We start from the raw sequence: 144,179 nt of genomic DNA on the forward strand, positions 1-144,179 counted from the left end.
TTTTCTTGGTAATACCTGGGATTTACGTCCTCTCCTACATCTACCCACGCAAAAGTAAGTGTCCCTGTGAATAGCTGATGGATTTTTCCATTAATTTTCTTTCTTAGAAATCTAGGACCTAAGACTCCTCAGACTGTGGGTTGCCTTCCCGGTGAATTCTTTGAGATCTCAAAGTTACTCTAAGCACAGTCTTCGGGTTCCATATTATTCCCACACCATCCTTAAAAGGAAGCAAAAACCATCGTCCTGATAATATTCACATCCAATTCCTGTGTCTCACTTTCTCTCCAAAGTTATAATTTCATACCAGAGTAGCTTATTTTTCCTTTCTCTTATTTCTGCTCTTTTCTCTTTGCATGGAGATAAATTCATATCAAGCCTTTTGCTTTTCTCACTCTTTGAGACCTTTCTCTATCTCTCTTAGGACAGCAATTTCCAATGATTTCTCTTTGTATTCATACAGGCAGTGTTATATTTCCCCCTGTTTCCTATCATTTAAAAATATGTCCCAAATGTTGCCAGTCGTTTCTTTGGAGAAATTGCCACTGCTGAGAACAGTGACAGTGAGATGCAGTAAGTGATCTCTGTGTACTAGGTGAACTTTTAAAAATGATGTAATAAATAGCTTGAGAATGCTTAGTGTAGAAAAACCCACTAATGAGGAAGCTCATTTTTATTTAAATTTCTTGTTAAAATATAGGGTTTTTTGTTTTTCCTCTGGACTTTCTCCTTTGCCCTGGTGACCTCATCACCAGTCACATGTCACCAAACTGGAGAAATTAAATGTGTACCTTGGTGGCAATACTACTCTCTACACATTGACAGACAGCTCCTTTGTCCTTCGGCTGTCCTCTGGCTGTGCCATGGTCCTATTAAGCCATCAAAGCCCACAACTAGCACATGGGCAGGTCCAAGGGGAAGGAACAAAACAGAGCTTTTTGAGGGGACGAGATTTCCTTTCCTTGTTACTTTATTTTTTTTCATTCATAGGAAATGGGATGCCTCATTAAAGAGAACCCTCTAAATATAAGAGAAGAAAGTTGAATTAAATGAGCCACTGGGAGATCAGGGCTCTTTATTTGGGGATGTTTATCTCTTGAAAGCTCTTACCGTGTGTGTTTCTTTATTTGGGGATGTTTATCTCTTGAAAGCTCTTACCGTGTGTTAGAACCATGATCATTGACAATATGGCTTCTATTTTATTTGTATTTGGCTGTACTATTCTGGAGGATAGATTGGCTTCCAGTAATTGCTTAAGGTCATGTGGAAACTAAACCAAGCAGAGAAGAGAGAGACTGTGTGGGGGAGCAGAGGGCTGGAGCACAGCAGCCCTGCTGTGACCCGAGTCAGTGGGAGCCCACTGGCTCTTCTCTCGTTCTGTGGTCCCAGACCTCTGTTTCCCCTTCTGGAGAATGGGGCTGGTGTTAAAGCTTACATCACTGACTGGTTACCAGGATTCAATGAGTAATACATGAACGGTAGCTGCTGCTTTGTCAGTGCTACAGTGTTTTGTTGAATAATAATGGGTTCTGTCTGTCACTAAGAATGTTCTAATAGCTGATGGTTTATCAGCACATTTCTTTGGGCCAGGCACTCGGTTTTATTTGCTTTAAATTTTTTTCATTTGATCTTTACAGCAATTCATAAGAAAGGTACTGTAATATGGTATCCTCATGGCATGAATGAGAAAATCAAGGTTTAGAGAGAGTAATGCTAGGTTACTAGGTCAACACAGCTAGCAAGTGGCAGAACCCCTGAACCCCGTGCTCCTTACTGCACCCACCACACCACACGACCCCCTCCAGGAGCCTCACAGGGACACTTCCTGCCCATCTGCAGTGCGTTTTTACTCCCAAAAACCTCAAGCACAAAGATGAACACTCAAACCAGAGAACACAGCTTTGTGGGTCCTACTTCTCAGCCCAGGGGACTGATTCTAAGTGATAAACCTTATCTGATAAAAGAGCAGAGACTTGAATTTGAGGCCTGGTTCCACTGTCCACTAACTCTGTGACCATGGGAAGCTTACTGATCACTGAAACTCAGTTTCTCACATTGCAATGATGAACCGAGATTCTGCTCCCCAGGGTGGCCCTGAGGATTAGCTGAGAAGCATATTGATAATGTCTCACAGAGAATGTGTCTCATTCTGTTCAGTGAAAATTGGGTGGGGTTAAGGTGAGGGTTACTGGAATGGAGCATCTCCTTAGGGATGGTTTTGCTTTGTGTTATATGAACTCTGTCACTCTCCTAGGAGAACCAACTACTCTAATCTGTCCTGTTCCTTCAGCATCCTACAAGTTCAGGCCTAGAGCCTGAATAGGAAACCACTTAGTGTTTTCAAGTAACCGGCCACAACTAGCAAGAGGGTTTATTGTAAACGCCAATAGTGATAGACTGAATTTCGGGGAAAAAAAAAAAAAAAAGGAGGGGGGATTTATTGACCAGAGAAAAAACAAGCCAAAGCCTTGGCTAATTTGTGTAATCAGCTTTATCAATTTGCATAAATTGTGCATCAGGCTATATTCCTCTTGGGCATAATAAGCCCAAATTTAGTTTTTCTAATTTTAAAGTCATCAGTGGCTTTTTTTTGCTTCTTCTGTTCCTTTCTGGGACTCGTGTGGGTCACACCTCCATGCATCTGTCAGGTGGTCTATGTGTCCCTCATTCTCAGGGACCCTGTCAGTGCCTGGCTGTAGCATCCAATACTTATTTTCCAAAATTGGTCCAGCCTCGACCCTCCACCCTCCCCACCAATTCATGTCTTTTTGTCTAGATTTCATATGCCCCTTTTTTGTTAGATCCTCATTCAGATCAAAATCTTTGAAATATTTTTAAATGAACCCCTTCCATTTGCGGTGCCCTCCTACCCCATCCTTTCAAATGACTGCCAAATTCTAGATTGTTCCCTAGCAGGCTCTCTGCCCCAGATTCCACCCATGGCTTCCTCTTCTGACTTCTTTCTCAACACTCATTATTTCTGTTAAGTGTCTCTAAATAGTTCTAAAGGGTCTCAGAAGGCTTTGACTCTACTTTAAGTTTAGAAGATGAATTGCGATGATTTTAGGGCTGTGACATAGCTTGCATCCAACCCTCCTTCTCCTGACCTTGTGCTCCTCCCCTTAGTTTCACCTCCCCCCACCCCCATACCTTCCTAGACCGTTTCTGGGCTATTCTCACTGGATTGCTGCTTTCAGTCCGGACGTGTGTCATTGCATCTTCCACATCGCCACCAGAGTCTGAGACTGGGTGTGATTAAAATCTATCTCATCAAAAGAGGTGATCATAGAACTCGTTCACCAACTTTAGTAATCAGAGAACTAATGAACCTCCTTGAAACTAGCAAGCGTTCAAGAATACCCATGAGAAAATACGATTTTATATAGCATGCAGATAGCATATGGAATGTTATACAAGTTGAGAACATGAGCAACTTTGAGAAGGGTTTAAATTTACGGATGATACTGCAGACACACATCCATCCCCTAACCTTTGGAGGGTGAGGTCACACAGGGCCTGAGCCACCAACTGTTATCAAAGACCAAACACTGGATTCAGGGACAACTGGGATAACCCAGATGACATTTCTTATAATTTTTTGCTGTCCAGAGGGCTGAACTGCTGACATAAAATCTTGATCTCAAAGATGCAAATGTAAACCTAATGTCCTTTTTAAAACAGTAGCTAGTTATGGCACTAGAGATGTTTAAGCCGGAGGCTTTACAAACACTAATATCATTAGGTTGAAGAGTGCCCCTGCCTCGATTTCATAACACCAACGTTTACAAATCTGGGCGTTTGTAATTCTTTCTATTTCTTTCAGTGTCACTGGAACTTGAGCATCTGCTTTCAAAGAATAAACTTTGCTTTCTGCCCTGGAACCCATGGAGGATGACAGAGGAGAGGAATGCTGAACTTCTGGTATGCCCTTGGCCTCAGTCACGGCCATCCTGCTCAGGTTTCCTTTGGGCTCTGGCTCTGCTCGCCAGTCGTTTTCACAGCTGGTTTAAAGAGAATGTGCCTAATTTAGAGCTGCTGACACAGGCCAGGGAACAGGCCACCTGACAAATGCCTTGGGCTTTGACAGATTCCACTAACTTGAAGCCTAGGCCAAGTTCCCCTCAAGTTGTACTGAGGTTTGTAAACCTTTTGGCAATGCTGGGCTAGGACTGGACCAGGTAATCAGCGTTTCATGGTCCTCAGCTAGATGTGAAATTTTAATCAAAGGGATTTTATTTTTGCAGAAATATAACGCACCACCAGAAATGTCACATAGAATTAAACTTTGGATTCACTGAGTTTCAAGCTGAATCAGAGGGTTTCCTACACAATGGCAAACCCTGCCCTCTTTGGCGGGGTGAGGGTGTTGGGGTGTGTTAAAAAGAAATGGAATCAGGGTAGTTCTCATGCCCTTTGTCTTAAGGGGGAATATTACAATGATTTTTAGTCCATCCACACTTTGGAACTGGATAATTACTTTCCACTTTAACTACAAGATGGCACAGAAAATATATAAGCCTCAGCCCAAAAATACACTCTCTGTATCCGGTAGATATTGGAGGAGTGATTTGCTGTTCTATGCAATATGGTCTCCGACTCGCTCCAGGCTCCCAGCAGTTCATCTAGAATGGTTTCAACAATCCTTCTATCTGATAAGTAAACACTAGATACAGAAGACATTGGGACATCAGGCGAAAATGAGAGCGGGCTCTTTCCCAGGAAGATAAAGCCAGAGGAGCCGGATCCATAATAAAGGGAATTTAAGGCTTAGGCAAGAAGCAGGGCTGACGGCTAATGTGGAGAATAGATGAAAAAGATCTCTCTGTGACTTGGAACACCGAACTCAGCAGAGCTCAACCAGAGACATTCCGGAGATACAGAATCCTCTGAGTATTCTCTGCCAGACCTCTGCCCAAAACCCAGATCAACTCACCATATGTTGCCTGTTACAGAAGTGATTCACCTGAGCACCACAGAAACTGACTTCTTACCACCTCTCCTTGACCTGGAGCAGGTCACTAGGTCTCCGTGGGCTTTCTGGTGGCTTCTCCCTCTCTCTGGTTGGGGTGGGAGGTGGTGGGTTGTACCAGGCACAGAACAGAGTGTGGCTTCTAGGATCAGACTAGGTTCAGATCCTGTTCTGCACTTCCTGCCTGCAGGACATGGGGAAAGTTGCTTCTCCTTTGTGCGCCTCAGTTTTGTTGTCTATGAAATGGGGTGAATAGTAGAATCCACCTCAAATGTTGCTATGAAGATTAAATGAATTGTTGGCAAGGAAGCCTTTAACAGAGTAACCCTTCAATAAATATGACAAAGATGATGATGCCTCAGCAAAAGGGGCCATGCCATGTTCATGTATGTGTATACACAGAAAGAGGTGTCCATGTGTATGTGTATGCACATGCGTGTGTGTGTGTGTGAACAGAAAGAGGTATGTGACTAAGGCTTTAACAAAGGAGCCTAAGCGCTGGGTGGCAGGAAGCTGTGATAGAAAGATGTAACTCCATGGGACAGAGATTTTCCTCCTTCCTTGCACCTGGGGTAAGTGATGCTAGGCTGGTGATGGAAATGAAGATGCCAGGCCACTAAGTCCCTTTTCTTCTGTGGCTGTGGGTCTCCAGATGTCAGAGGTGGGGCTTTACTGAGTCAGACTGTCTACCTGGGGGGCAAGATAGGCACCGGGTGTGACACGGAGCAAGAGCTAAAGGGGATCGGACTCCTTGGGGGTGACTTTGGAAGGATTTTAGCTTCCTCTTCTAGGCAAAGATAGTGATCGGGACATAGACCACTGGGCTGTGTAAATATTCCTGGAGGGCTCAGAGAGATCTAGGGTGGAGTAGCCTGGCGTGGAAGAAATATTCTCATGATAGGCACTCTGAGACCCAGAAGCCTTGTAATGTGAATATTAAATAAGCATAACTTTAATGTTCCAAGCTGGCAAGGCTGGCTCTATTGTTCACATTTCTTCCTCCTTGAGCGGGGTCGGGGAGTGTGGGTGTCTGGCTGTGAGCACCTGCGTTCATCCATCTCCCTCTCAGCTGTGATAGGAATGCTGTTATACCTGAGTATTCAGGACCTACTCATCGGGGGGTTTTCCCTATTTGTTCTCTATCATTGACATGAATAGCTCTGGAAGGTTAAAAAGATACATATAAGAAAGAACATATTCACTATGTTGCTTGAAATGTGCTCTGAACCAATCTGCACAGGTAAGACAGAATTACTGACTATACTTAGGCTTGGAAATTTTAGTTGACTGCATTTCTTTATCTCTTTTGCCAGCACAAACAAATAACTTGAAGCCAATCATTATATTTTTAAATAATAAGAATGTTTAAAAATCTTTAATTCTTTTAAAACATCTCTAGATGAATCATATCGTATTTCTCTAGGAGCTAGAATGCAGTAGCAATGGACTCTTAGTATCTTTCCTGCACATATCAAGTGAAACATAATATTTTTTATGAGTTTTCTTGTTTAATGGCAATTATACCATAAGTTAAATTTGTAGAAAGGTGGGGAAGATTGGAATATACTAGTTGAAGGTGACGCTCTGCTTTGACGGGGGTTCAGGTAAGCCTTTTCCAGAGGGAAAAGGTTTGGTAGACCTTTGCACACGTGTTTGATTGGCCTGTGTTATTGAGGAATGTTTGAGTACCCTAAAGAAACACTTAGACAAGGCGGAGAGAGCTTTGGGTTAATTTTATATCTAAATTGGTAAGCAACAACAGGAAAAACTCTGTTAAGGAAAGAGAACACGATAGGGCCATGATTTTTTAAAAAATCAAATCATACAATAAAGCCTTTTGTATTGAGCATATGCAAGCCCAAACCAGGTATATATAGACTTCCTAATGTTAATTAATTTATGTGTGAATTGAGTCTCAAATATTAATTAATTTAGCAGTTCAACGAATATTTGAATTCATCTAACATGGATCTCTGCATTTCTGTGTCTTCTCCTGTGCTTACCCATACGAAATCTAGTTTCCTAAGCACCAGGAAGTAATTTTCTCACTGATTTTCTTGTTTGATGTCATTTATTTTTAATATTCTTGATTTGCCAATATCCTTAATACTCTTGAATTTTCAATTCATTCAATAAATATTTTTTCACCATTCATACAGAAAACTAGAACTGTCATGAGTTAAAGATACATACAGAAAATGCAGACTATGTTTGCCCCTGAACTTTGAGAACTTTATTGTCTTATTGAGAAAACAAAAATGCCTAAGTGATTAGAGCATGATGGTGTTGATGGTTGCATGATGGGATTTCCAGGAAAGCTTAGTTGAGGACGTCACAAAAGAGACTCTGGGGGAAAGTGGGGCCCTGCCTGGCACTTGAAAGATAATAGATAAACTGAGGGGAAGGAAAGAAAGATTCCAGGCAGGCAGGCTGCCATGAGCTGAGGTGTGTACCATTGCCAGTGGTTTGACTGAATTTCTCTGCCTTAGTGTGGTAGGCTGCTTATACGAATGCAGAGTCCAGAATGGACCATACTCCTTCCAACCTACCCAAGTTGAGACTTAACTCTGTGCTTTTAGACACCAACCAGGGATAGAATTATGAACCTCAGAGTTATTGAAGAGCTAAGACCATGCCTTTTTCATTTCTGTGACCCCAGTGCTGGGCATGTGGATATTTTCGTGAATATTGATGGAGTGAAGGGACCTTGCAGCATTTGGGATGTCCCCGTGCAGCTTGCCTGAGAAATGACCACTGATCCCTGCTTGGATGAGCCCAGTGATTTGAAGCTCTCTCCTCCCAGAATCCACTCTTGTTTTTTAGAAGGCCTTTCCAAATAGTGAATTGGAAATTACTTCCAGCAGCTTCTGCCCACTGGTCCTGGCTGTGCCTTCTTGAGCCAATTTGGCAGCCCTGCAGCTTGTTCAGGTGGCAAAGCATTTTTGACCGGGTCCATTTTGGCTTGTGTTGAATAGACACACCCATGCATTTGACTTCCTCTGGGGATGTTTTGTGAGATTATCCATCAGTATGGTTCAGCACCAGACAAACTAGCCCAAATGGCCTGCCCCTTTTGTTCCTTTGTGGTGGAAGATGAGAATTCACTGACCCTCCTAAAATCCCCAGAAAACCTGGCAAGTCACTGATTTGCTGTGAAAACACTGATGGGAGTGATTCTAAGGGTCAATACCTTTAAAGCCCAGCTGATTGCTGACTCAGGAAAGTAGCCTTCCCTTCTCCAAAGGACAAGAAAGCAGCCCCTTGAACATGATAATCTGTATTTTTCTTTTACATTTTTCAATGCAGATTTCAATCACCTTTGTCAGTGTCTTCCTCTTATTTGGCAGTTTATGACCTGAGATGCTCCCTGCCCCTTTGGCCAGAATATCCGTGCAGCAGGAGGCTCTAGCCAGTTAGGGAAGCTGGGGCAGCAGGAAGATTCTTCTCTTTCTTCTCCACTCCAACTATTTTTCCCTGGGCCTTTTTACCAGGAGCATGTCAACTGTAAAAATATAAATCTTTCCTCCCCTGCTTCCCACCTCCCAATATATATGCTATTTATCAAATCTAAGAATAAAAAGAATGCAATTTCAAGAAAGCTTCTAAAGATTTCGATTTCCTTAAAAAAAAGAAGAGAGAAGGGACATGTGCTCAGCTCAGGGTGTCATGCTGAGTATTTGCTGTTTGATACTTAGCTGTCGTTAACAGCTAAGCGTTATTCCTATTCTGTGGGTAGAAATAATCAGGGTCGCCACACATATCACGTGTTTAAATCAGTGAGAGTAAGAGTCTCCATTCAGGGAAATTTGCTGACGGCACTGAACTCAGTTTGTGAAGCAGTTTTGAGCTGGTTGCAGCGGAAGAGAGCTTTGGCCACGTCTGGGGGAAAGCAGGTCTTTTTTCTCACCATTCCCCATTGATCACGGGGTGTCTGCGGCAACGTAGTCCAATATGGCAGCCGCTAGCCACTTGTGGCTATTGAGCCCTTGAAATGTGGCCCATGTGTAATGTGTTCTAAGTGTCAACTACAAACCAGGTTTCAAAGACTTAGTAAAAAATATAAAACATCACATTAGTAGTGTTTTATATTGATTACATGTTGAAATAATATTTTGGATATGCTGGATGAAATAATATTATTTCAATTATTTTCACATATTTGTTTTGACTTTCATAAATGTGGCTCCTGGAAAACTTACAGTGATGTATATAGCTCACAGTATTTTTCTAGGGAACCATGCATGCTGATCTAGGAAGACAGGAAAGCTATTGCAAAACAGAAGTCCATGATAATCTACCGTCACAACATTAATTTCTTAAAACATTAAACTACATGTTTTTGCCCGATCTTTAAAATATCCTTTTCATATTTATCCAGAAATCTATGAACAACTGGCTCCCTGTTTTGCTACAGGGTGAAAGGAAGTGATCTTCATTAGCTGCTCTAGTCCTTGGAAATGCAGTGTTTTGCTACCTTCATAGATGCAGTGTTAATCAGCAGTGCCTTTGAAATTCTACAGACCCACCAAAGAGGCTCTTCACTCTCCCTCAGAGTCTCCCTTTCCTGGTTTGGCCTGGTTTGTTAAAATTCTAGGGATCCAGTATCCAACTTAAACTTCCAACCCCCTGGACTAGAGATGCAGCACGCAGATCTTGCGAAATCATTCAACGTGCAGCAGGACTCTCCATTCATCTGAAATGATAAGACCTCCCTTTATTGACCCTAAGACACTAGCGTCTGGGTGAACCATCCAAACTCCAATTTCTATCCGTAGATGGTAACTGAATTATAAACTATGTACCGTGATGTCTCTATAAATTATGGGCGTTTCTCCTAGAAATGGGTGAACATCAAGTTATTCTATTTGTTTGTTATTCTTGATGAATTGTGTTATTTGAATGACAATTGATTTACTACTCTATTCATCTTTTACTTGAAAATTATTAAAAGTGAGTCATGGCTGGGGGATGTTGCTACATTTAGATTTTTTAATTAACGCATGGTGCAGGTTTTCCTAGAATGGTCATAGACACTGACCTTGATATTACTCTGAATTATTCAAATTCCCTTCACATGGTTGTCCCACGAGGTCTTTTGTCCCCCTGGTCTCACCACTGCCTGTAACAGAGGCTTTTTTTGAATTCCTATCCTCATCCTCCTCCCAGACCTCCAGCACCTGGGAGCCTGTATTCTCCCTACACAACAACTGCCTTCTTAACTCATTCTAAAGTCTGTCCATGGAGGGCTGGTGGGGCTGGTCTGACTGCTCCAAAAAGGGGAGATCTCAGTGTCCAAATCTGTGTGGTCTGATATGGCATGAGGCTGTTGACATGCTGTAAGCACCAGATTTCAAAGAAAAAAAATATGCACCAGATTTCAAAGAAAAAAATCTCAAATTAACAAAGTAAAATTGCTCATTCCTGAAAACATAGGAGTAGGACACAAACCTAGCTTTAAAAAAAAAGTCAATTTCTTTTTTTAAAATTTTTTTTATTGAAGTATAGTTGAATTCCAGCATTTATTGTTTGTAGATTTTTTGTTGATGGCCATTTTGACTGGTGTGAGATACCTCATTGTAGTTTTTATTTGCATTTCTCTAATAATTAGTAATACTTTACACCAGAGCTGTTTTGGGGTTTTTTTTGGCTGCATTGCATGGCATGTGGGATCTTAGTTCCCTGACCAGGGATCGAACTCATGCCCCCTGCAATGGAAGTGCAGAGTCTTAACCACTGGACCACCAGGGACGTCCCCCCCAAAAAAGTCAATTTCTATTTGTGCCTCCATTCTGCAAGGGTAGGGAAACAATAAATTTGGGGTCAACCTCCCCTTCTCTCTTTTACTGAGGGTCGTAACTGTCCTGTGGGGTTACCTGGTCCTGCAACACTGTGAGGAAGAGGAACCTAGCATCCCTCCACCTTGGTAAGGTCCGGTAGGGGCCAGGGATCACCTTGGCCACTTCCGGCAGCATGCTGGATTTTGGAATCTCAGAGAAGTTGTCCGAGGTCCTTTCCATCTTCCACACTGCTCTCCAGCACATGGTGTAATTCTGGGTCTCCTGCAACACGCTGGGATATAAGGAGCCCTTGCAGGCTATCTGAAGCTCAGTCATCTTAGACCAGGGGTGGGCAGGCAAACGACAGCCCATAGGCCAGATTCAGCCTGCTGCCTGTTTATGTAAATAAAGTTTCATTGAAACATCCCACATTCATTCATTTACATGTTGTCTGGGGCTACTTTTGTGCTGATGGCAGAATCGAGTAGTTGTGACAGAGTCCATATGGCATGCAAAGGCTAAGATATTTACTATCTGAACCTTTAAGAAAAAATTGACCAACTCCTGGCTCAGATATACCATGGACCCATATCTTCTTGGTCTTCCCACTTTCCCAGGGCTCTTCTTGGGGAGGTTTTCACATCCCATCGACTGTCATTTTTTCCCCCATCTCCACCCCCAGACTCAGTAATGGAGGTGTCAGTATCCAGGCTCATGTCTCAGGGACCTCACCAATGTCTGAGCTCTAATCAGCTCCCACAGGGAAGGAAAACTTCGTTCCAGTTCTTCAGATATTTTTCCAAATCTTTGTCCATGCCAAGTGTACCTTTATTTCCCCCAAAGTTTAGGGTTTAAAATTCACATCTCAAAATTGTTCCTCAAATTTCCACGGCGCATCCCCTCCCTAAGGCAGTGAACGAAGAATGGCTTAGATCAGTGATTCTCAAAGTGTGGATCACAGGATGGCAGTGTTCCCTGGGGATGTGTTACAAATGCAGGTTCTCAGGCCTCATCCCACATCCACTGAATCAGAAGTCCTGGGGATGGGACCCAGCAACCTGTGTTCTGATAAGATCTTCCAGCAATTCTGATGCGGGCTAGAGTTTGGTAAGCCTTGGATGAGAATGAGTGGTGCTGGGAATGAAGATTGGAAGAAAGCGTCAGATCTGCAATGCAATCTGTTAATGTAATCTGTCAGTGTTTCACTCCCATCATTGCTGTGTTTATATCTACTCTTACAGTTCTTTTTTCTCGTGCACCGATTTGCTTTAACACGTCAGGGTCATGCCCACTGTGCCCCAGAACCTGTGGTGGACAAAATGTTCATAGAAGCCCAAGGCTCTTTGTTCCTTTAAGAAGTAGGTGCCTCTTTTATTCAGTCCTCTGAGTAGGTCAAGGCCATTACTAGTAGCTGAGAATTCATTTCCTCTGCCCTTATCACTGCCTTTCCAAACTGGACTACATTTGCTCAGGTTAGAGTGTGCACTTAGGGCTGTGCAAAGCTGTATCTTTAATGGGGGACATTGCCCTATCTAGAGTTGAGGGAAACCTATATGGGTAAGTATGGGTAAGACTGGGGTTGGAATAAAAAAATTTGCATTTACTTTAAAGATAGCACAACAAATTTCTAGAATTGCTTCAGGCTGTGCCACCAGAACCTCCAGGGAGGGTATCCACTCTCCTTTGCCAGTGGAAATGTTTGAGGGGTCCTAGTGTAAGCAACCCAAGGAGTGGGCAGAATATGACTTGAAGACTTAGTCTGGGCACTTAGCCTGTTCATAAATGAGGAACTGCTCCAGGTAGCCTCTTTATTCTGTTACTCAAATATTCACCTTTCATCCATATATTTTGTATTCTTAATTATGTATTATCTATATTGAATTTTTCTTCCTTCACATTCATTTGTTTCCCTCCCTGTTTCCCTAGCTTTCATCCTGTGTCTTCTAAACCCATAGGCCGTGTTTATAAGAAAGCCACTGATTAAGCCAATGTGTGGATCCATATCTGGGGGACCTCTTACAGACTCGTTTTTGCATTAGTGTTCTCATCAGCTAAGCAGTGGATCTGATTTATTTTAATATAAATGTACGTGTGGGTTCACCACTCACCGCTTGGCTGAAACCTCCGCCAAGCTGGGCAGATCTTGGGAACTGCTGCAAGCTTACACCCTCCACCCCCTCCCCTTTCATAACCTCTTACTCCCTGTTTGCGCAAAACTCTGTGTACTGAACGAGGAGCTGGCTGGTGAGGTGCATGCCTGTCTGTTTCTCTTACACGAGAATGATGGCGGATGTGGAGTCGCGTATTCACGCCCATTTGTATACTTGCTTTGGAGCCCTTTTGAAAATGTAACCCTGGAGGTAAATTCCCCACACATTTCTTTTAAGTTGGTCCTTTCTCCATGCCTTTTATTACAGACTTTCCATTTTCAAAAACTAATGAGACAGTAAGGAAATCTTAGTGCCAAATGTAAATGTGAATTTGAAAATGTCCCATTTTGGGTTTCCAACAATGCTTGATCATTTATGCTGTGAGAGCAGTCAGATTTATGAAAGGAAATGGACCTGTCTTTTTGCTTTGTTTTGTTAAATAATTCATAGCAAAAATCCATGATTTTTCGAAGATCTTTCTCTGTTTCAAAGAGCACTGAACTAAAGAATAACAAATAAGAAAACATTAGCAATTTGGCTCCTTTTTTTTTTTTAATTATCAGAAATATTCTTGACCAACCTTGTGTCTAAGTTCCCATTTACCAGCCCAAATAAATTGGTCACAGCCTGCTCCCCTGTTAGTTGCAGGCAGGGGAAAAAAAAAAGAAAGAAAGAAAGAAATATGAGGGTTTTGCATTAATTTTTTAATGCTGATTACATCTTTCCAAGGTTTCTTTTAGAGGAAATACACTATGTATTGTTGACATATGATTCCTTTCTGAAGATAATAAAGACAAAGGTATTCAACTAAGTTCTGAATTCCACCTTTCCCATTTCTTCAAAGATCTTATTTGTAAACAGCCCACCCAAATGACTAATTAAAGAAAAAGAAATCGTTCAGCACAGTGGAGTTTCCTGGCAGGGTTTTTGGAATCCAACCACTGGAGTGGATGCTGCACCAGTGAGAGCTCTGCCATCAGTTTTGATGACAAGAGTTTGGAGCAAAGTGTCAACCGGGCAGTATGACTATAAATGAAAGCATCCATTTTACTCTAAGGAAAAAATCAGCAATTTGGATTTGTCATAATGAGAACTATCACGAATTCCTGTGTTTTTCTGGATTAGAGGACTTGAAGAATAGTTATCCAAGGTAAGTGGAGGTGATGACAATCAAATATTCTCCATCAAAAAAAAAAAGTCTCCTTTTCCTGGGGAAATGACTGAAGTGGTGCCATGTTACATAGCCTATTGCCGTTATAATGTATTTTACAGACCAATGGAGGGGCTGCAGAATTTTTCACACTCAAAGCCATTTGTGTAGCTGGATTGGGTGCCCCTCCCCCACCCAAAGATTGCCAGATTTGCACTGAATATTGTCAGCCATATGTGTTCATATTGTCCATTATAACGTGATAGAATTCTGGCGGTGCTCCTGGGGAGAGAGCCCCATCACTAACGTGGCCACCTTGGTGGATAGGGTAGTGTCATTGTTGTTGGGCTGGGAGAAGGCAGAACCGTGGCTCTTGTGGAGCTGACTTGCATGGGTGTCCTTGCCTGGAAGCCCCCCTCCCCCCTCGCTTGCTATAAACATCATGAAACATAGTTTTCCCCATAGACCACAAGACAGTCTTATGTCCAATGTCACCAGACTCTGAGGGTCTGACCCAGATTTATAAAATCTCTTTATCAAAAGGACTGAAAATTTTCCCTCACTGACTATATTCGTTACACTGAGAAGGAGTGTGAGGCCTAAAGGGTTAACCTCAGTCCAAGATCTGACTCTGGTCAGGGGTGAAATTGAACTTATCTCCATCTTCTTACCTGCTGACTCAGAGGAAAAACCACCCCAGGGCAGACCTCACTGAGAACGAAAGAGAACAGGACAATGTGTGCCAGGTTCAGAGAAAGTAAAGAGGAGACTCCAAAGTTAAAATTCACAATCAAGGCATATATATGAGATGCAAGATCAGAAGAAAGGAAGTAAAGGGAGAAAGAAAGAATCCTAAACCCTGGTGCGTGTAACAAGCTCAGGGCAAAATTCCCTCTCCAATAGCACCAAGGAGTTCTCAACTGTGCATTCCAAACTCTCTCCAGGAGCAGCACTCCCACCCATGTCAGTGAGAGATCTGCACTCAAAAGCAGTGAAGCAATGGCAATAAAGATCCACAGTGTACAAAGAAAAAAAAAAAAATACCACCACCACCACCAACAGGATCACAGGGCAGGCCCCAAGGGAGCCCATCTACCCAGATCTTAGCTTGTGTCCTGAATCCCTAAAATTTAGAGCCTGAATCAATGGATGGAAAATCTGGTGGCACATTTGAGTCACCTGGGGAGTTTTAAAAACATAACAATACCCCAAACCCATCCCCAGAGATACTGGTTGAATTGATCTGAGGAGGAGCTTGGACATCAGTGTCTTTTAAAGCTTCCTTGGTGATTCTAAGGTGCAGCCAGGTTGAGAACTACTGCTCACATTATGAGGCTGCTCCAAAGATTTCATGTCTCTGCCACAGAGAGTAGAGTGGTCAGCAGACCTGACCCTTATCGTCTTGGGGGCTAAGGAATACAAGTTGAATTAAATCTTCATTTATGAAAACTGTTGAGAAGATAAAGTATTGATCTTACTTGAGAGACTTTTATGTTAGTAAGTTAAATGAGGACTGTACCTTTCTACTAGTAATATAAGAGTACCATTACTATATGGAAATATAATGTTCCATAATATTTTTATTGTGAGACAGGGGACGTGTCTTACTGCACTCAAATGTACAGTTTATACATGACTGTAAAGTTAGCTATAATCCATAAACAGGCAATATAGATCTTAGATATCTCTTTTAAGATCAGTTGGAAGGAAAATTCCTTATTCCTTAGCAACACCATAGGAAGCGGGATTGCCTCCAAGGGGAAAAAAAAAAAAAATCTTTATCTTTCCTAATTATTCCACATGAAAAGGCAATAGAACATTCCATTATTGTAATATTTGAAGGAGAATCAATGCTTTTGTGATAATTCTCATGTATATTATTCAAGTATTGCAATGGAAACCTGAAAAGGTATTTATTTTGCTTTCATTATATTTTTCAGTATGACTAACTGAATTACACTGAAACAAGAACTGAGAGATATATTTTCCCTGAATTTCGTATACTATAATAGAAAAAACACATGTAGGAAGGTTACGTGTTTCCTGGGTTGTTGGGGGGCTGATAGCTTCAAGCACAGTACAAATAGGCATATTACTTGAGCATTTTCACTTTAGGCTATTTGGAAATGTGTCATTTAAAATGTGGAATCCTGGCACAAGATTTTCACACTGAAATTTTTTCAGAACTATCTAAAATGTGTCTTATTTGTGAAAATGCATCTTATTAATCCATTGTGATATAAAATAACAGCTGCTAATATGATTTTAAAGTTTGTAATAAAGTGCATCAAAATGTCTATAGAACGGATCGTGACAGCACAGCCAACAAGCGATATTTCAAGGACTTTTAAGATGTGAGTAAAATGTCACCATGGCAGAACATGAAAACTCCCAAATGTATCTTTTCTGATTTTGACATTTATTCTTCTAATTTGGACCCCACACCCACTTGCCCCAGGAATTTCTATTATTTGAAAGAAAGAAGAAGGCAAATAGTCATTGGTGCTAAAGTAAGTGATACAACCCCTGGTGTCAGCCTGTATCAGTTAGCTATTGCTGTAATAATGCTGTGTAACAAACCACTCTAGCTCTGTTGCCTAGAATCATTTATTCCAGTGTCTGTGGGTCAGCTAGGATTTGGCTGATCTAGGCTGGGCTCAGTCATACTTGGGTCTGTAAGGGAAATATATTCTGCCTCTAATAGGAAGAATTGCATCAATAACAATAATGCAAACCACAAAATGACCCATAATATATTTCCCTCTGGAAAATGCCTGTGACTCTCTTTGGAGGAAAGCTGCCAGTGACAACTGCAGCTGTTTGTGGTGGTAAGGGGGAAGGAATCTTGCATGGATTAAATGTTAAGTTACTGATTTGATATCAACATAAACATATAATCCTGTTTGAGATGGTAGTGTAAGAGTGCAGTTTCTGGTGCTAGAATGCCAGGGTCAAAACCCCACCTCCAACAATTGCTGACTTTGTGACTTTGAGCAAGTTACTTAATTGCTTTGTTCTTTGTTCTCTTCATCTGTGAGAAAGAATAATCCCTAAATCATAGGGTTGTTTCAAGGACCAAAGAAGTTAGTGTTTGTAAGTATTAGCTTAAAAAATGAATTGTCATCTTCAGCCAGGGTAATATGTAACCACTCAAGTCTTCCATCTTTTATCCACCATATTGTTTCTGAAATATAAATTTCCAGGGGGCAGGAGCCATGCCTACTTTACATTCTGTGTGAATTTTCCAGTAAATCATTGTATTTGGTAAGTGGCCTAACATGATATAGTGACTAATACAAGTAAAGATTATTTACTTTCCACAGGTACTCTTTCTGTAAAATAGGTTTATTTAGGCTTAGGTTTAATAGGTTTATAGCCAACCCCATGCCTGTATTTACCTTTCCTTGGGAAACCATAGCAAATTGATTCCAACAAGGCAAAACAATAATACATTCAAAATATATTTTTAGGCACCTATTGTGGGTGAAGATCCTTGCTAGACAATGGGGAACAGAGTCTGGGGTATGGGAGTTACAAAGCTGCAAAAAGAATGTCCTGTTCTCTTAAATAGCTTCAAGTCTATCAGGAAAGATAAAACAAATGATCTGGGGAACAGTAGCCAAACAAAAAGGTGATGCTACTAGAAAGACAGAAGCAAAAACTTTGGACGAGTTGAACGAAGAGAGTCTTCATTGTTAGGTGAATTTACTCATCTGTAGAATGGAGATAAAAATAATACTTACCTCATACAGTTGATTTGAGGATTAATATGTAAAGTACTTATAACATTGTTAACCACTATTGTTAGTAGTAGCAGGATGTCTCATTCTCTCCTTCCAAAATATTGTTCTCTAATATTATCTTGTCCTCTAGTTTTTTAGTTCCACACTTAAACTATTATTATTGCTATTGCTATAATTATTTTCTACTTTATTTTTGTTCTTCTTACAACTAATGCTTACTTATATTTACCCACATTTAATGATTTAATTTATTTGCTCTCCATTACTCCTTGTATTCCACTGCTTCTTCTGAGTTCAGTTTATTTGCATGCTGAAGAGATACTTCAGTTGTGCTTATAGTGAGGGTCTGAGGTCTTTAGTCGGTATTTTTATGATATAAAATTTCTCATCATTTCTTGTCTAGAAATGTATTTATTTTGCTCTCAAGCTTTAACCATACTTTATATGGGTACAGAATTCTACATTGATGGTTATTTTCCCTCAGCACTTTGGAATTGCTATTTTATTATCTTTTACCTATATTATTGTAGACAAGAAATATGTGGTTTCTTCAGAAATATTAGTCTTTTCTCTCTGGTTGTTTTTATAGTTTACAGTCTCTACTGAGGTTCTCCACTTGTTTCCTCATTGTGTTTATATTTTCCTTTAAACCCTTGAACATATTTATACTAGCTATTTGAAAGTCCTCTGCTAATTTCATTATTTTTTTCATTTTAGTCCCTCTATTGGCCAATTTTTCTTCTTATGAGTCAAATGTTCTTGTTACTTCACATGGTTAGTGATTTTTGGTGGTATGCTAGACGTTGTCAGTCCAACATTCTTGAGTGTTGGATTTTGTCATCTTTCTTTAAAGAGTCTTGAGTTTTTTTCTGGAAGGCAGTTAATTTACTTGCAGATCACCTTGATCCATTCAAGGCTTGTTCTAAAATTTTGTGAGAGAGGAGTTAGAGTAGACTTTCCTCTAGAGTTAGACTAACTTTATTCCCAATGTGTGGTCTTTCTAGGATCCTTACTGAATTCCTACGGTGTTCATTTGAATCTCCCCACCCTCATTGGTTGAAATAAAAACAATTCCCAGCCCTGTGTGATCTCCAGAATCTTCTAGGGAATTGCTCTTGTCTCAACAGTTGTTCTTTGCCCAGTCTCTTGGAGTTTCACCCTATGTGTATGTACAACTTAGTATTTGACAGAAAGCTCAAGGGAACCTCTATGCAAATCCTAGAGCTACTTCTCTGTGTAATTATTCCTCTCTGGTACTTTGCCCTACATATTCCACTTGCCTCAGTAGCCGTAATTCTGATCTTTTTGGCTCAGTTAAATGAGACTTCAGTTCCTTGCCTGGATCTCTCCTGCCTGCACCACAGTTTGAAAAGTGCTTCCAGGGCTGGAAATGAGGTCAAGGTTACTACAGGGCGTATACTTTCAACTACTCTGATTGTTTCAGTCTGGATTCTTCCAAAAGCCAGCTCTGAGACAATGATTCAAGTGCAAGTAGTTTATTTGGAAGCTGATCACAGTAAACACCAGTAGGGCTGTACAAAAGTGAAACAGGGAAGAGAAGGAAGCCAGTAAGGATGGGTTATTAAGTAAGTTCACTACTGTTTACCAACTGGAACTCAGTCCTGCTGGGAAACCAAGGGAGATGGCACAGAACTTGCTGCAGAGTTATCTCAGCTGAGGGGTGAGGAAGCTGGAATATTTATCCTCTAAAACCTTATCTGTGATTGGTTGAAGGCTGTTTCGAAGGCTACTAACTCTCTGGCACTTCAGGTTTGACCTGAAAATGGGCTGACGTGGCTCCCTGACCTGAAAAGAGTTCCCGGTCGAGAGTCACAGGTGACTATTTGGGTGGTATTAAATCACATTTACCACAAATCCATAATTATAATGTTTCCACTTCGTATTAGGGTCAAAGGGAAAATGATGTGTATAAATATGTCAACCTTGATAAATATAGTTCTAGGTCCTAAAAATCAATAGGTAGCAAGCTTAATGAAAACAAAATCTCTGTTTTTCCGGTTTGCTTTCATTTAGCTATTCCCTGCACATCTATGTGAAAATGATACTCAGCCCGTTGATTGGAAATACTACATGTCTCATATTTTGCCTGTCTGGAATGCATCTTTATGTGCTCTTTTCCAAGAGGAAACTTTTTTTAATCATCTCAGCCTAGTGGGATGGAGAATAAAATTGAAGTAGCACAAGGAGTAGCATTGAAGTACACAGACTTCAAATTGTCTTAGTTCAGATAAAAGGAATTTTGAGGCTGAATGAATCTGGAAAGTTGAGAAGTTTCCTAGACAAGCTTTGGTTGACATGGAAGTAAATGGAAAAGCAAAGAAGAAATAGAACAGGAGTGAATCTTGGACATTTTTCAGAGACAAATATATAGACTTGGTTTTAATCCATAAGGTCAAATATTTCCTCTCCTCATGTTGGGCCATATCCTTAATCCACCAAGACAAAGACCAGAGCAACAAGGATTAACCTCAAGTTCAGGAGAATTTATTATTGATTTTGTCACAAAATAGCTGTGTCACCTTGAGCCAATTAGATCACTACTCTGGGCCTCACAAGAAAACAAAAACAAAAACATAAAGGCTATGTGAAGTCTTTCAAGTTCTTTCCAGCATTGTGGATCCATAAACTGCTACTTAACAGAGGCTTCGCCTGGAACAAAATTAAATCCAAAAGGAAAATAGCTTTCGTAATCATATCTGAACATTTAATTTGTCATTTGCTTTATGACATATGCATGAGGCTTATTGAAAATAACTTGACAAGGTTAATTACCAGTGCAGAATACAAAGATTGTGTCGGTAGCACAATATTTTGTTAGGCATGTGTGACAACATTGCAAAGTAGATCAGCTGCACGATTGTTTGTGATTTGGCGTCCCCTTAGTTTGAAATGGCCACAATCCTAAACATGTGTTTCCCCCATACCCCCACCTCTATGGACAAAGTGTGTGCTATAAAAAAATTAACTCAAAAAAAAAAAGCTTATCGACAATTTATTGCACTCTTTAGAAGGTGTGCAAAGGGTAGCACTACAGGGGGCAAAGTTTTCAGGTGGCTCTGATGCTACGTAAACAGAAGCTTGTAAGTGCTTTCTCAAGAGCCATGGTGTTATTCAATCACCGGCAAAAACGTTGTCCCAAACTAAGAGAGATGCTTGAATCGGTTAAGGGATCATGATAAGAAGTATCAATTCGTTGTTTCAATACTTATAATGATTCCTTACCTTGTAAGAAAATGAGTTTCTTAAAAATAACTCTGTCAACTCACTTTTTGAAAAACCCACAAATAGCACCTTAATATCGAAGAGGGATGATTTACAGTCACAGTTACCTGGGTTTTGTACACATAATGTCAATTTTCGCTTGCGGAAGGAAACATGTCACAGCATATCACTAGACTGAGAAAACAGAGGCACCTACCTGCAATAAACACACCATTTCCAGAGGAAGATTCCACCTCTCTCTCCTCTGGGGAGAGTAAAACCCTCTGTCAGTTGAAGGAGTATTGAACAAATGCTGTTAAAAGCGAATGCCAATTTTTCTGAGATTGTTAACAGTGGTGAATATCATGTTTATTTTTATTGAAATTATCTCTTCTCATTTATATGACCCAGAATAAAATATGCTAGTATAGAAGATGGGCATTTATGTCAGGCCAAACATACTAACTCATATATCAATATTTTGTCATAGGGCGATGTGGGTTATTTAATCCAGCAGAATATTTAGACTTTATCTTTTTGCAACATAAAATGACAACAATCGAAAAGTCTCATGATTTGGATAAGGAGTTTAATCTTTGTGGCCTTTCCAGAAAATGTTTCTAGTTGGAAAAGTAACATGACTGGTCGATTCAGGTTGGAAGCCATTTGGGCTTGGGGACTTATGAAGGTCATTGTGGCCTAGACCACAGGGAGATACTTTTTATTTTCCCTGAAAAGTGGTCTGGTTAAGTGGGGTCAAAATTATTCTCATTTGTGCAACTGCAGAGATATTGTTTTATATGTGCTGTGTACACTCTGCTATTGTATTAAGATTTGGCTGATAATTTGACACCTTATGTCAGCTGTTGACTACAAAGAAAACTTGATAAAATGCTATAAAGTAGGAGGAAGAAAATAACTAGGCAACAGCGTCAGTAAAGCAGGGCAAGTTGGGTTTTTATCTTTATTCTGTAATGGCTTCAGCCTTTGTCTGATATGTTTCTCATTCTTCTCTCATATCAAATTCGTATATTAACTGCCAGGAAGAAAAGAAGGAAATCAAAATGAAACCATAACTCTGAACCAAACTGCAGAGAATTTTCATTTTTTCAAAATAAGGGATAGAAAGGAAATGGCACAGCACTTAGAAAATTACCCACACTTGTTTGAATAAAATGCCACCTTAAGACCCATGGTTCAATTCCTTACAATCTAAATTCCTTCCAAATGTGGCTCTGCCAGCATACTCCAATGAAAAAGAAAATTGACATTGTTATTTGAATAATATATATTATTATTACCTGCATAGAACTGCATCCTTTGATGTACCAACATTTAACAATGCCCTATCGCTGGGTATTTTAGGCTATCTTCTACTCTCTGCTCACCCCCAATTTTTTGCTAGTATTAATATGATGTTTGAATATCTTTGTTGAGTTAAGTGAAGAATTAAATGAATGAATGAAAGATAGACAGGTTCTGCTACTCAGAATGTAGAGATGAGAGAAGTGACCCTTCATGGGCACTAGTGCTTGACAGAACCCCCTTTCCAGCCACAGAAAGCTGGCCTCTTTGGGCCACATCTAAAGGCTTCCTTGATAGCTGATTTCTGGGTGGGTTCAGCATGGGGAGGGGACACTGGCAGAATGTCAAACGAAGAGCAGTCTAGGGTTGGGGAATATCTCTTCCCATCTCCCTTCCATCAGGGTTATCTCAGGTCGGCTATCCCCCTGGACCAGACCACTGTTCCTGTCAAGGGGGCCACCTGTTCATGGCCCTCCTTCTATGTTCTGGTCACTGTTCCCTCTCCTCTGCTCCTCAGGTCTAGGGCTGGTGGTAGCACTGTTGTCACTGCCTCCTGGGTCCTGGCAGTTTCCCTACCCCCTTTACCAACCCCCCCTCAAACTCATCTGAACATGCAATCTATTTCCTGCTGGGACACTACCGTGATAACCCTGTCACGTTAGGGAGTGACACAAACCAAGGTTTTGCTCTTTCATATGTTTTGTGTATGATGTGGTGGTGGTGGTGACATTTTTACCTCCAAAAATACTATGTGCCTAGAAGTATTTCTCACAAATGGACAAAATGCAATTGAATGGAATGATACTTTGAAGTATTAAGTTAAAAAGTTATGAAACAGCACATATTATATTATATTACTGTAGTTATATTAATTATATTATATTGCATGCATTAGATTATATTAATTATATTGATTACATGACATTATATTAATTATATTATATTATACTGTACTATGCTACACTACTGTATACTACATTATATTATACCAATGCTTTGTTAAAACTACTGAACACATGTAAACATTTCTGAGAAGGTGGATTGTTGGAGAATTTAATTTTCTTCCTTGATTTTTTTCTGCATGTTTCAAACTTTCTACAATAAATATGTGCTGGTTTTGTCAAAAAATAAGTAAAAATTATTAACCAGTTGAGCAGAATCCCAAACATATATTAAGTCTTACGTGCCAGTTGTAAGGAATACAGAGCTGAATGAGCCTTGCCATTTGGGGTGCTGTTTATACATCTGTCAATGTGTTCATTTTCTCAGTAGAACTCTACAAAGAAATGTTTCTGGCTGGAAGGGTGTGCCAAGGCTACACGAGCCCCAGAGGGTTGCTGGCATTCTCAGATGAGACCTTGAACCATTTTGCGCCATTTTCCTCAGATCACACCCCTTCTAGTTCTTTTCCCCTTTTCTAGCCCTCTCTGCCTTTTTGGTTCCTCAGTAAGATCCTCACTCTGGCTTCTTCCTCTCCTGACCCTGCCTCCGCCATGCCTGTGCCCAATTGGATGCTTGGATTTGTCTCGTGGTCCTCCATCTTGGTTCTGCTTCCTGACTCCTGATCACGTGTGTCTCTTCTGCTCTGTGTTTCTGTGAGGTTCTTCATGGTCACTCCCCTGAGTTCAGGCCAGTCCCCATCCCCCCTCCTTCCATACTTCAACATCATGGGCCACCCTCCACCAAATCTGTATCATCCTCGTGGGGAGGGATTGGGTGGTCTGAGTCATACCATGTACCTTGGATGTTATACAAAGTCCTGACTTTCTCTTGAGTATGATCTATGACAGGTGGATTCTATGATAAATTTGCATGTGCGTGAGTGAAGCCATGTGGGGTTTTACTGTTTAATCATGTCATGTTTTAAGTACATGAAAACAACATATACACATAACTTAGATGAAAGATTCATGCCCTTCATGCTAATATGTCTCAGCAACCAGGGAGACCCACAATCGGAGTTTCATGGAGTTCTGTGCCTTTTGTATATGGGACACACCCATTTATGGATCCAAACCTGGGATCGTTGTTTAAAAATCAGATTATTCCATATGAAGAAAAATTTAAGCAAATGAGGAAAAATCCCATGGTTCAAACAATCGATGATACAGAGTAGCTTCTGAACAAAACAAGAAACTAGTCTTCCTTCATCTTAGAAATATGGGAAGGTCATTATTGAAGTTTATTTAATCTTGAACTAAAGTGGAAGAACTCACCAAATTCTAGACAACCACCTTTTGCAGCTAGTAAATGCAATATTTGGACAAACAAAAGGGAACTCTATAAAATTAACATTCTTTACCCTAAGAAGGATTCCATCACATGTAATATTTATGTAGCAGATTCTGTCAGTGTTCTGGCTATAAGCCTTCAGGACCTCTCACCCCACCTGTGGATGCCAGCCTGACTTCTAACAGTGCGTACCAGCACCTTTGTCAGTGGACTACCCTCGATGGAAATAACCCACTTTACCCTAGTGATGTGTCTGGTAATTAACTACCCTCTGAGGCATTACTTTACCAATGACTAACAGCTATGGGGGTACAAGTAACCTAATTCCCTGACCCTTAACTGATATTTTACACAGTATCCCACCTAATCCCTGGGATTAAGCTTCAGTCACTCACCATAGTAACTGGCTTAATAAAGCACTCCCGTTGGCTGTCTTTCCTTCCCTGTATCACCTGATTATTGGCACACCAGTGTACTGCACCCCTCAGATAAACCAAACCTTATTTCAGATCTGTTTCCCTGGGGAAGCAGAACATTACCAACAAGGGTACTGACTTTATGTCCCAAATTTGAAGGATCATGGTGAAACCTGCCATGCTTCCTTGTAGGTTGTTCCTTCATATGGATATCTGCCAGTGTAGACAGATTTCGATAGGAAAGGACTGCTGAAACAGCATGCTAGTTTTCATGTCTTTTTAAGAAAGAGTTTGTTGTAATGAAATTGTTCTTCTTGCTAGTGGGCCCATTTGAGAAACTATGGATACCAAATTTAGAAACCAAACCTTAACTTCTGATGGGAGGTTTGGGATCTGGTCAGATTCAGAATGGCATGTCCCCATCTTTATTTCTGCTATAGACAGTGGGCAGGACTGTTAAACAACAGGCTTTATTAGTTACACAGTCCAGCGTACCACTTAGGAATAAAAACAAGTAATTTATTAAACATTCCCTTGACCAACAATGGCTTAAGAGAAGAAAAACATCCCTTGAGGGAAAAAAAAAAAAAAGTTTCATGAAACTGCAAGGTTCTTAAAGGTCTAAACCTTTCAAAACTCTCCAATTCTGTTTTGCTTTTCCTCTCCTGGTTAATGGTAACACTTCATCACACGTTTCACGTTGTCATTGTGTAAATACTCTGTAATGAGCAGCAACTCATGGCCCTGTATAACCACATTGCACTGTATTTATAAACTTTCCCTTATATTTACATTTGGAAATGTTAGGTGATGAGCCATCACATATTTCCCCCCTCTTCTTTTCTCTCATATTGTTTTTCAGAAGCAATATACATGAGGATGACTGACACCTCTTTCTTCATGTTATCTAGTGTTCTGTTTGTGTGTGTGTGTGTGTGTGTGTGTGTGTGTGTGTAAGTGATTGGATATGACTGTGGGAAAAGGATAAGAGTTACAGAGGAAGCAAGGTGGAATAAACTTGAGAGAGTGAAAGAAAGAAAGAATGGTTATACTTAGGAAAACAATGTTTTGAGATGCAAACTTTAACATGAAAGGATTTTATCTTAAATAAATCGAGGATGAGGTAAAGTACAGAAAAACGTGAACTGGAATTCTAATGCTCATCAAGCCTTTAGAACTGCGCTGCCTCATAGGGCAACTACTATCCACAGATGGCTAAATTTAAGTTAGTTATAATGAATCAAAATTAAAAAATCAGTTAGTCATTAGACCAGCCACATCTGAAGCATTCAACAGATATGTGAAGTTAGTGGACAGACCTAGTGTGGATATAGAACATTTCCATCATTGCAGAAAGCTCGGTTGGATAGTCCTGGTCCAGAAAGTGTGAGCACTTCAGCATCGTATTCAACAGACGTAACTACGTGCTATCATCTGATGAAGCATATGGAAATTCTGCCGTCCTCCACCACCATTTCCTCTTTCTTCCAGGGACTTGAAATAGGAAGAAAAAAAACAACCCCACAGACCTACAAAAAAGAGAGAAAAGACAAAGAGGACTGTTGTAAAAATAAGAAGCTTTGAAGAATCGGAAGCAGATGTTATGCTGGGAGCTAGTACGTGCTATGGCACCACCTGCACCTGCTTAATTCCATCCAAAATCATTTCCTCCACAGTTACCATGAAGAAAGACAGAGATTCGAAGATTTAAGAATATTTGGTGGGGAATCAGGGAGGAAAAAAGCGAGAGTAAGGTGCAGATCAGAATACTGGTTCATTCCCAGTGGGCGTTCCTGGATCTGAAGTAAGGAATTTTCTCTGCCCAGAGCTTGACTGGTTGGCTGGACCACCCTGCAAAGCTATTCCATACGTCCACATTTTGCATATGAAGTTATATGTTAGCTACTGCTGATATATACATATATACACATATGCTTTGGTTAAGGATATGTTGTGCAAATGAAATTTGTGTGTGAAAATAGTCAAGGACCATTCTTTTATCTCTCAGACAATGTGTTTTGCTACCTATATTTCATAGTATTTCAATGAGTCTGAGCTCAGCTCAGATGACGTTGCCTTAATACTTTCCTTACAGTGGCTTGCTCATTTTCTGGCACAACTCTTTATTCCTGGTGAAGAAAGCTGCCAGTTATAACTCGTTGGTTCTGAGCACTAAAAGTATTCTATTGCTGAACCCATAGAGACAGAGTGACTCATCTGATGAGTAATATGAACTCTCTCTTCAGAAACAAATTGCCTGGAAAAGGATACATTCTTCAGAAGATGCCATCATTTTTCTTCTGGAAGAGTTACTGGTTCCCATTAATGGGTGTAAATCATAAAATCTAGCTGCACCGGAAGAGAGACCATTTTGGAGTTGATGTGGGTGACCCAGTATTTTACCAAGCTGGTGACAGTGGGATCTTTCTGGAAATTGAATAGGAAATATCAGCTGACTGAAAACACATCCCACATGAAAGCTCAAATAGAGAGTAAGTGCTGTCCCAGATCATGATTTGCTAGCATCTTTGATTGTTCTCTTGGCTTGGCATAATCCTTCTCTCTTTGCAGAAGAGGGCTTATTTTTCACTTTTTCTCAGCCAGTGTTTTCCCTTCTGACCCATAGAGAGAAACTCGAAATCATCGGCTGCATTTTCTACTTGATTCTCCACATTTGTGACTCCCATAGAGGGAAGACCAGCACTTCAAATGAAGCCTGCAAGTTGAACTTTTGGAGGTGAATCACAGATTTCTTAGTTCATTCATTTATTCATCTACTTATTCATTCAAAAATTTATGCTAGGCACAGTGTTATAAACTGGAGATACAAGGAAAATGATAGACAAAATCCCTCTCTCTCGAAGATTACATTCTAGTAAAAGATAATAACCTGGGATATTAGTTTCCTACTGCTGTTGTAACAAATCACCACAAATTTAATGGCTTAAAACTGTACAAGTTTATTATCTTAACAATTCTGCAGGGCAGAAGTTTGACATGGGTCTCACTGGATCAAAAGTTTCTTTCTTGAGGCTCCAGGGGAGAATTCATTTCCTTACCTTTTCCAATTTCTACAGGCCACCTATATTTCTTGACTTGTGGCCCCCTTTCTCTGTCATCAAAGCCAGCAATGTCACAGTAAGTCCTTCCCATGTCACATTGCTTTGACTCTTCTTTTGTCATCACAGACACATCTATATCTATATCTATATCTAGATATACACACACAATGTAATACTACTCAGCCCTAAAAAGAATGAAATAATGCCATTTGGAGCAACATGGATGGACCTGGAGATTATCATACTAAGTAAAGTAAGCCAGACAGAGAAAGACAAATATCATATAATATCACTTATATGTGGAATCTGAAAAAAAGATGCAAATGAACTTATTTACAAAACAGAAATAGACCCACAGACATAGAAAACAAACTTATGGTTACCAAAGGGGAAGTGGCGGGGGAAGAATAAATGAGGAGTTTGGGATTAACATATACACACTACTATATATAAAATAGATAACCAAAAAGGACCTACTGTATAGCACAGGAAACTATACTCAATATTTCATAATAACCTATAAGGGAAAAGAATCTGAAAAAGAATATATGTGTGTGTGTGTGTGTGTGTGTGTGTGTGTATAAGTGAATCTCTTTGCTCTATGCCTGAAACTAACACAACACACAACATTGTAAATCAATTATATTTCAAAAAAAAAAAACCCCACAAAAAGACTGTCTTTGATGTGAAGCAGTAAAAATTATTAATGTTATTTAAAAAGGAGTTGAATATTTTGGTGAGTGTTGCAAAAGAAACAGAGAGGGTAATGTGAGAGAGAATAAGAGTAGGGCACCCACTTCATTGTAGTTAGGAGAGGTGTTTCTGAGGTGATATTTAAGCTGAGGACTGAAGGGTGAGAAGGAACCTCCCCTCATTCAATCAATGGAGGTTGACTTGGTGTGAGCATCTGACAGATCCTAAGCCCCACCACCCAGCTATCAGTTGATTAATTCAGGGATGGGCATCTGACTTAGGCTTGGCCCATTGAGCCCTTCTCTGAGATTTTTAAGCTTAGTTGCCGGGGAAAGTGCTCCATTCCTCTCCGTGCTGAAGCTTGGAAATATGAACGCCTAGAGTAGCCATCCATGTTTCTTGCCCTGTATAGGGCATTGATATAAAAAAGGAAAGCTGGCACATATAGTTAAACAGAGACAAAAGACAGCAGAAGTCGTTTGTTTGAAGTAAAGTTACTGATTATATTATTTAGGATTCTTTTGGTTTTAAGTACTAGAAACCAAAAAACCTAACTATCTTAAGCAAAAAATGAAATATAACTCTTTTGTTCCCTGGTAGAAGCCTAATCTCTGAGGCTGGTTGGACCCCTACCCTTCTCAGGGTCTCATGATCCTCTCAATACATTTCACTCTTTTGCTTAAGATATGTAAGTTTCTATCTTTGACAACCAAAACAATCCTAAATAGTGCAATAATAATCTTACTTTGAGAAACCATAGCACACCCAGAGCTCTCCATGGGATCCGATAAGCATTTTTAAAATCCGTGTAAAATGTTACTACTGGTTTTTTTTTTTATTCCCAAACCACAAATATCTACTTCATATCACATTATAAGAGTTGGCTTTGCTCATTTGTCCAAGTAGAATGTATTTTGCGATCTCTTTTCTCTTTGCTTTTTAAAAATTTGTGAGATATAGCATACATATAACGTATACATGTAAAATATATAAGTACAATGTAAAGAAGAGTGATAGATAATAATAAAATGAGCCAATCTTGCACTGACCTAGCATTAAGAACTTGGACAATCCCTGTGCCTTTGACCCTCCTCTGGGCTCCTCTATGCATGCATCTCTCTTCCTCCCCTCCAAAAGTAACCACTATCCTGAGTTTTCTGTTAATCATGCTCCCATTTTTCTTTAAAATGTTACTCTGTGTACATGCATGCCTTCCTGAGTGATGTGGTTTTTAATTTGCCAACTTTAACATTTATATAAATAGACCCATGCAAAACTGATTCGTCTACTACTTGCTTTTGTTGTTCAACATTGAATTTTGAGACTCATTCACACTGATATGTATAGGTGAAGTTCATTCATCTCCACTACTATATACTAAACCATGCTATGAATATGCAACAATTTACTTATGCAATTCTAATGATGGACAGTTAGATGGTTGCTAATTGTTTGCTATTATAAACAAGTCACCTGGGGCACATGAGTAAGTTTCTCTGGTGTATACACCTAGAGGTACAATAACTGGGTCATAGAAAAAGAGTATCTTCAGCTTTAGAGGTAATTCCAAGTAGGTTTCTAAAGTAGCTGCATCATTTAATAATCCAACCAGTAGTGTACAAGATATAGCATTGTTTCATGTTGCAGCTCAAATCTGGTATTGTGAGACTACTATTATTACTAATCTGTTGGGTGTGAAATGGTATCTCACTGAGATTTTAAATTGGATTTTCCTGACTAATATTAAGGATATTGTTCAGTTTTTGCATATTTATGGGAAAGGATGGTTTTTCTTCTGTAAAAGCATGTTCATATGAAAACATTATATATTTTGGAATTGAATTCTTTATCAGCTTTTTTGTGTTGAAATATTTCATTGAGTTTGTGAGTTGCCTTTAAACATTTTATTTTTTTTAATAAAGAGAAATTCCTAATTTTAATATAGAAGGATTTATTGCCTGGGCTTTGTATTATTCTGTTCAATTCTCTGTCTATCCCTTCACCAACACTACCTGTCTTCATAGTAGTAATAGTAATAGTAATGAAGTAAAAATCTTGATATTTGGTAGGACTAGTTTCTTTAGTAGTGTTTTGATTATTCTTGGCCAGTTACCATTCTTTATAAACTTCAGAATTACAAGTTCCACAAAAATCCTCTTGGAATTCCAATTGGAACTCCACTTTATCTAGAGATTAACTTGGGGAGAATTGTCATTTTAAAAATATTGTCTCCTTATCTATGAATAAAACTGGTGTTTGCATTTATTTGATCTCCACTATGGCTGTCAAATTTAAAAATTATTTACATAAAGACCTTACATGTTGTGTTAGATCTTTCTAAATATCTCATATTTTCATTTATATTTTAAATTGTATCTCTCTTAAATTATATTTTCTGTTTGCTACTGGTATATAAACTGCAATTGGTTTTTGTTAATCTTATGTTTGACAACTTTGCTTAATATTCTTTTAAAATCTAATATATTATTTGAAGAAACCTTATTTTTTTTTGAATTTTTGAATACTTTATTTTTTATATATCAGGTTCTTATTAGTTATCTATTTTATACATATTAGTGTATATATGTCAATCCCAATCTCCCAGTTCATCCCACCACCATCACCTTGCCCCCCCCGCAAAACCTTACATTTTTTATATTTACATTTTTAGCATACAAACATAAGGACAAAATAGGCAAGGATTAGAGAGGAACACAATATTTTTCATTTTTCTCAAATGGCTGTTTGTCATATCACCTATGAAACAGATATTTTGTTTCTTGATTTGTAATCTTTATTCTTTTTATTTAAAAAATTTGTCTACACCTATCAAAAAATTCCAATAAATGGGTTTTTCCTGATATCAAAAGAAAATATTTTAATATTTCACTATTGAGTGGATGTTTGCTGTAGGTTCATCATAGATAACCATTATCAGATTAAGGATAGTCCTCTTTCCTGAGAGGTTTTTGAAAATTATTATTATAAATAAAGGTTGATTTTTATTAAATGCTTCCTTTTTTTTTTACATCTGTGGTGATTTATGATTTTTTTCCTGTATTCTTTTAATGTAATAAGTTATACTAACACATTTTCTATTGTTGCACCAACCTTGCATTCCTGGAATAAACCCAGTTAGTCATCAGGTGTTATCTCTTTATGCAATGCTAGACTCAGTTTGATAATATTTTATTTAGAATTTTTAATATATGTTTATGAGGGAGATGATCTATATATTTTCCTTTTTTAAAAATTCTTTCTTTCTTGGTTTTGTTAATAAGTTCATACTAGTCTCATAAATTGACGAATATTTTATTCAGCTATTACTATAATAATAACTCCACTCTCTCAATGGTTTGCAACATCACTTATTTTTTCTCATGTTACATGTTATATTGTAATTCTGGTTATCTTTGGTGGGCTAAGCTGGGCTCTGATTTATGTGCCTTTTCATTCTAGAACCCAGGCTAAAAAAGCAACTTGTATTTGGCACATGCTGTTTTCATGACTGAAGGTAGAAACATAAGAGGTGTGAGCCAAACCAAATGTGGCAAACATCACATTTTCTCATTATTCATTGGCAAGTCACATGGACAAGCTCAAAGTCAATGAGGTGAGACATTACACTCTGTCTCTTAGAGAAGCTTGACAATGACAAAATGGGAATGAGTAATTGTTAATAAATAAGAGCCTCCCATAGTCATCCCTCTTCATCATAAAAACTTTCTTTCTTCTACAAGTAAAATCACTCACCTGCTCACCAAGACATCCAAAAATCACATTTAATTATGGCATTAAGATCTAGGATCTTGACTGGATTCAATTTCTTTTACTTCTGGGACCTAAGTACAAAAAAGTAATCTTATGTGTAATCCGCCCTCCCCCACCCTACACCATCTCTAATAGTGGAGCAGAGTTAGTTGAACCTAAATAAGCACCCCCATTGGAAAGAGGAAGAATGGGAATTTCATCATTGTTACTAGTGTATAGCAATTCTGAAATTCCTCTGGGAAAGTGTGGTGAGGCCCCTTACTCTGAAGGTAGGAAGTATTCCTTTCTTTCTTTTTTTTTTTTTTGGCCAACCAGGGATTGAACATGAGCCCTGGCAGTGAAAGCTCCAAGTCCAACCCCTGGACAACCAGGGAGTTCCCAGGAAGTATTTCTTGATTAGACTCTGGCCATGGTGCCTGGGAGCAGCTCCCCATTCCTCCTTGGCTCTTAACTACTCTTTGGGTCATCATTCCTGTTTCATAATTTTCTTCAGTCACATCTATAGAGGACTTTCTCAATCTACTTCCTGCCAAATGAAATGTGTGCAGCCCAGCTGTATTGAAGAGTCAGTCTCTTTTAATCCAGGCTGTGGGCATTTTTGGAAACGAAATTCTCTCAAACACTTTTAAACATGATTCTTTTCCCTGTGCAAAATGATGGACACTATTTTCTTTGTGAGACCCCACTCTAAACATCATTATGGGTCCTTTGATCTTATCAGGATTCTTACCGTAGTCTTAGGCCCTGAACCATTCTGCCTAATTGAAGAGTGTTTACAGGGAGCCATCTTAATCCAATCAGAGGATTTAGCGAAGATATAACAGCCAAGATTTTTGATTTGGTCTTTACTCCTAGTCTATATTTTAATGGCCACAATCTTAGCCCTGTGACTGTGTGCAAATTTGAAAAAGATTTGCCACCGGGAGATGAGTAACAGCTGCAGCTTTCAACCCTTCAACTCCCGGAATTTCTGGATTCTCATTTTCCACCTTACCTCTGCAATAACTTGAAAAACAGAAAATAACCTAATAAACTTGTGACTTGGGCAGAAAAGTTCTGAGACAAAGCATGTCTCCAGAAAGAACATTTAGGTCAGTTATGATGTTTTGTGTGTGTGTGTGTGTGTATGTGTGTATATGCAATTTACTCAATTCATTTAAATTTTACATTTATTTTTATAAAATTTTCTTTATACTTTTTCATTAAAAATGTAATCTCCACAGTGGTTATAATCATTTTTTTCTGCTAATAATAATTATTTGTGCTTTCTCTTCCTTCTTCTTAATCAATCTTGCTAGAAGTCTTTCAATTTCATTCATCTTCCCAAAACACCAATTTTGTATGTGTTGTTTCTCTCTAGTACATCTCTACCTTCCATTTCATTAATTTTTCTGCTTATTGTTACATTTTCCTTCCTTTTACTTTCTTTAATTAATTCCGTTATTTTTTCTTACTTCTTAAGTTGGATGCCTTGTCCTTTCAGCCTTTCTTCTTTGCTAATACATACATTTAAGCCTATACCTTTTTCTCTAAGTGCCATTTTAGCTGAACCTCACATTAAAATATGCAGTTTTAAAATAAATTTAGATTTTTCTAATTGCCACTGTAGTTTCTCCTTTAATCCATAAATTATTTAGAAGTGCATTTAAATGTATAGACATATGTGCTTTGAAATTCTTTTTTATTGGTTTATATTTTGTGTTACCCAGAGAATATTGATTTATTGAATTTTGTTGAACCTTGATATGTAGCAAAGCACAGAATCATTTTTATTTTTTTTTTGCATACAAGGAATAAGGAGTAAGCATCCACAAAAAGACATGTGTAAGAATGTTTATATCAGTTTCCTCATGATACTCAAAATGGAAACAGCCCAGATATCCAGCAATAGGAAAATGGATAAAGAGTAGAATATTCATAGAATGGAATATTACTCAACAACACTCAACAATAAAAAGAGAATGAATAACATGAATGAATCTCAAAAAAATACATTGAAAGAAGCCTTACACAAGAGCACATAAAAAGTGAAAAGAGTAGGATTCCTTTTATATGAAATTCTAGAACTGGAAAAACTAGTCTACAGTGGAAACAAGCATAGAACATGGTTGTCTTGGAGTGGCACTGGGGGGAGTGAGGATTGACTGGGAAGTGATAGAATTTTCTAGGGGAGTGGTAATGTTCTATTTCTTGCTAAGGGTTTGAATTACAATTATAAAAATTCATTAAATTGTACACTTAAGATTTGTACTTTTTTAATGTCTGAAATATCTTTATTTTGCTATTGCTTTTGAAGGTCAATTTAACTAAGTATACAATTTTGAGTTAACAGTTGATTTACATCCAGTACTTTGAAGATATTTTCCTACTGTCTTTGGACTCCCATTGTTATTCTTGAGAAGTCATCTGTTATTCTAACTATGGTGCTTCTGTAGAATTTATTTGGCTGCTTTTATTATCTTCTCTTTATCATTAGTGCTTTGTACTTTCAAAGTAGATGGATCTAGATTTCTTTTTATTTATTCTTTTGAGGGTCTTTGGGCTTTCCAAATCTGATTCTGGGATCTCTCATCCATTCTAGAAAATGCTTAGCCGTTATTCCTTGGAAGAATGTCTCACCCTTTTTTCAATATTAACTCTAGTTAGGTATCATAATACTCTCTTACTGTATTCTCCACTTTGTCTCTGCAACATTCCAGACAATATCTTTTTAACTGCCATACAATTAATTAATTCTCTTCTCAGCTGTACCTAATCCACTGTTTAACTGTTTCCCTGAGTTTCTAATTTCAATTATGATGTTTTTAACTTCAAGAATTTTTTTTTAAAAATCTGCTTGATTCTTTTTTAGGAACTGTTATTATTTTATTATACTTTTATTACCTTTTAAATATTTCTTTAAACATATAAACTTATTTTATATTGTGTATATGATAACCCCAATATCTATGGTCTTTGGGTGTCTGATTATGCCATATTTTGTGTCTGCTTAATGTGTTTTTGCCTCCCCATATGTCAAGTAATTTTTGTATATCAATTCATGTTTCTTAGAACATGGGATTTTTTGGACGTCTAGGTGTTAAATATTTTTCATGGGGTATTTGTGTTTGCTTATGCTTGGAACCTATAGACATTACAAACTTATCAGGGACAAGTTTAAGATAAATTACCAGCTTGAAGTTTCTGGAATTGCCCTGAACATGCATAAGTATAGTATTGTAGTTGACAATTCTCAAGGTAAACATTTTTCTTTTTTGATTTAGCAAAAATCCAAAACTAAGACTGGTAATTATCCCCCTGCCTCCTATTATGGGATAGGTTTTTCCTAGTGCAACATTCAGGAGTCTGGACTATAAGAGGTGCTCTCTGATATAACCTCACAGACTTTGTCTTTTGCCTGTCATGTGTTTGGCCCCTTAAGTCCCAGGTGATGGACCATGAGAGATTGGCAGATATCTCCAAGGAAATTACTGCCCCTTACATTAATGCTTCTCTCTGAATTTACTTATTTTCTGGATGATGTCCTTTCACAAACTGCACTTTGTTGTTGAAAATATACTTATGATTGAACTTTCTGACATGAGAGACTTTGTTGTCATTTGAATATCAAGTGATTTTTGGTGTATGATACATACATCAAAATAACATATCCTCTTTATCCCTTTTAATGACTTTGCATTTCATTTAATATTAATATTGTCACATTGATTTTAAAAATAAATCCTTAGAGTTAAGCAGTATTTATATATTTTCCCTCACCTTATTTATTCCTATCTTTCTCTCCACACCTATTTTGGTCACTTTGTAGAGGTAGTATGAATCTCCCACCCAAAATTAGGTTTGAATGTCAAGGCTGATGGCACCACACACACATCAAGATGACATGAAAATGTTTAATACATAATAAGGCTTCTGGGGAGAGCAGGATAGACTCTCAACCTGGTCCAAACATGGCTTGAGAAAGCAGGGAGAGGAGACTGGTTCAGCTTTTATTTTGGTTAGGAGCTGGAGCTGGAGTGAGGGTTCTTACACATGGCAGGGGCTTGTATGGTTTGAATTCCTGCCAGTACCAAAGGAGGGGTAATCTGAGCTTTCTTATCAGCTTGTTCAGATGGGGCAGAGGGGAAAGTGGAAAGTGATGGGTTTGTCAGCAGCCAAATATCAGAAACAGAGTCAGATTCATTATCGTAATGCCTCCCATGCTGAGATCATTTTGGACTTTTGTTCCAGATTGTTAATAATTTTCTTTTCCATGTATATTAAAACAGCTTTTAATTTAAGTAGGACTGTGGTTGGTCTCTTTGCTCATTACCATTTCTTATGTCTGGCATCATATTCTTTTTTGGACTCATTTTTCATTTTGCTAGAATACATTTTTTCTGAGGTGGTCTGTAGATGATATAATTAATAAGTGCTAGTTTTTCTAGATATAGGACTTAAGCACAAAACAAACTGTCTCATAATTTTAATCATATATCCTCTTCTAACATCTGTTTTTGCCATTGAGAACTCAGACTCTAATCTGATTTTTGTTTTCATTTTTATCTTCCCATATCCCCTCTAGAAGCTTTACTCCTGTATTCTAAAGTTTTCCTCTCTGCTTTGAGGTATTTCTAAAAATTATTGTTATTTATCCTGCTTGGTATTTGGTGAGCTTTTTAAATCTGCAGTCTCAATTCTTTGTGTAGTTCTAATCTTACTGCTCACTCATTTGCCCTTTATCTGAATTGATTCTGCTATTCAGTTCATGTACTAAGCATATGATTTTTATATTAATGCTTTTGGCTTTTAGAGTTGTTTATTTTTCATGTTTGTGATATCTTTGGGAATCTCTGTAAGGATATTCAACATATTTATTTTAAGACTTTTAAAACTTTTTACTCCTTTTATTAGCTTTATTTCCTCAAGAGTTAGTTCTTCCATTCATTCATTTCTTCTATGATGTTGGATTTCCCTAAATGTTTGTGAATTTTTTATTGCCTGCTCATGTTCATGTTTGAAAATACATCTTTGCTTCTGGGAAGATTCTGGCTTTGACAGAGACACATTTTCTATGGTCTTTGGGTATGGGTTGGATGTACTTCCAGATAGGTTACAACTATAACTTGTGTTTCATGTGTGGATGCTTCCCCACTTTTCCTGATTCTTCAGCTGTTTGAAGCATTGTCCTGTCTCTTTGGCCCAAACACCCATACCATCTGCTTTAGTCTGGAGGTAAACATGAAACACACTGCTTAGCTCAAGTGACGGTCAGAGAGAGAAGCCAAAATGCCATGTTGCCCCATATACATTTTCTTGTCTATTTACACTTAGATTTATCCTGTGGCCCCTCCCACTCTTCATTTTTCAGTCTGGTTAGGTATATTTGTAAATACATATCTTTTTCTTATTTCTAGTGTTCTGGGCCCAGACTCTCATCTTGAACAATCTTCATTGCCTTACATTTTAACTTTTTACATCTTGGGTTTCCATGTAAGATTTCATTTGAAAACAAGTGAATTAGTAAATGAGCCTTTAAAAATCTCTCTAAACATTACCTTATATCCATTAATAATTTTACCCTATGGGCAGCCTTCTGATAACGTGTATTATGCTTTGTATATTGCTACTTTCTTATTAATGATGATACTAATGCATGTCAAGTCAACAGGTTCTGAGGGGCAGTTATTAAGAAGGAAACTTTCAATTAATACAACAGGGAGTTTAAGTACACCTAATGATAATGAGTTGAATTTATGAGGAGAATTTCTTCTCCAAAGTGAAAACTGACATTAGTTTTTTACGTGTCTTGATCTAGTGTTGTTATACCTGCAAGTTTAGATATGGTTAAGGTCCTGGGTGAACTTAAAAAGAATGACTGAGTGAGTGCAATTTTCCAGTCTTATGAGAGTTTTAGTAATATGCTACACTAGTTCGGATCAGGTTTAGTGGATAATCACATGTGATATAATGCAACCACTGGGGTGGCTAAGACGTAGACCTTCCTGGCTATGGGAGAAGCCACATACTGTTCAATTTACAGCATTCTGCACTGCACTATAAGCAACATTGGACAGGGAGGAGATTTTCTATTATTTGACTGGGGTGGGTGGAATAATTTTAATTGCTAAGAAATTGCATTTTCATTGTAAAGCAATTCAAGTTATAGCAGATTCATAATGCAGCTATTGTAAAAATGACATTTAAGTGACATTTCTGTGAGGAGAACATGGTGATTTTGCAAATGACATGGTGAGGGCATAGCAGTTATGCGAATAACACGTTTTCACAATACGTGTGCTGAGAGCATAAATAATGATGATGGCAATAATATTAATAATAATGGCATTCCATGAGAGAAAACCTTTTATCTCCACATTCCAAAGTTCTTTAACTCACACCTATCCATGTTACACTCACTCAAATAATTAGTCTTGACTCTTTTTGATGGAACAGAGCTGAGGAACCAAATGGTTGCCCAACTCTGTAGCAAATTAATGGCAAACATAGAATCAGAACTCTATTTTCTTTTAAAAAGTCTTTGGGAATGACTCACAAGAATGAGTATCATGCAGGTATGGGAAATTATATTTTTCCGATTTTATTGTAGATGTATTTCCATCAGTTTCTTAGGTGGGTTGTCAGTGAGCAATTAGCAACTTCTCTCTTCATGTGCATAAAAGAAAATGTAGCATTGTTTTATTTCAGGATGAACTGAGCTGCTCATTTCAAATATGTTTACAAAATACTCTAATAAGTTAAACAGGTAAGCTGCTTTTGTTAGCCTGAGGGCATATTATTCCCACAGTGGATACGTCATCACCATTTTCTTTTCACAATGTCATTATCATGTCATTAATATAGAAATTTCCCATCTTTTCCTCTACATATATTTTAAGAGAAAAAGAGCTCCTTAGCAACTACATTGTCAGTGATTGGAAATGAGGGTTGGAGTGATAGCTGTCAGCACTCATGACCCATGTGGTCAGCATTCTGCCATGAGGGTCACCAGTATAATTTATTAAACAGGCTATAAGCCAGAGAAAAACTTTACCCTTTGACCAAATGCCTTAGCCACTTGATTTGTTGATTTCATCTTGATGTGTATGCATAAAAAGTCTTACTCAAATTTAAGAATTTGGAGTCAGAGCTTAATTACATGTTATTGATACCTTGTATTTAATAGATACCTTGTATTTAATCAATACCACCTATTTAGATTGGGATTTGTTGTATTTGGCCTAATGCAAAGCGTGAAGCTGAGGCTCTCTCCCAGGCTTGGGGGAGTGAAGGATAGTGGTAAGAGCGACATTCAAAAATTCCAGTTTGGATCCATTTGGAAAACGTTTGCCAATAACCAGCCATTTACTTTGTTATCCATTAAGTTGGCATTGGAAGCAGAATTTGAATGTTATTTTATCGTTACATTTTTGGTCTTTTGGAAGGGTGACCCTCATGCTTAGTAAAATTTAGGCTTAGTAAAATTTAGAAGAAACAAACAAAAAATTATTCTTTGCTTTTCAAAGAAAGCACTTACTCTTTTAGGAATCCAATTTTCTTTAATGGGCAAAGAATATATGGTTCCAAGCTAATTCCGTTACTGATTTGCTGCTACACTGAATACCAGAGAGCTAATGAATTCTTCTGTTTCAGAGGCTATGATTTACATCTTGTTTGGATCACTTGGTCCCGTGATGTCAAGCCTTCAGTCAGAATTCTATGGTCTGACTTCTTCATTTTCACAGCTTGCAGGCAGTATCTCCTACATTCTGCCAACACAGGGCTCCCATGCATCTTGTCAGCGTTCGCTCAGATGACTAAATGGCAATGTGTATCAATTCATGTTAAAGCGACAACGCAAACTTGCAGCAAAACATTGACATTGTAACATCTGCAAAGGAGTCATCACCATGTCAATAACAATAAGTAATAATGCCATTTCTTTCCCATTGTTTCAGTGAAGAAAGACACTGTTATGGGCCAAGATGAGAAAGATTTGTCTATGTTTCATTCTGGTTTTTGTAAAAGGTAGTTTGCAAAACAAAGGAAAGTATAAGAAGGTATATTCAAATATTTGCAAAACGAAAGAAAGTCTAAGAAGGTATATTCAAATAATTGCAAAACAAAAGAAAGTCTAAGAAGTTATATTCAAATATTTAAAAGTAAACACCCAATATGGCGATGGGGCAAGACCCAGAGTAGAACTGGAGAAGCTGTCTGGAGCTTGGATGAGAAAAATTATAAAATTAACACTATATAAAAACCCCACTTAACCTTTAGGTTCTCAATATGGTTATTGAAATGAGTGATGATAAGTGATAATGAAGACAAATGAAAAGGTCAGATCTCACTGAAAACTTCTGTCCCACTACCAGTTGGAGCAAAAGAAATGAAACAAAGATCTGTGTCTTCAGGACAACTGGACCAGTCAGTCTCCTCAAACAATATTGTGAAAAGGGACTGTCAAACTGAGTGCCTGACCTCATGGAGGTCAAAATCCCTTCACAGCTGAGACCATGAACTGGTGCTTTTAGAACCCACGGCATCATCTCCAGTGTTGCTGTGTGAGATGCTGGCACAGTACCTCCGTACCACTAACCCACTCAGCCCCTATCTGGGGACACTTTGGGGAAGACCTAGACATTCAATCACACTTTCTCTTGGAAGGCAAGTTCAACATCTAGTTTAGAGTTTTCTACCCAGTTCTGAGCAGTCTTGGAATTTAGTCAAGGCAGCGCAAGCCCCATAAAGAAGAGTGAGAGCTGAGTGGGAACCCCAATCCCAGTTTTGAATATAACAACTCCAATTTTTAGCTAATATTTTGTTCATAAAATGGGTTCTACTGCAAGCATTTGTAAACTACATCTCCAATTTCACCCCTTATTTCACAGAAACCTAGACCAAAGAGAAGTGATTGATCCAACATCAAGGCTCATGAGGCTAAATTCAAGTGATTGATATTATGATAATAATAATGTGGGAACTATTTTGCCAAATCAAGAGAGAAATGATAAATGTTGGACAAAATCTGGTGGCTGGAAAATGAATAAATTAGAATGCAACAGAAAAGCACTGGTATTTATGTCTGCTGTCACTCTTGCTTTATTGTTTCTTAGCCAGAAAATGTGGTTTTCTGTTAAGAATCTTAGTTAGGCCATATATACAAAATAGAAAATTCCTGTGCTGGTAACAAATTTCTCAAGATGAGGAGGCATTGTGGACAATAGAACCATTTCCCATCCCTCAGGTGTTTCGTCCCAAGAGCACATGTTGGTGCCAGAAAAGGAACTCTGCCCTTGGTGATATGTTGGCCGTGATCTAGTATCCTGTGGTGCTGATCCCTGACCTTGGCCATCCAGAGTTCAAGGTGCTGGGCAAAGAATAGTGGTCCTCATGCTGAGCTCCCAGGCCCACGGGATGGGGGAATCTGTAGCCTATCAAGTTACCCACATCTCTTTCTTCTAAGCCCAGATTCCTGATGTGTGCATAAGATGCCCTTGGCTTCACTTTGTGCAAAGCCCTTCCCTCTGTTGTCTGGCTTCCTCTGTTCTTTCAGGGATAGCTGCTGCTGCCAGCCAGCCCACAGCACCGTTCTGAGATGCCTCAGGGAACAGCTGGAACTCTCCCAAGGGCTGATTTTACACCACCAAATCTGGTACCAAATACTCTCCACTTCATAGAAAATATGGAAAATATGTTAAGGAAATACCACTTAGCATCGGAAGTTCCAAAATTGACCAAATATTATTGTGAGAATTGCTTGCCCTATTTATTTGCCGCCTATTAAATCAATTTGTGGGGGTGAGTATTTTCTGTATTAATGTATCATATTTTTCTGAAGCTCAAATTGAGGTCACAGATTAGATTCACTCACTGAAAAAAAAATGCAGCTTTCTGGTGTCGGAAGAGGAAATATTCTTGCTTCTCTTTAGATTCTAAATTATATTTCTTCACATAACCCTTCCCTTCACTCCTCTACCTGCCACCTTTTAAAGCTCGGAGATCTAGAGCTAGAGGTTTCAATAAGGTGCTATGCCTTTAAAACCAGTGAAAGCAAATGGGTTTTAATAACCCAACAGGATCTTGGTCCATCATAACGTTTAATCTGCATTATATCTCACTTCCTAATCGCTACTTCCATTCCAATTGTAAGCAGAGAGGGTGGGCGAGTGAGGCATTTCAGATAAGTGCCAGTAAAACAAGTTTGCCTTAACAGCTGCTGAGCCCCAGACACACGTTCATACGCCTTCTGGCCACATTCAATCGGATGATCCCATAAACTAAAAATGATCACCCCTAATACTAACACCTCACCTCCTTCATTGTTGCTGGTCGCTATGGTGCTGCGTTCGACTGTGAAGAATTCACCGCCATTATAACTCTCAGTGTCTCTCTCTCTGAAATGTGATCTAATTGCAGAATCCACACCTGTTCCACAGTTCAATAGAATTCAGCTCCGATGGAGGCAGACGCAAATAACACACGCACACACACAGGCACACTTGCTCACACACACATAGACGATTACCTAGGAGTTCAGTGGGGGTCAAAAATAAATAAATTGATCGAAAGGGTGAGCTTATCAGGAAATAATATTGTGAAGAGGAGGAGGGGGAAAAAAGGCTGTGTTTTGTGGTCACTGGAAGATTGCTGATGGGTGCATAAATAAGGCATGCTGGAACATCTGTTCTTTGTTGTGCATTCAGCTTTTTAATGTGTTCAAAGAGCAGCTCTGACGCATCGCTGACTACCACTCCCCATCCGAGCAACATTTTACCAGAAAATAATAAACCTTCCTGGTGGGGTGCAGGGAGCCAAGGCATTCGGGCAATGCCATTAATTTGGAAATATCTCTTTTTGTTGGGATTTTAAAATCTCTCTCCCTTTGAACATTGCACAAATTTGGGACCCAGCCTAGCATCCCTCTCAGGCTAAACATTAAATCAGTCTGAATATCTATTCAACCTTTTTTTTTAAAGTCAGTAAAGGAAAGTTGGGGGGCAGTCAAGTCCAAGTTTATAGACATTTCCCCTCTGATTTTAATTCTATTAATGTGAGCTTCTATCTATCGGGATGATTTTTTTTAACATGTTCCAGTATTTATTTGTACTAATAAAATTCAGAGGCAGCTGAGGCCCCTGACAGTTGAACAATATTGGCTGGTTATTTTGATACAGTGTGGTAGGCAGCACAAGATTAAAAAAAAACGGAGCATCCGAAACTGAGAAAAACCAGCTTGAATTCTAAAATAAAATTTTAGCAGCATGGATTTCTCTTGCCATAGGCTATGAGGCTACTATGAATTTCAGATGCATTTCCTGAGCTGTCAATGAGGTGGAAAGATGAGATTGGCATTACGAAGATTTGTTGTGGCTCCATTCAGGGTAATTGCAAGCCAAGGTGGAGCGACATTAAACCACCACCCAAGAAGAACTGTTGATGTACATACAGTACAGAAATAGCTCACCAGACAACCCGAGGACGAGGGTGGGGATTTCTTTATGTCACTTGATTTGACTTTTACATCTCCCCCATTTTTTTGTCTTTTTTTTTATGTTTTATTTTTTAAATTAATTTTTATTGGAGTATAGTTGATTTACAATGTTGTGTTAGTTTCTGCTATACAGCAAAGTGAATCAGTTATACATATATACAAATACCCACTCTTTTTTAGATTCTATTCCCATATAGGTCATTACAATCTACTGTGTTCCAGATCACACGTTCAACTTTTTGACAGTTCAGAATTCTTGGTTAAGAGCAATGGTTCTGGTGTCAGACAGATTTAGGTTTGAATCTCACTGACACCAATTTTTAGTTATGGAATTTGGGCTAATTATTTAACCACTCTAACTCAATTTATCACTAGTAAATTTTTTTTAAAAATAAGGCAAAGTGAAAATAAACGAGGTGATGTGTTCAGGACTTAGGAAAATGCCTCAATAAATGGTACTTATGCACTCCTCAAACCTCATTCTTGTTCTTATGCCCAGCTTATTGCCTGACACCTAGCAATTCTCTGTGTTTGATTTGCTCTGACCTTTCTGATCCTCATCTCCTCTTTGATTCTGACCTCCTCCTCTGACAGTGACTTGATAAGTTAAGAAATAATCCTTATCTAAATATGTCCCCAAGGCTTTAAAGTATCTGGGCCAGGTTCAGCTTAACCAATGGCTATTTTCCAGACTCTTCCCACTGGTCCCTCAAAACCAGTTCTGAATCTTGGTTCCCATTTAAATTTGAAGAAGCCAACGGCAGCAATTGCCAGGAATACCTTCCTAAAAACCTACAAATGTAGGTTAGAATGAACGGTAGCTTTCTCCGAAGTCAATATACATAGTTAACCATTCTTTTTGACCTCCAGAAAACATTAAGCAAAGAGATTCAAGCAAAGGCTGATATTCTCCCCCTTTTTTAGGTCACAGCTCAGAAGCACTGCAAAGCCAATTAGCTGCTGGGGGGGTGCTTCCATAACCAGCTGGACTACATCTTGTGAAAGGGAGACAGGACCTTTTGGGTACAGGGCAGTTGTTTAAACTCTTTCTTTCCAACATTCTCGCTTTATTATCTTGGTGTGTAGACTCTGGTCTTCCTATTCTTGGCTCAGTCAGCCCTTTCCACAGGATGGTGACCATTGGATCTATGTCAAGGAAAGGGGCTCAGCAGCAGGCTCTGCTTCTGGGAGGCATTCTGGGTACAGTGGGCCACCCAGAGCTTGAGTGTATGACACCAGAAGACCGATGTTTGTGGTTAGATGGTCACATGTTTTAAATAGAGTTCCCTGTGCTCTACAGTAGGACCTTGTTGGTTATCTCTTTTATATATAGTAGTGTGTATCTGTTAATCCCAAACTCCTAATTTATCCCTCCCCCTGCTTTCCCTTTTGGTAATCAGAAGTCTGTCTTCTGTGTCTGTGAGTCTATTTCTGTTCTATAAATAAGTTCATTTGTATCATTTTTTTAGATTTCACATACAAGCGCTATCATATGATATTTGTCTTTCTCTGTTTGACTTCCTTCACTTAGTATGATCATCTCTAGGTCTTAGATGGGTGACATTAAAAAAAAGAATTCTATCCTTTTGTTGGCTCTGCCTGGTCTTCTTTTGGGTTTATTTGGGGATTTACAATGTTCAATATCAAGATAACATAATCTAAAGATACTGGATTTGTCACAGATTAAACCTAATTATGTTATATTTGATGGTACCGTTGCTGCCTAAAAACCCCACAGAATGACAACTTTCTAAATGGTCAACTAAAATGACCATTTCCAAGGGCGCATTCTGCTCTGTACTTTCAGCCCCATCAGCGTGGAAGTAAATGATGATTTATGGACAACTATAAAAAATTTAAAAAAATTTAATAATCTTAAAATTGGAAGGTGTATTTTGTAGATGTGTGGTTAGGATATATTCTATACAGACTTAATGCACATAACAATTGTCCGGTTAATGGGTTTTCACCACAACAATGTTTGAAAAGTTATACTATTTATCAAACAACTCCTTCTTTTTTTATATAACAATTTTTAACCCCCCAAGCCCACTAGATAGACATGCTATGAGAAGTGATGTTTTGACATTATTGTTTCAGGCAAAAATATACTAATTGACTCAACATAAGTATCTAGTCAGAGAATAGGATGTAGAATTTTAATTTCATGCCCTATTTGGATGAACCCCCAAGTTTTGCATTGTGTATGCAAACCAGATAAAAGGGAAGAAGATGTGGCATTTTCTATGATGCTTTTTCAATGTGTTTCAAAGCTCAACTTTACCCTTTTGGGTTCACATTTTCAAAAAACAAAAATATCCTTAAGACAAGGCTGTGTGATTCTGACGTTGAAGGTGTGCATGAAAGTCAGTCTCCTGGCTTTCTACCACCTTCCAAAAAAGGCTCTGCTCTGTAGTGAATGCTGTGAGGCACAGCCTAGGTAGGCCTTTAGTCCTACAGGATTACCACCCAGTGTCTGGGCTCAACTCACAATCCACTCTGGGTGTCACCGTAAAGTGAAGAGAATTACCTTGACTGACGTATTGATCCATTCCCAGGTGCAGCCTCACCCCAATGACTGGTCAAAGTGGGGGTGTAAGATCTGGGCCACTTCATAGCAATTCAGGACAATTTGGAAGGTCCAACCCAGCTCCAGAGCTCCCAGTGGAGTTGGCTGAAGAACTTGCTGGAGCCACTCTGCCAATCTTACCTTCTTTCCTTCCCTTCCACAGTGTATTGATCCTGAGATCTCTCCTTAAAATTTTGTCATACTAACCTCGTTTCAGAATCTCCTCCCCTGGAAAGACTCTACCTGCAGCACTGTTTCATCTTTTTTCCAGCCACCACCAATAATCATCACCTTTGATGAGTACAATAAACTTTCATTATCTTACATGTTGTGACAAGCTATACTTATTATCTCATTTATTACTTATATAAACTTGTTTTTATTGTTTGATTGATAGATTTTTTTTTTCAATCTGGGATATGATTCAGATACCTTGAGTTGTGATGGAGTGCATTAGAATTTTTCCCATTAAAGTTAACAAAACATTGTTTTCTTTAAATGCTTTCACTCAGCAGTGAGGCTTTGGGAGAAGCTGAAATTGCTGAGTGACGGAGGGTGTTGATAGAGGTTGTATCAGTCAGAGTGCTCTCAGCTGCATGGGACTGAAGAACCAGCCCCAAATGACCTGAACAACAAGGAACACATATTCTCTCAATCAGTAAGAAATTGAGAGTCAGGAAAGTTCCAGGCTGGATAATTCAATGGCTCAATCATGTCATCAAGGACCTACCTCCCCTCCCTCTTTTCAGACCTTCATCCTCAGCGTATCAGCTACACTTCATGTGGCACAAGATGGTTGCTTCCATGATAGGCAACAATGTCAAAGGCTAGAAGAGGGGAAGAGAGCTCAGCTCCTCCCTGAGACCATCTTTAAGAACAATAAAACCTTTCTCAGAAGTCCCCTTAGTAGACTTCACTCATGTGGACAATTCTGCAGCACCTTCTACCACGGGAGGTCGTGGTGGTCTTGAGTTGCCCACAGTCCAGCTCAGTGACACACACCTGTCTAGGCTTTTCTCCCTCCTTGTTCTTTCTTGCCCGTTCCTCACTCTTCTTTTCATCCACTTTCCAAAGTTGTCTCAGGCTCTGTTTCTCGGGGTAACTTGTACCATACAAAGACACCTCCTCCATCATTAGGGAGCTCCCACTTCCAGCCCTTGACATGAGTAAATGCAACCCTAACTGCCTCTTGGGCTTCCTGGCATCCCAGGTATATTTTCGACTTCTTTCTGCTAACATCTTTTTGCAACTTTGGCAGAATCTTCCTGACCAGTATCTAAGAGGACCCCTATCTCAGCTCTCTGTCTTTGCAAAGGAGCCTGTTTCTGGTTCATAGAAAATTCACAAATCATAAGGACAAACAAACAAACAAACAAACAAAAAACACAACAAAAAACTGGCCATGCAGGCTGATCCCAACATACCTATCTTTCTTTCTTCTACCACCAGCCAGCCTTTTATATATTAGATTTCTCAGGAGTGAGGGCACTCCTTGAGCTCTAGACAGTCCTTTGCCTGGGTGATGGCACCCAGGCTCAAAGGATACACAATGAGGTCTCCAAAGGTTTTCCCTAAAACCCTGTCCCCTGCCCCTCACAGCTTCCACTTTGAGGGCACGGTGGGATTCATAGCATACCCACTACTCTCTCCAAAATATTATTTTTTCATCTGATCTTTTTTTCCCCCTTATCTTCTCCAGTCTTTTCATGGGATAAAGGTGGATGATCAACTAAGAATTGCAAATTTGGTTATCAAACACTTCCTTTCCAGATCCTATATAGGTGTCTCATGCTTTGATTTGGAAGGTGATTTCTATTGTTTTGGAACCTTATTAAAAGTAGTTACAACTTAATATTGTTGGTATACGTATACAAAGGACAGCAGCTTTATGAGTGCTCTGAGCCTCTAAGATCTGATCATTGGTATAGAACTGTTTGATTGTAGTTGACTTTGTGGTCTATTTGGAATAAGTATAAAGATGGAGAGTTCCTGATGTTCAAAGAATTGTCAAAAAGATGGCAAAACTTTAAACTAAAGATCACCCTCTTTTAGGAAATAATTGATGGGCAAAGGAATGCTGAATTAGGGATGTGTAAGTGGATCTTCTAGTCTCAAGTCTGTTTAGTTCTTTGTTGGTGATTAAAAATATAATCATTCCCTCATGTAAAGCTGTTTTCACAAACTCGCTATAACTCTTTTTGTATTTGGGGGCCTCAAAAGAGGGAAAAAGTGATCCAACTGATGAAGAGAGAATGGGGAAATAAATGGAGTAATTATGAGCTAGAGTAACAAATACTACTTAGGCGAATACCAATTATTTCTGCAAAATCCACAATTTATGGCAAGAAATCTCAATGTTTATATATTGATCAACTTTTATTCATACCAGAAGAGAATACTTTGTAATAAAGATTTCTCACTGATTTGGAAGAAAGTGTATTCCACTAAAGTGTTAGATTACTGCCTCATCTCATCATCTCTTATTTTTACCACCACAACAAAATCTGCTTTGTGGGAAGAAAAATATTGTACTGTATAAATCTCTTTATGAATGAAGAAGCCTAAAAAGGAGAGAATTGTCCAGGTTCTGTTTACTATCTGGCTATTCATGTTAACGTATTTTCTGAAATGAAAGTTGATTTGGGTAACTCTTGCACCAAAGCTGCTGACAAAGATTTATATGGCTTCACCACAATAAGTCTACCTCACTTTGAATGACAACAGTGACGAACGTTGTCCTTGCATTAGAGGAAGCATTTTTTAAATCTTATCCATGTTTTATGGAAGGCAATTTTTGGTTCCCAGAATTATGGAAATGGAAAGTAAACTTAGAGATCATCTCATCCATCCCCTTCTTATCATGAGAAGGTGGAAGCCAGAGAGATTAAAGAGATGCACTGGGCTAACGGCAAAGGACTGTCTAGAGCTCAAGTCTTCTAATTCCAAATCTAACATCCTTCCCACAGCACCACGCAGGGAAGAATAATACCAGTTAGTTCTATCAGCCTAAAGAGGCATTACAACATTGCTCTCTGAGATAGACCCGAGCTGGTTAAAGTATGCGGGAGTGTTCAAGTTATAAGTGAAACATGGGACTTTTTTCATTTCCCAAATGGGAAAGAAGTTCAGCTTTCAGTTTTCACTTGATATTTGACCAAGAATTCTTTCTATTATATTGATAATCTCACCCACACTGTGGTAATGGTGAACCAAACCAATGATGCTTGTAAACGAGCCTTTGCTCTTTGTAGTTATCCATGAGTATCACCGTGAGCTGGTGCCCTAGAATGTCTGTATAGACATCTGGAAGCCTAACCTACAAGAGAAATCATTAATCTAATGGACATTGTAACTAAAAGAACAATCTTCCATCCTCCCACTCTAATTTCCAACTCTGGATAAAATTAAAACATACTTTATCCTTATTGCTTTCCACTTAAGGTTGTAGTGGCTACAGTAGCTAAAAATATAATTTTTTACCTTGTAAAGAAAAGGTTTCACCCCAAGTGTTTGTATGTGACTACAAAGGGCTAAGTAGCTTTGTTGCTTGAAGAGACCCTTGTACACCAGCAAGCCTGTAGCTATGACCAGGAAGGCCACGAATGAATAAAGAAAACTTGATGCTGCCTCACACCACAAAGTGAAACATCATTTCTGCTGGGGCAAGAGGAAGATCACATGGCATATATGGGGTTTCTCCCTCTTTTGTAATACCAGTGTGAAATGCACTGTTTCTGAGAATTATAGTTTTATATTAGGTGGTATCTGTGTTAGGTGAGAGAGATTATCCTCCTGAATATTACAGAAGATGAAGAGAAATTGCCACCACACACAGCTGAAGAGACCTTGAGAGGGGTAGGCGCAGATGCCATAGTGCACACTGGGATGGCCTGATGAATAATCTTGGGGTTATTTTAGGCCAAATAATTATGACTCTGGGAAATACAATTTGTAGATTAGAATATCTGCCCCCCTTTCTTATGAGGAGAAGGGTGCACATCACCTACTCATGATAAAAGCAGGCCCTGTGGAAAAGATAGGAAGTGTTCCAGAAAGGGGGTAAAGACTTGTAATGGGAAGGCATTAGAGGGCATTCTCTCTCTCTTTGAGGAAAAGCAAATCTAGAAATTTGGGACTACCCTCAGGGAACCCCCATGAAGGGTTTAAGCTTCTGTTCTTCACCCTTATACCAGTGGTTCTCAACCAGAGGTGATTTTGCCCCTTAGAGACCATTTGACAATGTGTGGGTACCTTTTTATTGTCACAAGTTGGGGCCAGGTGCTGCTGGTGTCTAGTGGTCCAAGGCCAGGGATGCAGTTCAGCACATCATGGTGCTCAGGACCATCCCTTAAAGCAAAGGATTATCTTTATTATTATGGGCTTTATGTGGGCTTTATTATCAGCCCACAATGTCTGTAGAACTGAGGATGAGAAACCTTACCTTACATTCAGAATAACCACAGTATGCATCCTAATTTAAGTATTTTTCCTTATGGTTTCATTCTCAACCCATCTGTAAAGTGTGTTCTGCATATATTGTCTTGTACTTATAGCGCTATGGGAGGAGATCAGGAGAGGGCAGCATGGGTACACGTGGTCTTCCTCACATGGCCCCTCCTTGAGGTCTACGCACTGGTAGAAACATCACATCTAGAAGGGGAAAAGTCCATGGTTCCAAAAAGTAACCATCTGCAGAGAGCTCGGTTACCCACTGTGCCATTGGTTTCCTTATTGTCTCTGAGACCCAAATCTACCTTTTCTCTATATTCCACTAGGAGTCTGACAACAATTTTTCCCAGATTCCCTTGCTGGATAGATTTCCGTTAGGTTCCCCTTGTCAGTGGGAGGCCCTGACAAGAGACTGGAAGCTGAGGAGGTGGAAGGAAAATCTTCCCTCTGGTCTTCAGTCCTGGCTTATCTCTCTAGCAGGAGAAGGCAACTACTGCTCCAACCTCCAGGTTTTTAAAACACTTCTAGACCCAGCCTTGTGGCACCCCTTTATAAAGGGGTTACATCATCAGCCCACTACTGTACCCCTTTTTGATGAGAGCACCAGCTGTGCCTCACCCACTTCAGAGACCTGACTCCACCCATGTGACACCCCAAATCCCTAAACACTAGTAACATGGGGACCTTCCTCTTGACTCCTGGGTCCTGTGAGCACAAATTTCTCCTTTGGTTTCCTCAACCCTAAGAGTTGTAGCTGCTTCCTATAGTTATGATGATTTTCAGGCCTTCTTTTTGCTCTTTTAGCCTTCAACACCTCTGTAACCAATTGCTTATATTAAATACCCTCCATGTGAATATCCTGCAAGGCATCTATTTTCTTGAATGAACTCTGAAAGTTATGCCTACGGGTTTGCTGAGAGGAATGGGCAGAAGTTGCCAGAGGAGAACAGAAGCCACCAAGTGGTTTGTTTGGGAGGCCACCATGAGATAACATTCTTTTCCTCCTAACACACCTGTTACTGCTCAAATGTGGGGAGGCTAACACTTACATAGCATTGATGAAATAAAGGTGTTTGCTCCTCATCTCTGTGGTACAGAGGACGAACTCCTAGGTGAGCTGTCCTTCCTCTCACATGGAAAGACATCTATCTTTACACTGAGATAATGGTGAGCAAGACATTATAGTCCTTGGTAAAGAAGCTTCCTGACAACCAGTGAAAGAAATAGAGAATTCAGATTATTGTGGGAAGGTACAGGGTGGAGAAAGCCCTGTCCTGCAATCAATCTAGTGGGAGCTGCCACAAATACTCCCCTCTGGGCTGAGGGCTTGCTGTTGTTCAGTCAGGCTCCCAGGAATAACAAGCAAATTTGCACAGACAAGAGCAGTGATGTCATGAATGGTCCTAGACAAGCAAGGACTATCAGATGTTAGTAATTGTATGACACATTCCCATTTCAGAGATGTTAAAATGTGAGCAAATGCTTGTCATAGAAATGATTAAATATTGAAATCCAGAACCCAGAGAGATAAATGGTAACCAAGGAGGCTAATACAAACAGAGTGTATATAAACAGGAAGGCGAATACATAATGACAAGGACAAATACCTTGAAAATGGAAACAGCTCTCCACTGCAGAATTAGAATGTGGAGAAAACTCAGTCCCACCGCAAGGTCCTCATGGAAGTCTCCAGATTCAATCAAATGTAAATACTTCATTGGCACGAGATAAACTTATTTGTTAACATCTTCTGACAGCACTCTTATGGGTTGTGTTTGGCCCATACTCCTACTTATGGATAGAAACAAATTGGAATATCAATTTTTTATGCCCTGAAAAGTGCCACTATTACAGTACTCTGGTTTCCAATGACACTATATATTCTTATGTTCTGTCTTATGCGTAATATGAGGGTCTATAGTTTTGAGAAAGAAGAAGTCATCCCTTTTATGAGTTAGTGGTTGAGTCCTACATGATAGCAGGGTTTCTCTTCTCTACTTGCAAGAGATACCTGTGACATCACTTGGACACAGTTATAGCTCATCATGGGTTATTCATAGCAGCACTGGGCAGAGGAATAAGCTAGGACATGGCCCCAGATCTGCACAACCAGGCAAGATAGCTGAGATACCTGGCCCAGTGGTAATGATGAACCTTGGAGAGTCAGGTGGGTCATTAAAAACTAGTGTCCTTGTCTTCAAAGAGCTTATAGCCTCTGATGGAAGACCAAGAAGTGAACAAACCCAAGATAAATCCACGTGCTGAATACCAACATAGGGATGTATGCATCAGGTTCTGTGGGAGCATGAAGAAGTGATATAGTAAATGTTTCTGTGAAGCAAGGTCAAAATTCAAAATGGATGCAATGTTTGGGTTGAGTTTTGATGAATGACTGAGAATTTCCCAAAAAGACAAGGTTGCAAGGGAAGGAGGACAAATTCCAGGAATAAAGAATAGCATGGTGAAATCCCACTCCTGGGCATATATCTAGAGAAAACTCTAATTTGAAAAGATATATTCACCCCAAGAAATCCATAATTCAAAAAGAGTCATGTACCACAATGTTCATTGCAGATCTATTTACAATAGCCAGGACATGGAAGCAACCTAAGTGTCCATTGACAGATGAATGGTTAAAGATGTGGCACATATGTACAGTGGAATATTACTCAGCCATAGAAAGACATGGAACTGAGTTATTTGTAATGAGGTGGATGGACCTAGAGTCTCTCATACAGAGTGAAGTAAGTCAAAGAAAGAGAAAAACAAATACCATATGCTAACACATATATATGGAATCCAAAAAAAAGAGATTCTGAAGAACCTAGGGACAGGGCAGGAATAAAGACGCAGATGTAGAGAATGGACTTGAGGACACAGGGAAGGGGAAGGGTAAGCTGGGACGAAGTGAGAGAGTGGCATGGACATATATATACTACCAAATGTAAAATAGATAGCTAGTGGGAAGCAGCCACATAGCACAGGGAGATCAGCTCGGTGCTTTGTGACCACCTAAAAGGGTGGGATAGGGAGGGTGCGAGGGAGACACAAGAGGGAGGGGATATGGGGATATATGTATATATATAGCTGATTCACTTTGTGATACAGCAGAAACTAACACAACATTGTAAAGCAATTATATTCCAATAAAGATGTTAAAAAAAAAAGAATGAAGAATGATAAAATGTGTAAATATGCTGATAAGTCTAGATGAATAATGATTGATTAAAATAATAAAAACTATGTCAATGACCATTAAAAATGTATGTAGTAATACATATAAACTGTAACATAAAGATGGGAGATAGGTAAATGGAGTTAAAATGTTCTAAGTTCCTTCCATTGTTTGGGAAGTTGTAAGTTATATTAGACTTTAGTAAGTCAACGATGCATATGGAAAAAAATAGTAAATATAATAATAAAACTTATATAGAAGGAAATAATCACAACAATAATAAATTATTCTAATGAAGGCAAGAAAAGAGAAAAAATGGGACATAGCACAAGTGGAACAAACAGAAAATAAGTAACAAGATGGTAGATTTAATGCCACATATGTCAGTAATTATATTTAAATTAATAGGACTAAATATTTCTATTAAAAATCAAAGATAATATTGGATATTATAGACTGAATAAAACAGCAGAACTTAGCTATAGGCTGTTTTGTGTAGATTATGTAAAGATTAACGTAAAGGAATGGAAAAAGATAGCTTTACATGCACTAACCAAAGCAGGCTAGTATCATTTTAATAATATAAAACAAAGTAAATGTTAAGGTAGGAAGAAATACTAATGATAAGGAGAGACAAAAAGTGCCATTCTACCCAAAAGTATAACAATTCTAAATCTGTATGGATCTAATAATATAGCCACAAGATATGTGAAACAAAAATCGAAAGAACTAAAAGCAGAAAAAGTTGTAAACACAGTCATGGAGAGAACTTTAACATACTTCTCTTTCTCTTAGTAATTGATAGAACAAGCAGCAAAATGATGAATAAAAACAAGAGATAGCAAGAATGTAGAGAAATTGTAACCTTTATACACAGCTAATAGGAATGTAAATTGTGAAAACACTTTAAAAAACAGTCCAAAGTTCCTCAAAAGTTTACACATAGAATACCATATGTCCCAGAAATTTTATTCCTAAGTATATAATCATGAGAAATAAAATTATAACCCACAGAAAAACTTGCATATGATTGTTCATAGCAGCATTATTCATAATGGTCTCAAATTGGAAACAACTCAAATGTCCATCAAAAGATGAATTGGTACATAAAATGTGGTATATCACACAATGAGGTGTTATTTGGCCATAAAAAAGGAATCGAGTTGTTGAGTTCTAGTATACACTACAGCATGGATGAATCAAAGAAAATTATGTTAAGTGAAAGAGGCCAGACCCAAAAGACTGCATATTGTATGATTCAATTTATATGAAATGTCTGGAATAGGCAAATTTTTGTCTCTATAGGAGACAAAAAATAAATTAGTTGTTGCCTATGGATGGGCAGATTGGGGAAAAATAAACTTTTTTTTTCTGCAGAGATAAAAATGTTCTAAAATTAATTATGGTAATGGTTATACAACCGTAAATATACTAAAAACCATTGAATTGCACCTTTAAGGGGCTCCATTGTATATTATGTGAATTTTATCTCAATAAAGCCCTTCTTTTTGTAAAAAAAAAAAAGAGAAAAAGAAAAAACAAATACTGTATGCTAACACATATATATGGAATCTAAAAAAAAAAAAAAAGTTCTGAAGAACCTAGGGGCAGGACAGGAATAAAGACAGACATAGAGAATGGACTTGAGGACACAGGGAGGGGGAAGGGTAAGCTGGGACAAAGTGAGATAGTGGCATGGACATATATACACTACCAATTGTAAAATAGATAGCTAGTGGGAAGCAGCCGCATAGCACAGGAAAATCACCTAGGTGCTTTGTGTCCACCTAGAGGGGTAGGATAGGGAGGGTGGGAGGGAGACACAAGAGGGAGGAGGTATGGGGATATATGTACACATATAGCTGACTCACTTTGTTATACAGAAGAAACTAACACACCATTGTAAAGCAATTTTACTCCAATAAAGATGTTTAAAAAAAAAGATATATGCACCCCAGTGTTCATAGCAGCATATAGCAGCATAGCCAAGACATGCAGCTGTCCATTGACAGATGAATGGATAAAAAAGATGCGAGAGATATATATATATATATATATATATATATATATATATATATATATATATACACACACACACACACACACACACACTCACAATGAAATATTACTCAGCCATGAAAAGAATGAAATAATGTCATTTGCAGCAACATGGATGGACTTAGAGATGATCATACTAAGTTAAGTAAGCCAGACAGAGAAAGACAAATACCATATGATATCACTTATTTGTGGAATCTAAAATACGACACAAACAAACTTATTTACAAAACAGAAACAGACTCACAGACATAGAAAACAAACTTATGGTTACCAAAGGGGAAAGGGGGTGGGGGAGGGATAAATTAGGAGTTTGGGATTAACAGATACACACTACTATATATAAAATAGATAAATAACAAGGATCTACTGTATAGCATAGGGAACTATACTCAAAAAAGAGAGACCCAAGGATAGAATGCTGGGTCATTTTGCGCAACCATTTGGGCAGAAGGAAAAAGAGAATAATAGAAGGTAGTTGGAAAAATAAAGGCCAAGGAGACAGGAGGAGGACAGAAGAGAGTGGAATCATGGAAAGAAGGTGGAAATAAATTTATAAAGGAAGGCATCAATGTTTCCATGTGTAGTGGAAAGTGGTAGTGGAAGACCAAAGTGTGTTCTCACAATTGGGAGGCCACAGTCATCTTGGGTGGGGTGTTTTAGTGGGGTCGCTAGGGGTGAAAACTGGGGAGATTAAGGAACAAAAAGGAAATGGAAAAAGCTAGTGCAAACTAGTTTCCCATGACAATGGAAGAAGTTTGGCAGTAATGGAAAGAAAAACAAAGAGTAGTGGTTGGAGGTCAATGCAATGTTGAGAAGAGATGGGAGAGACATGACCGTGTTTTTATGGTGAGATGACAGAACAAGTAGGGACAGAGATTCATGGAAGGAGAAGAAAGGGAAGGGAATCTTGGGCACACAGGGAGGGAGCTGCTCTGGAGGAAAGATGTCTTTTATTCTAAGATGGGAGGGAAGAGTAAGTTTGATATAAACATGGATTCATCTAGTAGACTGTTGGTCCATGGTGAAAAGGTACGACATGGTGGCAGGGAATCCAAATGGCTGCTAACACTCATGGTTAATGTGGGAAATCTATCTATTTTGGGGGGGGGGGGGAATCTCTAGCTTAGAGGCTTTTGAAATACTGGTTAAAAACATGGGTTTTAGGGGATGACAGGCCAGTAAGTAGTGATTCTGACACTCACTATCTGAGTGATCTTAAGTTGTTTAAATCCTTTTCTAGGCTTCAAGTCCTTCATTTGTAAATTGGGGACTATAATAGTATCTATGTTGAACTATTTTGTGAAGATTAAACGAAATCATACAGGTGAAGTTTCAGGTGAAGATTAAACGAAATCATACAGGTGAAGCACCTCATAGGTATTCATATATAATTGGGCTTTAAAAAAAAGTGAGAACCAAGGTAGACATTCAGATATATGTATGCACCAGGCCAACTTGGAAACAGCAAGAAGAATCATTGGAACTTAGCTGTAATCCAGGAAACTGGCTGGGATTGGCAGAAAAACACTTCTGAGAGCCACTTGGAAGCCCATCGGTACGGCTGGCCCTGTGGAAAATGGATCTGCATTGGTACCCAAATCTAAGCCCAACTGAGAGGTCACCACAGCCTCCGAGACATGTCCTGCTTGTTTAGATATTCCTAACTTACTTCCAGGTAAAGATGGCAATGTAAGCACAGGAACCTTCCAAATTCCTATTAAAGCATCAAAGGGAACACAAGAATTGGGAACTCCTGCATCATTGCCGGGAGGTAGAGAAGAACACTTTTCACATGTAGAAATGTCAAGTACGTTTTTTGCCAATGGAACCTTATCTATGAAAGACACTAGGACTCCCTCATTGAGAAAGTGGTACAGACTTGAGAGGAAAAAAGTGAAGGAGATCTTGAAGGCATTTTAATAATACCCTGAAATATAGGGTCCATGGTGGGAGGGCATGACAGGCTTGGGACTAGCAGGGCACTTCTCCCTTACAGGTCCTAAGAACCTGAGGGCAGCCACTGCTTGGGGCCAGGCCCTTGTGGTTGCACCATATGGCCAGTAGTTGGGCTATGCAATGGAGGATTTGCCACAAAGTCAAAAGTTTCTTTTTCAGCCTACTTTGTGGTAGCAAAAAGAACTAGGTCAGGTCATTCCAGATCTGGCACCTGGCACAATGGCTTAGCCATCCACAGAGGAAGTTTGACCTCGGCTCACATAATGTTAGAATAAATCTCCCATCAGGATGTTTAATCACTGAATGGGTAAAATGTCATATAGCATAAGATCTAAAAGAGGATTAGAACAAAAACCAAGTAAACTTTGATGGGATCTAAGAAAAATCTATTCAGTGTTTTACAGAGAAATAACAGGCAAGATAAAATAGTCATCATTCAGGGATGAATAAACAGGTAAAATAGAACCTCATTATGAGGCATATGACAAATTTTGTAACTTTAAGAAATGAAAATATAGGACTCAGGAGGCAGAGGAAGAGTGTACTTTTGAAAAAGATTTACTACAGGAAATCGGAATAAATTTTAAACAGCATATGCTTTGTAATCTAAATAACATCCAAGGACCCCATGAAGCAGGAGATGAAAAATGAGAGAAGAAAATATATTGAGGTGAGAAGGAAGCTGGTTAAGAACCTAGAATACAGAGTAAGATGAAAGAAGGAAAAATGTTATAAAACTGAATATGAAATATAAAAATGGAAAATGCATTAGAAGCAATAAAGTGCTTAATGGGCAATGTTTATAGTGAAATCAGTAATATAGAGGACAGATTTGAAGCACTCTTCCAGAATTAAAAGAAAATGAATTTGAGATAAAAAAAATATTATGAAAAGAGATGATAGAGTCAGAGTGCAGAGAGTGGAAATCCAACAAGAAGAAAACTAGTGCTGCCAAAGGAGACACCTGAACAAATAGAAAAATAGCAATGTTTTATATATATATATATATATATATATATATATATATATATATATATATATATATATATATATATTTAGAGTTAAAGAAAATAACTTCCTGAACTTAAGTAAGTAAATATTCAGATCAAGTGAGCTTGATGAATACTAGACAAAATTAATATAAAGAGACGAGTTTCTATGGAAGTTTGAAATTTTAATTTTTCATAAAAAGAATTCTGGAAGGCAGGAAAAAACAAAAGAAAATAATCAGGACCAGAACTTAATAAAGCAACATCTTCAGAGGCCCAATTTACTAAGATCTAAGAATGCTAAATCTGGACACATTCACATTTGAAGTCAATAAAAAAGCATTCTCTGATACCAAGTGTCGAAAACTAAATTAATGAAGTCGTCTTCATGAAAGAAAAATCAAAGTTTTCCAGACAATTTTCATAAAATGAGTCCAGTTTTAAAAACATCCTGTACAAGGAAGATGTACAGGACTTAAAAGGACTGGCAGTAAGTAGTGAAATATTTTAATGTGGGATCAAGTCTAAATTGTTGCAAATACACTGTAGCTACAACAGAGATTGGAAACTTCACCTTGAATCCTTGAAAGAGAAAATATAGCATGTAAATAATAATACTTAGCAAATAAGAAGTTGGGTCTAAATCCCTAGGTAGTGGAGGAGACCTCGAGGAAAGAACGGAGGGCTATTGTCTTTATTGTGCAAAGGAGGGAAAGTGGTAGACACTGATTCTTTCCCCTTGATGTGGACAGAGAAATACAGTTGCTTATTTTTTAGAGGTAAACTTGAGCAAAAGTAAAAGTAGGATGTATACTTGTACATCAGAAAAGAGAAAAGAGAAAAGAAAACTTGAATGATAGAGTCAAAGATAAAGATCAAAAGAAAGAGCAAAGAAACTGAAACAAAATGTAAATCAATTTGAGTAAGCACAAACATATAATTTACGACAAATATGATAACTTTATCATATTAAATGGCAAAAACCAGGTCATAATCTGCAACAGCTGTCTATCAAAGATACCTAAGAAAGATAAACACAAGAAAATTGAAAGTATAAGATTGTATTAAGATATAAAAGAACTACTCTCCCCAACTAACAGTTGGAATTACAATCATATAAGATGAAGTAGATTTTCAAGGAAAAAAATTTAAATGTCTCATAGATAATCTTTTTTTTTTCAGGGTTGATAGGAAGATCCCAAATTAAAATGTATCAGGATTCAACTTTCATGTGCCAAATAACAGAGTATATAATAAGCATAAAGCAAAAACTGTTAGAATTTGAAAGAGGAATTGACAGCAATGGATGCACAGTAAGAAAAGGAAGCACTTTTCTGCTCTTAAGAGTTAAAATAGGCAATAGACAAAGAAATGGAGTATCTGATTATATCATAAATTGAGTCAATTTGAAAATACACATGGAAATGTAATAACCTCAAATATAAGATATATTCGCTTTTTAAATATTTGGAAACACTTAAAATTTTATATATATTTGATCACAAAGAAAACCTCAGAATTTTCTAAAAGGCAGATCTATACAGACCATATTCTTTGATCAAAATGCAACAAAATTAATAGTTGAACAATACTAATTTTTTAAAAATTTCCCAAGCTTTTGATGTAAAGAAACAAAACAATATTCCTCTGGGTCAAATAGGAGATTCAAAGTGTAATTACAAAATACTTAGAAAATTATAATTATAAGAACACTACATATTCAAACCTGTGGTATTTAGTCAAAGCTATAATCAGGCAAAAAACATACTTTTACTATTTTTAAATAATAAAAGAAACAAATGAATTAAGCCATTAACTTGAGAAGCTAAGAGCAAAACAAAGCATGACTAAGGGGAAAAAAAAGAAAAAATGATTACAGATGAAAGCAGAAATTAAAATTTGTAAACAAAAAGGAATAGAATAGAGAAATAAATCTGAGTGGTTCTTTAGAAAAAAGCAGACAATAAATAGAACAAAAAGAATAAAATATACAAACCTCTATTCTAAGCAAAGAAAAATAAGAGATGAGGAAAAAATTAGGGATAAGAAAGGAAGTGTCATCTTAGACATGAAAACATCTGAAAATCTTGATTTAAAGAATTATTCTCATGCTTATCAAACATAAATTTTAACTGCTGAAGAAGCAGGAAACATTCTTAAGAAGAAACTGAAAAACAGAAGGAAATATTTACCTATTCAGAGGATTTAAAGCAAAATTATTTCAAAATTTAAAGAACAAATAATTTTCTGACTTATTAACTCTTCAAGGACATTAAAATATGTGGGAAAAAAATCCCAGTTCGCGACCTGGCAAAATTCTAACACCGAAAATTTATAAAACTAACACAAAAGAGAAAATGACAAAGTAACCTCACAAATATTAAGATTTAGATGCCAAAATCTAAAATGCAATATTACATTTACCCAGCTGTTTGTGAAATAATGAAACAAACCCTAACAGGTTTTCTTTCAAGAATGCAAAGATAATTCAATATTATGAATTAATTAATATAATTTTCAAATCCATATGTCATGGAAGAAAAATAAAGCGATTATTCCAAAATATGTCAAAAACTATTTTGCAAAAAATGCAACATACATTTTTAGTAAAAGCACCTGATAACTAGGACCAGAATAGGAATGAAATCTTCTTTCTCAAGTTGGTGCAGATTATTTATCTCAATGTGTGATTATCTAACAATAAAACTCTAGGAACATTGACTTTAAAAGAAGAAAAAAATACAAGGATGTTCTTTATTATAAATACTACTCGAGATTGTGCTGCAATTTCTAACCCATGAAAGAAGATCAGGCACAGAGGGAAAAGGATTAGTGATATTGATGAGGAAGAGGAAAATAGTACTATTTACTCATATTATGATGGTCTATCCTGAAGTCTGAAAACCAGGAAAAATATCAGTTAAAAATGAAAAGCCTGGTAGTCTGGGATCCTGCTCTGCCCAACCGACGGATGATGGGGTCTCTGGGCGCCCGGCATGGCCTGGGGTGGCTGATGGGCCTCTACTTCCTGTCCCACGTCCCCATCACCCTGCTCGTGGACCTGCAGGCAGGGCTGCCTCGTGATCTCTACCCGGTGGAGCTGAGAAACCTGTGGCAGTGCTATACTGAGGAGTTCAAAGACCCCCTGCTACACAACCCCCCTGTGTGGTTTAAGTCCTTCCTGTTTTGCGAGCTTGTGTTTCAGTTGCCTTTCTTTCTCATCCCAACATATGTCTTCTTCAACGTGTCCCCATGACGGATGCTTTTAGAAAGAACGTGGTCATACCAGTGTTCATGGAGGCTGCAGGTGGATCTGCACCCCTGCAATCATCTACTCGGTTCACACCATGACAACTCTGATTCCAATCCTCTCCACGTTTCTACTCCAGGATTTCTCCAAAGCCAGTTGTTTCAGAGGACAAGGACCTAAGACTTTCCATGAACGACTATTCCATATATCTGTCTACATCACCTACTTTCTCATCCCTATTATAATTCTGCTTTTCATGTTGTGGAACCCCTACTACAAGTCTGAGGAGAAAAGAAAGAAAAAATGAGGAAAAATAACCCCGGGTCCAGGGGAGAGGTGACCACGGGGGATTTTCCTGTTGGACCCAGTACCAGGAAAATGCTCAGAAAAAAAAAAATACCATGTTTTCAGTAGTATTTGAAACACACCAGCAGCAGCACACATGACCAAGATACTGGCAGGAGGCACATCAAACCCTCACTTTCCAAGGGTACTGGTGCAAACAGACCGATCACCTGAGGATGAACAGAGGGGTGGGGGCTAGGTTATAGGGAAGTGGTGCCAAAGGCCTCACTGTGTGCCCAAGTGCCATTGCAGGATTACTAAAGGCAGGACCGACCAGAAACTAGATAAACTTCCAAGCAACATGGCCTACCTGGCATGTTTATGAGTCATTTGACCCACAGTATACATGTGACTAACCCTCTGACTCATGATTCTCTACAGCATATCACTGGGATGTCTCAGGCCATTTTTAAGTTTGAAGTTATGCCTCTGTAATAGTCATTTAAAATTGTTTTCTTGCCCCAACCCTTAGGTGGGGGTGAGATATTCTGTAAGAGGTTTAAACTTAGTTTTCCTTAAGGTTCACCCTTGGCATGACTGTGAGTCAGAAATGGGTCAGATTGGAAGGTGTATTGTTTCTATCTTAAACAGGTCGTCCCAGGAGAAGAGATTTTTTAATGTGTCCCCGTTTATCCTCTTTCCAAGCCTTAGTCTTCTATTACTTTTTACAGACCACCTAACATAAGTTCCTTTACTCTGAGGTCTGGTGTCTCAAACCTGAGCTGGAGGTGTGCCTCTTACTGGATAACTTCATGCTACCTAGTAGTTTAATAATTCCTTCCTGCCTTGTTGTCAGTCAAAGGTAGTGGGTGTGGGGAGCTGGACATGACAGGTCCAGTGTGTGCATATAGGGTCTCTTCACATTAGTACTTGGTATTCTGCTAGCTTTCTCTAAATTCATTCTCAAGGCCAACTCAAAAAAAAAAAAATGGCTTGTGAACACACAAGGAAAATGGTAGATGCTGGTCCTGGTTAGTTCCCCCTTTTTGCCTGTTTTGCTTACAAGACCTAATGGTTTGATTGTTGGGAGTATCGTCTGACTCCTGTGTCTGGTCAAAATAAATGTAGCTGCTGACCAAAAAAAAAAAAAAAAACAAATGAAAAGCCTTATTGAACAATTTCTGTCTAAGTGACCAATCATAAACCAAATATACAAAAATCAATTGGTTTTATATACACAAGCAATAAATAATTAGAAGAGTTGATTTAAACATCTCACTCATAATGAAATGAATACATTATCTAGGAATATATTTAATAAGGAATGTTGAAGACCCACAGGAAGAAAACTGCAAAATTTATTACAGATTTAAAAGAAGACTTGAATAAATGGAGAGAAGCACTATACTTTGCTCCAGTTTCTTTACTGAGAACTTGTAAAACTGTCAGTTTTGAATGGGGCCCAGGGCAACATAATCTGGTTCCACTCAGGAATGTAGATGCAAAAATCCTAAGCAAAGCAATATCAAATCAAGTCCTGCAGCATACTGAAAGAGTAACACACCTAGAGTAAATAGGGTTTATCCTAAGAATGCAAAGATTGCTCAACTTCAGGGCAGAAAACTTTCCGGTCTTGTTCTTGTTTATATTCCTGGGATTTATCATAGTTCTTGGCACATAAATAATAGGTGCTCAATAAATATGTGTTGGCTGAATGAACCTTATGTCATCTTTTGTTTTGTTACATTAATGGATTAAAGGAGAAAATCTACATAATGTCTTAACAGTTGTCTGAAAAAAGCATTTGATAAAATTCAAGATCCACTTTTCATCAAATGCTGAGTTAGAAACAGAGTGAGCTTTTTTATCTTGCTAAAGTTTTCTACTAGAAACATACAGCAAGTGTCATACTTGATAATAAAACGTTTAGGAGCAAGAAAAGTGTGCTTACTTTCACCTCAACTTGTCAAAACTTTATTGGAAGTCGTAGTTAATGAATTAATCAGAAAAATAAGAATGATGAATTGGGGGGGAGAACAAAGAGACAAAATATTTATTATTTGTAGATGATATAATTTTTTGCTCAGACACCCAGAGGATCAAGTGACAATTGGTAAGTAAAGAGATTGTCTCCAAGGTCAACACACAGAAATCTGTGGCTTTTCCACATTCTAGCAATAACTGAATAAAACTTTGATAATCGTCCCATTCACAATTGTAACAAAATAATTAGGTTTTTAGGAATGAAACAGAGAGAAATATGCCAGGACCTAGATGAAAAAATATTATAAAACTTAATGGAAAACTTGAGTAAATGAAGAAGAGACCACGTTTCTGGGTTGTAAAGATATCACTTCTCTATAAATTCAATTAAGTCTTAATAAAAAAAACCACATAGGAATTGTTTTTTGAAAGGAACTCAATAAGCCACACTTCCAAACTTTGGAAGAGAAAATAAAAGAAAAGCCAAGATGTTTTTGAGAAAGAGGAACCAAGAGGGTCAATTTGCCCTGCCAAACATGAAAATAAACTATAATCGATAGTAACTAAATACATATTAGTTGGGAACTGAGAATCAATCAATAGACCAAAAAGAAAAGGAAATCTAGACGCCTACCACACCAAGTCACTAAGAGAAAAGTCCATATACATTAAAAAAATAAATAACTGATGTTTAAAGAAACATTTTTAAATATAGAGGCCAAAGATAATGTTTATATAACTTTGGCATGGAGGCCTTCATAGGCAAGATATAAAATCCAAAAGACATGAAGTAACAGATGGACAGATTTGCCCACATAAAAATCAAAATCTTCTGTATAATAAAAAGCAATATGAAGCTTAAAAGCAGGTTTAGTGTAAAATAGATAGCTAGTGGGAAACAGCCGCATAGCACAGGGAAATCAGCTTGGTGCTTTGTGACCACCTAGAGGGGTGGGATAGGGAGGGTGGGAGGGAGATGCAAGAGGGAGGGGATATGGGGATAGATGTATATGTATAGCTGATTCACTTTGTCATACAGCAGAAACTAACACACCATTGTAAAGCAATTATACTCCAATAAAGATGTTTTAAAAAAAGCAGGTTTAAACTAAAGCTGTTTTTGCTCCATATTTAAGAGATAAAGGATTCATAATTAGACTAAAGTAGTCACACCTTAAGTTAAGGAAGACAACCAATTTTTAAATGCGCAAAGAATAACAATAAACAATTCACTGAAAAGGAGTTATAATTGGTTCCTGAAGATGTTTAACCTCATTAATAATTGGGGGAAATGTGAATTAAAATAAGAGAGTTTTGCTCGCAGAACATCGACTCAAGTGTCAGTGAGGGTCAGGGGACAGGCATTTTCCTGTGCTACTGATGGGAGTGTCAGTTGTTGAAAACAATGTGGCACTATTAGAATTAAAACTACAGTTCTCCCCAATTATACTTCTCGCGCTTTCTATTAAGAGAAAGTATACATGTGCACTTATACGTTGTTGGAAATAGCAAAATATTGGAAACATTGTATGTATCCAACAATATGAATCACTTCAAGTACTATATATCTGTATGCAAAGATAAAAAGGAATACGATGTGGGCAGAGAAAAAGAATTATATAGACCTGTATATATGGACATATAAAGCAAGACATTGTTACGTAAACATAACCTCCATCTGCTTTAGGACTTTGTTCATCCTGAATCCTCAATATCTTAAACAATGCTTGGCATAAGTTCTCAATTAAAAATATCTTGAATAAATGAGTGTGAAAAAAAGCAAGTGTATGAACAATTTAAATATAATGGTCCTATTAATATTTAAAACAGAATATGAACAATGTTTAAAAGTATAGAAAAGGGACTGAAAATGTAACAGCAAACATTTTTAGTACTTACTTCTAGGAGTCAAGTTTAGAAGTTGTCAGTGAAGGAGAACATCTCAATTGTCCTTTTCTGTGTAACAAACCCCTCAAAATCAGGGACCTAAAACAACAACCATTTTATCATTCTCTCTGATTCTGTGGATCACGAATTTAGAACACAACAGCGATAGCTTGTGTCTGGGCTACAATATCTGAAGCCTCAGCTGGGCAGACTCAAAGGGCAGAGGGTATTTCAAAAGACAGAGGCTGGATGTCTGGAGACTTCTCACTCACACGTCAGTGTCCAGGTTAGAATGGCTCAAAGGCTGCTCATCTGGGACTGTCAACTGCAGTGACTTCTGCATGGGCTGGGGCTTCTGCACAGCATGGTGGCTTCAGACTTTTGGACTTTGGACTTTTTCTGTAATGACTTAGGTCTCCAAGAGCAAATATTCCCATGAACAAAGTAGAAGGTGTAAGACCTTTTATGACCTAGCCTTCGCGGGCACCCAGCCTCACTTCTGCTGTATTCTATTGGTTGAAGCATTCACAAGTCCACCCAGACTCAAGGGGAGGAGATACAAGCTCTACCTTTCAGTGGGAAGAGTGGTAAAGAATCACCAGAGAGGGAAAATGCTTATTTTTTATTAATCTTTTTTTTTAAATAGTCATCGCTTTAATTTGAGAATTTGTTCATGGCAGTAAAAGAGGTAAAAACACAGAATCTGGAACCAGAAGACCCTAGTTCAAATCCTAGCTCTTCCATTTAATAGCTGACTGACCTTGGGCAAACACTTAGCCTCTCTGTTTCTTTCTATGTAAAATTAGAGATGATTACAACATCTGCTTCATGACTATTGTGAAGATTTTGTGCATCAATGCATATAAAAGTCTTTAGAACAAAGTCGGACATATTGTATTAGGCATAACTATTACTTGAGTATAACAGTTTTTAAATGGAACCTGCATAAGAATTGGTCTTTTTAAAATTTATCAGTAATAAGAGATAAGGCTTCATATTCATTGGATCCCTAACCCTCAGCTAAACTTAAAATCTTCTGTTCTAGCTGTGTAAGAAATCACTGCAAAAACTGTAGTCTGAGCTTCCTCACAACATGGCAGCCTTGTGCTTCTTACATAACGGTTCAGGACCCCAGAGATGAGTGTCTCAAATTAAACCGGTGGACACTGAATGGCTTTCTACCTTGACCTAACATCTGAAGACAGCTGTCTCTTCTGCCATCCTCTATTGGTCAGCCAATCTCTAAGGTTGGTCAGATTTTAGGGGAATACTCTCTTTAGGAGGAATGTCAAAAAATTTGAAGATATGTTTTAAAATTTCTGTGTCCTCTCCCTCCAGGATAGCATATTTGTATAGGAACAGTTTCAGGTATGAGACATCCCCTGGGTTTGAATACCATCTTTGTCACTTGCTAGTTAGAATTGTTATGGCTGTTTAATAAATTAACACATGTAAGATACTTGGTATATACCAAATTAAGTGTTTAGTAAAACTTAGCTGCGTTGCTTTGGCTAAAAATAAAGGGTTTGTTTCTATGGCCAGATGGATATATCTTGGGCTGTTATGCTATAGACCAGAAAACTTCAAAAAATAAACAGTAGGTAAATTCATATTATGTATGAGTATAGAGTGGCAAAAAAATTCCTGGGTCTTCTTCATTTTCTTTGAAAGCACAAAAAGTGCATGTGTCTGCCCAAAGAAGTCTCCACAATGCATATTCCAAACAGGGTGAATGTCTAGTTTCCAACTTTTAGGGTAGTCTAGTTTCAAGCAAAAAAAGAAGTCTCTGTCAGAGTTGAATATACACCTCCTCTTTCTCTTTCTAATCACCTTAGCTTTGTGGCACAGATCTAGAAAATTCGACACTTATAGAAACCCTTCTCAGGATTCACCATACAATTCTCTTTTCCCATGCCTAGATGGTGAGCAAGGGCTCATAAAATGCATATCACATCATTATATTATGTTTAAACATTTTTATTTCTCCAGAGAATTTAAAATATACGAACATGTGACTCTGTGAGGATATGATCCAAAAAAGATTATAAATACAGCCATAAATGTCAAAGTTCCTAAAACATTCCGCTGGCTCTATCTTCAGAAGAAAGTGTTTACACAGGGAGCACACGCCAGCATGTTTTATTATTGTTATTGTGGGCATTAAATGTTACAAATGCAATCTGTTTGACATACACATAAAGGATGGTCTCCACAAACCTTTAAGAATCACCTCTAGGGGCTTCCCTGGTGGCGCAGTGGTTGAGAATCTGCCTGCCAATGCAGGGGACATGGGTTTGAGCCCTGGTCTGGGAAGATCACACATGCCGCGGAACAACTGGGCCCGTGAGCCACAACTACTGAGCCTGCGCGTCTGGAGCATGTGCTCCGCAACAAGAGAGGCCGCGATAGTGAGAGGCCCGCGCACTGCGATGAAGAGTGGCCCCCACTTGCCGCAACTAGAGAAAGCCCTCGCACAGAAACGAAGACCAAACACAGCCATAAATAAATTAATTAATTAAATTTAAAAAAAAAAGAAAAAAAATCACCTCTCTGTGGAGCTGATCGGCAGGAACAGTTAGGTAAGTCATGGGCAGCAGGCATTGCAGAGCAAGCAAGGTATTGCCATCACTAGGAGACAACTCGGAATTCCTCTTCAGGTTTTATCTTAATCAATGTTCAGTTTCAAAATTGTGTTTGTTTCACCTGTAGATTTTTCCTGGAAAGTATGATACGGTAAGTGGTTAATCATCACTTGCTTTCCTGTTTGACCCATTCAGGATAATCAAGATATCTTTTCTTAAAAAAAAAAAAAAAAAAAAGATAGGAAAGGAAGAAGGAAGGAAGGAGGAGAAAGGGGAAGGAAAGGAAGAGTACAAAAGGAGGTAGGAAGGGAGATGGAGATGGAAGGAGGGAGATGGAGATGGAGATGGAGGTGGAGATAGAGGTGGGGATGGAGATGGAGGTGGAGATGGAGGTGGAGATAGAGATGGAGGTGGAGATGGTGACGGAGATGGAGGTGGAGGTGGAGATGGAGGAAGATGGAGATGGAGGGAGATGGAGGTGGAGGGAGGAAAAAGAAGGAGGTGCCTTCCAGTCTAGGCTTGCCATATGTAGAGGGTCTCTTTCCTTTCTGGTTTCTCTTACTCTTCAGTGAGTCAGCAGTAAATTTTATCTTGTCAGGCCCCTCCTCCTTTGAAAGGAAACTACTCCACTCTCACTCCTGCTGCCTTCCTGCTTTGTACCATCCCCTTCCCTAACTACATCTCAACACCAGTGTCTCTAGAGCTGCGCTCTCCAGTAGAAATATAACATGAGTCACAAATGGGAGCCCCATGTGTAATTTTACATTTTCAAGTAGTCACATTAAGAAAAGTTAGAAGAAATAGGTGAAATTCATTTGAATAATACATTTTATTCAAGCCAATATATCTAAAATATTATCATATCAACATGTCATCAATATGAAAATGAAATACTTTACATTCTTTTTTTTATACTGACTTTCTGAAATCCAATGTGTATTTCACACATATAGCTCATCTCAATGAGAACTAGTCACATTTCTCTTGTATCCTAGCCTTCTTATTGCTTCCTATTCATCCATAAAATAATCCTCCCTTAACTTGACCCAGCTTGGGTTGGGCTCTGCTTCTTCAAATGAAGCCGAATACAACAGCCAGTAGAGTGTTTGGTCACAGTGTTTATTGCTTATTTTGTGTCTTAAGGAATTATTTGGTATGGCACCAGACTATTTTTCTTCAGTCATGTGCCATTGGAGATGTTTGGGATTATTTGTGCTTTATGGGATGATAGGGTTTACCTTTATCTTCCTATCATGTACCCTTTTCTATTTGATGTTACCTTATGTTTGCAACAATACTGGTACAATGCTTCCATCTGGCAATTGAGAGAGTTCCTCTTAACAATACCCTTTGAGACTATTATTAACATTGTTAACATTAAATGTCCTGGCGAGGGGCTATCTCTGATACTGTATAATTTCATTAATTTAAATCCAAGTAAAGATCTAATTTTCCAATGCATCTCAGCCATTTATTAGCCCTAGCTTTCTTGGTGATTAACTTTGATGACAATAGCATTTCACACGATGTTCAAACATAATGTTCCGCTTCTTATACTAGAGTGGGGTTATCTTTTGGTAAACGTTTTACTCTGGAGCTGTTTAGAGAAACCACAAATCTACGAGTTAAAGATCCAAGCCTCAGTTTACCTATTAATTAAAGGAAGAGTTTCTTGACTGTAACGTGTCGAAAACAACAAATCTTAATTATACTTATGAGTGGTGTATGAATGCAACATGACACAAGTATCATGATTACTTTAAAAATTATTCTAATATGATTGATAATATTGAAAGATTAAAGACAATCACTTGGGAGAAATGAACACTTTTTATTTCTGAAATTTATTCTAATGATTTCCTCACCTCTGACCTTGTATGTCCAGAAGGGTTGGGACTAGGACCTTGGGTGCACAATTTAAGAGAACCCCCAAAACTCATTAATCAAGATGAATCATATTTTCATGCAATATTTTTAAAAATAAAAATGAATGCCAAAATCTGTGATGAAAAAAATCAGAATTTAAAGCAAAGACAGGATCAGAGATTGCAGTGAGCGGAGAACACTGCTCCCAGACCTTTAGTAAGATTTAGTTATCAAACCACTTTATTGCAGTTTGTGTAGAATTTGAGAAGCTTCCACCAGACATAGAACTCAATCAATTTTCAGCTCTTAAATAGCCACTGGGTTTTAATATCTTTTCTTACATATCATTTTTTCTCCTTTCATTCTTCACAGGTTGGGGTTCTCCCCAGATATTATATTAGGAAATTCAAATGAGTTCAGCTCTTCAGATCAAAATTAAAGAAGTTCTCTGTTGGTACTGCATGATTCTAAATAACTGTGAAACCTACTTTTAGACAGAGTATAAATAACACGGTTGAGAATAGATATCTATGAATAGCACTTTGAGTGAAAGAAGGGTGTAGCCAATTTCACTTCACTGAGGTACCACTAAACAAGATGAGCTTATTTCATACAAAGGAATGACCAAATTAAGCATGAGAAAATGTGAGGAAATTTTCAGTCATGACTTTTTTTCCAGCCCGAATTTTTACTCTTCTGTGTGGTTAGAAATAGAATTCTCAAGACCCACCCCCTCTTTCTTTCATGAGCCTTGGAAAAATCAATTTGATCTAGACTTAACTTTATCAGAGGCCTCCTGATACCTTGTGACTTTCATCACTGTTTCAGATGTTCAGGCCAAATGGGAAGAAGGAAGTAGTAAGGATGGTAGTGTGGGGTCTAAAAGCTAAGCCAGTACTTCTCAAACTTTATAATTCCCTGGGATGTTATTAAAATTCAGATTCTGGGATGGGACCTGAAATTCTTCATTTCTAACAAATTCCCAGGTAATGCCAAGTTTGCTATTTCATGCACCAAACTCTGAGTAGCAAGGATCTATGCTACTTGTGAATTTCTATTGTTGCTTTTGAGACTGAGTGTTTAAGAAATTACTCTACTTGGAAAAATAATTTAGGTTGCCTCTCTAGAATTTAAGATTATTGAGAGTAGGAATTTTGTCTTGTTTGTTCTTTGTTTTTTTAAACATCTTTATTGGGGTATAATTGCTTTACAATGCTGTGTTAGTTTCTCCTTTATAACAAAGTGAATCAGCAATACATATACATATAACTCCATATATCCTCCCTCTCGTGTCTCCCTCCCATCCTCCCTATCCCACTCCTCTAGGTGGTCACAAAGAACCGAGCTGATCTCCCTGTGCTATGCACCTGCTGCCCACTAGCTATCTATTTTACACTTAGTAGTGTATATATGTCCACGCCATTCTCTCACTTCGTCCCAGCTTAACTTTCCCCCTCCCCGTGTCCTCAAGTCCATTCTCTATGTCTGTGTCTTTATTCCTATCCTGCCCCTAGGTTCTTCAGAACCTTTTTTTTTTTTTTTAGATTCCATATATATGTGCTAGCATACAGTATTTGTTTTTCTCTTTCTGACTTAACTTCACTCTGTATGACAGACTCTAGGTCCATCCACCTCACTACAAATAACTCAATTTCATTTCTTTTATGGCTGAGTAATATTCCATTGTATATATGTGCCACATCTTTATCCATTCATCTATCGATGGACACTGATATTGCTTCCATGTCCTGGCTATTGTAAATAGTGCTGCGATGAACATTGTAGTACATGAATCTTTTGAATTATGGTTTTCTCAGGGTATATGCCTGGTAGTAGGATTGCTGGGTCATATGGTAGTTCTATTGGTAGTTTTTTAAGGAACCTCCATACTGTTCTCCATAGTGGCTGTATCAATTTACATTCCCACCAACAGTGCAAGAGGGTTCTCTTTTCTCCACACCCTCGCCAGAATTTACTGTTTGTAGATTTTTTGATGATGGCCATTCTGACTGGTGTGAGGTGATACCTCATTGTAGTTTCAATTTGCATTTCTCTAATGATTAGTGATGTCGAGCATCCTTTCATGTGTTTGTTGGCAATCTGTATATCTTCTTTGGAGAAATGTCTGTTTAGGTCTTCTGCCCATTTTTGGATTGGGTTGTTTGTTTTTTTGATATTGAGCTGCATGAGCTGCTTGTAAATTTTGGAGATTAATCCTTTGTCAGTTGCTTCATTAGCAAATATTTTCTCCCTTTCTGAGGATTTTCTTTTTGTCTTATTTATGGTTTCCTTTGCTGTGCAAAAGCTTTTAAGTTTCATTAGGTCCCATTAGTTTATGGTTGTTTTTATTTCCATTTCTCTAGGAGGTGGGTCAAAAAGGATCTTGCTGTGATTTATGTCATAGAGTGTTCGGCCTATGTTTTCCTCTAAGAGTTTTACAGTGTCTGGCCTTATATTTAGGTCTTTAATCCATTTCAAGTTTATTTTTTGCGTATCGTGTTAGGGAGTGTTCTAATTTCATTCTTTTATATGTAGCTGTGCAGTTTTCCCAGCACCACTTAATGAAGAGGCTGTCTTTTCTCCATTGTATATTCTTGCCTCCTTTATCAAAAATAAGGTGACCATATGTGTGTGGGTTTATCTCTGGGCTTTCTATCCTATTCTATTGATCTATATTTCTGTTTTTGTGCCAGTACCATGCTGTCTTGATTACTGTAGCTTTGTAGTATAGTCTGAAGTCCGGGAGTCTGATTCCTCCAGCTCCGTTTTTCTTTCTCAAAATTGCTTTGGCTATTTAGGGTCTTTTGTGTTTCCATACAAATGGTGAAATATTTTGTTCTAGTTCTTTGAAAAATGCCATTGGTAGTTTGATAGGGAATGCATTGAATCTGTAGATTGCTTTGGGTAGTATAGTCATTTTCACAATGTTGATTCTTCCAATGCAAGAACATGGTGTATCTCTCCATCTGTTTGTATCATCTTTAATTTCTTTCATCATTGTCTTATAATTTTCTGCATACAGGTCTTTTGTCTCCTTAGGTAGGTTTATTCCTAGGTGTTTTATTCTTTTTGTTGCAATGGTAAAAGGGAGTGTTTCCTTAATTTCACTTTCAGATTTTTCGTCATTAGCGTATAGGAATGCAAGAGATTTCTGTGCATTAATTTTGTATCCTGCTACTTTACCAAATACATTGATTAGCTCTAGTAGTTTTCTGGTAGCATCTTTAGGATTCTCTATGTATAGTATCATGTCATCTGCAAACAGTGACAGCTTTATTCTTCTTTTCTGATTTGGATTCCTTTTATTTCTTTTTCTTCTCTGATTGCTTGGCTGAAACTTCCAAAACTATGTTGAATAATAGTCGTGAGAGTGGGCAACCTTGTTTTGTTTCTCATATTAGAGGAAATGGTTTCAGTTTTTCACCATTGGGAATGATGTTGACTGTGAGTTTATCATATATGGCCTTTATTATGTTGAGATAAGTTCCCTCTATGCCTACTTTCTGGAGGGTTTTTGTCATAAATGGGTATTGAATTTTGTCGAAAGCTTTTTCTGCATCTATTGAGATGATCATATGGTTTTTCTCCTTCAATTTTTTAATATGCTTTACCACATTGATTGATTTGTGTATATTGAAGAATCCTTGCATTCCTGGGAAAACCCCCACTTGATCATGTGGTATGATCCCTTTAATGTGCTGTTGGATTCTGTCTGTTAGTATTTTGTTGAGGATTTTTGCCTCTACGTTCATCCGTGATATGGGCCTGTAGTTTTCTTTCTTTGTGACATCTTTGTCTGGTTTTGGTATCAGGGTGATGGTGGCCTTGTAGAATGAGTTGGGGAGTGTTCCTCCCTCTGCTATATTTTGGAAGAGATTGAGAAGGATAGGTGTTATGTCTTCTCTACGTGTTTGATAGAATTCGCCTGTGAAGCCATCTGGTCCTGGACTTTTGTTTGTTGGAAAGTTTTTAATCTCAGTTTCAATTTCAGTGCATGTGATTGGTCTGTTTGTATTTTCTATTTCTTCCTGCTTCAGTCTCGGAATGTTGTGCTTTTCTAAGAATTTGTCCATTTCTTCCAGGTTGTCCATTTTATTGGCATATAATTGCTTGTAGTAATCTTTCATGATCCTTTGTATTTCTGCAGTGTCAGTTGTTACTTCTCCCTTTTCATTTCTAATTCTATTGATTTGAGTCTTCTCCCTTTTTTTCTTGATGAGTCTGGCTAATGGTCTATCACTTTTGTTTATCTTCTCAAAGAACCAGCTTTTAGTTTTATTGATTTTGCTCTTGTACCTTCATTTCTTTTTTCATTTATTTCTGGTCTGATCTTTACAATTTCTTTCCTTCTGCTAACTTTGGGGTTTTTTTGTTCTTCTTTCTCTAATTGCTTTAAGGGTAAGGTTAGGTTGTTTATTTGAGATGTTTCTTGTTTCTTGATGTAGGATTGTATTGCTACAAACTTCCCTCTTAAAACTGCTTTTGCTGCATCACCTAGGTTTTAGGTCATTGTGTCTCCATTGTCATTTGTTTCTAGGTATTTTTTTGATTTCCTCTTTGATTTCTTCACTGATCTCTTCGTTATTTAGTAGTGTGTTGTTTAGCCTCCATGTGTTTGTATTTTCTACAGATTTTTTCCTGTAATTGATATCTAGTCTCATAGCATTGTGGTCAGAAAAGATACTTGATATGATGTCAACTTTCTTAAATTTACCAAGTCTTGATTTGTGACCAAGTTATGATTTATCCTGGAGAATGTTCCATAAGCACTTGAGAAGAAAGTGTATTCTGTTGTTTTTGGATGGAATGTCCTGTAAATATCAATTAAGTCCATCTTGTTTACTGTGTCATTTAAAGCTTGTGTTTCCTTATTTATTTTCATTTTGTATGATCTGTCCATTGGTGAAAATGGGGTGTTAAAGTCCCCTACTATGACTGTGCTACTGTTGATTTCCCCTTTATGGCTGTTAGCATTTGCCTTATGTATTGAGGTGCTACTATGTTGGGTGCATAAATATTTACAATTGTTATATCTTCTTCTTGGATTGATCCCTGATCATTTTTTAGTCCTTCTTTGTCTCTTGTAATAGTCTTTATTTTAAAGTCTATTTTGTCTGATATTAGAATTGCTACTCCAGATTTCTTTTGATTTCCATTTGCATGGAGTATCTTTTTCCATCCCCTCACTTTCAGTTTGTATGTGTCCCTAGGTCTGAAGTGGGTCTCTTGTAGACAACATATATACGGGTCTTGTGTTTTGTATCCATTCAGCCAGTCTATGTCTTTTGGTTGGAGCATTTAATCCATTTACATTTAAGGTAATTATCGATATGTATGTTCCTATTACCATCTTCTTAATTGTTTTAGGTTTGTTATTGTAGGTCTTTTCCTTCTCTTGTGTTTCCTGCCTAGATAAGTTCTTTTAGCATTTGTTGTAAAGCTGGTTTGGTGGTGCTGAATTCTCTTAGCTTTTGCTTGTCTGTAAGGGTTTTAATTTCTCCATCAAATCTGAATGAGATCCTTGCTGAGTAGAGTAACCTTGGTTGTAGGCTTTTCCATTTCCTCACTTTAAATATGTCCTGCCACTCCATTCTGGCTTGCAGAGTTTCTGCTGAAAGATCAGCTGTTAACCTCATGGGGATTCCCTTGTATGCTATTTGTTTTTTTTCCCTTGGTGCTTTTAATATTTTTTCTTTGTATTTAATTTTTGATAGTTTGATTAATATATGTCTTGGCTTGTTTTTCCTTGGATTTATCTTGTATGGGTCTCTCTGCACTTCCTGGACTTGATTGACTATTTCCTTTCCCATATTAGGCAAGTTTTCAACTATAATCTCTTCCAATATTTTCTCAGTCCCTTTCTTTTTCTCTTCTTCTTCTGGGACCCCTTTAATCGAATGTTTGTGCATTTAATGTTGTCCCAGAGGTCTCTGAGACTGTCCTCAATTCTTTTCATTCTTTTTTCTTTATTCTGCTCTGTGTTAGTTATTTCCATTATTTTATCTTCCAGGTCACTTTTCTGTTCTTCTGCCTCAGTTATTCTGCTATTGATTCCTTCTAGAGAATTTTTAATTTCATTTATTGTGTTGTTCATCATTGTTTGTTGCTCTGTAGTTCTTCCAAGTCCTTGTTAAACGTTTCTTGTATTTTCTCCATTCTATTTCCAAGATTTTGGATCATCTTTACTATCATCACTGTGAATTCTTTTTCAGGTAGACTGCCTATTTCCTCTTCATTTGTTTGGTCTGGTGGGTTTTTACCTTGCTCCTTCATCTGCTGTGTGTTTCTCTGTCTTCTCATTTTGCTTAACTTACTGTGTTTGGGGTCTCCTTTTTGCAGGCTGCAGGTTCATAGTTCCCGTTGTTTTTGGTGTCTGCCCCCAGTGGGTAAGGTTGGTTCAGTGGGTTGTGTATGCTTCCTGGTGGAGGGGACTAGTGCCTGCGTCCTGGTGGATGAGGCTGGATCTTGTCTTTCTGGTGGACAGGACCGCATCCAGTTGTGTGTTTTGGGGTGTCTGTTACCTTATGATGATTTTAGGCAGCTTCTCTGCTAATGGGTGGGGTTGTGTTTCTGTCTTGCTAGTTGTTTGGCATAGGGTGTCCAGCACTGTAGCTTGCTGGTTGTTGAGTGGAGCTGTGTCTTAGCATTGAGATGGAGATCTCTGGGAGAGCTTTTGCCATTTGATATTACGTGGAGATGGGAGGTCTCTGGTGCACCACTGTCCTGAACTCGGCTCTCCCACCTGAGAGACACAGGCTTGGAACGTGGCCGGAGCACAAAGACCCTGTCAGCCACACGGCTGCTAGTTTTGGATTGTCTCCTGCAGAGGCGGAAGGTGGCTGTGGCTCACTGTGGGGACAAGGACACAAGCAGCAGAAGTTCCTGGAAGTACTCCTTGGTGTGAGCCCTCCCAGAGTCCACCATTAGCCCCAGCAAAGAGCCAGGTAGGATCCAGTGCTGGGTCGCCTTAGGCCAAACAACTCGTCTTGTCTGTGTTTATAGCCCTAGTGCTTAGAACATTCCAGGGCATATTAAAGGTACTTTAATGTTCTTGGTTGTTGAATGAACAAAAAATGAAATATGAGACTGATATTAGGAAAGGGATTCTTAAGTCTTTTGGTCCCATGTTTCCTGTCCCTTTGGCAAGCTGGTAAGGACTGTGGATCCCCTCTCAGGTTAATATTTTTAAATGCATAAAATAAGATGCATAGAGATTACAAAGGAAACCAATTATATGGAATTATAGTTATCAAAATATATAAAAGTCAAATGTGTGATGTCATAATATATGTGCTTTTAAAACACAAAATCTAGCAGATCAAATAATTATTATAATTTTGAAGAAGTGATGAGTATAAGCAATGTTTTCAGATATCTGCAACAACTGTAATTTGATAGGAAAATATCTGTGATTTCTTTTGGTGATGAAGAGACAGGTACTGCTAATAGTACTACAGGTTGTTGCTTATCTTCATAATTGAAGGATATGCTCAATTTCAGCTGGAAGTGAGTGCAGATAATGTTGTAATTACTTTCATGTTTAAGTTCACAGCCACCCTGCATTCTACCCATGACCCTCTTGGGAATCTGTGAACCCCAGTTTAAGAACCTGTTTTTGGACAGGTTTTATTTATCAGGCTTCTCTAATGTTGGCTGAAAATCCTTTCATTAAAAGGAAAAAAAACAGTGATACTTATGATTACTTTACTTTATCAAACATAGTGTCTAGTGATGGACATATTGTTCCAATTTTTTAACACAGTACTTCAACTTGCAGAAATCTGAAATAGCTCTTGCCAGCAATGATTTTCTTCCCTTCCATTCATGTCTACAACAGTGACAAAAATATAATGGATGCCTAAACTCACTGAATAAACAACTCACAAATGCAAGTTTGTAAAGTGTATTCCCATGAAACAGATCCATAAACCTGGTTAGCACACCAAGGCCCCATCAAGAATGTTTGAACTAAATCTTAATTTGTTACTCAAGAACATTTCACATGGCCTTCGAAATGAATTATATGCTGCCTCGCTGACAAGAAATGTAGCAGACTACACATTCGAGAGACCGAACGGGCCTTGTGGGATTGTTTTATTGAACAATTTCACAGGTGTTAACAAGAGAGGTGGGCCGAGGAGTTTCAACGGAGAGAAGGCAACTCCGTGCCTGGAGTTATTCACACACCTGTTAGCAAGTTGTAGTATCTCCTCTACCTTGTTTCCTTTGTAATAGTTTTGTATGACCACCTCATTGATCACCTCCTCAGAAGTCAGAGAGGGAGGGGAGGAGAGAGAAGGAAGAGAGAAAAAAGAAAATAGGAGAGAACTAGCTAGGAATCAAATCTGGCACAGTGCCAAGGACAGACTAGTCCCTAGAGCAGGGGTCTCAAACTCAGGGCTGGATACAGGAGCAAAGGAGTTTTGTTTGGCTCATCTGCCATTAATAAAGACTGAATTTGGTGGGGAGAAAAGGGAACCCTCCTACACTGTTTGTGGAAATGTAAATTGGTGCAGCCACTATGGAGAACAGTATGGGGGTTCCTTAAAAAACTAAAAATAGAGTTACCATATGATCCAGCAATTCTACTCCTGGGCATATATCTGGAAAAGATGAAAAGTCTACTTCAAAAAGATTACATGCACCCCAATGTTCATAGCACTATTTACAATAGGCAAGACATGGGAGCAACCTAAAAGTCCACCAACAGATGAATGGATAAAGAAGATGTGGTACATATACAATGGAATATTACTCAGCCATAAAAAGGAATGAAATAATGCCATTTGCAGCAACATGGATGGACCTAGAGATTATCATACTAAGTGAAGTAAGTCAGACAGAGAAAAACAAATATCAAATGATGTCACTTATATGTGAAATCTAAAAAAAGAAACAAATGAACTTATTTACAAAACAGAAATAGACTCACAAACATAGAAAACAAATTTATGGTTACCAAAGGGGAAAGAAGTGGGGCAGGGATAAATTAGGACTTTGGGATTGACATATACACACTACTATATATAAAATAGATAACCAACAAGGTCCTACTGTATAGCACAGGGAACTCTACTCAGTATTTTGTAATATCCTGTAATGGAAAAGAATCTGAATATATATATATATAACTGAATCACTTTGCTGTACACCTGAAACTAACACAACATTGTAAATCAACTATATTTCAATTTAAAAAAATCAAATTTGATGTTCTTAGGCAGGAGTGTGCCAGTCAACGTTTAATAACCCCCTCTGGGGTGGGGGAGGTGTGAAAGCACTGCTATGGAGTAGTGTTCGCTAGTTTCTGGGGTGTAAATTGTTGATTTCAAGCTACCCAGGTGAGGATGTTGACTGCAGGTTTGGAAAGAGATGCGTGCAATGGGCCGTGGTGGTCCTGCAAGCTGGCTCCAGCTGACGCTGTCCTTCAGCCGGCGCACCCTCCTGGGTTCCCACCTCTGCATCTTATCCTCACCCTGCTCACGGGCCCCTTCCCCACCCCCTAGATCCCGGCGGGCACTGGAATTCAGGACTTCTCCCTGGAGCTTTTCCGGGCTCCTGACGTCGTTCCCAAAGCCAGTGTGAGGAATGTGCTGGCTATTCTGAGATGCCAACAGAGACTTGTGTGTTCATTGTGAAGAAAGCGGGATGATTTGGCAGCAAACAACAAGGACTGCGCCTGAGATGCGGCAGCTCTAGGGAGCCTGGCTTGGGTGTCACTTGATTGGCTGCTACCTGTCTCTGTTTTTCCATCTGTCAAAAACAGCTGCTAGGTCACAACTAAATGAAAGGTGGGAAATAATTTGAAAAAGTAATGGGGCTACACAGAAAAAATAAAAGTAGTACTATTCTTTCTTCTCCTCAGCTTTCCTACTCTACTAAATAAGATATTCTGCAAGGATTGCGTACTATTTCTGTCTCTTCACACTTCTTCTCTTGCTAATTTTCAGTGGGCTTCTGAGATCTGATATAAATGTGCAGGCGATGTGGAAACTGATCGAGAGGCAGAGATTTATATGAAAAATGATATACACACATTTTACCACCCATGTTAATGTTACAATTTTGCTGATGATCCAGTTGCTTAAAAGGAAATAAAGACTTCGAGAGCATATCACTTAAAACATCATATCATGTGTCCCTTGAATCACATTTTAACCAGAAAACAAATCCTATCTTTACTTGTGATAATGCTTAGAAAAGAAGTTAAGAGATTTTGTTTAGAGTTCTTAAATCAGTAGAGCACGATCTCTCAGGAGATTGCAAAGCCCTACTGAGTTCCAAACCAGTTACCAAAGCCACCTCCAACTTCCCCTTCCCTCCTGATTATAGAGATGCCCTATTCTGGAGGAAGTGAAGAAGCAGCTGCTGTGCTTTTCTCCCGCTCACCGCGCCCTCCTCCCCACTGGAAGTTACTGTGAGCATTCGGACAGAGGGCTCCTAACAGGAAGATCGGGGACCCTGGTTTTATTCCTTGATCTCTCACTTCTTCGTAGAGTCCTCGTTCTAGCTTCAGCCGCCTCTGCTATCAGAGGGGCAGCAGGAGTAAAGTAGCAAACAGCAAGATTTGAATATTCATTTAAAGAACACTTTAATGATACTTAAGGAAAATAAACAGTACACCAGGTTTAAATACTGATAATAAGAAGTCTAGAAGCCATCTCCTAGCACTTTGTGGTAGGTACATTTTCTCATTTAACTTGGATGTCCCATGGTCTGCTTGTGGTCTGAAGGGGGAGTCAGTCTGAAGCAGGGGAGAAGACAGACTCTTATGAACACATAGTTACAGAAGATACAAGGTGAGGTGCTTATTGTCCTGTTTCCAGGCTTGGCACTGACCTCCATGCCTTGGATGCCCAGCCTGGTAAACTTCTACTGATCTTCTGAGACTCATCCCAGACATGATATCTTCCAGGAAACATCCATGTTAGTTTTCCACTGGCACCCCACCCCCAGGGGGCACTCCTCTGTTCACTGCACTTACCACAGTATATTGTCCATCTGTCCAGTTGGGCTGTATGCTCCTCAAGAGTAGAGAAGGTAACTTGTCCAACTCTGTGGCCCCTGATCCTATGTTTTGCTTTGTCTATAGTAAGTGCTCCCCAACGTTTTTGTGAATGAATGAATCCTGAAGGGATGCTACAATAAACGCAAAGAACCTAGATGGAGTTTATAGAAGAGAGGAATTTTCCGCAGAACTTTAAGGAATGCATTGTTTGGAGTAAGAAGATATGTTTTCATGGAGAAATGAAGAGGTAAACGAGATCTATGTAGAAAGTGGTGTCTCATTTTATTTAGCTACGGTTTGACAAACAGGAAATAAGGGCAGCCAAATAACAGGGGAGGCAACTGGTAAACGGTTAGTTTGAAGCCTTTATGCAAAAGACTTTAGCCATGACTGGGAGCTACTGATGCCACAGTGAATCTGGATATGCTGTGCATCTTGTACACTCAAATTCATACTAGGTTGTCTCGCAAAGTCACAGCCCCTGAGTGTGTTAAAGGCACACTAGAAAGGAATGAAGGAAATTCGAGGTTTCATTTGGGGCTGCCTCATTCAGCTGTACTTCTGACTGCAACAGTGAACCTGCTCTGGAAATCCACATTTCCCCTTCATCCCTCAGAAAGTAAAATTCGGCTCCCCAGAAGTAATTTCACTCCATTATTAATGCCATCAGAAAATATTCCATTTTCACTTGTTATGGTTAAATTTCATCTCTCATAAAAATGGCATGTAGTTTCTTCATCAGCTGGTAGGCAGAACTGCTCGATACCTGAGAAAATCCCTTATGTCTTAGATTTTTTGTTCTCTCATTAAACACTTTTGAGAAGGATTACCACATTTTCTCCTATGTATACAAGGACACACACACACACATGCTCCCATGCCCTTATGTCATTAATGTTATATCTTTAGCATCTTCTACCAGCAAGCTTGCCATGTATTTTTTTTTTTAATCTGCACTTCATAACTGTTGTTGCCAGGTTGATAAAGAAGATCACAAGAAATCATTTCTAGCATGAGAAGCAGTTAAGTAAAAACCTGTACTGCTTCTTCAACCCTCTTTCCCTACTCTATCCTTTAAGAATACCTCTTGGACGAGAGGCAGTCCAAGACGGCAGTGTAAGAAGATCCTGAACTCCCTTCCACGGACACACCAAATAGACATCTACATATGGCATAATTACTGCTAAGAAAGAACCAACAACTAGCTGAACAGCTCCTCCACAACCGCCCCTCTGGGATAAAAGGGCCACATCAAGATGGGCAGGAGAGGCAGAGACACACAGGAGGGAAGGACTTCATGGTCTGATGCTACTCCATGAGGAGCATGGGGTTTGGGTCTCACATCGGGCATTCCAACCTTTGGGACCTGCACTGGAGAGACAGGCCCCCAAAATATCTGGCTTTAGAAACCAATGGGGCTTACGTCCAGGGAACCCAAGGGCTGTGGGGATCTCAGATACTCCTTCTGAGGGACTCGCGAGTAATCTCACTCATCCTGACACCCAGCGTAAAGGCAACAGTTAGAGAACTGCCTGGACTACATGTGAAGGTTTATTTGCTCATTTTAAAGCATCTGCTGGGGGGACAGGGATGAGTTAGGACTTTCCTGGGGATGGAGGCGCCTGGTGAGTGCCATTTTTGCATTCTTCCTATACCTTGCTTGTGCAGGCAGAGGCATGGACACAGCCTCACTAGAGCTGCAGGCTTGCTCTGCTCCTGACACTCTTCCTTGCTAAAGCCATGGGCATGCCCCACCCTCAGTGTGCTTCTGCATCGTGATAGCTACCGCCCCCAGCATTCTTTTCCAGCCTTGCTAAGGCCACAGGTGTGCCCTGACCCTAGTGCTCATCCCATGCCTCCCCAAAGTGTGTCCTGTCCTCAGCACTCCTGCAGCCTTGTTAAAGCCAGCAGGTCAGCACAGCCCACAGGGGATGACCCTCAATCGCCTGGCCCTGGTGGCCACAGACACTTGCTTTCTTGACCCATGGGACTGTAACAGTCAGAAAGACAGTTCTGGGCAAGCTAGCAAGCCTAGGGCACTGCACAAATAGCAGATTGAAATACACCTTCAGTCTGCCTGTGAGAGAGGCCCATTTTCTTGTCCTGAGGCTTCAACCTGGGGGACAGGCTTCAGGTTTGCCACATGCCTAGAGGCTATGGAGGTGCTCTCAGGGAACGTAGGCAGGAGACACCATCCTTGTGCACTCCCTTGGCCTTGCCACAGCTCATAGGTATCCCCCCAAAAAGATCTTATACACTCGTCTAAAGCCCCAGTACTGTCACACAGGGACAACTCAATTACAAGAAGAAAACCAGAAAAATCACAAATATGTGAAGATTAAACAACATGCTACTGAAAAATCAATGGGCCAGTGAAGAAATCAGAAGGGAAATCAGAAAATACATGGAGACAAATGAAAATGGAAATACAACATTCCAAAATCTATGAGATACAGTAAAACCAGTTCTAAGAGGGGTAGCAATTCAGGTCCACCTCAAGAAACAAGAAAACTCTCCAATAGATGATCTAAATTTACACCTAAAGGAACTAGAGAAACAAACAAAGCCCAAAGTTAGTAGAAGGAAGGAAATAATAAAGATCAGAGTGGAAATAAATGAAATAGAGATCAAGAAAAAGGAAAGAAAGAAAGAAAGAGAGAGAGAGAAAGAAAGAAAGAAAGAAAGAAAGAAAGAAAGAAAGAAAGAAAGAAAGAAAGGAGAAAGAAAAAATGAAAAAAGATCAATAAACTAAGAAATGATTCTTTGAAAAAATAAACAAAATTGATAAGCCTTTAGAGAGGCTAGATAGACTCACCAAGAAAAAAAGAGAGAGGGCTCAAATAAACAAAAGCAGAAATGAAAGAGAATTTACAACTGATACCCCAGAAATACAAAAGATTATGAGACTACTATGAATCATTATATGCCAACAAATTGGACGACCTAGAAAAATGAATAAATTCTTAGGAATGTACAATCTCCAAGAGTGAATCAATGTATCTGAATACACTGATTACTAGTAAGGAGATTTAATCAGTAATAATAAACCTCCCAACAAACAAAAGCCCAGTATCAGACAGCTTCACTGGTGAACTCTACCAAATAGTCAAAGAATATTCAAAGAAGATTTAATACCTATCCTTCTCAACCTATTTCAAAAAATTGAAGAAGAGGGAACACTTTCAAACTCATTTTATGAGGCAAGCGTTACCCTGATACTAAAACCAGACATGGATAACACAAGAAAAAAGAAAATTACAGGCCAATATCCTGATGAACATTGATGCAAAAATCCTCAAGAAAATATTAGCTAGCCGAATTCAACAATACCTTTAAAGGATCATAAACATGGATAAAGTGGGATTCATTCCAGGAATGCAAGGTCCACAAATCAATCAATGTGATATCCACAATAACAAAATGAAGAATAAAAATCTATGATGATCTTAATAAATGCAGAAAAAACATTTGACAAAATTCAACATCTAATTATGATTAAAAATAACTCAGCAAAGTGGGCATAGAGGGAACACACATCAACATAATAAAGGCCATATGTAACAAACCCACAGCTAACATCATACTCAGTGGACAAGCTGAAAGATTTTTTTCTAAGATGAGGAATAAGACGAGGATGCCCACTCTCACTACTTTTATCCAACATAGTATTGGAAGTCCTAGCCAGAGCAATTAGGCAAGAAAAAGAAACAGAAAACATCCAAATTGGAAAGGAAGAAGTAAAACTGTTACTATTTGCAGATGACATGATACTATATATAGAAAACCCTGAAGACTCCACCAAAAAAAAAAAAAAAAGTTAGAACTAATAAATGAATTCAGTAAAGTTGCAGGATACAAAATCAATATACAGAAATCTTTTGTGTTTCTATACAGTAATAACAAACTTTCAGAAAGAAAAATTAAGAAAGCAATTCCATTTACAATTGCATCAAAAGGAACAAAATACCTAGAAATAAATTTAATTTTAACCAAAGAGGTGAAAGACCTGTACACTGAAATCTATAAGATATCGATGAAAGAAATTCAAGAGTACACAAATAAATGAAAAGATATTTTCTGTTCATGGATTGGAAGAATTAATATTGGTAAAATGTCCATACTACCCAAAGATATTGACAGATTAGATGAAATCCCTATCAAAATTCCAATAGCATTTTTCACAGAACCAGAAAAATAATTCTAAAATTTGAATGGCACCACAAAAGACCACAAATAGCCAAAACAAACTTGAAAAACAAGAACAAAGCTAGAGGTATCACACACCCTGATTTCAAACTATACTACAAACTATAGTAATCAAAACACTATGGTATGAGCATAAAAACAGACACACAGATCAATGGAACAGAATAGAGAGCCCAGAAATAAACTCATACATATATGGTCAATTAATTTGCTGCAAAGGAGCCAAAAATATGCAATGGGAAAAGGACAGTCTCTTTAATATATGGTGTTGGGAAACCTGGACAGTCACATGCAAAATAATGAAACTAGACTGCTATCTTACATAATACACAAAAATTAACTAAAAATGAATTAAAGACTTGAATGTGAGACCAGAAAGCATAAAACCCCTTGAAGAAAACATAGGCAGTAATCTCCTTGATGTTGGTCTTTGGCTTTGAATTTTTAGACTGGAATCCAAAGAAAAGGCCAACAAAAGCAAAAATAACCAAGTGAGACTACCTCAAACTTAAAAGCTTCTGCACAGCAAAGGAAACCATCAACAAAATGAAAAGGCAACCCACTGAATGGGAGAAAATATTTGTAAATCATATATCTGGTAAGGGATTAATATCCAAAATATATAAAGAATTCAAACAACTCAAAAGCAAGAAAAACAAAACAATCAGATTAAAAAATGGGCAGAGGATCTAGATAGACATTTTTCCAAAGAAGACATACAGATGGCCAACAGGTACATGAAAAGATGTTCAACATCACTAATTATCAGGGAAATGCAAATCAAAACCACAATATCACCTTACACCTGTCAGAATGAATATTATCAAAAAGACAAGTATTGGAGAAGATGTGGAAAAGGGTGATCGTCACACACTGTTGGTGGGAATGTACATTCATGCAGCCACTACAGAAAACAATATGGAGGTTCCTCAAAAAATTAAAAATAGAACCACCATATGATTCAATTATTCTACTTCTGGGTATTTATCTGAAGAAAGTGAAAACCCTAATTCAAAAATATATAAGCACCCTTATGTTCATTGCAGAATTATTTACAGTAGCCAAGATATGGAAACAACCTTAGTGTCAATCAATGGTTGAATGGATAAAGATGTGGTATATTTTGGTATACAATGAAATACTACTCAGCCGTATAAAACAAGTCTTACCATTTGCAACAACATGGATGGACCTTGAGGGTATTAGGCTAAGTGCAATATATCAGACGGAGAAAGACAAATACCGTATGATTTCACTTATATATGGAATCTTAAAAACATAACAAATGAACAAATGAAACAAAACAAAAATCACAGATATGTAGAACAGATTGATGGTTACCAGAGGAGAAGGGGGTTGGGGGGATGGGCAAAAATGTGTGAACAAGGGTCAATGATATGGTGATGGATGATCATAGACTTATTGTGGTGACCACTTTGTAGTGTATACAAATATCGAATTATTATGTTGTACGCCTGAAACTAATATAATGTGAGATGCCAATTTTCCCTCAATTTAAACTAAAAGAATAAAGCAATCCAACACAAGCTACCGCAGCTAGAGGTAGAACTGTCCTCATCCTCTCACCATGCTCCCCAACACTGTTGATTGTGAGATCCTTCTGGAGTCTCTGGAGACCGAGGGGCATGGCACACGGACCACACCTCCTTCCTCAGCTCCACTGTGCTTCTCAGTCATCCAGTCAGCTAAGCTGTGCTGCTCCACTGAATGATGGAGATGGGAAAAAGAACTAGCATTTCTGCCCCTCTGGATGTCACAACCTAGCCTAGTGAGGGAGCCAAGATGTGAACAAATTATTCAGCGTGTTACAGCATCGTGTGGGCTGAAGTGTGTCCCCCACCCCACAATTCATATGCTGAAGTCCTAACGCCCAGTGTTTCAGAATGTGACTGTATTTGGACAAAGTGTCTTTAAAGAAGTAATCAAGTTAAAAAGAAGTGTCCTTAGTAGAAGAGATTAGGGCATAGACACAAACAGAGGAAAGACCATGTAAAAGCTCAGGGAGAAGAGGCCATTTACCAGCCAAGGAGAGGGACCTCAGAAGGAACCAACCCTACTGACACCTTGATCTTGGAATTCTAGCCTTTAGAACTATGAGAAAATAAGTTTCTGTTGTTTAAGCCAAAAAAAGAAAAAAGAAAAGAAAATGCCTGCCCCTTTCTATCCAATGTATTATCTTAAGGAATTTGCTATTTTTCCCCCAAAGGGAGGGGGAAAAAACCCTCACTCTTCAAGATGTGACTTTGTTTACTCCAGTTAATTATTTAAGAGGATTCTTTAAGCCCTCACCACTCAACCTTTACAATTCCACACAGAAACAAAGATAATTTAGAAGGCTGAGAAGCTTTATGCAAATTGAGATTTTCAGAGCCGAAAAGGACACCTCACAGCTTCAGCCAGGTGACTCTTGGACACCAGGGCATAGTGGTGTTTGGTAGCTGGTGATGAGGGGGATTTTGGCCACAAATGCAGAGCCATTGTTGAACATGTAAACAAGTATTAATAATACAGCATTAATTTATTGCTTCTGCGGATTATTCTAATACAGACTTGCTGACTTGTCCATGTATAATACATAAACACATCCGTAAAAATTTAATGCCTTCACCCACAACACTGCCTGTTGACACGTTTTCACTCTCCTTAACGCTGCTAGCTGAAGGAGTGAACACAATGTCAAGGTGGCAGAAGTAAGCATGACACCGGCGTGATGGTCAGAAAATTAACTTTTCAAAACTTTGGGGTCAATTAGACATTTAGCAACATGTGTGGTGATGACAAATGTGGCTGAAGCTTATTTTGAAAACTGGATCCTGAATTACAAATAGGAGCAGCGGAAAAACCCGTCTACACCCCAAGGGCAAATGACACTGAATTCAAAAAGCTATTAGGAAGAGTCCCCTAAATGTTTTGGCTGCAAACATTTGCATCATTCGACAGAGCAATCTTAAAAAAATCCTTCAACTCACACGTTCCTTTCAAAATGAACACTTGTAAAGAAAGAATAGAATAGAGATATAGTGATGATTTTTTTTGCAGGATCTGAGTCCTAAAGTTTGGGGCACACACCATTTCTTCCTCTCTCTTTGTCAGAGCAGCTGAGGCAAGATCCCTCCCTCACTGGGAGCTCAGATTTCTGAGTATAAACTCTCAATTCTTCATAGGAAAGATAGGACACAACAGAAAAGCATTGCAAATCATTTTATCTTCACCCCTTGCTGATTGGAAACCAGGCTCACTCATAGTTTGGATTTATTTTTTACAAGGCATTTGCATATACGTTCTGCTTTTGTCAAATTCTGTGTGCCTGTTGCCAAAATGGAAATTGGAACTAGCCATGAGTCGTCTTCCCCCACAGTCTCTAAAATTTCTGTTCCTCTCTGGATAGTGGATGTACCGTCGTTTTGCAGCTCTCAGCTCGGCTCTAGTAACAACTCTGTTATGGCCCTGTGGCCTTTTTCATAGCATTTATTTTCAGGTCTGCCATGTGTTGGACCCCCATAACAGTCAGGCTGACTCTCATTCTGTGGCTCCAAAGACATCGGCCGTGAGAGTTGATCTGGACGCCTGCAAAGTGTGGTGGAGTTGGCTCGATTTCATGTGACGGGCCCAGATTATGGTCCTTTGTCCAGAGTAGGCTTGATATAGAAACAGAAAGGCTTAACATAGGGCCTGCTTCCTAAGAACATAAAGGACCATTTATGGTGACTGTTTAGATTAAAACTCAACTTCTTCTTGATCCTGAAGCTCTTTCAATTAGGTAGGCAGTTTGCTTTACTGGGAGTTTTCTTGGGATCGCTATTTGTAAAGGAAGTTATTGCCCAACTGAAGCAGGTTCCAGCTTATGGCTGAAAGTAACATGTGGAGAGCACTTTTGTAGTATATCTCCTTTTTTTTTTCTTTTTTAACAACTTTATTGGAGTATAATTGCTTTCCAATATTGTATTAACTTCTGCTGTGTAACAAAGTGAATCAGCTATACATGTATCCCCATATCCCCTCCCTCCCACACTCCCTATCCCACCCCTCTAGGTGGGCACAAAGCACCAAGCTGATCTCCCTGTGCAATGCAACTGCTTCCTACTAGCTATTTGGTAGCGTATATATGTCCATGCCACTCTCTCACTTTGTCCCAGCTTACCCTTCCCCCTCCCCGTGTCCTCAGGTCCGTTCTCTACATCTGCGTCTTTATTCCTGTCCTGCCCCTAGGTTCTTCAGAACCTTTTTTTTTTTTTTAGATTCCGTATATATGTGTTAGCATACTGTATTTATTTTTCTCTTTCTGACTCACTTCACTCTGTATGACAGTCTCTGTGTCCATCCACCTCACTACAAATAACGCAATTTCATTTCTTTTTATGGCTGAGTAATATTCCATTGTATATATGTGCCACATCTTCTTTATCCATTCATCTGTTGATGGACATTTAGGTTGCTTCCATGTCCTGGCTATTGTAAATAGTGCTGCAATGAACATTGTGGTACATGTCTCTTTTTGAACTATGGTTTTCTCAGGGTGTATGCCCAGTAGAGGGATTGCTGGGTCATATGGTAGTTCTATTTTTAGTTTCTTAAGGAACCTCCATACTGTTCTCCACAGTGGCTGTATCAATTTACATTCCCACCAACAGTGCAAGAGGGTTCCCCTTTCTCCACACCCTCTCCAGCATTTATTTTTTGTGAATTTTTTGATGATGGCCATTCTGACCGGTGTGAGGTGATACCTCATTGTAGTTTTGATTTGCAGTTCTCTAATGATTAGTGATGTTGAGCATCCTTTCATGTGATTGTTGGCAATCTGTATATCTTCTTTGGAGGAATGTCTATTTAGGTTTTCTGCCCATTTTTGGATTGGGTTGTTTGTTTTTTTGTTATTGAGCTGCATGAGCTGCTTGTAAATTTTGGAGATTAATCCTTTGTCACTTGCTTCATTTGCAAATATTTTCTCCCATTCTGAGGGTTGTCTTTTCATCTTGTTTAAGGTTTCCATTGCTCTGCAAAAGCTTTTAAGTTTCATTAGGTCCCATTAGTTTATGGTTGTTTTTATTTCCATTTCTCTAGGAGGTGGTTCAAAAGGATCTTGCTGTGATTTATATCAAGAGTGTTCTGCCTATGTTTTCCTCTAAGAGTTTGATAGTGTCTGGCCTTACATTCAGGTCTTTAATCCATTTTGAGTTTACTTTTGTATATGGTGTTAGGGAGTGTTCTAATTTCATTCTTTAACATGTAGCTGTCCAGTTTCCCCAGCACCAATTATTGAAGAGGCTGTCTTTTCTCCATTGTATACTCTTGCCTCCTTTATCAAAGATAAGGTGACCATAGGTGCCTGGGTTTATGTCTGGGTATTCTATCCTGTTCCATTGATCTATATTTCTGTTTTTGTGCCAATACCATACTGTCTTGATTACTGTAGCTTTGTAGTATAGTCTGAAGTCAGGGAGCCTGATTCCTCCAGCTTCATTTTTCTTTCTCAAGATTGGTTTTGCTATTTGGGGTCTTTTGTGTTTCCATACAAATTGTGAAATTTTTTGTTCTACTTCTGTGAAAAATTCCATTGGTAGTTTGATAGGGATTGAATTGAATCTGTAGATCTGTAGAATCTGCTTTGGGTAGTATAGTCATTTTCACAATGTTGATTCTTCCAATCCAAGAACATGGTATATCTCTCCATCTGTTTGGATCATCTTTAATTTCTTTCATCAGTGTCTTATAGTTTTCTGCATACAGGTCTTTTGTCTCCTTTGATAGGTTTGTTCCTAGGTATTTTATTCTTTTTGTTGCAGTGGTAAAAGGGAGTGTTTCCTTAATTTCTCTTTCAGATTTTTCATAATTAGTGTGTAGGAATGCAAGATATTTCTGTGCATTAATTTTGTATCCTGCTACTTTACCAAATTCATTGATTAGCTCTACTAGTTTTCTGGTAGCATCTTTAGGATTCTCTATGTATAGTATCACATCATCTGCAAACAGTGACAGTTTTACTTCTTCTTTTCCAATTTGGATTCTTTTTATTTCTTTTACTTCTGTGATTGCTGTGGCTAAAACTTCCAAAACTATGTTGAATAATAGTGGTGAGAGTGGGCAACTTTGTCTTGTTCCTGATCTTAGTGGAAATGGTTTCAGTTTTTGACCATTGAGAACAAGTTGGCTGTGGGTTTGTCATATATGGCCTTTATTGTTTTGAGGTAAGTTCCCTCTATGACTACTTTCTGGAGGGTTTTTATTATAATTCGGTGTTGAATGTTGTCAAAAGCTTTTTCTGCATCTATTGAGGTAATCATATGGTTTTTCGCTTTCAATTTGTTAACCTGGTTTATCATATTGATTGATTTGCATATATTGAAGAATCCTTGCATTCCTGAGATAAACCCCACTTGATCGTGGTGTATGATCCTTTTAGTGTGCTGCTGGATTCTGTTTGCTAGTATTTTGTTGAGAAGTTTTGCATCTATGTTCATCAATGATATTGGCCTGTAGTTTTCTTTTTTTGTGACATCTTTGTCTGGTTTTGTTATCAGGGTGATGGTGGCCTCATAGAATGAGTTTGGGAGTGTTCCTCCCTCTGCTATATTTTGGAACAGTTTGAGAAGGATAGGTGTTTACCTCTCCTCTATATGTTTGATAGAATTCTCCTGTGAAGCTATCTGGTCCTGTGCTTTTTATGTTGGAAGATTTTTAATCACAGTTTCAATTTCAGTGCTTGTGATTGGTGTGTTTATATTTTCTATTTCTTCCTCATTCAGTCTCAGAAGGTTGTGCTTTTCGAAGAATTTGTCCATTTTCTTTCAGGTTGTCCATTTTATTGGCATATAGTTGCTTGTAGTACTCTCTCATGATCCTTTGTATTTCTGCAGTGTCAGTTGTTACTTCTCCTTTTTTATTTCTAATTCTGTTGATTTGAGTCTCTTCCCTTTTTTTCTTGGTGAGTCTGGCTAATGGTTTATCAATTTTGTTTATCTTCTCAAAGAACCAGCTTTTAGCTTTATTGATTTTGCTATTGTTTCCTTCATTTCTTTTTCATTTATTTCTGATCTGATCTTTATGATTTATTTCCTTCTGCTAACTTTGGGTTTATTTGTGTTCTTCTTTCTCTAATTGCTTTAGGTGTAAGGTTAGGTTTTTTATTGAAGATTTTTCTTGTTTCTTGAGGTAGGATTGTATTGCTATAAGCTTTCCTCTTAGAACTGCTTTTGCTGCATCCCATAGGTTTTGGGTTGTCGTGTTTTCATTGTCATTTGTTTCTAAGTATTTTTTTATTTCCTCTTTGATTTCTTCAGTGATCTCTTAATTATCTAGTAGTGTATTGTTTAGCCTCCACGTATTTGCATTTTTTACAGATTTTTTCCTGTAATTGATATCTAGTCAGATTGTACTGTGGTTGGACAAGATACTTGATATGATTTCAATTTTCTTAAATTTATCAATGCTTGATTTGTGACCTAAGACATGTTCCATGAGCACTTGAGAAGAATGTGTATTCTGCTATTTTTGCATGGAATGTCCTATAAATATCAATTAAGTCCATCTTGTTTAATATGTCATTTAAAGCTTGTGTTTCCTTATTTATTTTCATTTTGGATGATCTGTCCATTGGAGAAAGTGGGGTGTTAAAGTCCTCTGCTATTATTGTGTTACTGTCGATTTCCCCTTTTATGGTTATTAGTATTTGCCTATGTATTGAGGTGCACCTATGCTGGGTGCATAAATATTTCCAATTGTTATATCTTCTTCTTGGATTAATCCCTTGATCATTATGTAGTGTCATTCTTTGTCTCTTGTAATAGTCTTTATTTTAAAGTGTATTTTTTCTGATATGACAATTGTTACTCCAGCTTTCTTTTGATTTCCATTTGCATAGAATACCTTTTTCCATCCCCCCACTTTCAGTCTGTATGTGTCCCTAGGTCTGAAGTGGGTCTCTTGTAGACAGCATATATACAGGTCTTGTTTTTGTATCCATTCAGCCAGTCTATGTCTTTTGGTTGGAGCATTTAATCCATTTACATTTAAGGTAGTTATCAGTATGTATGTTCCTATTACCATTTTCTTAATTGATTTAGGTTTGTTTTTCTAGGTCTTTACCTTCTCTTGTGTTTCCTGCCTAGAGAAGTTCCTCTAGCATTTGTTGTAAAGCTGGTTTGGTGGTGCTGAATTCTCTTAGCTTTTGCTTGTCTGTAAAGGTTTTACTTTCTCCATCGAATCTGAATGAGATCCTTGCTGGGTAGAGTAATCTTGGTTGTAGGCTTTTCTCTTTCATCACTTTAAATATGTTTGCCACACTCTTCTGGTTTGAACAGTTTCTGCTGAAATTTCAGCTGTTAACCTCATGGGGATTCCCTTGTATGTTATTTGTTGCTTTTCCCTTGCTGCTTTTAATATTTTTTCTTTGTATTTAATTTTTGATAGTTTGATTACTATGTTTCTTATTGTGTTTCTCCTTGGATTTATCCTGCATGGGACTCTCTGTGCTTCCTGGACTTGACTATTTCCTTTCCCGTATTAGGGAAGTTTTCAACTATAATCTCTTCAAATATTTTCACAGTCCCTTTCTTTTTCTCTTCTTCTTCTGGGACCCCTATAATTTGAATGTTGGTGCATTTAATGTTGTCCCAGAGGTCTCTAAGACTGTCCTCAATTCTTTTAATTATTTTTTCTTTATTTTGCTCTGTGGTAGTTATTTCCACTATTTTATCTTCCAGGTCACTTATCCATTCTTCTGCCTCAGTTATTCTGCTATTGATTGCTTCTAGAGAATTTTTAATTTCATTTATTGTGTTGTTCATCATTGTTTGTTTGCTCTTTAGTTCTTCTAGTTCCTTGTTAAACATTTCTTGTGTTTTCTCCATTCTATTTCCAAGATTTTGGATCATCTTTCCTATCATTACTCTGAATTCTTTTTCAGGTAGACTGCCTATTTCCTCTTCATTTGTTTGGTCTGGTGGGTTTTTACCTTGCTCCTTCATCTGCTGTGTGTTTCTCTGTCTTCTCATTTTGCTTAACTTACTGTGTTTGGGGTCTCCTTTTCACAGGCTGCAGGTTCATAGTTCCTATTTTATTTGTTGTCTGCACCCAGTGGGTATGGTCGTTTCAGCGGGTTGTGTTGGCTTCCTGGTGGAGGGTGCTGGTGCCTGTGTTCTAGTGGATGAGGCTAGATTTTGTCTTTCTGGTGGGCAGGACCAATTCCGGTGGTGTCTTTTGGGGTGTCTGTGAACTTATTATCATTTTAGGCAGCCTCTCTGCTAATGGGTGGGCTTGTGTTCCTGTGTTGCTAGTTGTTTGTCATCAGGTTTCCAGCATTGGAGCTTGCTGGTCATTGAGTGGAGCTGAGTCTTAGTGTTGAGACAGAGATCTCTGGAAAGCTCTCACCGATTGATATTACATGGGTTCGGGACATCTCTGGTGGACCAATGTTCTGAACTCGACTCTCCCACCTCAGAGGCTCAGGCCTTACACCAGCTCAGTCGGCTCAGTCGGAACACCAAGACCCTTTCAGCCACACAGCTCAGAAGAAAAGGGAGAAAAAAAGAAGAAAGTAAGATAAATAAATAAATAAATGAATAAATAAAGTTATTCAAATAAAAATTTTAAAAGTATTAAAATAAAAATAATAAAAAAGTAATAAAAAAAGAAAGAAGAGAGCAACCAAACCAATAAACAAATCCACCAATAGTAACAAGTGCTAAAAACTATACTAAAAAAAAATAAAAAAGGACAGACAGAACCCTAGGACAAATGGTAAAAGCAAACCTATACTCACAAAATCACACAAAGAAGCATACACATACACACTCACAGAAAAAAATATATATATATATGTATAAAAAAGGAAGAGAGCAACAAAATCTATAAACAAATCTACCATTGATAATAAGTTCTAAGTACTAAACTAACATAAACATAAAACCAGAAACAAATTAGATGCAGAAAGCAAACCCCAAGTCTACAGTTGCTCCCAAAGTCCACCTCCTCAATTTTGGTATGATTCGTTGTCTATTCAGGTATTCCACAGATGCAGGGTACATCAAGTTGATTGTGGAGATTTAATCTGCTGCTCCTGAGGCTGCTGGGAGAAATTTCCCTTTCTCTTCTTTGTTCGCACCGCTACTGGGTTTCAGCTTTGGGTTTGGCCCCACCTCTGCGTGTAGGTCACCTGAGGACGTCTGTTCTTTGCTCAGACAGGACGAGGTTAAAGGAGCAGCTGATTTGGGGGCTCTGGCTCACTCAGGCCGTGGGGAGGGAGGGGTACGGATGCAGGATGAGCCTGTGGTGGCAGAGGCCGGCGTGATGTTGCACCAGCTTGAGGCGCGCCGTGCGTTCTCCCGGGGAAGTTGTCCCTGGATCACGGGACCCTGGCAGTGGCGGGCTGCACAGGCGCCCTGGAGGGGAGGTGTGGAGAGTAACCTGTGCTTGCACACAGGCTTCTTGGTGGCGGCAGCAGCAGCCTTAGCGTCTCATGCCTGTCTCTGGGGTCCGAGCTGATAGCTGCGGCTCACGCCCGTCTCTGGAGCTCGTTTAGGCAGTGCTCGGAATCCCCTCTCCTCGTGCACCTGAAACAATGGTCTCTTGCCTCTTTGGCAGGTCCAGACTTTTCCTGGACTCCCTCCCAGCTAGCTGTGGCACACTAGCCCCCTTCAGGCTGTGTTCACGCAGCCAACCCCAGTCCTCTCCCTGGGATCTGACCTCCGAAGCCCAAGCCTCAGCTCCCAGCCCCTGCCCGCCCCAGCAGGTGAGCAGACAAGCCTCTGGGGCTGGTGAGTGCTGGTCAGCACCCATCCTCTGCGCAGGAATCTCTCTGCTTTGCCTTCTGCACACCTGTTGCTGCACTCTCCTCCGTGGCTCCGAAGCTTCCCCCCTGCCATCCCCTGTCTCTGCCAGTGAAGGGGCTTCCTAGGGTGTGGAAACTTTTCCTCCTTCATGGCTCCCTCCCAGAGGGGTAGGTCCCATCCCTATTCTTTTTTCTCTGTTTTTTCTTTTTTCTTTTGCCCTACCCAGGTACGTGGGGGAGTTTCTTGCCTTTTGGGAAGTCTGAGGTCTTCTGCCAGCATTCAGTAGATGTCCCATAGGAGTTGTTCCACATGTAGATGTATTTCTGATGTATTTGTGGGGAGGAAGGTGATCTCCATGTCTCACTCCTCTGCCACCTTGAAGGTCTCCTCGCATCTTACTTTTTAAAAGGAGGAAAATTTCCTTGCTTTAAAACCATGAACCTTCTGAACTTATATAGGATTTGACACATTTACTCCTTGTCACCAGGGTGTATGAAGCAGCCATGACATCCTAGCTACAAATGCATATTCATTCCTTCTTTTATTTTACAGTTAACCTTTGCTTCAGTGCACTCACAACAAAATTGTATGTTCTGTAGTGGGGTTTTAACAGCTTTTTAATGGAGAAATTTCCTTTTCTCTTCTTTGTTTGCACAGCTCCTGGGGTTCAGCTTTGGATTTGGCCCCGCCTCTGCATGTAGGTCACCCTTTGGTGTCTTTTGGGAAGTCTGAGGTCTTCTGCCAGCATTCAGTAGGTGTTCTGTAAGCGTTGTTCCACATGTAGATGTATTTTTCATGTATTTGTGGAGAGGAAGGTGATTTCCATGTCTTACTCCTCCGTCATTTTGAAGGTCCCCCGTATATCTCCTTTTGAATTAATTATGATCACACCCCCCTAGAATCCGGGTCCAGTATCTCTTTATGGAGTTTTCAGAATCACCTGCTTAGAAGTAGGTATATATTTTACCTATATCTATGATTAACCAATTAATAGATATTGCCTCTTCTCTTTTTACCTAATAAATATTTGTTTAATCATTGCACTTATCAAGAGCTTTTATCATATTGAAAGGATATGTGAAAAACCCTAAAACATTGACCTTGGGAAAAAGTATTTGTAATTATAAGTTATCATTGTTTCTAAACTACTTGTTTCAAAATTTGAATAGCTAAACAAGGAGAGCAGCCATCTTTAAACAAACAAGCAATTATATTGAGACTATTGACAGAAATTGACAGGCAATATACCAACTCACTGATCTCCGATGGATAACTGGGTGGATTACCACAGCAGCTGGAGTGGTAATTATTTCATAACGTATGTCAGATTACATGGCTCCTCTGCTCAAAACTCTCCAATGGTTCTTTATCACACTTATGATCTACAGGATCCTACATGATTTTCTTTTGCCCATCTCCCTAAACTTACTAACACTCTAACCCCCATTCATTGTGATCTAACCAGTCTCACTGTGTTCTAACCAGTTCTTCTTCAAACATGCTGTGATGAGCTCCACCATAGCACCACTGCCCTTGGTGTTCCTTTAGCCTGGAAAGTCCCATCTCTGTATCCCTGTCTGGCTCACTCCCTCCTTTGACTCAGGTTTCTGTTGAAATGTGACTTTCCCCAGGGACCCCTTCCTTGACAACCCCTCCAAACTGTACTCCCCTCCTATTCCCACATCATTTTTTCATGTCACCCACTTCGTGTCCCTCATTGCACTTACATCAGTAAGGGTTCTCCAGAAAAACAGAGCCAGTAGGATTCATCTGCATATAAATAAGTAGATTTATTTGAAGGAATTGGCTCTTGCGATTGTGGGGATTGGCAAGTTTGAAATCTGTATTATAGGTTGGCAGGCTGGAAATTCAGGCAGGACTTCTGCTGCAGTCTTAAGGCAGAATTCCTTTTTCTCCAGGGTAACCTCAGTTTTTGCTCTTAAAGCCTTCAATCCATTGAATGAGGCCCTATCATCAAAGTTAATCTCCTTTACTTAAAATCATTCTGATTGTAAATGTTAATCATATCTACAGAATACCTTCATAGCAACTTCTAGTGTTTGACCAAACTGAGACAGGAAGTGGGCAGGGCACGACCTTTGGAAGAATGACATAGCCATGGGACATGACAAAAACTGGTTAGAACCAGCTAGGTCCAAGATGGTGGAAGATTCAACTTTCACTAGATCTTGAGCTTCATCATACGCTCATTATATACATTAGCATGCTAAACAACATACCACAGGCATCATGACATTTCTGAGGCTAACCATAAAAGGTCAAAAAGTGGGCGGTGGTCTGATTCCTGGAAATCCCCACCCCTTCCCCAAAATAGTTGGAGTAATCCTCCCACTCATTAGCCTATGAAATTACCCAGACCATAAAAACTAACCATGCCATATTTCGGGGCCTCTCGCCTTCCAAGATGGCCCACACTCTGTCTATGGAGTGTGTATCTCACTGAATAAACCTTTCACTTTACTATGGCTCACTCTTGAATTCTTTCCTGTGTGAAGCCAAGAACCCACGATTGGCGGCCCATCCCAGGGACTTGCCTGAGACCTGCAACAAAACTACTGGGCATTTATCACCTAGCCAAGTTGACACATAACATTTAAAACCATCATGGCACCCATCACTTTGTGACATTATACAGGCATTGATTTACTTGTTTATAATCAATCTCCTTCACAAGATTGCAAGGGCCATGACAGTGAGAACTGTCTATTTGGTTCAGCACTATATTCCAGTGCCAAAAATGATACCAGGCACATAGTGAAGGCTGGGTAAATAAACACATTGGTCTTCTTTCGTTTCTTGCATGAAACAACCTCCTTTGACCAAAGAGTCACAGACAGCATTTTGCATGGCACACCCATTCAACAAAGAGGTATCAACTACTGAGAAGTTATAGAAAATAGCCTTTCTGATGTGCTATTATGTATTTGTTCAAGTTCTCAAGGTGAGCAGGAGACCTGATAATTGACAGGAAGAGCTGACAATTGATGAGAAAGAGCTAGCCAATGTCAATCAACCAATGTGCAATTCCAACATCAATGACTGAATTTGAATGTGAGAGCAGAAAACTCATATAGGATGTTAACTTTGTATTTTCCGAGATAATAAACAAATCCTCTAGCAAATTATCATTCAGAATAAAAACACATCACATCAAGATACCTACTCAGCTACTTAACTTTTAATTTTATTTTAATTTTGAGTTTTGGGGCATCACATAGCTAAGTTTATAGTTTTGACTAAAACTTAGGAATTTATCCAAAATATTCAAGGATTTGTGCAAAAGCTTAGCTAAATGACAGTTGGGTGAACATTGTAAAGAAGAGTAAAAATTTGGAAATAACCTAAGTAGCCAATGTTAGGAGATTTTTGGTTAAATACACTGTGGTACATCTTAACTCCAGATTATTGTGCATCCATTTAAGAAAGAGGATGAAGGAAAAAATACATGATGGCACAGAAAAATGTTCAAGATATAGTTTAAGATTAAAAATCCAATTAAAATATTATTTAGAGTAGGCACTTATGTTTTTACACATGTAGAGAAAAAGAAAGACTGGAAATTTACACAGAAAAAATGTTAATAATAGATGTCCCTTAGATGTAAGCTTGATATGTTTTTCTTTTTCTTACCTGTAGTTTCTATGCTTTTGATGTGGTCTGTATTACTTTTGTAAAGAGAAAAAGTAAAAGTTATTAAATATTGCAAACATTTGATATTCCATATTCCAAACTAAAGTAGGTCTTGATTGGTTCTTAAGTGATTTATTCTGCATGATTTTATGTATTTTTTTATGGTCATTTTGTCTTCCAGGACATCCCACAGATCAACTCGAAAGCAAAATTTTTTGAAACCACTACATTTTTTAAAATGACATTTTATAAGGCACTAGTGAACCACCTTCAAACACCTCATTTAAAATGTTCCAAACTCACTATTTGCAAATGGTTGGTGAAGTGGTCATCCTGTAAAAATATGACAAGTAGATTTTCTTTCTATTTCTATTACACTAATAGTCTTGGGGTAGCCAATCCTACACCTAACAAGGGAAGAAACCTTTGTAGGGGCACTTGCCAGTAATTCTGAATTGATTAAGCCCAAATGGAGTACAATAGGTTTGAACACATATGATCAAGTAACTGTTTTTAATCTTGTTGGATTTGGGATGCCAAAGATATGTCACAATCTTAGAATTATAAAAACTTGAAAGTTCAGAGTTGGGTAACACTGGTGGGATATTTCACCTATATTTTATAGACTAGAGAACAATGGCCCACTAAGGCTAACTGAAGCATTCGAGACACAGACCCAGTTCATGTCAAAGTTGGGACTAACTTTCTGATCCTCTAAACCTTAGCCCATTGCTTTTTCCAGGATCAGAGTTCAAGTACCAATGTTGTGCCATAAAATACATAATCTTGAGCAATTATTTAACCTCCCTGAGCCCCGATATGTTTCTCTGTAAAGAGTATACAATATCTACTTGTAGGGTTATGGGGGAAATGAAAGAAGATCATTTAAATAAACAGCCTAGTACTGTGTCTGGAACATAGTAGGTGCTGAATAAACTGTAGCTATTATTATTACTAGTATTATTCATCTGAGATCCAGCTGAAAGTTGGATTTATAAGGTGGATCTTGGAAGAGAGGTTGGAGCTTCTTTAAGGAGTTCTCTGCGTGGTGATGGCTTTGGGACAGGAAGGTATAAGAGATGGTTGACAGAGAGCTTAGAGAGACAAGAGAGCAGCACTGAGGATAAACCCTTGAGTAAAGCTACGATGAAAATTTGAAAGGTAGAAGAGAAACCAGTTAAAATGGCAGAAGAAACAAGATGGTGCAGGATCATAGACACCAAGGGAGCAGTGGCCATGGGGTTTGCCATTTTCACTGGTAATATTGGAGCAAATAGTTTTTGTTGGTAGAGAAATAGAATCCAGACATAAAAAAGAAAAAAAAAAAGAAAGAGAGAGTATGTATGTGTTGAGATATCTCTTTCTTTTTTAATGCATTTTATTTATTTATTAATTTTTATTGAGTATAGTCGATTTACAATGTCATGTTAGTTTCAGATATACAGCAAAGTGATTCAGTTATACGCATATATATATATATTCTTTTTCATATTCTTTTCCCTTATAGATTATTACAAGATACTGAGTAGAGTTCCCTGTGCTATACAGTAGGTCCTTGCTGGTTATCTATTTTATATATAGTAGTGTGTATATATTAATTCCAAACTCCTAGTTCATCTCTTCCCCTCTGGTAACCATACGTTTGTTTTCTATGCCTGTAAGTCTATTTCTGTTTTGTAAATAAGCTCATTTGTATCTTTTTTAAAATATTTCACATATAAGAGATATCATATGATATTTATCTTCTTCTGTCTGACTTACTTCACTTGGTATGATAACCTTTAGGTCCATCCATGTTGCTGCAAATGGCATTATTTCATTCTTTTTTATGGTTGAGTGATATTCCATTGTATATATGTACCACATCTTCTTTATCCATTCATCTGTTGAGATATCTCTTTCAATGACTTGGTTGTTAAAGTAGGGCCAGAGAAAATTGATAAGTTAAGATATATAGTTATAAGGTCAAGCAAAGATATTACTTTTACTGGGGAAGATCTGAGCATCAGTAGGAATTAGCAAAACGAGTTTGACCTAATAGAAAGGGAGATGGGGATGAGATCAATCATAGCTGAGGCTGTAAGGGGTAGTAGGATCCAGTGAGAGGATAAGGATGAATGAGTCTTGGCAGGGAAGGGAAATGTCTCTTCCTCTGAAATGAGGGCAAAGGGAAGCTAAGGGTGAGTGATTTTGAGGTGAAGAGAAGAGAAACCAAGGATTCTTACACTGTCTTCCCTTAGTCTTCTGGGTAAACCAAGCAGTCAGGTTATTTCTCTTGAAGGAACAGCCAGGGGCTGGAGTATTAGAAAGAGACCAAAGGTTTGGAACAAAGCATTGTGGGGAATTTGAGGGGGTCAATTAGAGAACAACACAAAATATGTTGGTATACTAAACACCCACTGAGGGCCAACCCGATGACTGAGGTCAGCCCAACATCAATATCCTGACCTTGTAAGATTTGACAGACCACAAGATTTCCAAGAAGAGGGTTTGGGAACTGTCAAGGGAGCTAGAAGGTCTAGGCGGATTGAGAGAGAAGTGATGTCAGAGCTGTGGTGATGGAGCAGGAAGAAAAGAGGTGGGGAAGACGTGGGCTCAGTGGACATCTCTGGCAGAATTGCAGGGAGTGAAGTGTTGGCAGTGGACAGTTTTGAGAGATAACGTTTAAGGTTTGTGATTGAGGTGAACTGAGGCAGAGATGAGACAGTTTGGCCCTGAGGAGGTTAAGACACTGAACCGGAGGTTTCATCCATGTCAACAAAGAGATTGGGAGACCCCAGAAGATGATGAGCCCAGCCCCACCCCCCCTCGCAGCTGGGTGCAGGAATGATGTGAAATGCCCTGGGTCAAGGGTCCTTTAAGTACCTTGAGCTCAGAGCTGGGCATTTCCACTCACTTCCCTGCTCTGTAGAAACTTCTGGATGTCTCCTCCCAGAAATCTTGACAGGCTGGTATGTTGCATTCCTGGAAGCCTATTCCTCTCAAGAGACCCTGCGCTTCCGGGTCTCCTGCGAGGAGGGAATGTGCCTACCTACATTTTCCCAGAAGTGCCTGTGCGTTCACTACCCAGATGCCCAAATATCGCCTGCTTCCCCCATGGTGCCAGCCTGCACCTCTCATTTAGAGCAGAGTGTGATGCTTCTCTCCACTTTGCAGGCTTTGTACACAGCAAAACAAACAAACAGAGACCCAAACACACCCCAGCAGGCTTATTGTCAGAGAATTAGCTCCCATGCTGGCGCAGCCAGACGAATTCAGTTAAGAATAGCTTACAATAAATCCTCCCAGGCAAACTGGTCACGGGCCAGAGCTATGGGATAACTTCTGGCTCCAGCCACACTCTGTACACATGTTCTGTTATCCTAAAAGATTTTATTTTATATTTTTAAAAGGAGCCAGAGATAACAGGAACGCAAATTAAAACAGAGCCTCCCCTTCCCTGAAACCCGAAGTCGTTGAGGATGTATTTGGTTGACAAGTCAGAGAGCTGGTTCAACACTCGAGAGCATCTGTTTATGATTTTTATTTTATTTTTTTGCCTCCAGGTAAACAGAAATATGATCTTCTGCTGGAGGCTTCTTTCTTCCTGCAAACATTAACCACATCCCTCGGTTGGAAGGCATTCCACTCCTAGGTCAAGCCTGTGGTTCCCTCCTCCATAACCTTGAAAGCCACCTATGAACACACCCTGACAGTTGGTAGCAGTTTAACATAATAAACATCTGTGGGGACCACCTCAGTAGTTACAGAAAGAAAAAGAATTTTCATCTTGTAGTTGCCTTGGGTAGATTTGAAGCGGGTGCCTAGATTCTACTTGTATACCTCTTCATTCAGGGAAATCTAACATTGTGACATTGCACATGTCAGTTTCAAATGATTATAACTATTATTTCAACATCCCATGTCTGGCTGGGCAGATAGACGATGACCCAGCAAGGGAATCAGGGGTAGGACGAGGAGTCAGATGAGTGCTTTCCAGCCGGCGATACAGAAAATATGGATGCGTCTAGCTCGTGGCTGTTCTGTTTTCTTTCTGAGTGAATTTTACAAGCGGTAAGTCACCTTGATCATCTAAAAAGGGAAGGGGTTTATCATGGCAACAAGCTTTCATCTACTTCATGGACCCAAAAGGGACACTATTTTTCTAAACCTACATTTCTAAATCAAAACTTTTGCTTTCTCTTAGCGCGCCCAATCCGGGAAGCCTCAATCCATTCTGAAGTGAGTTATAAATTTGGGCAGGGGTGTAGAGAAATATGAAGAAGCAGTGTTTACCCCTCAGTCCAACAGATCTGCATTTAAATCTTGACTTAATCGCTGAGTGGCCTTGAGCAGGGTAACTTAACCTCTAATGCTTTAGCTCTGTCACTTATAAAATTATCCTAACGTTTCCTACTTTGTAGGGTTACTGTGAGAACTAAATGAGATAATGTATATAAAACACTTACTACAATGCATGTTTGATTGTAGGAAGAAGAAATCATAATGATCTCTGACTATGTATGATGACACATGATGCTAAATTCTTTTTACAGAGTAACTCATTTAATCCTTACAACAAACCTATGATGTAGGACATACTAGGAAGAAACATTTTTCACACAGATACACAAAGAGGTCTGGCATGTAAGAGGAGGGGCATAGAAATAAACTGTGGGTATAAGAATAAAAAGTGTGTAAAAAATAATAAATAATAAAAATTTAGAGATAAAAGATTTTAAATTTTTTGATTTAAAAATTTAAAATTTTTTTTTTTTTTTTTTTTTTAGTTTTGGCAGATTCTCAACCACTGTGCCACCAGGGAAGCCCAAAAATTTTTAAATATTTTTAAAAATTTAAAAATAAAGTGTGATGGTGGTGGCAGCTAGTGTTTGCTGAATGCTTAATAAGTACCAGGTCCTGTGCTAATTTTTTTTTTTTTAATTTATTTATTTATGGCTGTGTTGGGTCTTCGTTTCTGTGCGAGGGCTTTCTCTAGTTGTGGCAAGCGGGGGCCACTCTTCATCGCGGTTCGCGGGCCTCTCACTATTGCGGCCTCTCTTGTTGCGGAGCACAGGCTCCAGACGCGCAAGCTCAGTAATTGTGGCTCACGGGCCCAGCTGCTCCGCGGCACGTGAGATCTTCCCAGAACAGGGCTCGAACCCTTGTCCCCTGCATTGGCAGGCAGACTCTCAACCACTGCGCCACCAGGGAAGCCCCTCTGCTAATTTTTAAAATAGGCATTCCCTAGCTCATGCCTTACAATAACTGTAAGAGACAAGGTTCAATCTTTAGTCCATTTTATATGAAGAAAATAAGAACAGAGGAAATTAGAAACCTCCCCAAGTTCACACAGCAGGTCAGTGGTGGGCTGGGGCTTGCATTTAGCTCTCTGTGACTCAGAACCTGTGCTCGTTACCACCAGTCCAGTGATTCTCAAAGTCTGGTCCCCAGAAGCAGCATCAGCGTCACCTGAGTACTTATAAGGAAGGCAAATTCTCAGCCACACCCAAGACCTACTGAATCCGGAAGTCTTGGGGGGGAGAGTCCAGGGATCTGTATTTAACAAGCCCTCCAGGGGATTCTGATGCAAGATTGACTGAGTTTGAGATCCCTGTACTAGACTCTATTGCCTACTTTTATGGGGACAATTTTGGCTTGGTGGATGTGATCTAGAGAATGGATTTGATCCTTTCAGTTGGATTTAGCCTTTGCATCTGGCTATCTCCAGAGCAAACTCTCATCATCTCTTTCCTACTGCCCTTCATTACTCACATTGCCATGTGGTGACAGTGACAAAAATAAGACCCTTCGGGAGCATTATGTGTCTGTGTGTCTTGAGTGAGGCTCCCTTGTAGAGCTGTTATTATGCATATTCCATTGGAGGTGACCAGCAAGATTATACCTCATGCCTCATTACCTGTGTATGAGCAACTAAGTTAACTACTCTGTGCCTCAGTTTCCTCAGCTGTATAATGGGGATAATCACATCACCTATTTCAAATGCATGCAGTGAAGATTCAGTGTGACAAGCCATAGGTCAAGGGTGAGATCTGAGCTTAGCACATGTAACTACTCTATAAATATTAGCTAATACTATTAAAATTTTTTTTATTGAAGTATAGTTGATTTACAATGTTGTGGTAACTTCTGCTGTACAGCAAAGTGATTCAGTTTTTTATATATATATATTCTTTTTCATTATGGTTTATCATAGGATACTGCATATAATTCCCTGTTCTATCCAGTTGGATCTTGTTGTTTATCCAGAAAAAAAATTTTTTTCTGAAAAGAAACAGGCATTATTCTAAAAGATGTATTTAGGACAAATAAAATGTTATATTCTAAGGCACAGAGATAAATGTAAGAGAAGGGCAGTCAGTGGCAAAAGCACCTTGGTTCCCAGGTACTGTCCATTTCAGGAAAGCATGAGGAGGAAACACCTAGCTGTGATCCAGACGATGGTGGTTTGTCTCCTCTACGATTTCAGTAAAGGCCGCAGACTCTGCTTAAACAGGCTGTGGGTAAATCAGGAACTGTGGACTTAACTGATCTGAGTCACTAATAAAAAAAGAAATGGGTACTATTTCAAATATACTTTTTTCCTTTTAATTCCAGCAGGGTCAACTGACTCCAAACAGCCCATTAGTTAAAACACTTAAGTAGAAAAACCTAAGCAGCATCCCGGGGTTATTCCATCAGCCAGCCCTTCTCTGCACCCAACTGCCTCCCACTGTATTTAAAGGCAGGGAGAGCTAAATGCTCTCCTGGGTGCACACACTGTCAGGGTGCTGACTGCTGAAAGCCTCTGGAGGCATCACTGGACGCTGTGAAATAAAAAGAACATGCAGAAGGCCCTGACGGAGCGACCATGACTGCCGGAGAGGGAGGTGGCATCTTGAGTCCTATTTACCACCCCCTATATTTTTTCACCATCCAGGGGGGTGTCTTTTCCAGGGCACTGCATGCCCAGCCCCTCCATCACGGGAAACCCTTGGGATGGTATGTTACTTTGCTAGGGCCGCTCTAATAAATTCCACAAACCGGGGGCTTAACCAACAGAATCATATTGTCTCACAGTTCTGGAGGCTGGATGTCTAAGATCGCGGTGTTGGCAGGGTGGGTTCCTTCTTCAGGTTGTGAGGGCCAGTTCCAGGACTCTCTCCTAGCTTCTGGGGGTTTGCTGGCAATATCTGGCACTACTCAGCTTCTGCTGTACCACCCCGATCGCTGCCTTCACCTTCACAGGAAGTTCCCCTGGGGGAGTGTCTGTGCCCCAAAGTCCCCCTTTTATAAGGACTCCAGTCATATTGGATTAAGGGTCCAGCCTGGTCCAGTATGACCTCATCTTAACTAATAACATCCAAAACAACCCTGTTTCCAAATAAGGTCACCTTCTGGTGTGCTGAGGGGTTAGGACTCAACATATGAATTTTGAGGGGCCACAATTCAACTCATAACAGATGGTAAATGAGACTCTAGGCCAACCCCACAGATAGCTCTGGCCTGTTTAAACAGGCTTAAAGCTATGCTTCTCAAACGTAATGGGCACAAAAATCAAGTGGGGATCACACTAAAATGCAGATTCTGATTCAGTGGGTCTGCTGCGGGGGTCAGAATAGCTCATGGTGATGCAGATGGTGCTACTTTGAGTGGAAGGTCCCAGAAGAATTTCATGATGATTTCCCATCTCTCATGTCTATTATGCTAGAACTTGTATTTCCTCCCAAAGGCTGGCAACTCACCACCTTCTCACCTGGAACCACATTTCAGGGGTAGCCACAGCTCAGGGTCCAAAAATAATCAGAGCCACAAAATTCAGAGGCTCTTAGAGAACCATTCATGCCTGAACCAGCTGAGGCTAAGCGGTGTCTGGTGCACGAAATTATTTTCTGGGCTGTGTCCCCAGCCCTGGCTCCTCCGTGTCATCTTTTATTAGAGCTCTGGTCTGAGCATGGCCATGGTGGTCTCTCTGTGGTTTAATCCTCCTGAGAGCCCACCGATGACAGGACTAGGGGAGGATGGGTTAGGTTTCCTTGGAGAACTTTAATAAATTAATACCGAGACCAGGGCGGGGGTGAGGTATGGATATGTGCAGCATATAACAAACCCACTATCCACATGCATAGTATAGCAAGAAGCTCTACAAATCAAACCACTCAATATAAAAATGGCCAAAGATTATGAGGAGGGAATTCACCTAGAGGAAACCTCAATGACCAATAAACATGAAAATATTTTTGCTCCCGCTAGTAATTTGAGAAATTCAAAGGAAAACGTGAAAGCAAGATTATTTCTCATTCTTTAGAGGAATGAATGTTTAAAACATTAATTGATGGCGAGAGCGTGGAGAAAAGTGTGCTCTCATTCATGGGCAGGAATATAAATTGGAGGCCAATTTGGCAAAACTGCTATATCTGACATGTGTAATCCCCTCCTTTGTGGAATTCCACTTTTTGTATGTATACTACAGAAACACGTGGATACACAAGGAAGCATATTTAGGGCATTCACTGAAGTAATCATTATTAATAATAGCAGAAATTATTGACAATCTAAATGTACATCAGTTAGAAACTAAACCGTAGCACAGACATACCACATAGCCATTCAAATGATTAACAACAGATAACATTTCTTGGCTACTTACAATGTATCAGACCTTGTTCTAAGGGCTTTTCATATATTAACTTTTTAATATGACATAGATACTATCCTTATTCCCATTTTAGAGGGGCAGAAATTGAAGCACAGCAAGAGTAAGTCACTTTCAGTAACCCAGCTGCACAGGACACACTCCTAAGCATTTCAAGGTACCATACCTGGACCACTAGAATGAGGTCGTTTCTGTGTCCTGGTGTGGAAAGATCTCTGAGAAATGTTGTAATATAATAATACACTATAAAGGTAAATATATGTGATATTAATATTAATGAACGAGAAAAGCAAGGTGCAGAATGGGTCACATGATCTAACACCATCTTATGTAAGAAAGCTCCACAAACACTCACAAACTTTATGGAACTTGTGCATGCACGTACATGCAGTGAAAAGTTCTGGAAGGTGTCACAACGATCAGTTATCTCTGAAAAGAGAGGGGGTTGGCTCTGGAGATTTCGAGGATGGTACAAAAGGCATCTTCACTTTCTTTGGCAATAAAGCTTTTTTTGTTGTTGGAAGGATTATAGGTTAATGAATAGTTGTGTAATTAACATGAACTCTACAACAGTAGGTGTTGGTATCGGCTCTTAGTCCTGCACTGACCTGGCTCTTCTCTCGGAGAAGGACCAGGGCGTCCACTGCATCATTCCTTCTGGCCTGGATGGGCAAATCCTTCCCTCCCTGCTCAGTCTGCACAGATCATCCTCTGAGTGCGTTAACTTTCCTCCGTCATTCTCATCATCATCGCTATTTGTTTCTCTTTCATTAAGGTGTTATTTATTAGCCCAGTGGTGGTTGTTTATGAACGTTTCTGTGATAATTGGGAAGAATAGGAAAACTTCAGTTTGGAGAGGCTGAGAGTCTAATGGCTACCACAGATTTAAAGGGGCTGATGGTAAAAAACTAAAAATAGAACTACCATACGACCCAGCAATCCCACTACTGGGCATATACCCTGAGAAAACCATAATTCAAAAAGAGTCATGTACCAAAATGTTCATTGCAGCTCTATTTACAATAGCCAGGACATGGAAGCAACCTAAGTGTCCATCATCGGATGAATGGATAAAGAAGATGTGGCACATATATACAATGGAATATTACTCAGCCATAAAAAGAAATGAAATGGAGGTATTTGTAGTGAGGTGGATGGAGTTAGAGTCTGTCATACAGAGTGAAGTAAGTCAGAAAGAGAAAAACAAATACAGTATGCTGACACATATATATGGAATCTAAGGGGAAAAAAAAAAAGGCCATGAAGAACCTAGTGGCAAGACGGGAATAAAGACACAGACCTACTAGAGAATGGACTTGGGGATATGGGGAGGGGGAGGGGTGAGATGTGACAGGGTGATAGAGTGGCATGGACATATATACACTACCAAATGTAAAATAGATAGCTAGTGGGAAGCAGCCGCATAGCACAGGGAGATCAGCTCGATGATTTGTGACCACCTAGAGAGGTGGGATAGGGAGGGTGGGAGGGAGGGAGATGCAAGAGGGAAGAGATATGGGAAGAGATATGTATAACTGATTCACTTTGTTATAAAGCAGAAACTAACACACCATTGTAAAGCAATTATACTTCAATAAAGATGTTTTAAAAATAAATAAATAAATAAAGGGGCTGATGACTGGGGAAGGAGGAGTATTTTGGAAGATCCCCATGTCCTCAAAATTGTCTGTATTCCACTAGATCTAATATCAAATTAGCATCTCCCTGATAAATCAAAATGATTTTTGCCTCTTACGTGTAGTTTACCCTAATTTATCCCCTTGTCCTCCCATTCCCCCTGTAGTGCCCAAACCACCCCTGTAATTATAGGAACATAGACTTAGGAAAAGAAATGGAATTGATAATTGATCTTTTTTTTTTTTCTTTTTTTTTAAAGGATGTATACAGCCTGTTTAGACAGGCCATTCTTTTTTTTTTTTTTTTTTTTTTTTTATTTATGGCTGTGTTGGGTCTTCGTTTCTGTGCGAGGGCTTTCTCTAGTTGCGGCAAGTGGGGACCACTCTTCATCACGGTGCGCAGGCCTCTCACTATCGCGGCCTCTCTTGTTGCGGAGCAGAGGCTCCAGACGCGCAGGCTTAGCAATTGTGGCTCACGGGCCTAGTTGCTCCGCGGCATGTGGGATCTTCCCAGACCAGGGCTCGAACCCGTGTCCCCTGCATTGGCAGGCGGATTCTCAACCACTGCGCCACCAGGGAAGCCCTATCATTGATCTTTATTTATTGACCAAGCAGATATACTAGGAGATGCATAGTGCACAGAGGCAGGAGATTTAAATAGCCACTCTTCATTTCTAGGCTTAAACCAAAAGGTCAGTTCTCCTGGCTACTGCATCTTGCACATTATGATAGGCTGACCTGGAAAGGGACGTGCTTGCGGCACCTCTAGGCTCTGTCCTCTCCTCTTCTGTGCTTCTATCAAAGCACAAAGAAGCCACTTCCTCCACCAAAAGCATGCTCACCTTCTAGGACTCAAATTTTAGGGATTCGTTGATGCTAGACCTCCAGAATACATTAAAAAGACGTTAAATTCTGTGTAACTCCAATAAGCACAGCTTGGATTCTACATTCCCTATGCAGGTGCTGTAAAGAAAAATATATATATTCATGCACAAAAAAAAAAGAACTTAAACCCTTATCCCACAAAAATGGATTGTAGACCTAAGTACAAGAGTGAAACCATAAAAATTCTAGAAGAAAAGACAGGAGAAAGTGTTTGTGATCTTGGGTTGGGCAGAGTTCTTAGCTACCATACAAAAGCACGGTCGTGAAAAGAAAAACCTGGTAAGTTGGACTTGATCAAACTTGAAAGCTTTTGTGCTTCAAAAGCTACCATTAAGACAATGAAAAGACAAGCCACAGACTGGGTGAAAATATTTGCACACCATATATCTAATAAAAGACTTCATTTAGAATATATAAGGAATCATTAAAACTTAATAGAAGACAAACAACTCAATATATAAAACTGGCAAAAGACTTGATAGACATTTCACCAGAAAAGAAATATGAATGTCTAATAAGCATATAAATCTATACTTAACTCCATCATTCATTAGAGAAATGCAAATGAAAGTCACAATGTGCTACAACTATACACCCAGTAGAATGGCTCTAATTTTAAAAAGATATATATTACCAAAGGTTGAGAAGGATGTGTGTGGAGAAACTGGAATTTTCATGCATTGCTGGTGGAAATGCAAAATGGTACAGCTGTTCTAGAAGCAGTTTGATGGTTTTCCTAAAAAACTAAACAATCTTTCTATACCTCATAGCAATCCCACTTCTAGGAATCTAAGCAAGAGAAATGAAAACATATGTCCACACAAAGACATGTGTGCAAATGCTCAGGGCAGCATTATTCACAATAACCCAGAACTGGAAACAACCTGAATGTCCATCAACTGGTGAATGGATAAGCACACATGGTGTGTCTGTACAGTGGAATGTTATTTAGCAATAAAAAGAATTGAAGTACTGATACTTGCCACAACATGGAAGGACCTCAAAAAACATGCTAAGTGAAAGAAGTCAGACTTAAAAGACTACATATTGTATGATTCTATTTATATGGAATGTCTAGGACAGAAAAATTGGTGCAGACAGAAAGCAGACCAATGGTTGCCTGGGGCTGGGGGTTAGAGCAGGGATTAATTGGAAACAGGCATGAGGAAACTTCTTGGGGCGATGGAAATATTAAAATCCTAGAATGTGGTGATGGTAGCAAAACTCTAGAAATTTACTAAAAATCAACGAGTTGATTTTTACACTTATAACTGGTGAATTTTATGGTATGTAAATTACACTTTGATAAAGCTATTTTTAAAACAAGAAAACTAATAGTATATCCCCATGTGCTTGACCTGGACATAGGAATTGATCTATCACTTCAATACTAGCTTCATTATTTGCTAGCCACATTAACCAAGACCTTTTGTCCCTGGAGAAGTTCATTATTCACTTCAGGAATTGTTCAGTATTCTGTATTGTTTTAAGGACCGAATACCAAAATAGTAAAGGGTAGAGCAGATAACAAAGATACCTACTCTATCATATGGTGGTTACAATTCCAAGAAAATTCAACTTGCAGGAAAAATAGCTGTCAACCTATAATTATTTAAAGAGGTCTCGATAAGTGCTGCTGGCATTTTTGTAGACAGATAGTCCCTCCTTACCCATGGCCAAAACTCTTCTTTCAGATTAATTTGGCCATTTTATACCCCAGTCACTGGGAAGAGAGGCCAGCAATCAGGTTGGAAAAGTCACAGTGGAATCTAGATGGAGCCAGAAGTCATGGATTCAAATTCCAACACCAACAACTCAATGAACTAATACCTAAGAGTGTTTGAGAACGCATAAAGTGCTCTATCCGTATTGACTGGCATTATTGTAATTCAACAATTCCACAGTGTTTAAAGAATTTTTTAAAAAAGGAATCTATGTTGAGTTCACCAATATGAATCCATATTTACTATGATATTGACTTGAATTCATTATCTCTTTTCCCAAACTTTTAACTTGCCCATTTGTTTAAGAACTTAAGTCCCTAGAGCTAAAATTCATCCCCAAATCCTGTCTCTTCACCTTTTGACATATCCTCCCAGCATCTGAGCTTGTGCCAGAAACCTTTTGTTTTGCCTCTCTCTTTTAACCCATCCCTACTGCTGTCATGGACACATCACTTTTCCAGTCTGAAACATGCAGTGGCTCACTACCCCCTCCATTCTTACTATCTGTTCATTCATTAGCTAAGTCATGAATCTCATCTCATCTAACAGGTCCCAAGCTCACTTCTCCCAACATGGATCCCCTTCTCCAATCAAACCAGCCCAGTTATCCACTCTGTCTTGTCCATCTTGGTTTATGTCAAGAAGGCCCTCTTTCTATTTCTGAATGTTTCCTTCAAGGGTCATCTCAAGACTCACTTTGGAAAACAGTTAAGTTGAAGGGTTGCTCTTTGGTTGACATATGCTCCTCAGTCTGCCCCTTTTCTTAGACACCAGATGCTCCATGATTCTGAGTTTTCTACTGAGACTTTCCCCAAGTGGGCTTAACATTTATCCCCTGTCTTGACTAGTCCATCTACATTTCCATTTCCTTGATGTTCAGATTCCAGGTGCTTTCAGGAGTGTACATGGCCTGATAAAGTAATTCATATTATGGAATAAATATACATATACTTTTGAACTCTGTCATAAATAAGTATCTCATTTTTAAAAGGGATCACCAGTGACACAATGCAACAGCCCAACAACCACTAGGAATATGTAATAGAACGTCACACAGGTGAGAGGGAAACATGGTGGAAGGTGGGAATCATGCACAGGAACATCATCCCAATGTCCTGACCTCACTCTTTGTAAGCTCCCACTTACTCTTCCTGCTAAACACTGCCTCACCCTCTGTGATGTGTGTCCCAACTCTTTGCTGGAATGGTGTTCCTGCAGACACGCAAGTTAAGGAGTCAGAAAGACCTGGATGTAACCCTTCACTCTGCTTCTGACTAGTTGTGCAAACTTAGGCAAGTCACTCCACCTCTCTGGGTCTCAGTTTTCTCATCTGTATATTGAGGACCATAACATTTAATTATGGAGTGGCTGTGAGGGTCAGGTAAAATAAGACATGCAAAATACCTAGCAGCAGTGTCTGTCGCATAGTAAGAGGTGAATACAGAGGTAATATATCACCTTATGAAGTCTTGCTCTTGAATAATTCCATGAATTCATGCTGCATCCCCTCAGACTCTTCTCAAAGACAGGGACTTTGTCTAATTTTTCTTTCTTTTATTTTTTTTTGGAATTACAGTGGCTCCCTTATATGTGTGTGTGCACATATTTGTATATGCTTCTTTATCCCCATATCATTTCATATGTATTCTATGTGGATTTTCTTATTTCTAAATGAAGCATTAAAAAAATAACTTCAAGTTTACATTTAGTTATAAAGTAATATAAACGTAAATATAAAGTCAAAACTCAAGAAGTCTTTAGCACACCCAAGAAATGCCATTGCCTGGCTTTTTTTTTTTTTTTAATCCAAGATATCTCTAGTAACATAATGCATCAACAAACAGATTTTACGAGGTCAGAGTGCCTCTAAATGCATTCTTGTTTCAATCCACTTTCTTTTCTTTTGAGGAAAAGTATTCAATCTTTTCAAATACTTGAATAATTTAGCTACCAGTATTTCTCTATTTCAGATTCTAAGTAGCTATCATTTTCTAAGCACTATACAGTATGAGCCTTTGGGATTAAAAAACAAATGAATATTTATTGACAGTGTCCTATATGCATAGGACAGCGTAGTAGTTAAGAGCATAGTTTTAATTTTGGCTTGAATCTCAGGAAACATGAACCTCTCTCAGTCAATTTCCTCATAAGAAAAATGAGATGGTTCTTGAATCTAATCCACAGAGTTAAAATGAGGATAAATGGAAGTAACCATTTTGAAGTGTACAACTTGTGAGTGTTAAGTAATTCACATTGTTGGGCAACTAATCTCCAGAACTCTTTTCATCTTGCAAAAATGAAACTCTATACTCATCAAACACTATTTCCCCATTCCCCCTTCCCCAGCCCCTGATAACCACTGTTCTACTTTCTGTTTCAATGAATTTGACTACTCTTGGTATCTCATGTAAGTGGAACCTATAGCATTTGTCTTTTTTGTGACTGCCTATTTCACTTAGCATGATGTCCTCAAGGTTTATCCATGTTGTAGCATGTGTCAGCATTTCTTTCCTTTTTAAAGCTGTATAATATTCCATGGTATGTATACATCATATTTTATTTACCCATTTGTCCATTGATGGACACATGAGTTGTTTCAACCTTTTGGCTACCGTAAGTAATGATGCTATGAATATAAGTGTACAAATTATCTCTTTTAGATCCTGTTTCCAATTCTTTTGGGTGTATACTCAAAAGTGGAATTGTTGAATCTTATGGTAGTTTAATTTTTAAATTTTGGAGGAACTGCTGTACTGTTTTCTACAGTGTGAACCACCATTTTAAGGTTCCTTCTCAAGTTCCAAGAATCCTCAGGGCTGTGACACATGACTTTACGACTGCCCCATTTCTTCCTCTCTTATTCTGCTCACATAGCAGTATCTGCTGTGCCTCTAACATGGGCCAAAGAGTCCCCCGTTCTTCTGCTGATCTTGGCATCTGCCACAACTGATTCTGTGGGCTGGTGTTGTCTGCACCTTGGGGGGGTATATCTTGTTACAGCTAAAGCAACCGATAATGTTACTGATTTGAGGTTCTTGGACTGTTTCATCAATAGACATTGATAAGAGACCAGATGAGGAATTCAGGCAAGGCTTTACTGGGGCCCCTGCTGCAGCACAAGGGAGTGAAAGCAAGTAACAGGTTCCCTTGCTCGCTCCCTGAGGGTGGGGTGGGGGGGCAGGCTGGTCCCTTAAATGGGATGAGGATGGGGACAGATCCATGAGTCAGGCTGGAAGGTTGGCTTAGGTGGTCTGCCCACCCGCTTGGTGGTGCTGTGTGCAGGGATCACGTGCAGGACCCTGCTTTTGCTCCTGGCACCTCAGACGTGGCAGTTGGTTTGTGCCCTTTTTCTACCTTGTTGTTCATAATTTGCCCCAACTGTGCACATGTGCAGTTATTTTCAGTCCCTTATAGTTTTTTTGTATTCTGTTGCTCTAGGTCCCAGGTCGCAGCCTGTCTCAATAATAGTCAAGTTTTAATGAGGGAACACTTCGTGGCAGGGGCTGGGTTAAGTACTTTGCTGCATTTTCTCATTTAATTCCCACAGCAGCCTTCTGAGGTGGGCCTGAACCCTGCCCTTTAGACCAGTGTGGTTCTCGCTCTTTGCTGCACACTGGACTCATGGTGGGGGGAGAGAAGGAGCTGTAACCGGCAGGACCCTATGGGGTCTTCCAGGGACAGACCCCTCTCCCATATCCTCTGCTGTAGCTCCTCTCTGAAGTACCCAGATAATAGTATCCCATGCATATTTCCTGAGCTTTTCAGATGTTAAAAACCACAACCAAAGGGAAGAAATTCACTACTGTACTACAGGATCATGAGCATGTAGCCCCCAGACCTTCTGTTGCCTAAGGATTGATAATGTTAACCTAACTGCCCTGTTGCTCACCATCAACCAATCAGAAAATTGTTCACGAGCTGGTCACATACCCTGGGACACCCCCAACACACACACCAACCTTGCCTTTAAAAATGCTTTGCTGAAACCATTCTGGGGAGTTCAGGGGTTTTTGAGCCCGAGCCACCCATTCTCCTTGCGTGGCCCTGCAGTCAACCTTTCTCTGCTCCAAACTCCACGTTGTGGTTTGTTTTGACACAGGAACTTGAAAACTTGATATCAGTAACAGAGCCAGATGCTTAAAAATCCTAACGCCTGGCCAATCAGAATCTTTGGGGAGAGTTTTAAAAGCTCTCCAGCTGATCCCAATGTGCAGCCCACTTCAAGAAAGAGGGACTTTAGACCCTAGTTGTTCCAGTGTGGTCCAGCAACGCTGAACTCGCTGGAAACTTGTCAGAAATGCAGACCCTCAGCCACACCCCACACCTGCGGGATCAGAACCTTCCTTTTAACAAGAACCCCCCTGGGATCCGTGCACACATTCAAGTTAGAGAAGCATCACCTTACTACACAGAACATTTAACTCAAACAAAAAAAGGTAATAGAGCAATAAAGCTTCCACCTGAGGGTCTCAAGTGCTTTCCAGTCATTAACTAATTCATCTTCCTAATGGGACACTACACCTATTTTAGAGAAGCATAAAGAAAGGCATATTTGCAATTTTTATTTATTTGATTGTTTCTCATTGTTAAGTATTCTCATTTCCACGCTGACGCATTATGACTCCTTAAATCAGTCCCTCCCTTAGAATCCCTAAACCAATTTCTAAAGCAAAAATCAAATGCAGTAAACTAGCAAATGAAGCTGTATGTATACAGAGGGGAAAAAAATGCCTTTTTACCCCCAGAACAGGTTCTTGCCTGTTTTTCTTGTTCCCTGTTCTGTTTACCTATTTTCTTTCAGATTTTCTGCAAGCTTCTACTTGCAGTGTCCCATCTACAGGACCTTCAGCTTTTCCCAAGAATTTAGCACATCACGTGCACTTTGGTCCTATTTTCTTGTCACTCTCCTAACCTTTCCAGCTTTATACTAAACAACAAATTAGCACTCACCTCCACCAAGCCCACACATATTTGTACAATTAAGCAGCAAGCTTTGTAGTCAGCAAGGGAAGAGGGTTCCCTTGAATTTTGTGGCACCAAACCACCTTTTTTTTTTTTCTGGTTCAATTAAGTCAGATTAGCAATATCAGATAAATAGGGCAACTGTCAAGGCATTCAACAATAAATTGAAGCATTCTATTTAAGGAATGTATAATTCAACAGCTTTGATATATGGGAGTTCTCAAAAGCTCCCAGGGAGGTGGCCTATAGAGAAATTCATCAGTAAGTCACCAGATCAAGAGATTTTACTGGATTTTAGAAAATTAACAATCAAGCAATATGCCTGGGACAAAAGCCGAAGCCCTAGAGGGTAACCAAGGTAAAGGCTTTCTGACCCCAAATCTTATTAGAGATCTTTATTCTAGGGTTATTTTGAGCTCATCTTCTGTAAAAGATCTATGCCTTACTCCGTGGTGCATCCTGGCCAGGCCACAGCTTTTGGTTTCTGGTTACTGTGGCCAGTCACATGCAAAACAGGCCAGAGTCCAGTGGAAGCCAGATCTCCCGCCTGGAGTAGATCTGGTGTGGCCCATCAGCTTCCCACTCTTATTCTAAGAGTAACTGCTCCTTTGCCTCCTTCTTTCTGGAGGGGTGGAGTGTATTATCTTTAAGATAAATGTCTCTATCTTAAAACAGGGCTTTGTGAAGGAAACCACCTCTTTTGAAGGGACAGCAAAAAAGGGAAGGGTGGAGTGGAGTAGAAGCTTGAGTGCAGGGGGAGGAGAGCATATCACTGCAACCTTGGAGGTAAAAATTTATTTGAAATACAGACCAAACAGAAAGGGCAAGCACAGTTGTCTTCAGGAGATTCTGGTTATCTTCCTGGACTTGGGCCAGAGGCAAAGATGCCCGTGTGGGAAAACACAGGATAAGACAGAAGAAAAACTTCCACCAAAGATTTTTTTTTAACCTTATTATTTTTTAAACCATTTTATTGAGGTATGTTTGACATGTAGAATGTTGTACATATTTAATACGTATAACTCAGTGGGTTTGGGGCTAAGTATACACCCATGAAACCATCACCACCAGCAAAGCCATAAACATATCCGTTCTCAACCAAATTTTCCTCCCACCCCTTTATCATTATTATTATTATTGTTGTTGTAAATTTTTTTGTTTGTATGATAAGAACACTTAACATAAGATCTACCCTCTTAGCAAAGTTTAAGTACACAATACAATGTTGTTAGCTACAGGCACTACGCTGTATAGTAGATCTCCAGAACTTATTTCTCTTGAGTACCTGAAACTTTGTACACTTTGACCAGAATTTTGAACTATGAATGCAGCTCAACCAGGCCAGTCCTAAAAAATCATTAGACCTGCCAGCTGTGGAGCAAGGGGCATGTTCAATTTACTTTGGCGACCCAGGATGAATTCAATCAATTGCACTTTTAGTCTTCACCAGCCACACACTCCCCCCCACCCAAGACTCTTTTCTTTACCAAAATAAAGGAATGAAGTTTCCTGCCCACAGTAAAAACATTCAGATTCCCCCAGGTACAGCTGTTAGGAATCTGAATGGTACTTCCCAGGCCTCCTTTGCTTAGCAAAATTGGTCACAATCCATAAATACCCTCTATTCCTGGGGTAAAGGAAAACCATTACATTAAGGAGTCTATTGAGGATTCGTAACCGTCTTGCAAAGGTGTCCATGAAAATAGTGCTTCTGGTTTTTCTCATAGCCCTTAATGTCTGTAGGATTCAATAACAAGGGGATTTGGGGAGAGCAGAATAGTTCCCCTTGATGTATTTGGAATCAACTGTCCCCTCATCTCCAACAAATTGGCCACTATTAATCAGCCATGCTGTGTATGTGATGATTTTTCCCCATGGTGAGTCTCAGATGGTTCCTCACCCATCTCCCAGGAAGCTCTTCTATCTTCTGATACAATAGACCCTGGGAGTCCACACCACATGCCATTCAGGATGGCTAGCCTTTTCTGATCTCCAGTGGTAAACAGAGCCTAACCTCCAGCTCGGACATCCCAGTGAATATCCAATGTAGAGATCACAAAATCCAATGGTCCCAGCCACCCACGAGTATGCATAAACCTGGGATGGTTTGTTTTGATGCTGGACCACCAGCCATGATGATGGTAACTCATTACAGAGGTACCAGTTTCCAGGAGAAGTGAGGTCCTCCAGCCTCAGAGGGGTGCATGGGAGCAATAGCTCCACTGTTGATTGGCACAAACAGGACTGTTTATTGTGCAATTGTTGGCCCCCTTGGAGTTTCCTGGACTTATCAACGATGTAGTGTATGGGGGGAGACTTTTTATTAGAGAACTGTTTTAAAGAGTTGCAAGACTGGAATCCAACAGGCTTGGGCTCAAGTCCTGACTCTGGTATTCCCTTGCAACTTGCCTATGGGGGAAGTTATTCTACTTCTCTGAGCTTCCATCTCTAACTTCTAACATGGGATCATGTGACCTATCCCTGTGATTGCTGCCTGTATTTACTGAGATAATGTTTTCTAATTCACTAATTCAATGTCTGGTGCATTGTTCATCCCTGAAAAACGGTGGAGATACTGTGAATATTATTTCTTGAATCTGCCTTACTTTCATTTCCTTATCTGTAAAATGGTGCTGCCCCACAAGACTGTTGGGAAGAATAATTAAATACAATTAATAATTCAAAGTGCCTTGGAGCAAAAGCAACACATCTATATAGATTTCTAAAGACAAAACAAATAGAGCTTCTGCACACACCTCTCCTCCTCAAAATGCTCCATAGATTTTTTTTTTTTTTTTTATGAGGCCTTGCTGCAGAATGATTCGATTTTCTCATTTTGGTGGAACTTTTGAAAGGACAAATACAATGAAACCTTGTTATATTGCTTGTCTTTTCCCACATTCAACATATTCCCACCTGTAACGTTCCCAGTTCCTTGAAAAATGAAAACAACATGGTTTTCTGTGACTTTCAGTCTTCAAAGAGCTCTCCCGCCTACCCCTGGCAGTAGAGGCCTTGGACTGTCTCTTTATGCCATCATGTAGTGATGCTTTGCATGCTTTTTAAAAGCATTGGCCTCTCCACCTGCATGGGTTCTAGACATCTTGGTAATGGTAAGGAGATTTTCCATTGTTCTTGTGGAAGGTAGACATTTTGGCTGCTTCCATTGCAGCTGCTCAACTTCAGAGAGAAAGAAATGTGAGGGTCTGAGGCAACCTTTAAGCAGATTTCCTTCTTTTTACACTTAGGTTGAGTCTTTGAGGATCAACAATTACAATTACATTGTCACTTTAATGTGATCATAAAGCAGTAATTCTGTTTTTCTTTTTTTAAACTTTATATGTTCCAATGTAATTATGATACTGCTGATCATTTATTTGACTCATGCTGCTCAAATCTGACCTCTAGGTATCTGTGCCAATAAAGAGTTTAAACTGAAAGCAGAAGAACATTTAATTAGTCTTTGCTTGTAATAGTCTGATGAGTTGGGTTAGCTTAGAGCTTTGAAATGAAGAGTTTCAGTTGCCAAAGAAGGATGTTAATTTTATACGTTACATGTGGAGAAGGTCCAGAAATAACCTTCTTACAACATGCTACTTGGAAGCCAAGAATTTCAAGTCCACTAAATTAAAAGTTATAAGCATTCGTGGTCAAATTTAGAAAGCTACCAAATCTCATGAACCCTTTCTGAAAGCCTATTTTGGAGCAAAGCTGTCCACTTAGTTTTTATTTAAGTCCAAATACATAGGTTAAAAATTGTATTGTATCCAATTTACATAAGCTTACTAAAGTTGCCCTGTCCTTCTTGGCTGTAAATGATGATAATGCTTTCCTTAGGGTTATCATTTATTTCTGCTCATTCATTCCATGGCACGTTATATTCAAAAGTATTATGAGACCATACAGAATGGTACTCCCTAAGGACCACTCTCTACTTGACAGAGATAGCCTTCACACTGTAAATCCTATACATAAAGACCTTTAACAGATTGTTTAATTTGGGGATATAATTTAGTGAGACAAAATAGAATATGATATGAACACAGACACACATAAACATAACATACCCTTAAGAAGAGAGAAGCTATACAGGCAAAAGAAGTTATGATGCCAAAAAAAAAAAAAAAAAAAAAAAAGAAGTTATGATGCCAAAAAGAAAATCAATACTGAATAAAAATAATGATTTTTAAATGCTAGGCATTTATCTAAATGCTATACATATATTATCATATTTACTACTCACAGAACCCCCAGTAACCCTGTTTTTACTATCCTTTATTTTTAGATGAGCAAAGTGAAGCTCAAAGAGAATAAGTAACTTGCCCAGTGGCACATAACAAGCAAGAATTCTGGAATCTGAGCTCTGTTGCATAACATGACATCAGCATGGACAGAGGAAAGGTGGAAGAATAGGAAGACATCCCTCTCCCCATTTTCAGAGACAGTGAAGTGAGTAGTCAGAGTCACAAGGAAACTTCTTACTTTGGGTACACGTTTACTAAATTTAAACAATACAGGAAAAAGTTTGTAGTTTTATGTACAAGAATGACATGCAAATTCATGATAATTCCCATATTTTTATTAAATATGCATAATAAAATTTCAAGAGTAACCATTATAGGAATAGAATTAGAGTGTATAACTTCCAAACAATAAAGGAGGAAATATTCAATAAGAAAAAAACAAAGCAAAAAGCAAATGTTAAATCATTTATTTAAAGACAATAAAGGATAAAAAAATTGTTTAAAAATCATAGAAAAGAACATGGTAGATCCAAATTCAAGGACATTAGTAATTACAATAAATGTATTTGGACAAAATCCTCAAGTTAAAAGTCAAAGATTTTCAGTTTGGATTTTTAAAATTCTGTATATGCTGTTTAGAATATAATATCCCAAATATAAGAAAATGGAAAGGCTGAAAATAATGAGATGGAAAACATACACCCAGAATACGAACAAAAGGAAACTGGCATAACTATATCAGTATGAAACAAAATAGATATTAAGACAAAAAATATCCTTAAGGATAGAGAGAGTGTCTTAGTTCTCTATTACTATGTAACAAATGGTCACAAACTCTAGCTTAAAAAGACACCAGTTTATCATCTCACAGTTTCTGTAGTCAGAAGTCTGGCACAGCATGGCTAGGATCTATGTTTAGGTCTCATTAAGCTGATATCAAGGTATTGGCAATCTGCATCCCCATCTGGAGACTTGACCAGGGGGAGATTTGCTGCAAGCTCCTTCTGGTTGTTGGCAGAATTTATTTCCTTGTTGTTCTAGGATTGAGGTCTCTCTTGTCTTGCTAGCTGTTAACCAGAGACCTTTTTCATCTTTCTGAGGCCACTCTCAGATCCCTGCCCTGTGGTCCCACTCATCTCAGCAACAGAGAATTTCCATTGTATCAAATCTCTCTTACGCTTCAAATCTCTCTGACTTCTGCTTCTGTTTCCAGCCAGAGAAATTGCTCTGCTTTTGAAAGACTTGTGCGATTAGGTTAGGCTCTCCCAAATCATCTCCCTTTCTTAAGGTCGGCTGTGCCATAACATAATCGTGGGGTAAAAGCCATCAAATTCAGTCCTATGATCATGCAGGGTGTGTATAGCAAGGGGGCAGGAAGTCTTGAGGGACATTTTAGAACTCTGCCTACCACAAAGGACACTATAATCATTAAATGTGGGCTATGTGACACATTTAATCTTGAACTAAAAAGTTCAATTTTTCCAGGAAGATATAAAAATTCAAATGTCTTTGCATCACTAAAATATCTCTTAAAAAATAAATCAATAGATGGTAGAAATCAGGGAAAAAATTACATATCCATGATCATAGTGGGATGTTTCAATATACCTCTTCTAAATGGCCAAAAAATTAGTAAAGCTAGATTATTTGAAAGGCACAACTAATAAATTTGTGATTCAGGGCATTTATGGAATATTTCAATCTTAGAAAACACATTCTTTTCAAACAAACATAGAACCACTACATACTCGCAATAGATTTAAACTTTTCTCAAGAATTAGAAAGTCCACATAACCCAACAAAGAAATTATTCAGTAGTTTTAAATATTTCTACAAAGAAAACACCAGTCTCAAATGGCTTTTAAAGTGAGTCTATAAAACTTTCCAAAAAACAATCATTTCAAACTTACCCCAAACTTTCCAGAATATAGAAAAAGAACAAATAGTTTCCAATTCAATTTATGGGTCTAGTAAAACTTCACTATCAAAGCCAGACAAAGGAGAGTATTACAGAAGTCATTTTTAATATGTGGACATAGATAAAAGCTTTTAAAATGATATATGGGCAAAATGTTTCAAGAAGCATATAAAAAAGGTAATACATCATGATCATGTTGAATTTAGTACATCTATACAAGGACAGCGTAACATTAGAAAAATCTATAATTATCAATTATACTATTAAAAGGTTAAAGAAGAATATATATGGTCTTCTTAACGTAGGCAAAATAGGCATCTGATAAATTTCAGCATCCAATAATGATTAAAAAAAACTCCCTTAGCCTGTTAAAGGCTGTCACTAAAAAGGTAGAGCAAAATTCTTTCTTAATAATGAGACTGTTCTTCTAAATAGGAGCAAGACAAGAATTCTCACTATCCACCAATTTTATTCAAGACTGAATTTGAATTCCTAGTCATTGGAATAAAACAAGAAAAAGGATTAGAAGATATAAGGGCCAGAGAGAAAGAAATAAAATTGTGATTTTCAAAAAGGATGTGGTTTTGATATAGAAAAACTTCCAAAAATTACAAATTATTAAAAATAAGAGTGTTTTGCAAGATGTATAGATTTGAGATCCCCTTTTAGAAGTAAATGAAATTGAATCCCTGTCTAACACTCCTTAAAAAGTAGATTCCCTGAAGATTAAAGATGTATGTGAAAGACAAAATATAACATTTTAAAGTAAATATGGGGAATATATTTCTGACCTCAAGGTATGGAAGTCTTTCTTAAATAAAACAAAAGCATTAACTATCTAAGAAATGACTGACAAATCAAACTACCATAGAAATAAGATCACTTGCTCATCAAGAGTCACCATAAAGATTAGGAAAGGACAAGTCACAAAGTGAAAGAAGACAGTTACAGTAAAATTAACAAAGAATTTAATCTCCACAATATATAAATAATATGTATAAATCAATAAGAAAAAATCAAACAACCCAAGCAATACAAAATGGGCAAAAGACACAAAGAAAAATATCCCATGAAAGAAAATGCAGATAACACATAAACGCATACAAATAATGATGTTTTAGGTCAAGTAACCCAGGATACAGACTTTGAGACTGAGATTTATGTGCAGGAGAATTCATGGGGAATGTTCTCGTAAATTGAAATATAATCATGAGAATAGATATTTGCTATATATAAACCTATATTATATTTATCACATAATGTAATGTATCATATATTGGTGCATCTGTGCAATATATATATAACATATTTATTATATGTATTCTTAGAGCAAACACCAGAGGAGGAACATCAGAATGTTTCTAGTGTTTATGTCAGGTGATAGTATAGGGATTTTTTTTTTTATATTTACTCACAGATATTTTCTAAAGTTTTTGCAATGAATATGTCTTTGGTAATGAGGAAGAAAAAAAATAGATGTTAATTGAAAAAACTCACTGAGCGAGCAGTGAACTCTGGCCCCAAAATTCTTTTTGAGAATAGGACATAATTGGAAATAGAAATAAAGAAGTAGGGATTAGGGGGCAGATCACACCACGTCCAACTCACCAAGGGAAAATCTGATGTCATCAGTGTTTCCTTAGATATCCTACTCATGCTTCACCTGTGCCCACGTGCGATGGCTTCCAAAATCTAGGCTCTTCACATCTACACTGTGTGGACTGAAAGTTACCAAGGAAATATTCTGGTCTTGGAAAACAAAGGTTAATATATAGAGTTCTAGCCTTGAAAGGACTAAAAGTGGAAAAAGAAATTTGAGGAACTTTAGAAACACAGAGAAAGGAATTTCAATTGTAGCTGAGTCTAGACCAAAGTTGACAAGATTTAGAGCCATCCATGGGAGAATTTCCACAAAACTAAAATTATTAAACCTCAGAACAGACTGTTACTTATATTTGTTGCAAACAAAAACTACTATTAAAGTGCTTATAGGATCTTGTTTCTAAGTAATTTTTCAATATCGAATAAGTAGCCAGATATTCTAAAGGCATGGAATGGAAGCTAAGCTAATTTAGAGGATAAGCCATATCTGGTGATCTAAAGTCTTGGAATAGTTTTTGCTTGTTTGTTTTTGCCCTGTCTTTATTTAGGGTCTGGATGGTTTGATAGAATTGTAAAATGTTGACATTTTCCCATAATACCATTTTTGTAGAAAGGAAATTATGAGCCTATACCAGGATTTTCTTATGTTTCCTGTCTGCAAACCTGATCCCACAAAACACTTCACAAAAAAAGGCTTCCAAGGGCCACTACCTTTGGGATCTGATCTCTGAGAGACTGGTAAAAACACATCAGTATTTCACGGCCCTGAGAAGCTCTGCAAAGAAGACGTAAAGAAACCTGTATAACTCTACCCCATGGCCCATTTTGGGAAGCACTGAGCCAAACCAAATAAGGAAAATTTTATTAGAAGTTTAAATCAGATGAAGGGAGACTCTGCAAACACACAAGATGTAGAACTATTGGCTCAGGATAATGGCAGAAGACGAAACAGGGCCATGGAACAATGCTTCTTAACTGTCTGTGGTGAAAGACCATATTTGTAGTACATTATATAATAATACAATTGTAATCCATAATATTATCATTACAATAATGACATTTGTAATCCATCATGTGTCAATACCTTTGCAGAAGTCCACTGATCATGCACTTGGGTCATGATGATGTCAAATGACTAAAAGAGTTTTGCTGTGTTTATCCCTAATTATGTGCCTTTCTCATTGTGGAAGCAAACAATTTGTGGACTGACACATTCCACGGAGCCTGCTTTGTGTACCACTGCCATAGAGGACAGTACGTTGAGGATATAAATCTGGTGAATCTTTTTTTTTTTTCAACGCAGAACATTTCAGAATGGATAAACAAGAAGAAATGTTAACTCATGTTGAAGATTAGCAGGATGAAAACCATCTTAAATCAAATGCAGAGAAAAGTAAAAGGTAGAAACAAGTTAGTCAAACATCAAAGGAGAAAGGAGTGTGGCCATTTTTATAAGTTGGTGGCTCTTTTGTTTGCGTTTAATACCTTGTTCCTTGACTCCTGGAGGGAGTCAAGAGTTGCTTCTAAATCTCTCTAGGTTTTTACTTCATTGAAACTTTTTCTCACAAATGTCACTTAAAGAGATGGCTATCCTTTCCTCTTGTTCCTAAATGAAAGAAGGTGACGTAAAATACCAACTGCTACAATATCCAGCAAGGAAGACGTAGGCATTAAAACAGAGCCTTACATTCGTATATCATTGCTGGGAGTGCAAAGTAGTACAATACTTACAGGAGAAGAAATTTGTTAATAATTAACAAAATTTCATGGACATTTGCTCTTTGACCCAGCAATCCCACTTCTAGGGATCTCTTCTAAAGTTACTCTGGTAAAAATATGAAAATATATATACATTAGGATACTTACTACGGGTCTATTTTTAATAGCAAATGTCTAAAAACAACCCAAATAACAGTGATAAGAGATTGGTTGAATAAACTATGGCATAACGGTAGAATGGAGTACTATGCGAATTAAAAGAAATGAGAGATATCTTTATATGCTACTAAGAGAAGATATTCAAGTTGTACTTGAAGTGAAAAAAAGGCACAGTGGATAAAAATGTGTATAGTAAGCTACTATTTATCTAAAGAAGTAGTTCCAGGTATATAAACATATATACAAATATACATGGTAGAATATGCCTGATATCTACATAGATAGATAGGGAGATGTATAGATATTTAATAGACTTATATTTAGTAAACAAGCAACTGAGCAGTTAAATCAGAATTTGATTTTTCAAAAATATATACTAACCTATGGGGAAAGTAATTTTCAAAAAAGCCATTACCTACGGTTTATGGAAAGAGGGAAAGACAGGGATGCTAGATTTTATTAAATTTGCTACATTTGTAGATTTGACTTTGGAACCATGTAAATATTTTCTAAAAGTATAAAATAAAAATAAATGTTACAAAATATTTTTAGAAAGATAAATAAAATGAAACAAATATACAGCTGGTGGCATAAAAACAAAAGAAACAATTTCAAGTGATATTAAAACACTGTAATTTGACATCTCTAATGGGATATATCCTACGTGCAAAAATAAGTTTAAAGAATTATAAACTATTTTTAGTAATCATATTACTGCTGGTAGTGTAGGTACTGCTGTTCTGATCCTGCAGCGAGTAGACTGTAGGGTAAAGCAACTGAATAAGTGTGCGATATTCCAATTCTATCATTCCTGGTGTGGTTGAGAACCAGGATTCTTAAATCAGATACAGACTTAAAATTGAAGAGTTTAAGTCAAAATTCTGTGGCCCTGAATTTTCCCACTGAAAGGAACCTGGGCACCTTTAAAAAATGGCCAATTCCAGGTCTGAGGCAGAAAATGTATAAAATGAGTCTGGAACGTCTTGCAACAAATAGCAAAGGAGCTGTCAAAGATCACCAGATACAATCTCCTCTGGGGAAAAAAAAAAATCAGCTGATTGAAACATTTCAAATATGTTTAAATTCATGAGTTTATAATGGTACTTAAGAAAATCAAATAGATAAATATTGGACCATATTAGAAAAGCAACGGACTATTTTGAAAACTGATAGATAAAGGGAGAAAATCAAGTATTCTATCCTGCCTTCTTGTATCACTGAGTTACCAGTAGCAGATCAGGGGAAATTTTCTCTAAAGAGACTTTTTACAGCTAATACATGAGGACGGTGTGAAAGGGTTAGAATAGCAATATTTTTCAAGGAATGAACTAATGAATCTTGATATTGACAGTGAATCACTGCTGACATGATGTAAACAGTAAACAGAAAAAAACAGACAATACATGCCTCCTTACAGAAGGAGAAATTCCACCAGCGATGCAATCTCACCAAAGAAATCAAACCTGAATTGAATTAAGCCTCTAATACACAGAATATACTGTACACACTATATATTAATAAACAAAAAATACAGAGGACATGAGAACATGTTAAAAGACACCACAGGGATGCAATCAACAAAATCCAGACTATAGGAACCTCTGTAAAACAAATAGGAATGCTATCTGAAAGGAAATAATGTTCAGATCATATTTTATTCTGATTCACACAAATAAACTTTAAAAGATCATGAGATGATTGGAAACATTAACACTGACCGGATAGTTGAAGATATAAAGGAATCATTGTGATATCTTTAAGAGAGATAATGGTATTATGATTATGTTTTAAAAAATACAACCTAGCTCCCTAACAGGGCAGTTGGATTTGAGCTGAAGAACAAAAGGATTTACGGGAAAATGCAAAGGCAAGATATGTTAAAGAAACTTTGTTTTTTTTTTAAGCTTGTAGAAGGAGATCTGTAACTGACAGCAGATGTCCTAGAAAAGAATGCAAGTTCTCATTCTCTCTCAAGATTCTAGGGCTATTCATAAGCTGCTCCACTATTTTATGTCATCAACAGAGTTCCTCCAGTGAATTACAGCCTTCTACCCACTTTGGGACCATCCATTACAAGATGCAGCCAGCAGCCAAGATGCAGTTGGCTCATTTCACTAAGTGTTTTCATAAACAGATTTATAATGAGAGGGAAATGCATTTTTATTGACACTAAGCAGGGCTTCTGAGGACTCCCCCAAATTATTAGGGAGCTGCTACTAATACAGAGGCAATTTGCAGAGCCTTCTTCTGACCAGATAATAAAACAGCCCCCAACCCTGCTAGCTTTTTAAAATCTACTAAACAATGTGAAACCACAGTTTCATTTTTTCTTTCTGGCTGGAGATGGTGGAAATGTTCATCACCCAGTGTGAAGTAATATGTGAAACAGGTGTTTTATTCCCTAGCAGGTAAAATGGGTTTGATTCCTGTGAGATGTAGACATTTCAAAGATACCAGCAAGAGGTCCAGATGGTGTGTATTTTCATATCTAATATTATATAAAAGATTTCAAATGTATCCTGACTCTTAACAAAACCATAAATTTACAGCTTATTGCCATGCTGAACAGCTCTGGTAGCTACTAATTAGTATTACTGTTTTTGCTTCGCTCTTCCAGGGATCACTAGAATAGCTGAGACTTTCATTTTTAGTTTCCAGTTTAAAAAAAAAAAAAAAAAAAAACCACCAACGAATTCCAGGGTAGGAGCCCATCTCACTTTAGGGTCAGCTACATGGAGAACATTTGAACCTTGGGGGAACCACAAATGTTTATGGAACCACAGGGGAAATGGAGGTCAACCTTTTACTGAAAAGCCCTTTCAACTTTGAGGCCAGAGACCTTTGCCTGGTTGTCCTCTACTTGGTCATGTAACTATTCCAGAGATAGGATTGAACATATTTTCAGAATAGTGACACCAATAGCAAGCATCATTGCAAGTTTATTATGAGCTGGTCATTTTTTGGATTATGCTACATGCACTCTCTCATTCAATATTCCTAAGTGCCCTTGGAGATAGCAGTAGTAGCTTTGTTACACGGGAGGAGGTGAGGCTTAGAGAACTTTGGCAGCTTACTCAAGAGCCATCACAGGACCAACCAAGAGCAGGACCCTCACTCAAGAACCGTCTACTCCCTCCTTTCCATGCAGCGTGGCAGTGCAGAAGGTCAGTGTACCTGATGCACAAAAGGAGCCTCTTGGTCAAATATCTGGAGAAAACTATAATTTGAAAAGATACATGCACCACAATGTTCATTGCAGCACTGCTTACAATAGCCAAGATGTGGAAGGAACCTAAATGTCCATCGACAGATGAATGGATAAAGAAGATGTGATATATATATATATATATATATATATATATATATATATATATATATACACAATGGAATACTCAGCCATAAGAAAGAGTGAAATAATGCCATTTGCAGCAACATGGGTGGACCTAGAGATGATCATAATAAGTGAAGTAAGTCAGACAGAGAAAGACAAATCTCATATGACATAACTTATAAGTGGAATCTAAAAAATGATACAAATGGACTTATCTACAAAACAGAAACAGACTCACAGACATAGAAAACAAACTTATGGTTACCAAAGGATATAGCGGGGTTGGGGGAAGGAGATAAATTAGGAGTTTGGGATGAACAGATACACACTACTATATATAAAATAGAGGGACTTCCCTGGTGGTCCAGTGGTAAAGAATCTGCCCTCCAATGCAGGGGACGCAGGTTTGATCCCTGGTCAGGGAACTAAGATCCCACATGCCGCGGGGCAACTAAGCCCGTGCGCCACACAACTACTGAGCTCGCACGCCTCAACTAGAGAGCCCACGTGCCACAAACTACAGAGCCCACGAGCCCTGGAGCCCGCACGCCACAACTGGAGAGAAGCCCAAGTGCTGCAACAAAGAGCCCACTTGCCACAACGAAAAGATCCCGCATGCTTCAACGAAGATCCCACGTGCCTGCAACTAAGACCTGATGCAACCAAAATAAATACAAAATATTTTTTTTAATTTAAAATAAAATAGATAATCAACAAGGACCTACTGTATAGCACAGGGTGTTATGCAGGGTGGGGAGAAAGGGAAAATATAGGAGCTAATACTTCAGGGGGAAACTCTGTGATCTCACATTGTTCATTTTATGAACAAGCTCTTGTTTTCTGCTGAGAAGAGTCAACAGGATGGATTTCTTCCATCCTGATACCCCAAGGTTTAAGTTTCATTAACACCAGCCTATGCAAATATCCCAATTCCATTTTGTATTTATTTATTTATTTTTAAATTTTTGGCTGCGTTGGGTATTCGTTGCTGTGCTAGGGCTTTCTCTAGCGGCGGTGAGCAGGGGCTACTCTTCGTTTCATTCGGTGCACGGGCTTCTCATTGCAGTGACTTCTCTTGTTGTGGAGCACAGGCTCTAGGCACGGGCTTAGTTGCTCCGCGACATATGGGTTCTTCCCGGACCAGGGCTCGAACCCGCGTCCCCTGCATTGGCAGGTGGATTCTTAACCACTGCGCCACCGGGGAAGCCCCCAATTCTATTTTGAAAGCAATGTAGAAAGATTCTAGGCTGCTGTTTCTGCCCTCAGCTTGGCCATAAAATTGCTTTTGTGATTTTTAGTCAGTGTCTTCGCCTCAGTGGGGCTCAGCGTTCTCATCTCCAGAAGTGTTTGTGTGAAAGATGTCCAAGGATTCATGTAACTTTGAAAATCAGTAACTTAATGCACATGCCCATAGCTTAGAAGAGGGGGTTCATCAGAACAATAATAAAATGATTATTTGGGGGGTGGGGAGTGATTGGATAGAAACACTTTAAAGCAGAGATTTTGAAATCCTTGAAAAAATAAAAACATGGGTAAAATTCACCATAATCTTACCTGCAAGGCAGACTCTGAAATGAAAATTCATAGAAGAGAACGCTAAAGAAATCTGACCAGATTTATGGGTGAGTTTTGTGGAATGAAGTTCATTGTTTTATCTTCATGCTATTTAAGCCTTCAAGGTAATAGACACAGTGGCATCTTACATTCAGAGGAACCAAGGGGCTATCGCATAAAAAATCAAAGCCCTTCATTTTTAACCTTTTCAGTGACTCTTGTAGACAAATAGAGCTTGGCTTTTATTTCTCTTTTCAGTCTGGTAATTATTTCATGAGTGAGAAAAATCTTGACCAACAAGGGTCTAAATAGATTTTCTACTTCTGCCCTCCACCAAATTCTGAAGGAATCCCCACCTTCCATTTCTGTTCAGATACCAGAAGTCAGCTGTGAAAGGGAGGGATGAAAGCGAGTTGCCCAACACGAGGAACAAGCCATCTTGCTGCATCCCATCCCAGGGCATGGTTCCAGGTCCTGCTTCCACTTCTCAGTCATGATGAGCTTTGCACCGTATCTTCTCCCCCCTTTATTCCTGCAATATTTGCATCTCATGTTCTTATTCTCTTAATGCCTGAGCAATTTGAAACTCTCATATACAGGCAATTCCCAGATCTCGTTCCTAAAGCATGTGATTCCCTTTCAGCTTTTCAGAGGCACGTGTGCTGGGGCAAGAACCCAGCTCTCCCTGTCAATCCAATTTGTGATAAGGATTTCCCCGGGCGCAGCCCTTCCACGGTCCTCGTGTTGCTTTGTGCCTGCTTGGCATCCTTTTGGGGAACATTTGTGTTGCTTTTTCATCTCAGAAAAGATAGTCACAAACCAGTCATCTGCCTGTTAAGCTGTATTTAGAACAAATCACTCTGAAGCAAAACAATGACGACGGCAACAAAAGAGCTACACTTATTTTTTTCTAGACTTTTAACAAAATGTTTGATGTTGTGGAGATTTCCAAACAATTAATGTGAAATTGGGGACTGTTGTTCACATGATTTATTTACCGTATATAGAGAACTCAGCTGGAGTCTCTGCTGTCACTGACGCTCCCAGGAAATTTTAGCAGAGAGTTGGAAAACATGTGAACTTTCCTAAGAGGCTGTACATTCTCAAAGGATAAAAGTTAACAGGAAGCCGAGTGCCTAAAATCCACAAGGGACAGGAAAATCTACCCCACACCACCGAAGGGAACATGTTGCTTTGAACACTTGATTTCATCATCACCATTGGTGGGTTGTTTAAAACAGGAATCTCTTGCAGATGGAGAGATATCCTAGTGTTTTCCATAGCCTTTTGGGTTTCAGATCAGGGGCATATACTTTCGCCCATGTGGGCAGAGACACAAAATAAGGGAAGGAGGTAAATTAGGAGTTTGGGATTAATATATACACACTCCTGTATATAAAATAGGTAAACAACAAGGACCTACTGTATAGCACAGGGAACTATACTCAGTATCTTGCAAGAACCTATAATGGAAATATGTATATATACATATTCTTTTTCAGATTCTTTTATATATATATATATATATCGCTGAATCACTTTGCTGTATACCAGAAACTAACACTACATTGTAAATTAACTATACTTGAATTAAAAAAAAAACAAAAAAAAACAAGGGAAAGAGAGAACGTTTAGCAACAAGCACATTTTGTGAAAGTAAGACCCCAGAAATTGAAAATCCCAAACTCTCATCAACTTTACAAATCCAAAATGGAACACTCAAAAAGAAGCCAACCTGCTTCCCTTGAGCAGTTTTTCAGAATCTCAGTTCAGGCTACATGAGGTCGGCCAGGTTTCTGTTCCACAGGGTAGTACAAAAAGAGACGAGGAATAAAAAAAGAGCACAAAATAGTAAAAATGAAATAGAGAAGGTGTGAAGTTAGAGGCTTGATTTATGTGTGGAAAACTAGCGCCAAGAATATTGTTATAGGCCTGGATCCTAGAGGCAAGACTTGTTAGCAAAAACTGTCTCTAAATATTTATGCTCAGCTAAATAATTGCTAAATAATTCCATTTCTCAGCTGGAAATCTAGGATCAGGACTAGCCTAAATTAGTAGATCTGTGAGATGGTATATTGGTATTTTATCCAGCTACTCTGGCTCAATGATGATTTTAACTTTCAGCATATAATTAATATCCTTTTATAAAAGGCTTTTCATGGCCCTACATGGGAAGGCTTCCTGTGGAAATATTTCCCTAAAATAAACAGAGAACTTAAAGCAGTCCATTCAATAGCATTTGTTTCGGGATTATTAAAGACACACAGAGTTTTGGCTTTCCCACTGTGTGCTAACATGGGTCCTTTCATTTGCTGCTTCTTGCATGTGGAGCAGTGCATTGAAGGGGGGGATGGCAGTGGCATATTTCTTCATCGTCTTGGACATTACCTTCCCGAGAATCAGCATATGTTTTGAACATTCTTTTTATGGCCCTGACTGGGGCTTAGTGAACCCAAGATTAAAAGCAGAGCTCCAAGCTGCAGGAACCCTAGAAGAAAATATTTTGTGTGAACCGAGAGACGAAGAGGAAGCTTCATCATTTAATTCAGCTGCCGGAGAAACGGCCCCAAATACTGCCATTCTTCTCATATCAGAACGGGAGATTCTTACAGGTTTTTGATCAAAACCTGAAACATTCTACTTTTAAAAGGAATTCGTTGAAATGGAAACCTATACTTACACTTGTCTTTCTTTTTCTCTTGGACACCATAAACGTGTATAAAAAATAACATAAAAGACTTCTGGAGTCTGCAGTGGACTCTGCCACAGGGAAGTTCTGTGATAAGTTAGTTCTCTTCCTCCTTCACCTCCCTCACCTTGAATGGGCCATTAGACATGGTGTCTGGTGAGCCCTTGCAGTTACTTCTGTCCTTCAGTGATTCATCTCTGACTTGCAAAAATCATGCTGCATCTGTTAATCCCAAATTCTGAATTTATCCTTCTCCCATCCCCTTTTCCCTTTGGTATTAACAGGAACACACTACTATATATAAAATAGATAAACAACAAGGACCTACTGTACAGCACAGGGAACTATATTCAATATCTTGTGATAACCTATAAAGGAAAAGAATCTGAAAAAGAATATATATATTATATATATATATATATGTATATATATACATAAATACATGTATATGCATTATATATATACACATATATAATATATATATCCAAATCACTTTGCTGTACACCTGAAATATTATAAATCAACTATACTTCAACTTAAAAAATTGTGCTGCAAACCAAAGAGAATAACAGAGAGGAAGAAACTGATGAAAGAAACCATTTCAGTTGGAGATTGGTGTAAAGGTTTTATTTTTATGATGTATAGAAGAAACTTTGACCTTGACCTTTGATTTAATTACCCCCCCCCACACCCCCTGCAGCTTGAGAGGCCACATCATGCAATTTTGGTCAAGAGCCAGGGCCTCAGAGCTCCCTTGCTGACTTCATATGCCATCTCAGCTGCTTGCTGTCTGGGTGAGCTACCCAACCTATTGGGGCCTCAGTTTCCTCATCTGTATAAGTGGAAATAATAAATAATGAGATCTACCTCATTTGAAGATTAAACAAAGTAACGCAATGCAGCACAGTGCTTGGGACAGTCTAAAAACTCAATTAGTGTTATCTGTTGTTATTCTTCTATGAAAACAGCGTTCTGAGACACAGGAAAACACTGCATTGATGTTATCAAAAGACATTTTGAGGAAAGGATACAGAAAGAAATTATTTAGCTGGAGCAAAAAAAAAAAAAAAACAACAAGTGTATATGGTTTCCTGTGTTGTTCTGGTTTCTTTAAAAGACTAAGAAATGGAGAGGTTTTTCTCTCCCTACCAGACAGGAGATACAGAGATGGAGCTTTGCAATCTAAAACAGATCTATTTTGTCCACTAGTGCAGAAATAACATCATGTGCATTTAGAAAGCTCTGGATCTGTTTAAATCAATTAAGTAAAGTTAATGTATTTTAATATCTGAGCTCTTTCCTTATCAAGATAACCCCACAATGTTTTCTTCTCAGAACCCAAGGTGGTGAAAAAAATAGACTCATGGACACTATTGCATCTTATAACTGAGGCTTCAAGAATTTTCTTGTTTGGTTTTGTTTTAGTTGTGAAGCCACAAGAAGACTTTATGTGCCTCTAAAACTGCTGTTTGTTTTCTTACCACAGCACTCAAGGGCATTTGTCTCCTTCGGGTTGTGTTGTTTCCAAGGTGGAGATAAATGCGCACTTGATAAAACTCTTTTAATGATGCTAATATTAATCCTTTGGGAGGATACTTTACCTGCTCGTAATGGCTTTAAAGAGTTTGTTGAGATTTTGTCATCGCATACATTTTAATAGAATATTAAGTTTGTAATTAGCAAGAAAAATACAGTAGATCTACCGCTCACTTCCTTCACATTCTAGTAATGATCACCAGCAAAATATTTGCTGTTTTTAAACCCTTTGTAGGCCCATTGATATTTTGGTGCCTGGAGAAGTCTGAAGCACAGAATTGTAATGTAAACAAATGAGAAACATTAAAAGTATGCGAAATATTAGAGCCAGTGGATTATGTAAATTTCAACAGTGGAGGGGAAAGGAAATCGCTTGTTAAATTAGTCTGTTTTTAGTTCACTCTGGCATTGTTTATTATACACCATAGCCAGATATTTTATAAATAGACTGCTTTTACAACCTGGAAGTTTGGGGAATGCCAGCTCATTAATGAAGTGGTGTTTGGGCTTGGAGGCTGTGATGGAGGTAACTTCTGACTGTTTCCATTGTACAGCTCAGGACTTCTGTGGGGTGCAGATAATGAAGAGAGAGAGGGAGAGTGGTAGAGAGAGGCTGATAAGATGCTCTGATGGACAGCTCATTCCAATATGAGAACCTGTGACATCAATCTGAGAGTTGGTCAATTTTTTAGCTGCATCCTGTGAGGGGTCTTCCTAGAAGCAGCACCCCCAAGGTTTTCCACTAAGAATTAAACAAATACATTCCACACGCAGTAGGTTTGGTCAGCTAACTGCAGTGACATCTACAAGTTTGTGATTCAAGAGTTTGGGAGTACCTAAAAAAATCTCAGTCAGAGTGACACAGTTACCTAGGAGACATCTCAGAACAATGGATCAGAATACTCAATAGAAATCTAGGGAAGAGACGGGATCTGGTGTACTGTGTCCTGTTTGAGAACAGGTTACAGAAAAAGAACAACCAAAGAACTATAGGTTGCCATTTCTGTTTCTTGGAAGTCAGGAAGGGAGATGCTCATCAAGGTGTTGGGAAAATCCATCTTCCAGACAAGAAAACCCTGATTTTGAAGACTTCTCAGCCTGTCAAGTCTGATGCTGTGAAACCGGCACGTTCCATTTCTTTTTTTTTTTTTAATGTTCTACTGAATTTGCTGTTTAGTTGATGATAAACATAGGTAGCTACATTTTGAAAATCAACTTACTATAAAAGAAATATTTCAAAAATGTTTTATTCTTTTGCCTTTCAGAAGTCATGTAATGTGATGATGATCTTGGTACTCCATTACTAGAATATTATTTTTTTTCAGTTTTAATATTTTTTTAATTGAAGTAGAGTTGATGTACAAAGTTGTGTTAATTTCTGCTGTACAGCAAAGTGACTCAGTTATACATATACATACATTCTTTTTTAAATAGTCTTTTCCATTATGGTTTATCACAGGACATTGAATATAGTTCCCTGTGCTCTACAGTAGGACCTTGTTGTGCATCCCATTCTGTTCCTTAATTTCTCAGATTTCCTAATAACTCTGATTTGCATTTAGCACTCACCTCTCTCCTTCTTTTCTTCTTTGAGGTCATACCACCCCAAAACTGGTCCCTTTTGCTGTCTCTAAGAATAGAAGTTTATCTGTTCTTCTGAAGTTCTATCTCCATGTAGCCCTTGGGGTACTTTGCTCCTGTTTGCATGTTAACTCCTCCTTGTACCTTTTCTCCTTTGGTATAATTCCTTCCCATTTGCCTACAGCATAGCTCCATTGCCTTCACACTGCAAGAGGGCCTTCTCTTGTTCCAACTCTGCTCTTGTATTATCTGTACCTTACTGTCCTTACTTTACTGCTGAAATGCTTTTTAAAAAGTGCTAAACAGTTTCTGCCTTTGTTTCCTCACTGTTCGCTTACATCCAAAGCCCATACGTTCTGATTTGGGTGCCTACCATTTCATGGAAACTGTAATCCTGAAGGTCAACAGTGACCTTTGCATCAGCAAATCCAGCACCTTCTCTCAGCTTGACTCCTCTTCATCTTTCTGGATTGTGTGAGTCTATAATCTACTTCCCAGTCTTGAAAGCCTATCCTTCCTTGACAGTCAGGATGCTGTGCCCCTCTTGTTCTTCAACCTCTGATTGCAATCTCTGATTCCTGCTTTTCTGTTTCCTTTCCTTGTCTTTTCAAAAGTACTTCATACGTATATATGCTGTGTATCCGTTATCCAGAACCTTAATGGGTTAAGGATGTGGTAATTGCCATTTTACAGACAAAGAGGTGGAGACAGAGAATTTCAATAACTGGGTCAGAGTCACAAAAAATCCTAATGGATGGAGTCAGGATTTCATACCAGGACTAACCCCAAAGCCCTGTCCTGTGCAATATTCAGCTAACTTCAGAGGACTTGAAAATGTTTTCTTCTCAGAGCCAAGGTGATGAAAAATAGACTCATTGACTCTATTGCATCTTACAACTGTGGCCTTCAGAATCTCTGTAATTTGTGAAGTTGTGAAACCGCAAGCAATATTACTGGGACTCTTTCCCCTTCTAAGCCAGCCTCTTAATCTACAGATCTATCTGCATCTGGACCCACATTTTCTGCCTTTGCTCCTCGTACAATAGAAAAACAACTCCTCCCATCTAGGCTGTGTGCCCCTGTTAGGTTGCTTTCTCAAGCCAGCTCCACTCTCTCCCATTCTAAGCGAGGTCCTCTTTGGTTACCAAGACCCAATGCAGCTCTGTCCCTGTTCCAAAAAGATCCCGCATGCAACTAGCTCCATGTCTTCACTTCTCATTCATGTTTCAACCAATTCCATTCTGGCTTACGCCCCCACTATTCAGCCGAAGCTACTCTTGGCCAGGTCTCCAAAGGCCTCCTGTAGATGCCTTAGTAATACCTTCCTGCCCTCATCCCACCCTACTGCTCAGCATCTTCTCTGCTCCCCAGTTGGCACCCATGCTTCACACCCTCCTGGTCTTACCCCTGCATCCCTGGCTTTCTTCTCTGTCCCCTTTACCCCGCTATTAAACGTTGGAATGTTGCAGGGTTGGTCTTTAGCCCTCTTTATTTCCTCTCTATCTCCATTCATCATTGATGATTTCATCCAGTCTTGTGGATTTAAATACCACCTATTTGATGATCATTTCAAAATGATACATCTGACCTTAATTTTTCTACAGGCTCCAGATTTATCTATCCAACTATTGTTCAACATTCTGATTCAGATGTTAACTGAACTTTTAAGCTTCACACAACCAAATGAGAAATCGCGTTAGTTTACCTCAAACTTGCCCTTCGGTAATCTTCCCAGTCTCAAGAGGATGGTACTATATCCCCCCCTTCATCTGCCCAATGCAGAAATTCAGGAGTCATCTTTGATTCTTCCTTGTTCCTCACTCTCAACGTCTAACCCATCACATTCCAGTCATTTCTCCTGCAAATTATATTTCAATTCCATTCTAATTTCCAAAGGCATTGCCACAATTCCAGTGCCATTTACCTGAATATTTTACTTTCAAACAGGCCTCTCACCCTCCAATGTTGCCCCCAACCACTCTGTTCCTCACACAGAAGCCTGTCTTTTGAAACATTCATCAGACGTGTCATCTCCTCTCAATCTCTTTAGCGCTTTCCCGTGGAACTGAGCACAAGACCCTACTCTTTGTCGTGGCTGTCCGCCGGCCACACCTCTTCCTGTCCTCAAGCGCATCTAGGTCTTCCGTGCCTCAGAGACTTTGCACGTGTGCGTGCCTCCGCTTTGACAGCTTTTCACAGAGTTGAAGCCTTTAAGTTTTAACTAAAATGCACTCTCGTCAGAGGTGTCTATCCCAATCGCCTCGTAGAAAGTGGCCATTCCAGTCTCCAAATGGTCTCTATCACACTTTCCTGTTTATTTCCTTCAGAGCTTTTAATCACAGTCTAAACATGTCTTCCTTATTTAATAGTTATCGTTCGTTCTGTCTCCACCCTCTAGAAAAGCATGCTTTGAGAGAACTCTCTGCCAACGTTGAAAACGTTCCTCTGTGCTGTTGCATACAGTAACGACGAGCCACATGTGCTTGTCAGTCACTTGAAATTTGACTAATGGGACTGAGAAACTGAATTCGTTTTTCTTTTTAACATCTTTATTGGAGTATAATTGCTTTACATTGTTGTGTTAGTTTCTGCTGTATAACAAAGTAAATCAGCTATAGGTATACATATATCCCCATATCCCCTCCTTCTTGCGTCTCCCTCCCACCCGCCTTATCCCACCCCTCTAGGTGGGCACAAAGCACCGAGCTGATCTCCCTGTGCTGTGCGGCTGCTTCCCACTAGCTATCTATTTCACATTTGGTGGTGTATATATATCCATGCCACTCTCTCACTTCGTCTCAGTTCGTCTCAGCTTACCATTCCCCCTCCCCGTGTCCTCAAGTCCTCTATTCCTGTCCTGCCCCTAGGTTCTTCAGAACCTTTTTTTTTTTTTTTTTAGATTCCATATATATGTGTTAGCATAAGGTATTTGTTTTTCTCTTTCTGACTTCCTTCACTTTATATGACAGTCTCTAGGTCCATCCACCTCGCTGCAAATAACTCAATTTCGTTTCTTTTTATGGCGAGTAATATTCCATTGTGTATATGTGCCACATCTTCTTTATCCATTCATCTGTCGATGGACACTTAAGTTGCTTCCATGTCCTGGTTATTGTAAATAGTGCTGCAATGAACATTGTGGTACATAACTCTTTCTGAATTATGGTTTTCTCAGGATATATACCCAGTAGTGGGATTGCTGGGTCGTATGGTAGTTCTATTTTTAATTTTTTAAGGAACCTCCATACTGTTCTCCATAGTGGCTGTATCAATTTACATTCCCACCAACAGTGCAAGAGGGTTCTCCTTTTTCCACACCTTCTCCAGCATTTATTGTTTGTGAATTTTTTGATGATGTCCATTCTGACCAGTGTGAGGTAATACCTCATTGTAGTTTTGACTTGCATTTCTCTAATGATTAGTGATGTTGAGCATCCTTTCATGTGATTGTTGGCAATCTGTAGATCTTCCTTGGAGAAATGTCTGTTTAGGTCTTCTGCCCATTTTTGGATTGGGTTGCTTGTTTTTTTGATATTGAGCTGTATGAGCTGCTTGTATATTTTGGAGATTAATTATTTGTCAGTTGCTTTGTTTGCAAATATTTTTTCCCATTCTGAGGGTTGTCTTTTCGTCTTGTTTATGGTTTCCTTTGCTATGCAAAAGCTTTTAAGTTTCATTAGGTCCCATTTGTTTATTTTTGATTTTATTTCCATTACTCTAGGAGGTGGGTCAAAAAATATCTTGCTGTGATTTATGTCATACAGTGTTCTGCCTATGCTTTCCTCTAAGAGTTTTATAGTGTGTGGCCTTACATTTAGGTCTTTAATCCATTTTGAGTTTATTTTTGTATATGGTGTTAAGTAGTGTTCTAATTTCATTCTTTTTTATGTAGCTGTCCAGTTTTCCCAGCACCACTTATTGAAGAGGCTGTCTTTTCTCCATTGTATATTCTTGCCTCCTTTATCAAAGATAAGGTGATCATATGTGTGTGGCTTTAACTCTGGACTTTCTATCCTGTTTCATTGATCTATACTTCTGTTTTTGTGTCAGTACCATACTGTCTTGATTACTGTAGCTTTGTAGTATAGTCTGAAGTCAGGGTGCCTGATTCCTCCAGGTCCGTTTTTCTTTCTCAAGATTGGTTTTGCTATTCGGGGTCTTTTGTGTTTCCATGAAAATTGTGAAATTTTTTGTTCTAGTTCTGTGAAAAATGCCACTGGTAGTTTGATAGGGATTGCATTGAATCTATAGATTGCTTTGGGTGGTATAGTCATTTTCACAATGTTGATTCTTCCAATCCAAGGACATGGTATATCTCTCCATCTGTTTGTATCATCTTTAATTTCTTTCATCAGTGCCATAGTTTTTGGCAAACAGGTCTTTTGTCTCCTCAGGTAGGTTTATTCCTAGGTATTGACAGTAACCTACTAAGGGACTTTAACACCCCACTTTTACCAAAGGACGGATTGTCCAAAATGAAAATAAATAAGGAAACACAAGCTTTAAATGACACATTAAACAAGATGGACTTAATTGATATTTATAGGACATTCCATCCAAAAACAACAGAATACAATTTCTTCTCAACTGCTCATGGAACATTCTCCAGGATAGATCATATCTTGGGTCACAAATCAAGCCTTGGTAAATTTAAGAAAATTAAAATCGTTTCAAGTATCTTTTCTGACAACAACACTTTGAGACTAGATATCAATTACAGGAAAAAATCTGTAAAAAATACAAGCACATGGAGGTTAAACAATACACTGCTAAATAACTAAGAGATCACTGAAGACATCAAAGAAGAAATCAAAAAAATACCTAGAAACAAATGACAATGAAAACAAAATGACCCAAAACCTATGGGATACAGCAAAAGTAGTTCTAAGAGGGAAGTTTATAGCAATACAATCCTACCTCAAGAAACAAGAAACATCTCAAATAAACAACCTAACCTTACACCCAAAGCAATTAAAGAAAGAAGAACAAAAATAACCCCAAAGTTAGCAGAAGGAAAGAAATTATAAAGATCAGATCAGAAATAAATGAAAAAGAAATGAAGGAAACAACAGCAAAGATCAATAAAACTAAAAGCTTGTTCTTTGAGAAGATAAACAAAATTGATAAACCATTAGCCAGACTCATCAAGAAAAAAAGGGAGAAGACTCATATCAATAGAATTAGAAATGAAAAAGGAGAAGTAACAATTGACACTGCAGAAATACAAAGGATCATGAGAGATTGCTACAAGCAACTATATGCCAATAAAATGGACAACCTGGAAGAAATGGACAAATTCTTAGAAAAGCACAACCTTCTGAGACTGAACCAAGAAT

General features: G+C 38.7%; 1 protein-coding gene across 1 annotated transcript; it reads left to right on the forward strand.

Annotated features, from left to right (window-relative positions):
- The first annotated feature begins 62,133 nt into the window (after window positions 1-62,133).
- Window positions 62,134-62,793, forward strand: LOC132365253 (sigma intracellular receptor 2-like). The gene is made up of 2 exons (XM_059921943.1): window positions 62,134-62,408; window positions 62,452-62,793. The coding sequence occupies exons 1-2, from the start codon at window positions 62,134-62,136 to the stop codon at window positions 62,717-62,719; spliced, it is 543 nt and encodes a 180-aa protein (XP_059777926.1). The 3' UTR covers window positions 62,720-62,793.
- The last annotated feature ends 81,386 nt before the right edge of the window (window positions 62,794-144,179 follow it).

The sequence above is a fragment of the Balaenoptera ricei genome, chromosome 4 (genome assembly GCF_028023285.1).
Source record: "Balaenoptera ricei isolate mBalRic1 chromosome 4, mBalRic1.hap2, whole genome shotgun sequence".
NCBI lineage: Eukaryota > Metazoa > Chordata > Mammalia > Artiodactyla > Balaenopteridae > Balaenoptera > Balaenoptera ricei.

Coding starts and splice junctions, on each gene's coding strand:
- LOC132365253 (XM_059921943.1), top strand. CDS start 62,134: ATGATGGGGTCTCTGGGCGCCCGGCATGGCCTGGGGTGGCTGATGGGC. Junction 62,409..62,451: donor ACATATGTCTTCTTCAACGT/GTCCCCATGACG, acceptor TGGTCATACCAG/TGTTCATGGAGGCTGCAGGT.